At 43.0% G+C, this 144179-nt stretch overlaps 2 protein-coding genes and 1 pseudogene across 3 annotated transcripts; 2 read left to right on the top strand and 1 right to left on the bottom strand.

Annotated features, from left to right (window-relative positions):
* Positions 1-28161: 28161 nt before the first annotated feature.
* On the top strand, positions 28162-58680 carry LOC306793486 (serine/threonine-protein kinase pim-2-like; annotated as a pseudogene). Its single transcript has 4 exons — positions 28162-28348; positions 28773-28953; positions 29066-29190; positions 58630-58680. The product of its transcript is annotated as a serine/threonine-protein kinase pim-2-like (transcript).
* Positions 58681-59278: 598 nt separating this feature from the next.
* Positions 59279-116217, bottom strand: cnih3 (cornichon family AMPA receptor auxiliary protein 3; the record flags this gene model as incomplete). The annotated part of the gene is made up of 6 exons (XM_079290419.1): positions 59279-59306; positions 59947-60090; positions 64811-64923; positions 90501-90548; positions 102585-102653; positions 116140-116217. 6 exons carry the CDS (start codon positions 116215-116217, stop codon positions 59279-59281), a joined length of 480 nt encoding a protein of 159 aa, XP_079146545.1.
* A 10922-nt stretch (positions 116218-127139) lies between these two features.
* Positions 127140-128454, top strand: LOC306793485 (ciliary microtubule associated protein 1B-like; the record flags this gene model as incomplete). The annotated part of the gene is made up of 6 exons (XM_079291131.1): positions 127140-127251; positions 127345-127548; positions 127730-127831; positions 127929-128050; positions 128142-128282; positions 128362-128454. The coding sequence occupies 6 exons, from the start codon at positions 127140-127142 to the stop codon at positions 128452-128454; spliced, it is 774 nt and encodes a 257-aa protein (XP_079147257.1).
* Between the last annotated feature and the right edge of the window lie 15725 nt (positions 128455-144179).

Raw genomic sequence — 144179 nt, 5'->3', positions numbered from 1 at the left:
AGCTGAGGTGCGGGTTGGCAGCACTGCTCTGCAGTTTGTACAACATCCATCTCTTTGGTATAGACTGAGTAGACCTGTAGGTTTTGAGCATTATAGAGTATGGGGGAACATGTAGGTCCTGAAGCTAAACTCACAAAACACAGAAACCTGCACGTATCGTGAGCTCTCGCAAAACTGCCGCAGGGAACACAGCTTAAAGTAGAAAAGTGCACTGAGTAGAGTGCAGATCTACGTGTCATGGGCTTTGCCTTTTGAATGTAAGAGGTTTTTTTATTTTCCAAAAGAATTACCATGATTTTGTAAAACCACATAACCCTTTAAGAAATGAGCAGTATGACCACAAAAAATGTGAGGCTGATGGGTAGTAGCGCGAGATTAGCTGTGGACGAACGGAGGGACTATTGCACACAAGACCGAGCACATACTCTCCTCCCTGGGACGCGCCTGGTGGAGATAACACAATGTTTTGTTGTAAATTCAGACAACTGCTCATCATTTTATTTTTGCATGGTATTGACACACTCCCTTACACTTCTATGTGAAATGTTCAGTGTGTGTAGGTGTATCAGAGGGAGAATCAAGAGAGGCAACGTCCCCCCCTTTCATTACAAATACACAGGAATGACTCTAAAAATAGATAAAATCAATTACCATTCTTCTGATGGATGGAGATAATGTTCCACTCCGTAGGTCACCTGAGAAGAAGTTATTAGCAATTATCACACATCCAATACATCAATGCCAGCCTTATGTTAACCTTTTGATAACATTTTCACAACAGTTGAACATCAAAACTAGGCACCGAAACATTTCTTTCAATGTATTTTCTACATCTCTGAGCATTACTCTCTGGGGGAAAAACAATGTTTTTCATGCTTCTTCAAAGAATAAAAGTGCACTACCCAGTCACATGCATTGCATGCAGTTGCCACTGATACAGTACTTAGTAGTAACATGCATTTAGCAGTCACAGAGCAACATTATGATTATGAGAGCAGTGAGAGTGAAGAGTGTGGGTGCGATCAAGCAGAAGACACAGCTGATTTAAGGAACAGTGTGTTTTTTTGGGGGAGTTTTTGCTGTTCCGATGTGAGGGTTCCAGGACAAGAGGATGTCAAATGTGTACATATCGTAAAGCCCTCTGAGGCAAATTTGTAATTTTGGGCTCCACAAAAATAAATTTAATTGATTTGAAATTACCACAAGGAGCTACTTTTATCATTAGGTCACTACATAAAGTCATAAGCAACGTGATAATAAATTACACCAAAACAATTTAAAAGTATTAATAAAAAACACCAGTAACGTCGGGGCTTTTCAATACTCCGGTCTTTAATGATTTAGCTCTGAGGCGTTTATAACATTTGCCTTGGAACGTGACATTTACATTGGTGTGACAGAGTTGCTGCAGGTTACATCACTTCCCCGTTTACATACCAGTGGAGCGATGCTGGTCCTGCAGGATGGGGGCTGAACATGGCTGGAGAACGATATGGGATTTTCAGTCAGATACTGATGTTAATAACTGGCTGAGGAAAAAGAATGAACCTCAGTAGAGCTCATTGTGTACTCTCGAGGTGTAAAGGGCAACGCTGCAGACTGCTTAGCACTGCAATTGAGTGTTTGTCACCACTCAAAAGTGTAAAAAGACTACATGACAGGGTGGTGCTGGGTCTGTAAATCCTATATATATATATGTATGTATGTGTGTGTGTGTGTGTGTGTGTGTGTGTGTGTGTGTGTGTGTGTGTGTGTGTGTGTGTGTGTATGTATGTATGTATGTATGTATATTTCTTCTTCTTTTCATTAAATGATGCCTCCCTGCACAAGACTTAAAATTACAAACTTGACCTCTTCTGTTCCAATTAATCCCATCTGGACAGGCCTTTTATGTAACCCTTGGTATTTTACAGAGTCTGTCTTTGCTTGGGGGGGGGGGGGGGGGGTGTAGCGTAAATGTCAAACTAACCATAAAGCGAAGCGGGTTCGGTGCACATTCCGCCCGGGACATGAAATGAAAGCCGTGAAATAGAGTGCGATCGCTGATACTGATGTTTCTGGGAGAGGGCTGTGTTGGCTGACAGTATGGCACGCTACAACTTCTTAGGTGTTGGAGTATTTCTTATTACGGGATGATGTTTCTGTTGTGTAATATTTGTTGCTGCTGTTTTTTAATCAAAGGCCACATGGAGGACTTTGCTCTTGTAACACACAAGGAGCACTTACTCAACATGACTCTCTTCCATTGTCAATGTAAATAAAAAGGAATAAAAACTCCATCATCAATAAATGATCATTAAAATTCAAACAAATATTCGTTAAGTGACCGTGAACAAAACTGCCAACCTGAGAGAAATCACTTACTTACACAAAAACATATTCTGCATTTAGAATTTGTCAAATCAAATAACCCGCACAAAAACATGCTGGCATATATACTTTGAAGACGTAATCAAAAAATGTAATATTCGACAATGTAACGATCTGACTGTTTGTAATCTGGGCTGATTATAGTTTCTTGTATTTTGTAATCTGATTACGCACACCCCACGGATAGAGTATTCATGAATGGCATCGGGTGGGTGTCTGGGATCAAATGAGACAAAGACAAAGACTAGACTTTGTAAAATGTGATGAATGTGCACTGTCATCCCTGGATAAACAGATAACACACCAACAAATCTGATGCACCTTTTCATTTTTTAAAATTCCACCCGGCATCCTCGCCCGTTCACTTCCTCACACTCGACGCTCGTCCTCTCCAGGACCTCAGACGGGCGTCCGCTGTCATAAATCAGCAAGACGAAGGACATGAATATATAGAGATACCTCGACTGGCTTGCAATTATCGTGCAGTGCACAAGTCTGTCCGTTGTCCACACAGTGACAAGCTTGAGATATAAGGTTTGTTATTAAATGTGCTGTAACTAAAACTAATATGACAGTTCTACAGGCACACACACACACACACACACACACACACACACACACACACACACACACACACACACACACACGTATAGACATAAGTCGATTTCCTCACTGGCAGGTTTATATTACAGTAGACAGAATATAAAAGCGGACAGGAATCCTTCCACAAACCAAAGAGGACAGCTGGGCCCCAGTGGGACGTTGTGCTAACTTATCACTGCTGTCACTGGGTCCAGACAGCTGCCAAATGCTGCTGTGGCTCCAACAGCCTGAAAAGCACATGGCGAAAAACATGAGGGAGAGAATGAGAGCGGGGCTGTGAGCTGTAGTGACAAGCAAGAATATATGAAAATATATACAACGTGCATCTGCAAAGAAATATTGTGAGTGTGAATGAAAAGAGTAGATACACACACACACACACACACACACACACACACACACACACACACACACACATGCGCACACACACACTAATACTTACCGTACATTGCAAACCGGTGCAGTCGTGGAACAGCTGCATGATTTCAAGTGTGGGGTGAGTTTCGTCAAAAATACTTACAATCATCATTATCCCAGCCCTCTTGCAGCTAGCAGACTCAACTTCTGGGAACAACACTTTTGTAAACCGGAAAACTTTCAACTTGTATGACTTGCTGAAGCTTCGAAATGAACCGCTTGTAATTTGCTTCCAACATGGGGAACCAAAACGTTTTGAACACGGCGTCTTTGATTGCTACTCCTACCTTTTCAGTCATATACCTCCTTGTTCAGTTCAATTAATAATCACGCTCATGATTAGAATGTAGATCAGCTTACTATTGTTGTGTCATGAGTAAAAGTATGCTAATTTCTTTAAATTGCTAGTTTGTAATTCGTAAAGTGGGATTGCAAAAATTTCAAAGGCATTTCTTTGGACCGCAGTTCGCTCCACATCCACGTTCCTCCCGCTGTGCTAAACCCCCTGTGGTGTCAGGATTTTCCACTGGTGTATAAAATGTCCAGCTGGGTGAAAATATTCCGCCAGGATATTCAGCTCAATGACACTTTGAACCCCAGTCGCCCTCTCTTCCCCCGGCGTGTGCCTCCGCCTCTGTGCCGTAACATCACCCTGTCAGACAAACACATAAAAGCACTCAAAGGGTGCTCCATGTAAAGCCGTGTACAGTTGGGCCGGCTGATTCTGTTCGGACTGTTCTGAGATTGCATTACCCCGGTAGCCCCCACCCAGTTGGATAGCTCCTTCCCTGTCTCTCGCCTCCTTGCATCAGCTTGCAGTGGTTGAGTTGACACTGAAGAACATGAATAACTTTAATTGAATTAGTTTAAGTTGAAGGTGTTGCCACTGGTAACAACAATATGATAGCAACGGCTGCCAAATTCGTATTACCTATCTTTTTGTTTCATAACTCAATTGAGAAATCAAATCCTGATATTACAGGCGACAGACATCGCAGCTTTAACGTCATACAAACATACGGCAAATCGGGCGGAACGCACTCTCCCAAAGGCCAAGTGAGGGCCGTGGCCGTGTGGGTGGACGGTGGTCGCTGTGTTGATATTGAATATCTGATGTTTGAAAAACTTCACTTACAGATTCGCCTCGAGACCTATGGCGATTGATTTTGCTCGTGGCAAAACACGAAGATAATAATTCTGAAGGCAAGACACTGACAATGAATTTCCCCCCCCCCCCACCCAAAAAAAAAAGGTTCACCAAAAAAACCAAGACGCACAACAATAACTGTAGTGACTACAGGCTTTTTTTGTACTGGGAATAGTATAAAGGTTAATATGACACTTGATAGGCACTTCTAAGCAGGCGAGGGAGGGATATATATATTAATAGATATATCATTATCATCTAAAAAAGGGTATTATAGTTGCTCCACATCATGGTACTTGAAAGAGGAAGTGATCTTTCAACAGTGGTGCAAACTGCTGGCCCAAGAGAGCCGAGTTCTGTCTGTTCCCGAACTCACAAAGAACCCCGTATTTGATCCTACTTTCATCTCGGTACAGGTTCATTTTGATTCTCTGCATGACCAGCTTGGATATATATATATATACGTATGTATAGATATGTATGTATATATATCTCCTCTAATGCGTTCCATACAGGTCATCCTGTGCTATTCTATCTGACGAAAGAAGCACACAAGGTGTGACAGTAACACATCTTGTCGGAGGAGGACGTCCCAAAGTTACGGACCAGCTCATGGATCTAAAACGTGAGCATGGAGCGATGGTGGTGGTGAGGGGTGCAGACAGATGGACAAATATACATGTAAATATAAAAGATGAGCGATATTAGCATTTGATTCATGAGCTGGAGGACGCTCCCTTCCTCTGCCTGCATCCATCATTCAACTCATCAGTCAGTGTGAAAAATACTACGTGAGGTGAAATGCTTCAGTGACTCATGAATGTTGCATGTCTGAAGGACGATGCTCGGTGAAGCTGGATTGTGCCGAAAGCCGGGCGCAGACTTTTGGAGTTTTCACAGGTGTTTTTCTCTCTAATCGCAAACATGGTCCTCTTTTAACCCTCCGTGGACTGAGGATGTGCTACTTCAGGAGTAAAGCTTTTCAATGTGATAAAAAAAAAGCTGAGGGTTAAACCAGCCTGGATGATGAATGGGTGGGTCAACAAGAGGTATCTATTCTTCAGTAAGAATGAATTAAAGATTTCATGTCGGTCAACAGTAGTAGGCTATACGAGCTCATCCCCGAGGCGTTATGACTGGACCACACAGGCTGCATGCATACAGTTGGCGTGTACCAGTCGGCAACCTTCGTTTCTGCCGAGAGATGCCAAAGTCTCTAAAAACTTGCAGTCTCTATACTAGCCAGCATGGGGCGAGTCCGATTGTATGAAGTCCATGAGAAAATGACTCTACTTCTCTCTTGATTTATTCCCTCAGTAAACATTGTAAACATGAGTTTATGGTCTCAATCTCTAGTTTCAAGTCTTCTTCAACACAGCATGATGTTCATTTAGTAAATGATGCTCCATTTAGAGTCAAATAGAATGTCACCGTGGGGCAAAGAGGCAATGGGATGGACCGAAATGCAGATGGACACGGGAAGCATAAGGATGATAAAAAGTGATTTTATTCAAGAAATGTCCAAAATAAAACTTACTTAGCAGGTGAGTCCAAAAAATTAGCAACTGAAAATCCAACAGGCAAAACAACAGGAAACAGGACCAAGTTAACGGACATGTGCACAAGAGAGATTAATAGGAACATAGCAGACGAACCAACACAGAGACAGGGGAACACAGGGTTTAAACACTGGGGAGGTGTAGGTGATTGGACACAGGAGGATTCAATCAGGGGCGGGGCAGACAATTACAAAGGCGAGAAAACATACAAAGGCAGGAAGTGAAGTGAACACAGGACAGAACAGGAAACAAACTTAACTAAAATGGAGTATGCTTTAGAGCGGCTTACTGTGATTGACAGGTGGGCGACGCTACCAGAGGCGTCTCACTTCTCCGCATTCCAAATATGGTAACTTCCGTTCATTGGTTGCGGACAAAAACAACATGGCGATGGCCGCAATCCAAGATGGCGAAGCCGGAATGGCCAAACTCAAGGCTTCATAACGGCAGTCGCCAAACCAATGGGTGACGTCACAATGACTACGTCCACTTCTATGGCGTGTACGTTGCTGTACAAGACCTCCCACAATAAACAACAGCATAAGTGAGTTCAGCAAAGAAATGATGACTTGATGGGAGAAAAAGGAGCACATGGGGGATGTTGGTAAGTCCTCAGAAGGAGGAGGGACCAACATTAAAATGTTGTCGCTGGAGGGTTTGTTTGCTCTCTGCACTCTCCAACAGCATTAAATCTAGCCAACGTCGCACATAATAAATCGCATAACTCGTTAAACAGCATTGTTATAGTTGGTGGTACGGCTTTAAAAAGTCTTGTTGAAAGTTCTAAAGACACGATCGATCTACTGTGTGTGTGATGTGTTTTCATGCTGACAGCGGGCCCCTGTGAATCACGAAGGTCCTCGGTGCTAATAAAGATTATGGTGGAGACTCAAGCTTTTTTTTCACTGAACGTGGGCAGCCCTGCATCCTCCGACCAGATGGAAAGATCTGACTCAGGGACACAGTCACGAACCGAGCAGCGCACACAGTTCTTTTATGTTAACTGTGAAGAAGGCCACAGCTTTTAATTCCAACAGTGAGCTAGAAACTGTGTTCACATACATAACTGACCTCATATAATTGACTATTTTTAGGACTATGATCCCTTTAATGTCTTATGATTCCCAAGGCTCTTGCCTCAGGGGTTCTCCCTTTAAAAAAACAGCACTGACTCACTCGCAAAAACAAAACGCTGTGACTCATGCTTGGTTGTTATTCTCACTTCACAATCATGTCTTTGTGCACCTAACTGAAGATCATTTTCTTTGACTGAAGTACAAACAGACACGTGAACAATAAGCATATTTTAATGCCTGTACATGTGCTCCACACAGTTCCCCTTCACTTTACATGGGCCCGTTGCTCCAGTGCACGAGTGCGGAAGTTCAGCACCAAGCGGCAACCTCCGGTGTTGAGAAATTAAAGCCGTCGAAAAACTGCAGGTCCTCAAATGGCCACTCGAGTCAATCTCCATAGACCTTCACAATATACTGTGAAAATCCTGTGTTTGTTGGACCTAGCAATCAGTGGACATGTTTTCAATGTTTAATACCTCACCTCGATTGCTCCTATTTGACTCTCCTTTGATACTGATTTCGTCCTGAGCGCCACGAGAAAAAAAGAAAAGAAACTGAAATGTTGGCCCATGTAGACACAAAACCAATAAATTGCATTTTGTGACTATTTCACAACCTACCATGATACTAGGCTGGTATACAAGCAGGGTCAGGACTTAATAAAACACTCCAAATAGATTGGTTGAAGAGGGATATGACAGGTCAACAGCCTGGCAGCTTCAGCTGGCACGCCACATCGCTTCATGTGAAAATTGAGCAATCTATTGTCATCGTTCAAAATCAATCACCTCCTCTTCTCCTTCTTCAACTCTTGTCTCATTGGTAAGATGACTTTCATTGTATTTCAATGGTTGACGGACTCATTTGTGTGGCGGTTAGTCACATGTCACAGGCAGCTGGCCGTGCAGATGAAATTGTACCTTCGTCCAACTCAGTCGATTTGGAAACCGTTTCTCTCTTCGAAGAAAGTGGTCGATACGTATTAGGAAATAGAGGCAGAGTGAAACCGATAGAGTGAGAGTGAGACTCTTTTTCTTCTTTCTCTCTCTTCCTCTCTCTTTTGCACCAATCAATAGCTTCATACGACAAGGGCTCACATAACTATGTGAAATGTGAAAGGGCTCTCTCGTAGCGACAACCCAGAAGAGAATTTGCACCCAAACTCAACAGTTCAGCTCAGCTTTAAACATTCTCTATATTCGGAGCATCAATATAGCAGCAAACAACCAATTGCTATGCTGTGGTGTAACGATATAGTGGAGTAATGTCTACTTGAGCAGAGAATGGGAAGTGGACCAGCCAAGGACCACATACACCTGCGTGCATGCTTTCACATCGTGCATGAGCAGCTCCGTTTAATCAGGAGAAAAACTGCTCGCTTTTCCAATTTGCCAAATCCGCCACTCAAACAGCAATACGTCCTAAAAGCACTTGCATCATCTGCCATGAATGGTTTAAAATGAGGCCCAACGTGTACCAAATCTCAGAGTGAGGGTGTTTGTAAGTGAGGGGATGGTTTAAGGCAGGGGTCTCAAACTCCCGGCCCGCTACGTCATTTTATGTGGCCCGCGAATCCGCCAGCATTCTTCTTTTTTTTTAAAGTTAGACTTGATAATAAAAATATCCCGATAGTCGAAATTATGAGATAGAAAGTCATAATTCTAGATAGAAAGTCAAAATGATGAGATAGAAAGTCATAATGATGAGATACTTAAACAGTCATAGAAGCAGCTCTTTGGCTGGTTACTGTACATTTAACATGGAAATGTATTGTGAGCACATTGAAGACTACTTTAAACTGTGAATGCAGAGAGTTATTTAACAATATGTTACGAGTAGTTACATTTACAACCGGCCCTTTGTGGGCGACCATGATGCTGATGTGGCCCGGAGTGAAAATGAGTTTGAGACCCCTGGTTTAAGGGAAGGGTTGTGCATTATAATCATGTTTCATTCCATCACTTTACAGGTGCTGAGGAGCATCCAACAATGGCAGTTTACTAAACCCAACCAAGGCAATTCAAAACATTGCATAATGCGTATTTTCATCAGAACATCCTAAATATCTAAAGGAAAGTAAATGAGTCAGGTTACTGTTTCTGTCTACCCCCCCCCCCACCCACTCTCTCCCCCCACCTCCGCCTGTGTCTCTCCTCCTCAATCTCTCCATGCCAAAAACTGTGATTGCTCACGCACGTTTTTCATGGTGAGATGTCAAATGGATGTCACGCTTGATGAAAATAATTTGCACTCAGTTTCCTGTCCCTCTCTGTTCCTGTTATCAGCTGTGTGTGCGTGTGTGTGTGTGTGTGTGTGTGTGTGTGTGTTTACTTGAGCTACCAAGCCATCTGCATCAGTGTTTATGCATTGAAGCAAAAATATTCTCATATATTCATTCACATCTGGGCATGTGTGTTTGTGTGTGGATATGGCTATGTGTCTGTAAATGCACATGTATGTAAGTTTGTGTGTGTGTGTGTGTGTGTGTGTTTGATTCAGCATCACTTTCATGGTTGAAATGTCTGAACCAATTTTTCAGAACCCATTTCCAAATCTGCAGAGGACAACATTCTTCACAACAACTCTACTTCTCTCTTTTGACCAGTTCTCAACGAAACATTTGTGATCTCTAACACAGAGACACACAAACATAGGCAATCAGAGATGAAAACAGCTGTGTGACGTAAAAAAACAACAACAAGAGGGTAAGAAGAGAGGCAAATCAGTGCAGTGCAGCCAGTCAATGAGTTACATGAACTCTCATTAGCTCCTGCAGAAGCAGACTTAATCACTGTGGAAAGGATCCTGCAGCCACTCTGCTGCGGCTGCCACCAGCTAAGCTTGTCTGCATTAACATGGGAGAGTGGCATTACTTTGGATTGCCTCTTATATTTTAGGTTTTTAAGAAAATTGTTTACATTAAAGCTAGGGTTGGTAATCCTGAAAAAAACAAGCAATAGTACGCTGGATCAAAAAACAATAAAAATGATCCAACTGAAAACCCAACCCAGTGTTTCAAACTCTTATCCAATGAAAGTAGCGAGCAGCACGAGCTCCAGATGTCGCTCAATCTAGCGAGAAGAAGTTGACAACACTGATAGCCCGTCCCTTCAGCCCGCCTTCCAAAGTCCCTCCCCAAAATAATCTTAATGAACGTAGACAAAGTCCATACCCGCCCCATTAGGAGACTAGTGGCAGGTCCATCAACTCCGATGGAAGAAGTGAATGTAAAGACAAGACACTTAACATTGGCGAATGCCCGAGCAAACTCATTTTCGTAATGCTACATATGGCTGTTAGCTGTGTGCTATTTCAAACCATCGCTAGTGCTTGTAATGCGTCATTTGTTATAGAGTATATCAATTAGTGCACAGGCTGGTAGGCACCCTTTCTCTTAATGTATCTGAACATTTGATTAGTTGGATGCTGTCGTGATGTTTTTAAAGAAGGTAACCAACCCAAACTGGAATGTGTACTTTGCAGAGTGTCTTTGGGTTTTTACCTCCACTGCATTACTTTCCTGTTTGATCAAACCATCCATACACCTTTGTGAACACCTCAACCTTGTAGATGTCACTCGTTTGATTCGACGGGAGTCCTGCCCCCAATTGCTGCCACAGTGATGTTGCAGTGTGTCGGTATCAGACGCAGAGGGGCTTGGACGAAGCGTTGTATTTGAGTAGTAGGGAGTGAGAACGAGTTGTATTTGTCACAAACATGTTGTATTGGATTGCATGGGACCGTAAATGGTGTCTAATTTGTGTTGTCCTCAAGTAACTGGTCATTGTATTTACTTCACTATCTTGAATGTTACACTCGATGATAAATGATCAGTATGATCATTTCTTTATTTCTACAAAAACCCAAAACAGTCTGCTTCAAATGCAATAAAATAAACTTAAGCACTACTCTAATAGTTAAAAAAACAACCCTCTAGGTCCCTGTGTCCCCAGGACAGATGGGATATAATCCCTCTATCGTTTTGTGGGTCTGCCTTCAGGTTTCCTCCGAGTTAAGTAACTCCACAGGGATATATCCGGGAGTGTACTATGTCTGAACTACCTCAACTGGCTCTTTTCGATGTACAGGATCCGGTTGGGAAGCCAATACTCAGTTAGCTTGAATTCTGAGTTCTTTGGATTCGACATTTGAAGAAGAAACACTGTGGTCAGAGAAAAGGAATGCGTGTTGTATTTTTGCTTAATCATATGAAAAAGGCTTCAAATCAGTAACAATTGTTCCAGACAGCTCAGCCCAGTACAAATATATGAACGGTGTATGTGTTATTTGGTACCAGAATAGGCTTCTTCACAGTGAGCTGGAGCAGCTGCAGTCTGTAAGAAGCTGTTTTTGTGATGCACGATTTTGGTCACAATGGTCCTGATGAACCACTCCCCAGTTTGTGTCAAGGTTGGTCAGAGTTGTCCACAATCTGTCCTGCCTGCCTTAGTTTCCTGGCAGTGTGCAGGGCCTGGTGGGACAGCAAATTGAAGCCAAACTCTCTCTCAGCGGAGCGAATGATACGCTTCAGTCTGCTCTTGTCCTTGACAGTGGCAGCAGCGTACCATATGATGATGGAGCAGGTGAGGATGGACATGATGCTGTTGGTGTAAAAGTGCACCATCATTGACTTTGCCATGTACATCCTTTGCCGTGCTTTCTTGGTCAGGGAGCTCATGTTCAGTTCTTCAATTTCACCACTTGAGGTCCTGGGTGGTGATTGTACTTATGAAGTGGAAAGATACCAAAGAGTCGACTGGGGAATCACACAGGGTGATGATCACAGCTCGGTTCAGAGACTGCAACAAAACAGGGAGACAAACGAGCTGGCTGCTAAGAAGAAGCTATTTTTTTTGTATTGAAAAGTATCGAAATCAAGTTGTTTTGACCAAACCAGGTCACCAGATAGTCAACCTGTAGGCAGATTCATCCCCACCAGAGAGTCCAATGAGGGCGGTGTCCTCTGCAAACTTGACTGACAGATGACTGGATGTGTGGCTTTTGGTAAATAGGGAGAAGAGTAGAGTGGAAATGACGCTTAACTGCGAACCAGTTTATCTTAGTTCTTCTTAGTTCATACTAGTGTTGTTCATTTGATCTCATATAGCTGAAAGATGGCAGATGTCTATCTCGACTTTTGAATTGGAAAAAAAATAGAAGTGGAATGGAAATAAGTACACGTTGATGGATATCCTTTTTGTGAATGTGGCTCTGTATTTCTGCTGCTTCACTGCCTCAGCAGTCAACTATTAGAGCAATGAGTCATCGGCTGAAGACAGAGGGACACATGCACACACACACTACAATCACTTTTTTGTAAGAATATGCGAAAATAGCATCTTTCGTCTTCCTGTTTTTGGTGTGCCACTTTATGCTTTCTTTGACAGATGACAGTGCAGAGAAGCATAAGCAATGGGGGAAAGACTGATAACATGTGATGGGGATCCTGGACAGATGGCAGGATGGCATCTTAAATAACGTCCAAGTTCCCCATTGCGATGACCATGTATCCCTGTATGGATGAATGAATGAGTTTTTGTGTCTGTTTATGGCAGCTGCAATAATTGTAGTGTCTCAAACGCTCACCACTTCAGCACTGAGATCCCTTTGTGGATACATTGTATTCTATAAAATGCTGACGTTTTCGGTTACGGCTTCCCTTTACCCGTTACTGAATGGGATATACCTGACAAACATCTTTAACATTTATGTATTTTACATGTTTGTGACTTGATTTGCCCTCAATGACTTCTTACTTGCCCTGTCCCCAAGGACTTGTTGCTTGACCTGAGCTCAAGGACTTCTGATTGAACTTGTACTCAAGGAAAGGTGATGAGACTTTACTTGATCTCACTGACTTGTATTCAAAAACGAAGTAAAGAGTATTAATTCTTGTTACAACACATTAGTGTCTCAATAGTTTCCTGTCCTGTAATGCCTTCTAGTTTCAACATTTGATTGACAGCTATTTTAGGACATCACACTAATCTATTGTGGTTTCAGTTTTTATGTTTTGAAAATGACGGCCTTCTGGTTATTATTTTACCGAACCCATTTTACCAACATTTTTGCCAAAGTAGATCTAAATGTCAGATTAGAGTTCCTACTGGTTCAGGAGGAACTTCCTGCTGATCCTAAAAGCAGCTCCTGCTATTAACAGCGAGATCATTAAATCAGTGTACGATATAATCAAACCTCCATTAATCTCTGTCTTCGGAGAGGCTGCGGAGGATATAGAGATGAAATGACTGCCTAAGATGGAGAATACAGAGTGGGCTCCGAAGTAAGGCGCCAAATCCTTGAACAGAAGAAGACATTCATGAGAGAAGAGGAGGAAAAAATGCCTTTGATGTGCGGTAAATGCATTAACGTTCTCCCATTTCTACCAGGAGGTAATTGGAGTGTTGGTTTGCTGAGGTTTAACTTTCAGCTGAGGGTTTTATGGTAATTGATTTTCTTTTTTTTATTATAATAAAATGGGTTAGTGCCTCCCACTGATAAAAAGGCTTAATCCTTAATCCAAATGTAAACAAAACACATTTATCTTCAAAATGTGCGTAAACAGAGGAGGGACGTGTATTTTAAGATACGATGGTTTGAAAAAGACGATGAGATATTTCAGTGTCTGAAGAGATAAGATGGGAGGGGATGCTGTCAAAAAGAAGTTTAATTACATTATTGTGGGATTGACTAATCTTCCATCCATATTTCTCTCTCTCTCAAGCAGCAGCACATCCTCATACATGCAATGATTGTTGCTCCTACTTTACTGCTACTCGTCTTTTACTGTTCCTCAGATTTCAAAACTTTCCAAAGGTCAAGGGAATACTTTGATAAATTGTGCTATAAACCATTAACCACCAGTTTATTCAACACAGGTTTTGCACAGCTGCCCTGAATCTTAATTCGGTTCATATTGACCTCATATGACATATAAATCCATATCAGCACCCTGTTTATCTGTATAAACTATACATCCAGAACTCACAGAACTGCTCGTCTGCTCTCCCACTCCTGCACCAGAGATCACATCCTGAGCATGCACATTCTCTTGATTCACATTCACCGAGCAGCTGTGATTAGTGTCTGCAGCGGCCATCGCTCTGCCGTGTTCTTAGAACACTGCACAGATACTCACGGGCGTCTCTCTGCTTTGGCCTTATCTTATTTAGCTCGAGGCCGTGTGACACACACGCACAGACTACAAACAAGAACACAGCCGACACAAGAAGCCTTGAGAGCATCGTTTGAAATGCAGCAGATGGTGCATAGCGATGCTACAGCAGCTGAGCTGAAAGTGTAAGACGGTTCAGCGCAGAGTGGATGTTACATCCTCGCTGCCCGAAGAGGGTAAAAAAAGATGTTTACCCCTTTACACTGCTCCGTTTACTTAACTAATTAGAACTCTCTCTCTCTCTCATATTCACCTGCAACTTCTACTCATCTCTTTATTTTCGGTGCAAAATAATTAAATATTAAAAATGTAAAAAAAATACAGAACTGGGGGAGGGGGACAAAGTCTCTTCAAAGTCCAGATACTTATGATAACATTTTAATTCCCTGCTTTTTCTTGTTAATTTCTTGTGAATTTAACATTTTTAATCTCTGAATATTGCCCTCCTCCACCTATTTATTTATTGCAAAAGTCCTCTCTTTCCTCCTCCGACCATTTGACTTCGATTGGACGTCAAGATGCACGCAAATATCACATTTATGTGACATAAAAGAGAGAAAAGCCTTCTTCCACAGGTAGGGTGCAGCACCAAAAGAATCCAAATCCAGGCACAATTGTCACGGGAGTTCACAGATAGGACCCAAAAGCAAGACCACAGGAGACAGAAGTGAATGTTCAACAGGTTTTATTTATAGACAGGTGGGTGCAGGTGTGGAGCCCGTGGTCCGACACCCGAGTGGCAGATCGACGGTGTGAGTCCCGTGGCTCGACACTGGAGGGCTGGTGAGTTGACGGCGTGAAGTCCCGTGGCTCGATAGAGGAGTCGACAGAGTGTAATCCGTAGACCACAAGGAGAGCAGAGCGGCGGAGCGCAATCCACAGACACAAGGAGGGCAGAGCGGTGGAGTGTAATCCACAGACACAAGGAGGGCAGAGCGGTGGAGTGTAATCCACAGACACAAGGAGGGCAGAGCGCCACGGGGTTTCAGTGGGTTGAAGACGGTACGACCTGACACTCCCAGACTGCAGGACCAGAGTTTATATAGTGGCAGGCTACTCATTAAGGGGCCCTGAGTCTGGTGTGTCAGGCTGCAGGAGGTGATCAGCTTGAGTGTCCTCAGCCGTGCACGATTAAGGGTGCGGCCCTGGGAGGTGTCTGAAGGCAGAGGACAAACAGAGCACATGGCACACCACAACAGACAGGGGAATCCTGGATCCTGACAGTACCCCCCCCTTAAGGCACGGATTCCAGACGTAACACAAGACCCAACACAGGGCGGGTGGAGGGGGTCCGGAGGAGGGATGACCCCACAGCTATAAGGCCGACTAGGGTGGGCGGCGGGGGTCCGGAGGAGGGGTGACAGGATCTGACCCGCCACGGGGCCGCCGAAGAGCGTCGGCCCCCGGTGCTCCGGCGGCCGGCCGGGAGGGCAGAAGGGCTCCGGACACGGGTGCTCCGGCGGACGGCCGGGAGGGCAGAAGGGCTCCGGCCACGGGTGCTCCGGCGGACGGCCGGGCGGGCGGAAGGGCTCCGGCCCCGGGTGCTCCGGCGGGCGGCCGGGCGGGCGGAAGGGCTCTGGAGAATAGGATGCTGGTGCCGTAGTGGCAGGTACTGGAGGTCTCTGCTGCTCCGCGACGGCAGCGGGCACTGGAGGCCGCTGCTGCTCAGAGACGGCAGCGGGCACTGGAGGTCGCTGCTGCTCAGAGACGGCAGCGGGCACTGGAGGTCGCTGCCGCTCAGAGACGGCAACTGGAGGTCGTTGCGCCTCTGGGACGGCGGCCGTGTGTGGGAGAGGCTGCGGCACGGAGGCGGCGACAGGAACTGGAGCGGACTGCGGCGCAGAGGCGGCAGGAACTGGAGCGGGCTGCGGCGCTGAGGCGGCAGGAACTGAAGCGGGCTGCGGCGTAGAGGTGGCAGCGGCAGGAACTAGAGCTGGCGCTGCGGCGGCAGGAACTGGCGTAGAGGCGGCCGCGGCAGGAACTGGAGCTGGCGCTGCGGCGGCAGGAACTGGAGCTGGCGCTGCGGCGGCAGGAACTGGAGCTGCGGCGGCAGGACCTGGAGCTGCGGCGGCAGGACCCGGAGCTGCGGCGGCAGGAACTGGAGCTGCGGCGGCAGGAACTGGAGCTGCGGCGGCAGGAACTGGGAGCGGCTCTGGCTCCGCGACCGCGAGGTCCGGGGAGAGCTGCGGCTCCGAGACGACAGCCGAAACTGGAGGTCGCTGCTGCTCTGGGATGACAGCGGCGGGAACTGGAGGTCGCTGCTGCTCCGGGACGGCAGCGGCGGGAACCGGAGGTCGCTGCTCTGGGATGGCAGCGGCGGGAGCTGGAGGTCGCTGCTGATCTGGGACGGCAGCGGCGGGAACTGGAGGTCGCTGCTGCACCGAGACGGCAGCGGCGGGAACTGGAGCTGGCGCTGCGGCGGCAGGAACTGGAGCTAGCTGCGGCGCCGAGACGACAGCCGGAACTGGAGGTCGCTGCTGCTCTGGGATGACAGCGGCGGGAACTGGAGGTTGCTGCTGCTCCGGGATGACAGCGGCGGGAACTGGAGGTCGCTGCGGCTCCGGGACGGCAGCGGCGGGAACTGGCGGTCGCTGCTCTGGGACGGCAGCGGCGGGAGCTGGAGGTCGCTGCTGATCTGGGACGGCAGCGGCGGGAACTGGACGTCGCTGCTGCACTACGACGGCAGCGGCGGGACCTGGAGGTTGCTGCTGCTCCGGGACGGCAGCGGCGGGAACTGGAGGTCGCTGCTGCACTGCGACTGCGGCGGCCGGGACTGGAGGTCGCCACGGTATGGAGACAGCGGCAGACGGGACTGGAGGTCGCCGCGGTACGGAGACGGCGGCGGCCTGGACTGGCGAAAGCTGTGCCGCAGAGGCGGTAGGAACCGGAGCTAGCTGCGGCGAAGAGGTGACAGGAACAGGAGCCGGCTGCAATGCAGTCTGACTACGGGGAGCCGGAGTCGACCGGGCCACTGAGTGTTCCGCTACCCTTGCATGGCTCAGTCTCCGGCTGAGAAGGCGCTTGACCATATACTCAGAGTTCCCCAGAGGGTCAAAAACTCTCATCAGAGCAGTCACAAAGTCCACATACCCCACAGTTTTAGGCTGGTCGCTGCTCACTGTGTACATGGCCCAGTCCAAAGCCCTTCCCCGCAGTAAGCAGACCACGTAAGACACCTTGGACCTGTCTGAGGCGAAAGTCAGGGGCTGTCGGTCAAACACCCGTTGGCATAGCAACAGGAAGCCTTGACACTTCCCCAGTGTTCCATCATAGGGACTCGGAGCCGGCACGGGGGATTCCCAGACCGGCGGAGCGAGGACAGGCGGGAATAGTGCGGGTGCTGGAACTGGTGGAGACTTGACTGTCCGGGCTAGTTCCTGCCCGCACCAGCCAACCCGAGAAACCTCCGCAGCGAAACGTCTCATCTTCGCCAGGGAACGTCTCGTCTCCTCCAGCAGCCTGGTAGTGCTGTACAGCGCAGCTGCTCCTGTGGTTGCTGGGTCCCCCTCAGAAACCTCAGCTTCCATGGATTGCAGGGCTTGACGCATCTCCATGAGCCTCTCCTGGTGTGCCTCCAGCTGCGTGCTATATCCGGCCAGCGTAGCTGCTCCTGTGGTTGCTGGGTCCATTATGGTCAGGTCGTTCTGTCACGGGAGTTCACAGATAGGACCCAAAAGCAAGACCACAGGAGACAGAAGTGAATGTTCAACAGGTTTTATTTATAGACAGGTGGGTGCAGGTGTGGAGCCCGTGGTCCGACACCCGAGTGGCAGATCGACGGTGTGAGTCCCGTGGCTCGACACTGGAGGGCTGGTGAGTTGACGGCGTGAAGTCCCGTGGCTCGATAGAGGAGTCGACAGAGTGTAATCCGTAGACCACAAGGAGAGCAGAGCGGCGGAGCGCAATCCACAGACACAAGGAGGGCAGAGCGGTGGAGTGTAATCCACAGACACAAGGAGGGCAGAGCGGTGGAGTGTAATCCACAGACACAAGGAGGGCAGAGCGCCACGGGGTTTCAGTGGGTTGAAGACGGTACGACCTGACACTCCCAGACTGCAGGACCAGAGTTTATATAGTGGCAGGCTACTCATTAAGGGGCCCTGAGTCTGGTGTGTCAGGCTGCAGGAGGTGATCAGCTTGAGTGTCCTCAGCCGTGCACGATTAAGGGTGCGGCCCTGGGAGGTGTCTGAAGGCAGAGGACAAACAGAGCACATGGCACACCACAACAGACAGGGGAATCCTGGATCCTGACAACAATAGTGACAGGCTTGATCGTTTTATTATTATCATTATTATGGAAAATTACTTTTAAATTTAAATTGAACCCCGTGGATGAAGGAAAATGTTTTCCTTTTGTTGTTGCTGGTTACACCGATAACCCTGGTTGTTAGCTCTTAAGTTAACTTTTGTCGTGTTTGACTACAGTTTGTTTCTGACACATTGACTCAGAAGGGCAAACGAAAAACCTGTAACATAGGCCTCCTAAATATATCAACATTTTATCAATTAAAAAGCAATCATGTTACCTTCTTCAATCTGTTGTTTGTAATGATGATTTGATCCAATACCATGTCAACTGTGATGAAAAACATGGTGTGTGTGTGTGTGTGTGTGTGTGTGAGTGTGAGTGTGAGTGTGAGAGAGAGAGAGAGAGAGAGAGAGAGAGAGAGAGAGAGAGAGGATGTTAATATTTACTCGCTGGAACCATGCGGAGCGGGTTTAAAGCAAATCTAAAAGGTCTTTCTCCAACACCGGAAATACGCACTGGGAGCCAAATGGAGATCCTGCTGAGACATATCCAGCACACACTCACAGCACAAATACACACACGTACACACACATGCGTGCACACACACACATCCTAATCCCGTTGGAAGTGAGGTGAGAGCAGTTAAATGGGTGTCATGTGGAGTTGTTGGAACGGTAACCTTTCCTTCAGCTCAGCACCCCTTTAGCCAGTATTTGTTTTAAAACATGGTGTGTATTCCTTCCATTGTGTGAAGCAGACGGGTCTTTAATACGATTCTTTTATTCCTGCCGTCTGCTTTTTGTTGATTTCTTCCCTCAATGATTTTGTTCCCCCAACTCTTTTGGCACAGTTCCAGGTCTAGAACTTCTTTGCAAAACTAGCTAGTTGAAAGAATTTATACTTTGCCATTTTTGTAACATTTTTTGCATCGTATCTTTACGCAGAATGTTCACGTGTGGTTATGCATGTTACAGCCACGTTACAGCGGCCCCCCATGTGGTTCCGGAATAAAGCGAGGGTCCAAGACTACATAGTCGCCTCTCCGGAGCGAATGTGGCGATGTAGCTAGTGTCATATAAACATGCTGAAGCCACATCTGGATAGAGGATCTGACCCGCTCGGGAAGCCATTTTGCCGCTGTCCGGTGCTGAACTCCATTGATAAGGCTCTTGCAGCTGTGGCGCTGTCCAGTGCTGATCCCACTGAGACACAAGGCTGCTTCAGCGCTGTCACTGATGTAGAGCTGCTTTGAGGATGACGTTGGTCCGTCCAGCGACGTTGTCCAAGGGCGATTTAAAAAATGTTTTCACTTGATGAGAATGTGGTCAGCTCAATTGAATCCCACGTGTCTCTTTTCTCAGATGTGCAACACGACATCGATGTCGGGTATTGTCCACCAATCAAACAACATGCGTACTGAGTGAACCTCCGTTTGGCAGGTTCACAGGTGAACTACATGCTGGAGAATGACGTTGCAGAGCCTTGCTCTAGTTTATGGAGATCACCGTGCATTTTAACAGGTTCTGAAAAAATGTGTTTTCACTGGTCCCATGAGTCGCCGGAGCGCGTTTGAGTGTGTAAAAGCTTTCAGGTTTAAAGCTTCAGTACTCGTTCAACCGCCTGTTCAAACTGCCTGATGATGCGAGTGATGCGGTAGCGCTCGCGGTAGCGCTCGCTGTTCTCCTTCGAGGAGGACGTGATTGTGTGGAGCAGCGGGGGGTTGGGCAGCCTTAGAACGGTCAAGGTTCAATTGAGTTTAAGGGTTATACGTTTAAGGGTTATATTCTGATACTCTAATTTGCTGGTGGCCTTTAGATGTAAGCATAGCATACACTGTAATGGCTAGTCAATTGTTTGATTCCATTTTTTGCATGTCATACCTGCTCTTTATGTCTCAACGTGTCGTGTCTGTATTCTGTGACCAAGGAATACATGGAAAATATCGGTAAAAAGTCATAAACATAAATAAACATGATTTCAGTAAACTTGACATTCACATATTTTGTCAACGATTTCAATTTTTCACAACTTTCTTGTGCCACCCTGTGCGTCTGATTCTACATGGGGCCCCGACCCCAAGGTCAGGAAGGTATGTCTGAACCGCCAAATTAGTACTCATGGTTGGGTCGCCTGCACCAATGTTTAATTCACGTGACGGTCAAAAGCAAAAAGGCAAACAGGCTGTGTAATGTTGCTGTTTGGGTCCTATGGGTGCATTCAGTCCTTTTGGCTTACATCTTCTGTTGTCTCCGATTACTTGCCTTCCGGATGAAATGGCATGAACTTTGAATATATAATCAGATATTAGGTGAGTGGATACAAACAGACAGAGTCACAGATCCCAGAGGGAAGGTCGAGAATATAACAGAGAACCCAGGGGGGCCTGAAACCACAACAAAGACTCAGGAAACAAGATGTGGTATTTTAATCTCTCTCTATTCTGTGTTGTGGCAGAACTGATTCCCCAGATTTTTAGCTGATTGGGTAGAAGCCTGTGTCCTAGTTCCCAAATAATACAAAAATATTTACATCGAGAAACAAATCTCACAAGTGCCCTCACAATGCCTCTTCAATTATGATAGAATGCATCTTCAATAATAGACAAACGCCTCTTCCATATATAGGTCATGTGTATAAAAGGGGTCTTCAATGGAAATAAACCAACTAAATAAGGTTAGGTTATCTTTAGACAAGCACCAACTCTTGCATGGATAGCACTAAGGTCTGCCATGATGCAGGTGACCTAGTGGAAAGGGGTTCTTTAACATCAACTCCAGCTAGGTTTAAGAATGCTCACAATTACCCTCAATCAGAAAAGTTAAGACCTAAAACCAGTTTCTGGATAAAATGTGGACTGAATTAAGTCAAGGAAGGAACAGAATGGTCTGGGTGTGTAATCCTCCACCAGACTGTCATCAAACCCTGCCACACATTTTTATTTATTGAACTATGTACAAGCTAGTTAAAAAAAGTTGTCCATCTGTCCTGCATTCTCTCTACTGGCCATCAGGGGGCGACTCCTCTGGTTGCAAAAATAAGTCTGGTTGTATAGAAGTATATGAGAAAATGACTTTACTTCTCACTTTGATTTATTATCTCAGTAAACATTGTAAACCTGAGTTTATGGTCTCAATCGCTGGTTTCATAGTAAAGTTTTGGTCACCTAAAAAGATAGTGATTCAGCGTTCAGGTGCTCATTAAAACGGCAGTCCACAAACCAATGGGTGACTTCAACTACAGTCTATAAGTACAGAGCAAACGCTACAAGGAGTTTTGGTTTGGTTCACATAAATATATATTCATACATTAATTGCCTCATTTAAAAAAAAGACACAACACATACATAAGCAGCGTTGGACCTCTTTTGACAGGTGTGTTTTTTCACTTTAAAGGAGCTCATTTAGCAGTCTCTGTTGTACGCCAGGCTTCTGTATTCTCTGTACTGGAGGAACAGACGTGACATTGTTGCAGATCTTTTCACCTGACTAAGACAATACAAACAGTACGAATACTTCCCCACATGTCAGCCTGGTCCTTGAACAGCAATAACTTTTATTACTGTCATTTATCAAAGACAGCTTCACCGCTGCTCCATAACGCTGTTATACATTTTATGCACAACAGGGAGCTGACATTGCCAACCTCAGTCTCACACTATCGGCTCCCTTGCAGCTCGGCTGTAGGTTGAGAGTCTCTGCTGCTGTTGAGGAAGGGCCCGAGCATTACTCATTCCCGCTGGCCGCCCAGATTATCGATAGGGCTCTCGAGACATCTTCCCTCTTTAGAGCTCGGGAAACTATCTCATCATTAAAGAGTAATTCCTCCAAAGCAACAATGCCTTGTTTAATTGAACGTGTCGGAGGATGCAGGAGGAAGTGAAAGACAGGGGAGAGAGCGCCGGGCAACGTGATAGCCTCCAGCAAAGCGCCGGGTCAGACAGCAGAGAGGTCGCTGACTGCGATGCAATTCCCCAACACAAAGGACACCGTTCAATACCAAGGAGCTGGGGAAATTGATCGGCAGCGCTCTCCGAGGAGCCATTGTTATTCGCTTCCTGGTATTAAATGAGAATATGAGAATAGAAAATAAGAGGAGATGAGATGGGGATGGGAGAGGAGGGGGGCTGGGTAAGATGGCGGGGGAGGAGAGGCAGAGGAGAGAATAAATGAGAGGGAGAGACATCTTTGAGGATAGACGGATGTCAAGACACTGAGAAGTGAGGACGAAAAACGTATATAAGAACATCACCCACACCTTTGAAATCAGATTTCAATTAGAATGTATTCTTTGAGACTATTATGGGACTAGGATTAGCTTCCAAACCTAAGATGTGCACTCCCAAATGTTGAATGTTATGAAGAGACAGACGAGTTGAAAAACGGGATTGTTCTGGTCCATAGAGAAACCAAGTGGTGACGTCAAGCCCCGGTAAGCCTCTGTTCCTCTAGCTTTTGCTACACATTGCAAACTCTCATTCAGCCATGTCTTTCTCATCTGCCGGAAGCACATTTTCTTTCCACATTCTAAGAGAACTTGCCATCCTCATCCACCTCGTCCTCCTCTTTACAACTCGTCACCTGACTTCCACCTTTACTCCCACCATAAACCTTTTTTAACCATCTGCCGTGTTTGACAACTTGAGAGTGAGAGCAGGCTTGTTAATATGGACTCCTACACCATATTTTCTACACTGGTTAGTACATTTGAGAAATCTAAAAAGGGCTTTGATGCAATAGTTTCTTTTTTGAGCCCTGTCTGTAGCATCATGTCTGTTCTACTTCACCCAGGATGCCACACACCACTATCATGAAGTAAGCTGAGGTAGAGAACAGGAGGTCATCTCATGTGTCAGCTGAGCTTGCACACTGCCATCACCATTTGGGTGGCTCATTTGAATCTGTCAAACTCATTTTGCTGGCGTTCTGCGCTGCTGGTGTTCATGCGTCTCTCGGCGCATCGCCGCCGCTCCGGCATCCACCTGTTACCCGTGGCAGAGACGATTGATTGTCAGCTTGAAATGATGGTGGCAGGGATACAAAGGCTAGATGTGAGAAAACAAAATGGATCCTTAACAGTACTTGTCTGAGATGGTAATGTGTCACTAAGGGTACCATTCTTGATTAAAGTTGCTGTCTTGATGTCACCGGTAAAGGTGGTGCAACGGTGCTGTACTGTAATTGTCATTATTCATAAAAATAAATAAATGGCGAGCTCAACATTTCAAGAGCCAAAGCTGCTGTCTTCAAATTGCCCGTTTTGGATAAGATCCCTTGTGTGTTGACTTGTCCCTTACTTTTGCTGAGGCCAAGGTTGCTTGTGTCATCTACATATTTAATTATGCTATTGTGGACACACAGTCATATGTGTACAGGGCGTATGGAGTTTGGGGCTCAGGCAGTAGCCCCCTGCTGGTTTCCTGTGTGCCGATTTTGAGCTCAGCAGACACCTTGTTTCCCATTCTCAGTCGCTTTAAAAGTAAATATATTGTTGGCAGGTACAGTGCGTGTGTGTTAGTGCGCACATTCACAGCTGCTAAAGTGAGGTAAACACAATTTTTATACTGACACACTTCTCATTCTCGCCCCTCTCTATCTGTAACACACACATTGGGGGAATGGCACTATGTGGTGTAAGCAGTTACTTCTCTAAGAGTGGTCCAGGCTTTGATGTCACACAGCTATTATTGTATGTGTGTGTGTGTGTGTGTTCAGACAGTGCAAGTCTGAATACTCTTGTTATTTTGGTCTTCCCAAAGGCGGTACTTCACTTCACACTGACACTGCAGCATGTACACCAGTGCGCCTGGTGGCGCACTGGTTGTCCTGTACACATGAGTCCCGAGATGCACGCGCACCTGCTCAGTGAACATCGAGTGTCCTTGCCTTTGTCGAAACCGAAGCCAAACAGTAGCTCAATAAACTCACCGTGTGGATGATAGACGAAGTAATATTGCTACGAGGTTCTGCTCACAGTCGCGAGTGCAGAAAATGACTAGCCAACAAATCAACAGCAACACACAACAACAAACCTCAAAGCAGAATGTAGCTGGAGAAGCCCTGGCACACACACAGACAAACGCACTTCTAATAATAAATCCACTCATGGTAATTCATAATGGCATCCAGTGTGTGTGTGTGTGTGTGTGTGTGTGTGTGTAGGAGGGTGAATGTGTGTATATGTGTCTTTCAGAATGTGTAATTCATTAAACTATTCCAGTTGACAACTTTGATTTAAATAATGGGAAAAGCAATATTTTTAGATGAAATGGAATTAGTATCAACCCTCTATTGAAAGATTTATTAATTATGTCATTTTTGCACGGTTACAATATATGCTCCCCCGTAACGATATGATGCAGTAGGTACCGGTTAGTCAAACTGTATAAACGTAGCGCACGTTCACCAACCTTATTTAGTCTGGTTGAACTGAACCCTTGAGCTTCTCCCCCCTTGATGCAGTTTGTTTGTGTTGGTGTGAAGGAAGAACTCTGGTGCTGACCAAACAACGGCTCTCTGGTCCGCATCTGGTCTCGGTTCATTTGTGGTGTGAACACCATTTGAAACCAATCACAGGAAGCAAAACCATTTCGTTGGTCAAAAACAGTAGCAGCCTATTTGCTACCCCTAAATTTGATGAATTTAGCTGTTTATTAGGCCACCAATGTGACAATCATTAGCTTGCTAGCACACCCCGCCATCCCTCCGCCTCCAGGAGACAGGTTCGGCATAAGGAGAGTGATGGACGGACGGTTTAGACCCGGTGCTGCAGTCCTGTCTATTGGCTCATTTTCTGTAACCAGTCTCGCTAACCAGCCAGTTAATGAGTCAAATTTAACAACTTAATGCTTCATCAACAAGCTCTTGTGACAGCGCAGGAAAGCACATTTCTGTCGCCAGACAATTTTTCAGCTCATTTTCTGAATGTTAACCAATGTAGCGTGAACGCATGGTGGAATATGAAAGCTAGCTAGCTGACTAGCCATCCGCTAAATGAGAATAGAATAACAACTTTGCTTGATCTACACACTCTTGTCACGGCTTCGTAAAGCAGATTTGTATCGCCAGATGATTGACAAACTCTTTTCCGCTCACGTACTGCACGTTAACCAGTGTAGCATGAACACATGGTGGAATTAGCAAGCTAGCTAACTAGCCAGCTTCTCCTTCTATTCATTAAATCCCTGCAGCCATCTGAAGGCAACAGGAATTTGCGGTGTCAGAGCGCAGTGCCATAACGCAGAGCCTTTCACTGTGTTTGCGTCACTTAATCATGTGCAACTGACACAAGGACGGCAATTATAAAAAGGCACACATTGAGACAAATTGGTGATATTGGGTTGTATAATTAAGATGTGAATTGACCATATATGTCAGGGGTATTCAACTAAAATTCCAAAAGGTCCAGATTGAGAAAATCTCCTCAGGCAAAGGTCCGAAACATTGCAATAATATACTATTGATAAAAGCGGCAAATGTAGCGCACTACGAGGCAAAGCACAACTCTTTTGAACAAACGTACCCACTCACATCTAAATGAAGACAGAAAATAAACCTAAGAGCCCAATATGATCAGAATCTAACACGTTAATTCACTGTCGAATGACGTTACAGAGAGGATAGAGCTGAAACAAGTGTTAATAACCACACATGAAGTCCATGCTCACTGATTTCTCTTCTTAGAAGATGACAAAAATATAATATTGTTGCTTTTTTATTGACATCACTTCACACCTGAATGAAGTGAATTTAAAGCTGCAGGACAACTCGGTGAAATGAATGTTTCTAAAAGAATTACTTTATTTTAAGATGCACATTTTTAAAAAGCTTTCTGTTATGTCAGTTATTCTTTAATCCAGCCATTATTTTACTTGAAACGAGAAGAACATTTATTTATGTATTATTTATAATCCATCCAGTTGAGACTATTATGGGACTAGGATTAGCAAGGACAAGAAGGGAGGACTTGACCTCAACCTGTTTGGCAAGGAGTCGGCATCCTCAGAGGACTCTGGGATAGGTAAGCTGATCATGTGGATCTGCTGTTGGGAGTGTATCCAATCATCAGTTTACTAAACACGGGGTTCAGACAGTGGTGGAAGATGTACTCAGATCTCTTACATAAATGTACATCAACTGGGGTGTTGGTATATTGATCTAAATAGACTTCAGTTCACCTAAATTACAAAGAAAACAAATTTTCCCTTCCCTCTAATGGTATCTATTGATGCAGATAGTTTGGATAATTTCTCCCAGGTTTCCTCAGGTTTTGAAAGATCTGTAATGACTTGTATTTTATTTGTGGGAATCTGTGTCTGAGATTTTTGATCTCACCCAGGTGTTAAAGACGAATTTCATTTTTGGTGCTCACAGCATCAACAATTTACATTTTAAAATTCAAAGCAACATCTCTTTCCAAAAACGTGCCCTGGATGGATGATCTATCAAACACACTATAGTTTCTTTTGGACTATTTCTTTGGTAGAAGGTTGATTACAGTGATGCTTGTAGATTATCCAGAGTAAGAATGAGCCTGTTTTTGGAAATAGATGTTGCTGTTAAATGTTTCAATGCTGCGAGCACCACAAACTAAATTGCTTTCACCTTAATTGTATTGGGCTGGAGACAGATATGTCAAGAACTGGACAAATAAAACGTCCTGCTTGGATAGATTCCACGAGAGGACAGTGAGAAATGTTATTTTTATTGAGGTTTTGGCAGGCAAACTATTTTTGAATCTGCCCATTTTGTCATTTAGTATGGAGGATGTCTATTTTCCACGTTAGTCCCTATGATGGTCAAGCTGATGTTCCTCTGGTTTTGTTTCTCCTCTGTAGAAAGCTGCAATACATCTGTGGAGGATGAGAGAGTCTGTAAGAGGAAGGCCGCCGACGATGATGAAGGACCACAGAGAAAAAAGAAAAGGAGGCCAGACCCGGAGGAGACCAGACAGTCTGTATATGCCTTAAGAGGTCAGTATAGTGTTGTTACCATTGCCTTGCTTTTGCTGCTTTGTCTGTGAAAGCACTTTGTAAACTCTGTTTTTAAAGGTGCTATATAAATAACATTATTATTATTATTAAATGTAAGGTTTGACCTCATCTTAGTGTAAAATTAGGATTTATATTAAGTGTAACATAGGAGGGATTCATATTAGAGCTTAGGTAGCATATGTTGGTGTTACTCTGTATTAAAACATAATGTGTGTTTTTCTGTTCAGCTGAATTTGAGGCCAAATACACACAGCAGTATAAGCTTGGTGAAGGAGGATATGGAACTGTCTTTGGTGGCTATCACAAAGCAGATAATCTACCTGTAAGTGTTACACACACACACGATATGGTGGGAGTGCTAACACAAGTCTTGTTTGTATCTCGTAGGTTGCCATCAAACACATTCCCAAGGAGAACATTGGCCGCGAACACGTGAGTGAGCAACGCCTGCTGCTGTTAAAATCTTCTGTATTCAACGCTGCACTCTGTTTCTGAATGTATTGTGGATGAATCATGGTTCTCTCTCATCCTCCACTCTGTTGTGATGTTTCAGGATGAAACTGGGAAGCAGCTGTCCATGGAGGTTGCCATCATGTTGAAACTGGCGGACAAAACAAGTCGATCAGTGGGGACGTCAGCGCCCGTGTCTCTATTGGACTGGTACGATCTGGACCAGGAGCTGATCCTGCTGCTGGAGAGACGATCCCTGCCGAGGAGCTATTACACTACATCAACGGGGCTCCTTAGAAGAGCAGGAGGCCAAGGTAAGCTGCTGGAGGATCCTTGTGTGTCTTTAACTTTTTACAGGAACTTGGAGACTACCTAAAGGATTTTTTCTGCAATTTAAGGTTTATTTTCTTAGTTTTTACGTCATTGTTTCTGTTGATCATGGTAAGATTGTATTCACCAAAGTGATTGTTCTGATGGATCAAGAAACAGTAGTGGAGGCAGTCAAACAGTTGGTAGACAAAGCTCCAGGTCAACTCAACTTCTTTAGAGGAGAAAAACAAACAGATGTGGTTTTTACCCAATCTACTGAAAATCTCTTGTGCATTGCAGTTTGGATGGCTTAAAGATGGTTTTAGAAACGTTGTGTTCTGTAGTTGTAGTCAGCGCAGAGTCACAGCCATGAAAACATGTCAAACCATCCTCTGTGATCCCTCATCTCTCTCTCTCTTTGTCTGTCAGATCATACTGAAACAGCTGGTAGATGCAGCAATTGACCTTGAGAAGAAAAACATTTTCCACCGGGACATTAAGAGTGAAAACATCTTGATTGAGACCGGCTCAGACATCCCGCGGGTTCGCATCATTGACTTTGGGCTGAACTGCTTTGTCAAGAGAGGAGCCACTTATCTCACATTCTACGGTAAGATGTCTGGCTTTACTCCTGCTCTTAGGAGTAAACTTACCCATCCGTGACTTTTACATTTAGACACAGCTCCTCATCCTCACTGCCTTATTATGTCTGTATATTCCAGGTACCCATCTTTTCATCCCCCCAGAGCTTAGTCTTGGTAGGTACAGAGCTGGACCCACCACAGTGTGGCAGATCGGAGTGGTCCTGTTCGAGACACTCCACAGGGATGCATTTTTTGAGACCACGGTTTTCCAAGAACTCCGTGGTCTCAAAAAATGCATCTTTTGCTTGGAAAACCGTGTGAGAATCAGCGAGACGCTGTCCAAAAGTAAGAAAAACATACTCACGAACATATCAGCAGAAACATATCTGTTGATTTCAGTTGACATTCTGATGGATCACTGTAGCCGTCACCCTCACCTTTCTTCTCCTTCTTTCTCTCCAGATTGCAGGGATTTCTTGCGAAGATGTTTGATCACAGACCCCAAACAGCGTCCTACCCTGGAGCAGCTCAGAACTCACCCATGGCTCAATAATACTGACACACACGCACCCCAACACAAACTAGAAAATGAGTTGGAATGCTGAAAGCTTTAACAGGATTTAAAGACTATTCAGTGTATAATGTGTTATTTAACACTGACCAATGAAAATAAACTTGAGTTTTAAATTAACTTTCAAGCTCTTTCCTCCATTATAGTCAAAGACACATGGTATACGAATAAATAATATTGACAGCGATGATCTTGAAAAAATTAATTATAAGTGAATCAGGATTTGTAGATAAAGGACACAGTGTTTTTTACTTTTCATCGAACATTTTAGGCCTGATGAAAAGTGTTTCATCTGTACGGTCAAATAAAGGCAAAAAAAGCCCCAAAACAAATCATTCAAAGCAAAGGTTATGAGGAGCTTTACATAATAATCATGATTAAAACATAATTATATATGTTAAAAAGTTCAGGAAATTAAAAGTACTACAAAAAAACTACTCAAAAATAGAGTGAAATCAACAAACAAAATGGATAAGACACTACAGAGCAGGAAACCAATAAAACATGTAGTTAATGTAAATAAAAGGTGTATTTGAGAGGTTTTGAGGAATGATTTAAAATACTCAGCAAACCTCAGATCTCCAAGCAGGGAGATCCAGAGCTGAGAGGCCCTGACAGCTTAGACCCTGGTCGACTGTGGTCTCGATCCAGGATTCAGGAGCAGCCAGAGAGTCCTGCCTCTGAGGCAACAGTGTGTTAGTATGTAGAGGAGCAGCAATTCTCATTCGATGTTCAGAAAAATATAAAAATCAATCAACCCTAAAACTGACAATCAACAAAGGCAAGATATGAGTAATGTGATCTTGTCTCTTTGAATTTGTAAAAAAGGACTTCTCTATTTATTTATGTTGTCAGTTAGAAACTTCATTTAAACCTTACAATGCCTCCACATCTTTCCTGAGTCATTGGTATTTTTCAACATGTAAAGCCAGCAGAGGACTGTAGGTTGTTAATAGCAGTTGTGCTTAGTTTGCTGGCTCAACTCTTGTCTTTGTAGCTGTACTTTCAATTGGTGCTGAATGTGTTTCAACTCTGAAAGATGTGAAGAGACTCATTTTCAAAGCCATGGGTTTCATTGTTTGATGACGTCGGACAAAAAGAAGGCGTGTCCACGTTCAGTTGTACATGAAGTTGCTGGTGTACCTCCGTTCTTATTATGCAAAGCTGAGTCATTCAAATGTAAATCTGCAGGGCACTGTTATTTTGCCTTAAATTACAGGGGACAGGTTTTCCCAGCAAAGGTCAGAAACATTGCAATAATATCTAACTGACATAACAGAAAGCGGTTTAAAAATGTGCATCTTAAAATAAAGTAATTCATTTCAGAAACATTAATTTCACTGAATTGTCCTGCAGCTTTAAATTCACTTCATTCAGGTGTGAAGTGATGTCAATAAAAAAGCAACAATATTATATTTTTCTCATCTTCTAACAAGATAAATCAGTGAGCATGGACTTCATGTGTGGTTATTAACACTTGTTTCAGCTCTATTCTCTCTGGTAACATCATTGTTGGGCAGTGAATTCATGTGTTAGGATTCTGATCATTTTGGGCTCTTAGGTTTATTTTCTGTCTTCATTTCAGATGTGAGGATACGTTTGTTCAAAGGAGTTGTGCTTTGCCTCGTCATTTGCCGCTTTTATCAATAATTACGGTTTCTGACCATATGACACTGGTTTTAAACTGTCCGTGGTAAAAATGAACATGTACGATTCTGTTCATTCTTGCTTATAAATTCTATTCTCTCTGAACACGTTTCTCTTTTTGGAGAACGTCATGTGAGATAACTTCTTCGATTAGCGCAATATTCCTATTCTATTTCCTCGTCTCAGCCCCGTGTGTCACGGTGTGTGTAAACCTCGTTCGAGTCAGGAAACTTGTCAGAATACCCATATTTGATTGGCTGAGATGCATCACCTGATGTGATATACAAAGCATTGGTCGGTGTGTTTCCTGCACCGCTGAACAAGTGCCGTAACGGCTGAATAAATTGCGCTTCAAGTACGAAGTCATTGCTTAATATGTTTAATTCCGAATTGTCTTTCGGTTTTAGTTCCTGGGTCCAGATCCGGCCCGTGGTCCGTCAATTGAGAACCCCTGATATATGTCATGCCTAGCTAAGACATTTGGTATTGTGGGGTGTAATGATCATTGCTCGGAGGTCAAGCTGGCCTTTCTTTTTTTGTCGTGCTGTGATCAGATTACTGTAATCCCTCATCACACTACATCTAGATGCACACACATCCAGAATCCCCATCAAAAATAGGTTAGCTAAGAACAGATTCAAAGCTCACAGGAAATAACATTCTGCCACTGAAGCTTTCCTACAGAGACTGTGTTTGAATGTGACTCTGTGTGTATCATGTGCTTTTTTACGATACATGTATGCATGCAGACATCTGTGTGTGTATGTGTGTGTGTGTGTGTGCGAGTGTGTTTCACCAATTTCAATTATTAGTTATGGTGTACTTATCCTGCATAAACAGATGAAAGGTTGGCATGCTAGACATAAAGCCAGTGGGGGATGAGGATGGCATGTGTTTGGGTGTATTTAAAAGAGAGAGAGAGAGAGAGAGGAACATAAACTGTGAAAGAAGGCGAGAGTGAGTAGTAGTAGAAATAGACAAAGACAAAAATAGATATGGATAATGGTAAAAAAAGAATTGTGCCGCGAGCTAATTTCATTGGAAAAGAGTTGCCAACACTGGGCGAGATCATTTTTTTTAATCTATTGTACTCTTGCTAGTTTCTCAGACTTACCAACCCTAGCGTTACAACTGCTTCCTGTTTGTTTGTTAGATGTCCTTTATTGTAGAGGACTTCTGATAAACCTGTGTACTGGAGTGTAATGAACCTAATCCCTCTGTAAGCTTTAGACCAACCAGCTCAAACACAAACCAACAATGTTTAAAACAAATTTGGGACCCCTTCTTAAATCAAGTAGGAAGTTTGGGGACAAACTTCGCACAGTTGTCTCTGTAGATGTTTATGTTTTCATGCCCTGCTGCAAAAATAATTTCCTCTTGCGGGACAATAAAGATCTGGATTGGATTGCAGCAGATAGTCATACACTCTTAACTAAGTTTGTGTGTTCAGTCCCTCCTCAGTTCTTAGTAACCTAAAGCTAATTTAGTTTCAAACTAGTGATCTATACTGCGTCAGGTTGCAGCATTTATAATGCTATGTTATGACTATAACTATGGATCTATTTCAAGTCTCATTTAGACCGTCACCATGATCTTCACCTTAAATGATGCCATCCCTCTACCTATGCTTGAGACCTATACAGCAACAAAGTTTAAACTTTGTTGCAGGGATTTGAAAAGCTTCAGGAACTGCCCTCTGAACTGAACTACTTCTAATACTTCATTTCCTTGGTGTCTGATGATTCTCAATTTTTTTATTTGTCTTGTTTTAACCTCTGTTACAGTATCCATTTATCGCTTTGTTATTTTTAATCTTCTTATAAAAACGGGCTCTCGCTATATGATAAACTTAGCTCTTATTTTATATATTTCTTTTTAGTTAAAACCAATACAAATTTACAAAAGATTATTCAGCTGGTTCTTTCAGTTAATTGCGGGTGGCATAACGCTGACACATCTTGTAATTTTAAGACATTGTGAAATGGAAACATTTAAATGTAAACAAGACACTGCGTCTTACAATACATCTCACAATTTCGTCTGGGGGGGGGGGGGGGTTTGGCACCGGAAAGCTGTGAAAACGGATGTTGAAGAACCTCGTCGGAAAGCAAGAGTACAGTGCCCCAAAAAAAGTGTAATTTATTTAAAATGGTTTCGGGCAAAAATGAAAGCAGGGAAGTAGGGAACATTAGACTGAAATGAATAATAAGCAGACACAATAAAACCCTTTCACTTTTATGAAATGGGGCCTGGTGAAATGAGAGAACCTTTTCTCCATAGAAATAGACATTTCCATTGAAATCGAGGTAGCAGGATGGTCAGAGTGGCGGCCATTTTTATTTGCACCATTGCCAATTCTGCCGTTGTAGGAGCCAAATTTCTGTAAAAACTAAATTGACTTTGGCAAGTCTCTTACAAATAAATAAATTGAACAAAATAATGCTTCATCCAGACACTCTTGTCACAGCGTAGGAAAGCACATTGATATCAGCAGATGAGTGACTACCTTTTAATGGCTCATTTTCTGTAACCTGTGTAGCATGACAACATGATTGAATTAAAAAGCTAACTAGTTCACTAACAGCCAGCTAGCTAGCTAGCTAATTCTGCCATGCTTTCATGCTACACTGGTTGCAGAAAGCTAGCCAAATAGCAGGCTGGTGGCTAGCAGGCCGGTCCCTCCGCCTCACTCCCCCACCGCTCCGGACAAGCTACCTAGCCAAGAAGCAAGCCATCCGTCTCCAGATCTGTGTCCGCTGTCTTCCTCAGTGAGCTACGACAACACTTTACCACCCCGCTGACGTGTTTGTCACTATAGCAACGAACAACCATAGCCATTTTCTTTTGTACTCGATAAATGACCACGGAAAACAATTCAATGCCTGTTGTACTCCTATCCTATTTCTATGCTTTTCAAACTCATGATTATGTTTGTAAATTCAATTATGATTCTATCACTAAAAGACAGTAAATACTTAAATGCCGAGTATTAGTTGGCAGATTTAATGTTTTCTGTCTATGAGTAAAACATATATTTAAAGAAAATGCATACTGTAATTCACACATTTTTTAAAATATAAAAAAATGTATTAATTGATTATGGATATGGTACACTCAGGACTCCATAACGCTGAAGCTGTTAACCATTGGTGGAAGCACACGGCAGCAACACGGAAGGAACTGGAGGGTTACATTTATCTTGCGAAGTTGATAAAGAACTGAGTGATTGTCCATCACTTCACCCCGATTTTGTTTGCTGATCCAAGGCTCCAAACTTGTTACCATGTTAACTACAGATGTCCACCTCTCCAGCGTCCTCACTGGCTCTGCGGGAAGATTGAAACACACAGTAGTCGATGGGTAGTTGTGGGAGTACAAATAAAAACAATTTTCATGACAATCCTTTGAGGAAATCTGGAGGTTCAGAGTTGGTTCTTTTGGATTTCCCCTTTTCCCCAACATGAAAGCAACGTGGTATGCACAAACGACATGCTCCCAAACACTGTGAGGTCTCAGTGCTTTGTAAAATATATGCATTGTCTCTTTGTCTCCTATTTTAATAAGGGATCAACTAGAAGGAATATCCTGGAATATGTATTTGTTTAATTTTATTGACGCAAACAAACTCATACAGGTTTGCAGCTAAGTGCAATTTGCTCTTCTTGTGTCTGATTGAAATGATCCATTAGGCCAAGTATCAAGCAATTGAGGTAAATGCGTCAGTTGTGGTGGGTGAGAGTCATACGGAGCCAGGAGCCTGCTGAGTCAATCCTGGCCATTCAGACCGGGCTTGGGTTGGATTTGGGACTTTATAAACTCAGAGAATATTTTGAATCTTGAAAATTCAAGGTTTTTTCCTTAGAATATCACCCCCCCCCCCCCCCCCCCCCCCCTAAAACCCTGGCCCTTATACGCCATCTTAGACCGGTCTAATGTTCAGTCTGTCATGTAGTTTACACTTGAAAATATGCAATTACAGACGGTAACCTTGATGCTGCCTTTCTGTTTTTAACCATCATTACTGGCTGTTTTCCTGTTTCAGATGAATAAACTGTGAGTACCCAAATTGGATTTTCAAATTGAAGCCAGCCTCTCAGAGATTAATGACTTCATGAACAGCCCTTCCATTATGATTCATATTATGTTGAACAACCTATTTCAGTATACTATGTCAAGTTTAGCTCCCATCTATCTGAGGATGAAGTGTTTTATGAACTAAAGTGGATAATGGAGTAATCGGGTTCCAACCCCTCAGCTGTAACTCTATTTATCCCACCTGTGGAATGCTTGCCGTAATGAAAGTTAATGCTGGGTAAAACATGAAACACGTTGGTTTCGTAATGGTAGTAAATGATCAGCTGAACATGGGCTGACACATTTTGAAGAAGAAGACGAAGCTATGTGTTTGTTTGTTCCAGTGTCTGTTAATCTCAAGTAAAGAGCCAATGGAAACTTCTCCCCACTGCCTGCTTTAGTGCCCAATTTGCTGTTTGTCCATTATTCCTAATCCCCAACAGTCAAAAAAAGAAATTGGACAGAAAGCACATTTGTCCAACACCCTGTTATCCAAAAAACAAACCAAAAATACGTAGTCTTCATGCACCAAACAGAAGCGCATGGCTAATTATTGGGCAAAATGACATCATCAGACCTACCATTCGCATTATTTTTGGCAAAAATATGACCTGCCCTACTCTGCCTCTGGTTGGTTTGCCCTGATATTCTTACTCAAAACCTAACTAATCTCACTCCTCATGCCTAAACCTCACCAACCCAACCATGAATTACATAATAATCAGCTATGTGCTTCTGTTTGTTGCAGGGTGTGCTCACCCAGCAACAAACAATGAGCAATGGGTGTTTGTTTTCAGGATAATCTGCTTCTGGAACAAACAGGCTATAGATCCAATGTTACATTTTTACTAATGGTCCATCAGCACAATGTGCAGTCCTCCCTTGAAAGCAGGTGAATAAGCCGAGAAGCATTGTATGGAAAAGAATAACTTTCTGTTTTTGTTTGCACACCTAGTACTTCTCATTAAGCGATTCTTATTCTACAGTTTACGTTAGAGCAGGGATTCCCAAAGTGTGGTGCGCGCACGAGCTGCCTCTAGGGGGTGCGCGAGAGGAAAAATGTAATGGTGGTCTAATGGTGAAATAATTAATATTAAATATAATTTTCACAAAATAAATGTTTGTCGTTCTGGTGTTGACGATGATATGTCTCTTGAGGGTTGCCGTAGAAAAGGCGCAACTCCCGCCTCTGGCCAAAGGAGAAAACAATAATAAAGAGAGTAGCCGTGGGCTGATACAAGATGTCTAATCTCCCGACTCCAGTTATTACTGTATGATAAGTGCCCTTATACACGAACCCAAGACGCTCGGTTACATGAATTATAAAAATTACCCTTGTAAGATTTCAATTGAATATTAAAAACGTACAATTTAATAAATAAATGCACTTCTGCTCCTGCCGCCAGACTGTCTTTTACGTAGCTAGCCTAGCTTGTGCAGCTAACCTCAGCTAACAGCTAACTTCATTCATTCAGCAACATTCATGCAAATATGCTAAACTGGCTGAAATCGGGGAAACTGTCAGGTGGGACATCTGAAGCTATCAGTCATAAAAGAGGAGAGGGACAGAGAGAGAGAGAGAGGAATCGGAGGCGAGAGGAACGGAGAGGTGCGTTGGGGAGAGACCGGGAGAAGAAATCGAACGGGAGTCAGAGGAAGATGAGATGGAGGAAGGAGGAAGGGATTGCACAGACAAATCGGGAGCACATAGGCCCATCACGGAGTCAAGGTAAAAAAAGAGGAAATGAGAGTGAGCATCAGACTGGGAAAAAAAGAGGAAATATGATGAAAATGATCTGTGTCTGGGCTTCACTTGGATTGCCAATGCAGATTGCCCAAAGCCACAGTGCGTGGTGTGCAGCGAGGTTCTGGCTAACAGCTGTCTGAAGCACTCTTATTTACGTCGCCACCTGAACACCAAGCATGCCAAATTGAATGTGATAATCTGCCTCTGAGCCTGTGCGTGTGTCCTCGCCATCCTGATTGCTCTTTAAAAGTGACGCCTTGTGTAACTGAAAGTTATTGAAACTTTGTTGCAGTGTTTCAGGGCGTTTTCACACCTTCAGTTTGTTTGCTTTGTTCTGATTCAGAGATTAATATGATACAATGTTGCAGTTGCCCCTTTGTTCGGTTTGTGTTCACACTGCAACATTCAACAGCGGACTAAATATTGTAAACAAACGCCACGCGCGAGCAAACTGTTCTCTCATTGGTCCGATTTCTATGCGGCTATAATTAGGCTCTGTTGCTTCTTTTTTTTAAGGTGTGGGGGATTGGGGGTGCGTGAACCCGTTCGGGATGTAGAAGGGGGTGCGCGGCCTAAAAAGTTTGGGAACCGCTGCGTTGCCCCCACCAGTCCAATCTCATGATCCAATTTTTTCCTTAGACAGCTCACAAAGTCCAGAGGTAGAGCAACATAGCAAGCAGTCAAATGACTTGAAGGCACGGGGCAGGATCGATAGGCTGCTTGTATTGTCGAGTTATAATGTTATAATGGCCCAGACATACCAAACTAAAACAAAGACCTAGCATTGCATGAGGCTGCACACCACGTCCTAAAAGTTGCACTTGAACACATCGCAAATACTACAGTCAACGGCACAACTAGCATGGACTTTCTGTGCCTTTTGCAACCATAAGTAGAAGATGCAAAAGTGAATACTCAATAAGACTTTTTTTGGTGGCCAAAATGTTACAAATAAACTTTTAATGAAGTGAAAACACGCTGTGACAGGGTTAAAGTTCTAAGACGTTGCGCTAGCAACCTTTCAGTCACGAGGTAGCGACTCCCTAAAGCATACCCTGCTTTATGGTCTATTTAACTCTAAATGGAGCATCATTTACGAAATGAACATCATGCTGTATTGAAGAAGACTTGAAACTAGAGATTGAGACCATAAACTCATGTTGAGGTAATAAATCAAGAGAGTAATTTTCTCATAGACTTCCATACAATCCGACTTCTTTTTGCAACCAGAAGTCAGCCTCTGGTTGCCATTAGAAATAATGCAAGTTTATTAAGGAACTTCCGCATTGGCTTCACTTTTCAGACTCTGAAGTTGCCGCCTGCTGGATGTAAACATAAGGTTGATGAAAGTACAGCGACAGCACAATTGCAGTCAAAACAATGACCTCATTGAGGCTACAAAAACCTCCACAGAACCAAAGGAAACAGCAGGTTTTCATTCTTTTTGGGTTTCTCACTACTAGTTAATCACACAACTAAACCTTTTTACATCACACATAGTCATGTGATCCAATTTTGATGTAAAAATATTGAATAGTGCAGCTGTAAAGAAACATTTGAGCACAGTTATTGCTATTCCGAGTTTAGCATTCACCCATTTTCTTCTCTTGAGTGCACCTTTAGTGCTCGGCCTTGATGAGAGGGCAGATGGAGAGGAATGACTTCTTCTCAATAAATGTTTCTGCATTTCAGGCCATGGTCAAACAGCTCCTCCAACATGATAGCAAAGTAATATGTCTCAGCAGTATGTGTGTGTCAGAGGGTGTGTGGGAACTTGTGTGAGCTCCTCCAGCCTTGTGGTTAATGCAACAGTGTTGAAGGTCAGCTCAGCGTAGAGGAGAGGAACCTAACTTTAGTAATTAGCACTCCCACAGAGAGCCCTCCATCTGTGTCTCACCACGCTACACGCAGCAGCATAGCGCATACGCTTGTAATACTGTACTTGTGAGGTCCTTCACTGACTAAACTTTAAATCAAACTTTGACACCAATGTCAGTTTTTAAACAAGATAAAAGCGTTAAATGATCTCAATATGGGTTTTCTTTATTTACACACACAGTACAAGCTATTCGAAAGAAAATACGTTATGTACTTTAGTTTCGATTTAAATATTCTAACTTTTCAGGAAGACATCACCTCAGGCAGGCAGTCTAGCTAACGGGAGTTTGCTTATTTGTTACTTGTTTGATAGAGCTGTTCATGATAGTCCACACATGTACTCGGGACAGAGAAATATTATCAAGATACTTTTGACTTGCAGACATGTGGGGAACTTGTTTGCTGCCTTAACAGGAGTCGATTAGATTCCTGCACATTCATGGAGGGATTGGTTCTAGGACTTGTATTGCTAGCTCATGGGCATGAATAACACATTACTTGTGTTAGTTTGTGGATATTTGATGAAACACAAGAACATGCATCAAGTGAGCACTATATCAACTCCACAAATAAGCCAATAATGCAGGACTCACCTAAATTGGTATTGTTCTTTGGTGGACATCCTAAATTTGCCATTCATTTATTTCCAAAACCACATGACATACAGTGAAACCTTGTGCTGTTGGGGCAGTTATACCAGCTTTGCCTGGCTGGTATAAACCAGTTTTGGACTAGTCTAGCTCAAAGTGACAAAAATGGGGATGGGAGGGGTGGAAACATTCCATAAGGCTGCATGGCTAGTTATTAATAAATCCAATATGATTATTGGATTTATTATTGGATTTCTGTTATATGAGATTGTACAATGCACGCAACCTAGCAGTGAGGACAAGTTCCTAAGCTAGCTTGTAGAACCACCATGTCTCATTTTCACAGTAAAAAGGCTTCTTTTTTGGTAAAAAGAAAGACAGAACAAACATCCAAGAGGTGGCTTTCTTTCTCAATTTTTGACAAATCATGCTCTGGATGAAACGTTTTTCTTTGTGTTTTGATTACAGTTGACTTAGTTATGTTGTAGCGTAAGTAGTATATCTTCTTTTAATCAGTACAAAAAGGGAGGGTATGACTAATTCTTGGCTGGGCACAGTAACTTCTTTCCTGGCTGCATAATTTATTCATAATTACCATATGCATGAGAGTGGTATTGATCTTCCTATCAAACTCTTTGCATAGCATTGCAATATAAAGAAAAATGTAGTGCGATCAACCCTTGCACCTTGTAGAAGTATTCATTCACAGTAAACTCTTTGCCATGCAACAGAAGCAGAAGGGCGTTCTTGGCACCTTACCCGAGCACTAAACACCAACTTCCACAAAGAAAGAGCTCATGTTGGTGTTTGGAAAACATGGGAACCAAGGAAATATACTTTTATCAGATGACACACTCCTCACTCCTCTCTGGGTTTATCGGATCGCTCACCAGTGGCTCTAATGAAACAATTCAGCCAATGGTCCATCCCGGATCGACATACACTTTAACACCTGTGCTGTAAAACAGAGCCCACATCATTTAGTACCCAGAAACTCCTCAGAGACACTCTCAAACACTCTCCTCCCTGCTGCATGACATAGAGAGAAAGAACTGGTACAAATGGCAGTAAAGGCTGATTCTTCTGTTTCACTGGAGTCATTGCCAGAGGCTGTGAAGGTACAAGTGCTCTTTGGAGATGGGTTCATTTGCAGTCTTTTCGAACATAACAATGGAAGACGCTATAAACCTCTCCTTTTGAGGCCCATATTATAGTGCATTAAGTTGTGTGTTACTCTCTGGAAAGGTTCAGTAAGCGTATAACAGTAACCTGGTTTGGTGTAACAAAGAACATCAAAGGAAATGGGAATTATTTGATTCAACAGTACAGAAATATTCAATTGAACATTAGAGGAACTTTCATTTTGCGTTCATTTTATATATTTGTTTACTGTGTGCTGCAGTGAGAACAAAGTTGCAGGTCGGCGTTTTTCGGCTGTCATCTTGGCTTTTTTGACACCAATGAACAGAGGTGACGCTATTTGGACTGCGGAGGAGTAACGCAGAAAAGTGGTATACGGCTCTGGTAGCTATACCTGTCAATCACAAGGTAGCCCTGCCCTAAAGCATGCCAGGGTTTATAATCTATTTGATTCTAAATGGAGCACAATCTACTAAATGAACATCATGCTGTATTGAAGAAGACTTGAAACTAGAGATTGAGACCATAAACTCATGTTTACAATGTTTACTGAGGGAATAATTCAAGAGAGAAGAAGAGACATTTTCTCATAGACTTCTATACAACCAGAGGAGTCGCCCCCTGCTGGCCATTAGAGAGAATGCAGGTTTAAGGACACTTCTGCATTGGCTTCACTTTTCAGAACCGGAACTTGCCGCCTGGTTTGTGACTATGAGCGACACTTATTAAACATGGTCCTTTGACTCGTTAATATGAAAATATATTCATTGGGGTAGCTTTAACTCAGCCTCCATACTCCTCTTCACGGACTCCGCTGTTGCATCGCACTGGATCCCCCTCTGCTCACTCTCCCCTTTCCAAGACGGCGGTAGCGCGAGCAGGCAAGTGCATAACCGTGGTAACGCCGTTCTCCTCGCTCAGAGGCCATACTTAACACAATACTACTTTAGGAGCTACGTAAGTCAGGCGGTGGTTGGAGGTACTACGGTTTTAATCTCTCTGACTCGCTTTACAACAGTTTCACAAGCATGGCGGCGAACCACGGTCAGCTTCAGGTCGCGCTAAAATGCAAAAGTCTCTCGCTAGAGCCAGTGTTCGGTTCGGTTTGTCCGTTCTGGTCTCTACATCACTCCTCCGCCGTCCAGATATGGTCACAAAAAAACCAAGATAGAGACTGCCAAACTCCAAGATGGCGATGGGCAAACTGCCAAACTGGAGGCTTCAAAACGTGTGACGTCACGACGACTACGTCCACGTCTGCAAGTTTATTAGCAGCGTTTGTGTTGGAATGGAAACCTGCAAAATCTCAGGCCTCGGTGTCACATGGTAGAAAACCTCTGACCTGGAATACGTACAGCCCTCCTGTGTTCCACGTCAGTCCTGTCCAACAGAAAGTAGACTCGCCGCCCCTACATTCACAGTTTTGAAAAACTATTTGAACTCTCCACGAGCCTCAGTCACTAGTTGTGCTCGGCCAGTTCGCATAGAGGAAGTAACCAATATGCATTGGTGAGGTTCGGTGCCACGCAGAGCGGGATTATGATGGGCTCCCTCGCTGTGAAAAGTGTGAAGACAAACAGACAAACCTCGGGTTCCAGGCCGCTGAGCGCAGCGTGCCAGAGCCGCAAGACAAGAGCTCAATGTCATCCCACAGCTGTAAGAGGAGAGCTAGATGCTGGTGGGATTTCGGGGGAAGAGAAAATAGAAATAGAGGGAAGTGAAAAGGTTGACGTACGGTAAGGAGGGAGGTCGGGGGGGGGGGGCGGGCTAATCCAAATACATCACTACCAGTCTGCACACACACGTACACACACATTAAGAGGGGCCAAAAGGTTAGCAGTGTGTGCCCGGTTTAATTATGATGAAATACATGGCAGTGATGTGGACAGCACCCAGGTGCATGCTGGGAAGACAAGCTATCACCAATCTGTCAGCGGCTGTCTGCCTCGGCTCGGACGGACACACACTCGCTCACCTGCACACACTGGCCGATGTGGACCAAAAGGTAACGGCAATGCACGATGCACATCTCGGAAGATGTTCAGTTACAAGTCAAAGCCACACGTGAGATGTTCCATTTGTATTAAAACAGATATCATATCATACGACATGGTTAAGTCACGATCGAGAGAAATAAACGACAACTGCTTTAATTTCAATAAGTTCAACAATATAACCGTGCTATTTTCTATTATTTGTTGTTCTCATTGTCACTGTCAGGCCACTGTCTTATTGGTGGTTTTGTGGGTTGTACAATTCTCAACCAATGAAAAGTATTAAAAAAAGAGCTCGTGACTACTTCTGATCGCTCCATCTGATTCTCAATGTGTCGGTGAACCCTCATAGTGATCCTCGGGGCGACTGTGACTCAGAGCAGGGTCGTCCTTCAATCAGAGGATCGGCGGTCCAATCCCCGGCTCCGCTTATCTGTGTCGATGTGTCCTTGGGCAAGACTCTTAACCCCAAATTGCTCCTGTAGGCTGTGCCTGCGGTGTGTGAATGGATATGAATGGTTAGTTAGAGTCCTGAATATCAGTGTATGAATGGGGCTGAATGGGTGAATGATGACATGTAGTGTTAAAGCACTTGGGTTTGAAACCTACACAAGTACTGGTCCATTTACCGTCGCTCCACCCCGCCTCCTCCTTGAATGAGGTGCAGCACACAGCAGTGATGAGGCCATTTCATCTGACTTCTCCTGAGGCGGTCTTCCCCGCAGTTTCATAATGAACAAAAATATATATTTTTGGCACTTCTTCAACAGCAGTCTGCATGAAAGATTCAACTCTGCAGGTCGGGGATGGCCGCTAGGTGTGGGAGGATCCCATCGTGGGACTCCTCCCATGCGCATTTCCTCGATGAGCCGCTGTGAGCGCCAGAGTTAGGTCAACTTTCTCAAACTTTCCAGTTTGGGGGTTCGTCTCACCACTATCATCAACATCATTTTAGGTTATTGTTTTCAGTGAATGGATTCACTGCACGCTTTCTGTCCAGCACCAACAAATAGAGAGACAAAGTAAGTGATCAGCTGGTCAAATAAAGAGAGAGTGAATACTGGACTTAGATTTGCCAAATCCCCACACTCCAAATGAATGATAATGTCGCATTGTGTTTGTTCGATACATATTTGCTAGGTGAATGGGCAACTCTTTGCTAACAACTTGGTTATGGTTCATTAGCGTTGTATTTGCAGCTTTTAGGGTTGCCCCCATGTCGCTAAATAATTCATTAATGCAGGTTTAAGCCAAAAGAAACCTGGATATCCAAGCCACCATTGTGTCCAGCTAAAAGCTGTGCGCTACTTTGATTTGTGTTCTGTCAAGTGTGTTCTAAAGCCAAACGGCTTCTGTTTTGCCTCATTTAATGTGCTTAAATGTTTACAGATGGTTAATACTTTTTATGACGCCCAATGTCCATCATGCATTCTACACATATGTATAATGTTGACAGCACTGTATATCTATTGTCATAAGCACTCATGAATAATGCATTGTAACAATAACAAAGCACATTACGAAGCATTTTATTATGACTTACATGGTCGAGTATCAGAATGCTTCATCATTTTATTATGCATAATGCATTACAAACACTGTTACAATGCATTATAATGTGATTGTATGTAATGAAGTAAGTGGGCATTGAGTGCTTTAAAACAGCGGTCCTCAACCTTTTTTGCGCCACGGACCGGTTTCATGTAAGACAATATCTTCACAGGCCGGCCTTCAAGGTGCGGTGGATAAACACGACAAAATAAAATGATACGACCGGCATAAAAACAAATGCATAAAAAATACAACTCACCATAACGCTGAATCAGTGGGAGCCCTGAGCTTGTCTCTCTGCCACGTTTCTCTGCAAAGACATTTGTTTTTTACTCATTTTCGCTTGACTTTGGGATTCATTTTCGAGGTAACGTATCACGTGACCGCGACAAGCATCTGGACATGTGTCAAGAGGCACAGACGGATGTAATTGGGGGAGAATCCGGTCATTTTTCAAAATAAAACATCTTTCAGACTCTGATAATCAATAAAATAGAAATAATATTATTTACTTATTCTTTCTGTGCGTATCACAGACCAAATGACCCACGGCCCGGTACCGGTCCGCGGCCCGGTGGTTGGGGATCGCTGATTTAAAAGACAAGGGCTGATATACATTAGCAGTCAAATACACCCCCACCTTCTTCTTCCCATGTTCCCCTTCTAGTTAATATGCAGCTCCCAGACAAGGAGCATGTTAGAACACAATGAAAAAGCATGATGACTGGAAGCAAATCTTTGATTTTAAAATACTTTATTTCATAAACAATATGTGAATTCAACTCCGTCGGGCACATATACAGTAAGGATAGAAAATGAATTAGAATAAGAGAAAACAACGATAACTGGGCATTCCTATCTGCTATCCTTCGAGTGGCAGCTTACAAAGTGAGCTCCCTGTGTGAAGACGATGGTGAAGATCTAAAGAGTGGCCTGGTGGTTAGAAAACTGTGCTACACATGGAAGATGCAGGTTTCAAGCTCCTGTCCTGCTGAAGTGTCTCAGAGCAAGACACTGAGTTCGTTCCAGCTGCAGGGACGATGGATGACCTGCTCGCAGGTTGCGAAAAACTAATCTCCAGGTTCACTGTGACATCTATAAAGAGAGACTTCGCAATTATAATTTGGAACTTAGAAATGCAAGGCAGTCATTCTTCTCTGACATCATAACCAAAAACAAGAACAATACACGCGCCTTATTTGCTACCGTCGACAGGCTAACAAACCCTCGAGTGTCGGTAGCTGCTGAGCTCCAATCCACCTGGGCATGCAATCAATTTGCCTCCTTTTTTACTGACAAAATTCAGGAAATTAGACAAGCAGTCAGTGCCTCCACATCAACCACAGGATATGTGTTGTCCCGATCTCTGAATAACATCCATTCAAATATCATGACAAATATCATTCAATTGACCGTAGAAGCCTAGAAGACATTATACAACATCTGAAGTCATCCTCCTGCTGCTTGGATATTCTACCAACACACTTTTTCAAAAATATTTCAAACTGCATGACCACTGATCTTTTACAAATTGTAAACACATCCCTTCTCTCAGGTGTCTTCCCACAAGCCCTAAAAACTGCAGTCATTAAACCACTCCTAAAGAAGGCTAGTTTAGACTCCGCAACAATGAAAAATTATAGGCCAATATCAAACCTCCCATTTTTAAGTAAAATAATTGAAAAAGCGGTTTTCCAACAGCTGACCAACTTCTTGGCCGTAAATAACTGCTTTGATGTTTTCCAGTCAGGCTTTCGACAGCACCACAGTACTGAAACTGCTCTTGTTAAGGTTTTCAACGACATCCACTTAAACATAGACAATGGCAGAAGTTCAGTTTTAGTGTTACTAGATCTCAGTGCTGCATTCGACACGGTCGACCATGCCATACTCCTAGAAAGACTCAAAATCTGGGTGGGACTCTCTGGCACAGCACTTAACTGGTTTGAATCCTACTTGAAGGGCCGAGAATACTTTGTGTCTGTAGCTGATTACACATCAGAGCTGACTAAAATGACATGTGGTGTTCCCCAAGGTTCAATACTGGGGCCTCCTCTGTTCAACATCTACATGCTTCCACTAGCTCAGATTATGGAAAACAACAAAGTGTGTTATCATAATTATGCAGACGACACACAAATCTACATAACTATGTCACCAGGGGACTATGATCCCATACAAGGGCTGGGTAACTGCATTGAATAAATCAACAACTGGATGTGCCAGAATTTTCTTCAATTAAACAAAGATAAAACAGAAGTAATTGTTTTTGGTACCAAGGACGAACAATTGAAAATCACCGCTCAGCTTCAGTCACTGATGTTAAAACCCACAAACCAAGCCAGAAATCTAGGTGTAGTTATGGATTCAGACCTCAACCTGAACAGCCATATCAAGACAATTACAAAATCAGCCTACTATCACCTGAAGAACATATCAAGGATTAGAGGATTTATGTCTCAACAGGATTTGGAAAAACTTGTCCACGCATTTATCTTCAGCAGACTGGACTACTGTAACGGTGTGTTTACAGGTCTCTGTAAAAAATCCGTCAGAAAGCTGCAGCTGATTCAGAACGCTGCAGCTCGAGTCCTCACTAAGACCAGGAGGGTGGATCACATCACTCCAGTTCTGAGGTCTTTGCACTGGCTTCCTGTCCAACAAAGAATTGACTTTAAAATCCTGCTGTTGGTTTACAAAGCACTGAATGGTTTGGGACCAAAATACATCTCTGATCTGCTACTACCTTATGAACCATCCCGACCCCTCAGGTCGTCTGGGACCGGTATAATTTCTGTTCCTTGAGTCAGAACTAAACATGGAGAAGCAGCGTTCAGTTTTTCTGCTCCACATATCTGGAACAAAGTCCCAGAAAGCTGCAGGTCTGCTGAGACCCTCAGCTCCTTTAAATCAAGATTGAAGACCTTTCTGTTTGCTGCTGCCTTTAATTGAACCACGTTCTATTAATATATTAATCAATTTCCTGCATTTCTGCATTTTACTACTGCATTTTATTTCTTACACTGTTTTTTAATTGTTTTTAAATCTCCTTTTCTTTTGCCTTGTGTTTTGATGCTTTTAGTGGTTTTATGTGAAGCACTTTGAATTACCTTGTTGTTGAAATGTGCTATACAAATAAACTTGCCTTGCCTTGCCTATACTGACCGGAGGAACTTTCTTTCTGGGAACCATTAAACAGTAGTACCTCAATGTTCTCAGACAGATGTCATATATATGCAAATCATTCTTTTTTTCTGAGGTCGTCAAATACGGCTGCTTGGTCAATGGCTGCACTTCCAAACTTTGACCGTTGTCACCGTCGTTATGGTGGAGGAAGGAGCAAGTCAGGTGAAGTGGTACAAAGAGTGATGAAGTCTGCATAGGGAGGGAGGCTGTGGCGTATGGCAGGGTCAAAAAACACCAAATGTTGACTTGTTTAAAGAAACGTACTTATGTTAAGTCACGTAACGTTACATAAGTTAAAATATGTGACATTACGTTAATTGTGTTTTGTAACATAACGTCGGAGTTGATGGCAGAGTCAAAAAACACCAAAAGTCAACATTGACTCGTTTAAAGTTACCTGTGTAAGTTATTAAGTTATGTAACATTACGTAAGTTAAGTTACTTTATGACCATAGTTATGTTACATAACATGACATAACATCGGGGTTAATGGCAGGGTCAGAAAGCACCAAAAGTAAACATTGACTTGTAAGTTACGTCCACAGTATACTTATATGTTGCATACGCAATGTAGCCTACTCAGCTATGCAACAACGCTACTTCTTTTGACCCAGACCACGACCTTTTCCTATACCTAACCATGTAGTGTTGTTGCCTAAACCCCAATGTTGCTTCAAGTGAACGTGGAAGTTCATTTCGAAAAGACGCAAAACTGACACCAGAGGGGCACGTAGCGCGTCGTAGTTTGAAGCGTAGGGCAACTGACCAAGCTGCCATGTTTAGTGAGTGAGAAAGTGTTGCATATGTGTCGGCCATCATCTGCCACAGTTGCTTTTATTCAAATTACAGAGAAAAACTGATCCACGCTTCTCATCTTCTGCTTTCTTTACTACTTGTGCTGTCTCATCATGGTGTGGTTACATTTAGAAAAAAATATTTTGTTTAGGGTAGAGCATGGAGGCAAGCCATTGGAATCTCACAAATAGACGTAAAATCAATTTCAATACCGTAAAGACAACATTTTGGTCCAAGGTGTAAATCGAGCTAGAAAAGATCCACATTGTCTCCCCGTCCTCGAACGGGGCTGTATAGTTCTTTACATGTTGGAAGACCTTCCCCTGTGTGGCTAGACCGTCATAAATTACCTCTAATATATAGTCAAATATTGCGAATACTGTGCGAGATCAAATACACATATTTGTGCAAAGAATGTGTGTTCCTGCTACTATGAAAGCTTGGACAGGTGTCAGTTTGGAGTTTTTAGAAAACTTTCCCACAGTAGAACGACACCAAGGACATTAAGAAGGCATTTGCTGTATAGAATACCTTTTTTTGCTCCAGATCATAATTCAATTGGAAATGCCTTTTGTTAGAGAATACACCAAAATGCACACGTCACAAAAGCCATAATGTTAGATTAGAAAGACGAATCCACAGGCCATGGACTGTGTGTGCTGTCCCGGGGGGGGATTATTGAGAACTGGCTGCTCTGGTGTGTCCCCCCCACCCCTACCCAGAGCGTTCTCCTTTCTGTACAGTGTTATCCGTCCATCCACGTGTTCCCATCTGTCCCTCGTTTCGAGGCTCACCGCTGAAGCTACGAGTTGGTGAGGCGTCGAGGGGGGGGGGGGGGGGGGGGTTGTGTGTGACTGAGAGTCGGTGAGCTGTGCCGTGCTGGACACAGTGCTCCACCATGCTGTGCCTGAGACAAACTGTGCAAACGCTACCGTGCTCTTCTGTCCTCCGGGGCTACCGGCGCTGCTACCGTGCAGTAAGTATACGGTACCACTCCGGAGGAGGCTGTGGATGTGTGTTCACGTGTGCGTGCGTGCGTGTGTGTGTGTGTGTGGTACAAACGTTGGCCAGGCAGTGATTAACTTGTGTCTTCGCTACGACCAGTCAAACTGTAAACAGGACTTTTAGTCTTCAGTTTTTATATACAGACGAAGCAAAAAAAAAGCTTCGACCCCCCCGCCCCATCAAGTTCATTGTTTGGCTTCACAGCAAAAATAAAAATAAAAAAAAAAGTTAATCTTCTTTACTTTCTAATAACCGGTCTCTCAGTTCTAGACCCGAGACAGTGGCAGTCTGTGTATCCCGGAGGCTTCTTTCTCTCTCTCCAGTTGCTGAAAAATCAGTTGCTATGAGGTAACCAAGGAGTAGATCATACTGGAACACAAGAAGAAGAAACAGGAAACAGTCAGCGAGTCAACACTGGCAGGCGGGATGTGACAAAGTGAGAACGAACAACAATCTGATGGCCTGCTCGGAGCATTCGGCGTGTTTGTGCGTGTGTCAAACATCTCATTGATCCACAGTTAGTATTTCTGCTGATTCATGTCCATGCTGCCGTCTCATCTGCTCGCAGATTTAATGGCAAGTCTGTTTGTGTCCTTGGAAGTGAGAGGCTCAGAAGTGGACTTATTTATCTTAGTTGTTGACGGCAAACTTTCATGTGCGATGTCCCTTTGAAGCTTTTTCTGTCGTGATCTGCAGAATTCGGAGTGACGCTGCTTCACGGTCAAGATCGGGCCTGCATTGAAACAACACAAGGGGCTGCTGCGTTGGTGGGGGGGGTGCAAAATGCTGTTCAATGATCTATTATACTTGAACACAGGATTTCTTAACTCTTGGAAGCTTTCACAGCGGCAACAATTTGATCTTATCAAGGGGAAACAGCATGCATGCCTTGTTCCCGTAATCTACCAGCTATATGCACCCACGTTTTCTTTGTATATTCGATTTACCAATGCAACATCGTGCTGGATGGAGTTGCATTGTGCATCCCGGCTACGCCGATATACTGGCTTCATCCAAACGAATCAGCGGGCTGCGTTTCAAACGGACCTCAAGGCGGTCTGGACGCAGCTTTTTGAATGTGTGCAGGCCGACATGAGCTCGGCATGAAAAATGTCAGCTCCGTCATTTATTCATTTATTTTTCATTATTTTTGACCAATTTTATATTCATTTCAATTTGCACAAGGTCTGCAGGTGTACATTAAGAAATAACTTCTGTCATTTTGAAATGACATACAGCCGTAGCATTATGACTAAGACAGTAAAGGATACAGAAAAGCTCCTGGTACTTTGATCACTGTTTAACTCGGACCGATACCCCCTTCCCCATTTATCTGGATTCCATTGCGGAACGCCGCAGACGCCAAGCACGAAACAGGCTTCAATGTAGTCAGGCAACTCTTCACCATCAATGTACGTTCACTAAAGTGTCTGACAACATTATGGAAAAGTAGGGCATCGAAAGTGCGAGTTAGAGAGAGAGGGTGCTGTCAGAGTTTGTTACTTTGGATGACAGAAAGCGTAGCTTTGTGTTGTTATGCAAGAGATTTTCGTTGTCATGGCATTTAGCTAATTTCGACAATCTGGACAGGACGCGAGATTTCAGAACGAGACTTCTCCTTGAGCAAGGTTAGACACAATACTAAATGTATTTCTCAGTCGGGTCCTTTCCATAATGTTGTCGTACACAATCTGAGCCTATCAGAGGCAAAAACAGGCACTTTCAGTGGATGTATTTTGACAGTGAGGAGTTGCCCCGAGTGATTACATTGCAGCCCGTTCAGCAGCTGCCATCTGCAGGGTTCTCCCTCAGTGCTGGACACATTTTCAAAAGTTGTTCCTGATTGTGTAGAAGTCTATGAGAAAATGACTACATCTAAATATGAGTTTATGGTCTCAATAGCTTCAAGTCATCTTAAATAAAGCATGGTTTCGTAAATTATGGTCTTTTACACCAACCAATCAAAAAAGGAGGCTATGTGTTTCACAACACAGAATCTAAAGTGAACAACTCTGCATTCAGCTTCATGGATGTTTTACTGCACAGCATGCTCCAAAATGAAAATCGAATGAACTCTGAATATACCTGAACAGACTTTACCATGGAAATAATTAATTATTAGTCACTGAATGATATATAATGAGTAAAAGCAATAGCTCTAACTTCCTTTTTTGGGGGTTTTATGAATGAAGCAAACGCGAGGTGCCAAAAACTGCAGTTCCTTGAACGGCCACTTGAGGCCGGCTCCAAAACGGAGTCAAATCCCAATAAACCGCCATGTTAAAATGCTGAAATAAACATGTTTACTGAAAAACAGTAATGGTCTCTAGAACTCATATCCCCGTTCATGACAACTGCATGGAGGGGGAATTTGTAAATGACTCACCCGCTTAAATTATATGAAGGGTTAAGGTTGTGCATAATTACGGGTGTCGTCTCCTCTGCGGCGTCACCCTTTTAATGAGATATCATACAAATTGAGGATACCCTTTCTTTTGGTCGAAACATAACCAGGTCATTTTTTTTAACTTCACAACGTTACTACATATAAAGTGACGCCAAAGGGTCCCGACCAAGCGTCGGGAATGAGATCGGGTCGAATTGTTACAATAATGGATTTTCCCTATTTCAAATATTACTGTGGGTCTACATCTTATCTTTTTGTATTTTTAGGTTTACACCATGACATGAAAAATGTAGAAACAACAATCCTTCCTTCCATGATTGTACTGTTGTTTTTTTTCATTTGTGGGAAAGTTGCTGCTGAATGAAAAAAGGAAAAGCAAAAGCTGATAGCATCATGTAATGCAATGAGCATGGACAAAAACAAGCTGTAAAGCACACATCGCTGCAGCGATTTCACCATTTTTTTTGTTCTAAAAGTAAACCATTGAACATGAGATGAGCCTCTGCTGGACATACTACAATTGTTTTTGATGAGAAACACAGCGATCTGTGATGTTCACCTGAAGAAAAAAAAAGGATTGGAAAAGATTGCATGAAACAACAACCAAACAGCCAAAACTCATTGAACAGATTCAACACTTGTTTTACTGAGCTGTGACTTGACAAGAACAGATCAGTGCCTCGCTGACAGTAACTGACGATTCCAAATGCTTGTGTTCATCCCCGAGGCCTTTCCGAGCTCCTAACACCTCCGTTAATCTCTGCTGAGAAGACTGCAAATCACAAGTATCCATGGCCAGAGAGAGAGAGAGAGAGAGAGAGAGAGACAGGAGAGGATACATGTGAAGGGAGAGACAGACAGATCAAGAGTGAACCGGCTTCTTCATCAATAGATGGACTTGTAGCTCTTTAAATTACAGCTCCTTCGCTTACGCAGCCTAATTAGACATTAACTAAACAATGTATGCTCAAATATGACTTGTTATGCGAGAGGCTGCAGCAAAAAGGAATACTGACACTTTGGGAAGAAATATAATGTAATGTTCAGTTGGGTTGAATGTTGTTCTCGTTAACCCACTCTTAGCCAACTCATCACATACTGAATGGTGGTCAGTTCTTCTCGATGCAACTTCAACTAACTCCAATGTAAACCCGTCCGCGTTGTTATTAGACGGTCAGAGCCACTGACAGATGATGAAGAGTGAGAAAGTCTACTCAGGGGGAAGGTCGGGGTGGACGGACTTTGACCTAGGAGACCGCTGTTCGTGTCCTGTGTGAAACCAAGTCAACGTTGTCTTATTTTACCTTAGTTTGTTTGTGTATGCTAAGTTGCGTAACAAGCATACTTATTTTACGTAACAGACAAACTTATCTTTACCCAAACCACAATCGTTTTCTAAGACTCAAGTAAACCAAAAAAAAATGAACTTACGTTGGAAGTTTATATTGAAACAAAGCATATAATGAGCGGAAAGTGTATGTTTCCTGTGAACATGGAAGTCTCTTCTGAAATACACTATGAATGTAATGAACAGAAACAGACAGTCTGTTCGTCAAAGAAACGATGCTCGAGGGGAACCCGGAGCATCATAGTTTGAAAAGTAGGGCTACTGACCAAGCGTCGGTATTTGGAGTGTTGGAAGTGAGAAATTATTGATTCATGCATTCAAGTGTGGTTATGATTGTCTTTTCAATAGAACTTTTAACATCCGATCAGCATGTGGCCACAATCTAGACAATTTATCAAACATAGGTCTCCATCACCTTCCCCCCACACGGGAGGTCCTCTCCGGAGAAAACCCAGCGTTCCCTGATTTTGCTGCTTCAAATGAAAAGCTTCAAAATAACAAAATAGCCAGGGACTTATTGTGAATAATGTATAGGAAGTGAAATGTGTTCATCACAGAATTATCAGAGCTTTGTTAGTGGCTATTCTTTAATAACACATCACTAATACTGCAGGGAGGAAGTGTGAGGAGGAAAAAACGACGTGGGACTTTTATTGTGAAGAATTTATCGGAAATGAAATGTGATTATCCACTGTTTTCTCAGCGGCTTCTTACACCTAATCAATATCCGAACAGGAAGGTCACATTGAATAGTCAAGTGTGGACACATATGTGGTCACAGCTGAGTTCCGAACCAGCGGCCATGATCACAAAAGATTCACATTGAAAAGACGAGTGTAACCACGGCGAGAGATGAATCATTTCTGGTTGTTTTTCCACAGAAGACTTTGCCACTCTATTGATCATGATTGAATTACAAATACAAACAACCCACTACCAATCGTACAGTGCTGCTGGACAGCTACTTTTTGCAAGTTTATTGCTTCAGTCATGTTTATTATATGTTATAATCTGCTGCTGGAGCTGCTCATCTGTTTTTAGTCAGCCAATGCAAGGGACTAAAAACAGCAAAGTGTGCAGAGTTATCGTGTTTCTGCAATAAAATAGTTTTTGTTTGTTTGCCGAAACCAAAAGTGTCTTCCCCGACCAAGCTGGTAATGCCAACGGCGGCGTACATTTCAAATCCAATCTGGTCCATTGGCAAACACTCACACGTCATTGAACATTGTGATACAAGCGAAAACAATGCATGAACGCATTTGATTCTGCTTCACTGAAAAAAATGCATTGTGTTTCCATGACCACATACACACAATATCATTGACAGAGTTTCTGACTTTTAATGATGAATAATAATAATGTTAGAAATACACTCTTCTTCATGATTCTTTTTTTAATCTTAATATTGTAAATTAAAGATTTATGTCATAATTCCCTCCGTGTACAAAAAAACCCCATTTCATATCAAACTCTTTCCTTCTAGTGGCAGAAGTCACTTTTTCCATGTTCCATTCAATTTCAACATCTGTCCAGTTAATGAGCCGAGGTTAACCTTGTGTGTCTACATGTACGAGCAAATAGAAAGGCCAAATTTTTAATGCCCGGGGAGACGGTAAGAACGACAAGTACGATAAAAAAGGTTCGACCTGAAAACGTACAATGGGATAGCACGCAAGTAGGTAGCACACAACATGCTAAGGACCATTCTTTTAAAACCACTGGGGTTGGACAGGATACCTGTACGGATCTTGCAGGGGGAAAAATACTCGTCACTGGAGTGCATTACATTTGACACGGCATCCTCGTGACAAAAAATGACGAGTTCAGGAGTAGAGAAAGGTAAGAGGTTGGATGGCAGAGGTTGGATGGCAGAGGTCAGGCGAGCTTCATTATCACCCAATATCAGTGGAGCAACAGCTGGGTGAGGGTGAGAGGGCACAGAGCTCACCTGGGGCCACGGTAGAATAGAAACTGTGCAGACATGGGCAAACTAGCAGGGAGGTTCCCTTCTTGTGCTTATTAAAAGAAAATGTGTGAACTGGTCTTTTATTCTCAATTGATTTGGGATTATTTATTGAGGAATTTAATTTGTTCATCTCAGTACACAAAATGTGTCGAATGGGTGAAATCATAGACGATGTATAAAGATGGATGTTATGCAGGGGCGTAAATATAGACAGTGCAGGCAGTGTACCAGTGTCGGGGGGGGGGGGCTTGTCAGTAAAAGTAACTAATTTGACTGTAAAAATCCAATTGTTGGTCAAATACATATATGGCCTTCATAAACTACCTTACACGGCACAAGACGTGCCACAGCTCCTCAGAAGTGTAGTCAAAACATCTCCATCGCCCCCTGGTGGCTGGCTACAGTATAGGTGATAAACCCCACCAGCAGAAGTGGACGTGAGGAGATGTAACTTTATCTTTCCATAACTGTGATTGTCTGTTTCAACCACAGATGCTATATGAATATCTTAATACAGTCTATTGCTCATTCAGTCACTGACTTTGTTGCTGGCTAGCTTAGCAACATTTCCACTGACTTAGCAAGGTTAGCCACTGAGTAAGTGGACATGTTGGACCATTGTGTGTGTGTGTTCATATCCTAGAAAGAACATATGTGTAAATTTGATCATGAATTAATTCATAGAGATATTATAATTAGTTGTGTCTTTCTAGCGACCAGCTACGATGGCTACATGGCGGCTAGGTGGCGGGTGTATGGGCAGCACCTTTATACCGTGGACCCACCCCTCTATCACTACTGCGTAGATTCTGACTCCAAATTACATTACCAGCGCAAGCTGGCAGCACCCGTATCCGGAATATTTTGGCTTGATTTTTGTCCAGTGGGCGGAAGTGGAGAGGCATCGTCCATCTTTACATACAGTCTATGGGTGAGGGTAGGAATACATAGATTTAACCCAGGTCTGCTGGACGCCCTTTGAGCCTGTGCTTCTGTCCTCCTGCCGTGCCCAGATTGACACAATCAACAGTGATAGAGTAATTCCAGATAAGCTCCACTGAGCCAAACCAAAAAGGGGGTTTTAAAATCACCCATCACCCAGGTGTGGACTCAGGTGGAGCTGTGTGTTCCTCGTCTGTGAGGGCATGCTCTATTTCATTATGTGCATGCATGGGGGTTTGGCGCCTGTGTGTGTGTTGGTGCGTGCAGTAGGATTCATAGTGAAGGTGTGAAGGGTCTTAAGGTCAGAGATGGGGAGAGGACTGTGTTTGGTCTTGGGGAGCCGTGAAGAAGGGTCAGTGTGACAAAGGCAAGGAAACATAAAGCAGGTTTCAGCTCACTTCACTTCCAGTTCAGTTGAGTTCTTTACATACACCTACTGTATATATATATATATATGTATATGTATATATCCACCATTTAATATGGGCTCACTGTTTATACTGACTGTCAACATCTATAAAATAAATGAATTGTTGCTTTTCAGCCAATGCATGACACTAGAATGGCCCAGTCAAGACGGATTATAAAAACCTATTTCAGCAAACAACTAAAAATGTGTCACTGCTTATTGTTATTGTTTCAAGATTTTCTACAACCTGATATTTGATTTCCAAGTTTTCTTTTAGTTATGATCATTTAAATTGCCAATGTAAATGCTGAAATCTAGTTATGAGGCAACATCTCTAGAAGCCCCCCTATAGGAGAAGAATAGAAGATATATAAACTAAAACAATACTCGAATAGTTAATGCTTTATTGTAAAAGGCATCAGTTATTTGACTTGACGCTGTTCACCAGCTGATGGCCAGGGAGCCTTTGTTTAAACAAAACAACCCAACATCATCATGCAACGTAAACATCACACCATGGTTAATATCTTGAAAGTGTTTTAACATTTAAATAAGAATTTCAAGAAAAACGCCCCGTTGAGCTTGATGGAATTGAAAGTGAATGGACCATCGCCCGGCTTGTAAAGAACCTCACTGCTGCTGCTGCCAGCGGTCTCTAACGCAGCATGAGCAGAGCAGGACGGGATGGAGAAGCAATGGTATAAGATGAATCATGGTTTACCTCATACCACGTTCTCGCTTTGTTCAAGGCCCTACATGGAGTGTTTAAGGGGAGACACTACCGGTCAATAGGATACAAAAAATAACTAATAGATATCATCATGAAACAACTATAAAATATACATTTCTCCATGTTTTTAGTCGTAAAATGTTGTATAAATCAGGCTCGGGTATCAGAGTCTGAGAGAAAACTTATTTGGAGAAAACGGCCTTTCAAGATATGTTTTGTAAAATTACAAACATCTTGAAGACACTACAGCTGAATCGGGTAAAACAAAGTAATTAATAGATTCCCCAGTTGATTACTTAAATTAATATATTTTTTTGTGTTGCAAGTTTTTTAAATGTTATGTTTAAATATTCAAATTAAATATTATCGAATACAACATTTTGTCGGAAATCTAAAGAAAAAAGACAAAGTAAGTAAAACAAACACCTAAATGTTTTCTTTCCACTATTATGAAAGAGGACGTGTTAAGGAAGCAAGTGCATGAAAACTACATGGTGTCTGTCTCCCCTTCACAACACATCTGAAATGTAAAAATAAAGTTATGTAAAGGGACCATATTTAGCAGCTGCATGTTTCAGTTAATTAACTAAAAATACGCAAAAACACATTAAATTCACCTCAAAGGTTTCCTTTACGTTGAACTTACAATACAGGTGACTTGACTTCACCTACTGATTGACATAGGTACTGGTATGACGATGGATGAGATGAGCATAAAACATAAGTTGTTTTTTTTCCCCACTCCACCATGCCAGGGGGAGCATACTTTAACCTCCTTGTCTACACTGTTAGTCTTTGTAATACTGCTGTCAGTGGGAATCAAACATACAATTGACTGGATGTCTGTGTGAAGGGGCCATGTGTTGAAATGGAAAGACATTTCACGATAATATCCGTATCATAATAGCTGTAAGGACAATGATCTTTTACAAAAGGAAAGAAGTCAGGTATATTGGATTTTTTTTTTAAACTAGTATTTTCTTTCAACAATTCAACTTTCAAGTATTTAAAAAAGAAAACATCACCCTATCTCAATATGTTAATTTTAAGATGTAATGCCAATGCTACTTTTATCAACATCAAAGAAATACACCCAAAAATTGTCTCTTGTGTTATTTAATAAGTATATTTTGCTTTTCTACTTGTGTGACATTGCTGTGATAAACATATTAACATCACTCTGCCTACTGCCTTTGGCATTGCATCACCACATTGTTGTCAAATGTTTACTCGTAGCATTATCACACATGTACAAGAACAACTCAATGTTAAAGTTGCAATCCTTTTTGGGTAACATACTAATGTGTCAGCAAAAACCCTCTTGTGTGCTAATGCTGCCATGTCTGGCCACTAATAGCTACAATTGGGAACCCACATTAGCTCCACAGAAATGTCAAGATCAGTTTGAAGCTAAACAGTCCTTCAAGACACATTCAGAGCAAACTTGGCCTTTAACAGATCGAGATCAATTGTGGTGGCCCTATGGAAGACCATTAGGGTCAAATTTTCTTAAAGGTACGACAAGGAACATTTTGTGTTGAATATGGCGCCCCCTGTGGACACAAGCGGTCGTGTTTCCATGACCGCAAGCGCCCCTTGTCATAAATATCAGCAGCTGCCAGACCCCCTTTAGAAAACTTCCTCTCATTTTACTGCAGTACAAGCTGACAGTCAGCCCAGCTTTGTGCTTGTTCTGGTACTACCGTGCTTCCCTTCCCTCAGGCCCAGCAGTACCGCCTGGGCCTCCAGCAGGGTGGTGTCGGCTCTCATTGAGACGGGCGGTGAGCTCAAGGTTCTGCAGCCGCTGACTGACTTCGCTGTAGCTTCTCTCCATACTACGGGAATCACAGGTCGTCCTGGATCAAGGGAAATATTCCATGAACACCGCTTTGTCTTTGGCTGGTCCCATCTGGATCATCCGGGGGCCGGTTGAGCAGCAAGGTTGAAGCTCTTCTCCTGGACAGAGGAGGAGCTGCTGCCGCCGGGCAAAGGAGTCGGGTCGAAGGAGGCAGCGAAGCCGGATCTGTTCGTGGTGAGCTGGTCGCTGCTGGAGGCCCCGCTTGAGTGTGAGCAGGAGTTTAAATCGTTTAAATCGTAAATCTTTTCACCTGATATCGCGGGGAATCAGACCAGATGACAGGCATTAACAATAACTATATAGAAATAGTCAATCATCTTGCTGATGCTCTTGTTTACTTATGGAGATGATAGAGAGGCATCAGTATTAATTTAGATTGTTTCATAACCAGTTAAATGTCCCTTGTAGTAACTTTAAGAATAACGCTATTCTGTCTTCATTTACTACCATAGAATAAAAGGTGTAAAAAAAAAAAAAGATTGTACCTTTAAGTGTTTCCATTGATACGACCTATTAGAGGGATATATCCAGGTTCCACACACTGCAGCACACACATGGAACAAGAATCCGGAGTGATTAATAACAGCATTATTAGAGAAGGACAGGAACATTGTGTGCATTATTATCATGTAACAAGCAGAACATTTTAGCAAAAACATTTGATAAAAAGTTGCACAGGCAAATAACTATGTGCTGTTTATAAAAAAAACACCATCATTTACGGAATTGCATTCTTCTGTAAAAAATACACCGAATAATGAACATGTATCAATGTGTAGCGGTTTTATCCCTCTGATATCCACCTAAGCATTCTGGTAGTGCTTGTCAATGAAGTAAAGAATCAAATTCTCTCAACATCACATGCATTAGTGGGCCTAACAGTAAACCTAGGCAACCTCACAGATCAGTATGTGTGAGAACTTGCATGTGATTGCCAGAGAAATGGTTACTTTATTCACTAATTTGCACTCACACTGTTTCATGGGAGCTGAGAAATCAAACCTAGTGAAATAACCATGTGATGGACATAGGGTCGGGCAACAAACATGTGATGTGAGTGGTCATTTTTCAAAATGTCAGAGTTTTACATTTTCACCATTTCCCTTCAAATACTGGTCTAATATCGTAATGTCTTCACATGTATTCCAATTATCGTCCCACCACTCCTGCCACATGCTCACCAGTAGAGATAGTAGAAGAAGGAGAGGACGAAGAAGGACAGCTTGCACCAGGCCTCCTTCAGGCAGAACTTGAGCGTGTCGCCGTTCATCACCGATGCCGGGTCGTAGAGGAGCTCCTTCGTGTCCGTTGGGGAATGGAAGTACCTACCACAGAGAGCAAAGACCACATCGCGGGTAGTTGACCCGTTCCAGACCCCGGGAGGGGGGGGGGGGTGAGGGGCGGAGGTAGGCGGGGGGAGATGATGGGAGGAAATGTGGAAGAAGATAGTATGGAAAAAGATGGCATGATGAGTTACGGGGGACACCATCATGCAGCAGACGTGGGTGAAATTGTTGAATATGTTTGTGGGAATTGACCGTTTGCTAAACTCCTTTCCTGACCAGTTGTTCAATTGTTTGCTTCGTAAAAGTGTAAGGAATGGATTAAATATTGTCTATATTTGCCCTAACGTTGGCTGCAAATGTTTGCAGACCACCTTCTTTACATGTTGCCTGACACCAACATGGGACTTTCACCCAGGAGACCGGTGCTGGTGTCCCGAATGAACCCAAAAGTCAAAGTTGAGTTATATTAAATGATGTATAGGCCATACAGGAAGCTACTTGCTTTTCTTTCCCAAACCTAATTCGTTTTGTTGCCTAAAACTTTTTTTGTTTTGTTTCCATGGTGGCATGTCATTTTACACTTTATGTGTTTGTAGGCCGTGGTTATTTCACGTGTTTCTGTGAGATCACATGGACCTAACCTGTGCATTGCTTGTCCAAGAATGTTTTTGTCAAGTTAGCATCCAAAAACTGATACACTAAAACAAAATACCAATCCAACCTCACGATATATTCTCAACATACTGTAGACTTCAAGCTAAACAGCTACTGCTACTCTTTATTTCCAAGCCCCATTCGAGAAACCAGCAATCTTCCAGGAGTACTGTGATTCGGTCAGACAGCGTACACAAACCTCAGAAGTCAAGGCAGTAGTTTTACCTTTTATCCAGCAGCAGTTAAAATGTATTTTTTTTCATATTTCACTGGCTGCGTGGAACGTTAACAATGTTTTGTCTGTGCAGAGAACAAAGTTGAATACAATATTTCCACAGCTTGCTCAGGTGCCGAGGCTGTGGAAATGTGGAATTGAATCTTTGGTATTTGAATCATTATGGGTAAACTGTAGACATCTGTGGCATTATGGAAGTGGAAAACAGAGGAAAAGTAAAGGTAAAATTTCCCCTTAAAGTTTGTGTAGGAAAAACTGACTGAATCACAAAATAACGCAAGGAGTGCTGAGGTCACAGATGGGGCTAATTATTTACATGCCTTCATGGATCATCAACCAGTGAGGATGCTGAGTTCTTAGTAGAGACATGTTGCTTCGGCCTCAATTTTTACAGCGTAATACTGTAAGCCTATTCTGATGGTTTGACTTATCTTGTGTCTGATTAAGTGTCTGAATGCATATTCAAATATATTTTCACTCAGGTCACGTATGTGGTTCTGATGGTATGAGGGCTGGGGTTTATTCACCTAAATCCAGTCAGCTCAGTAAAGTGAATCACACCTCCAACTGCTGTGCATAAGTCAAACTATGACTTTCAATAACTCTTTATGATGAATTTCCAATGAAATGTTTTCTCCCGTTTCCAATTACAACCATTTATCATCCGCTGACTGATTTTAAAACGCGTAGAGAAAATCCACCCTATAATGGAATCAGCATTTGTTATTGCTATGCTCTTAGCATAATACATATTTGTAAACACAAAAAGCTCTCTCTTAAAGCTGTGTAAAATGAAGCTGTGCACCGTCACCGGGAGAGAAGAGGCTGGCGGTGATTAACAACAGAGTGGGTTTGGGGAATTGTAGGATGTTTCCTGGACCTTTTACATCCCAGTGAGACTTCTCTCTGTGGGGCTGTTAGAATTCCGAAACGGAAAGTATAAACGTACAGAAAATGATTACTTGAGGAAAGTCATCGTGAGAAACGGGAAGAGGGAATTGCTACTGCTGCCTGTGGCTTCGAGAGAGAGCTGTTTTGTAATGACACACGAACGCCTCATTACTTTTTATAGGGGGAATGGTCTTTTATGGACCCCAGAGCTGAGCATGAACACGATGCTGTATTAATGGATAATTGTATATCAATGTAACAGACCAGTTGCATTGAGATAGTGGAAGCCTTTAGTCCACATAGGCCCATCACAGAGCATTTCACTCATTTAAACATTCAACTGATGTTTCACAGGGTATGATGGGTAATGCAGTTCAACAAGGAAGCTGCCACCATTATGCATGTGGTCTGTACGGTCATACAACTTTGTTTATCTTTATTTAAGGTGGTTTATGCATGTTCATACAATGACGTTGGTTTTTCCACAAGTGTGAAATGATCATACATTTGGTTGTCATAAATGAAGTGCAATGTACATTTACTAAGTCAGTTGGTCAATTAGATGACTCATGCATGTTATGAAATCTTCAACAATGCACTTGAAAATGAATATCGATGTACTGAATGTGACAGAAGGGCTTTGTTGAATATAATTCCCATGTATTTCTACAGTAGATACATGCACATGTGACTGATGATGAGGGAAACAAAGTTAGCTAATAGTTAACAAACAGCGATACAATTAACTAAAAATATGTCATTAACAATAACAAAGCATTATTGACACCATTTGTCTCACAATTACCCTGAGCAAAGCCAACAGAGAAGAAGAAATGTTTTTGTTTTACCGGACCAATTGTCTCCATTAGTCAGTTGGACACAAAAACATGCGTAAATAGGGTCCAGGATGAAAAATGCTGAAGTTACGCTCTAATTTCCTCCATGAGCTGTGCGTCACATGCAGCCACTGCTGTTGCTCCTACTACTGACCGTGTTGGTGAGCAATCAGAGCTCCACACTACAATAACTAACTTCCTGTTGTTTCTAGAACAGCGACATGCACTTTCACCTTTACTCCCCCTTCATCACTCCCGGCACTTCGTATTTTGGAAACCTCTGTTCTGGACCTCACTGTGAACATGTTCACATTTTGTGAAAATACTTTATGATGAACAAATAGTTGCTTTGAAAACTATGACGTTAGTAACCAGGACATTCTTTCTGGAAAGACACATTTTTAATGTCATTTTTCAATTGTTGAAGGACCACAAAGTAACTATCAAAGAGATTGAATATCTTGGGCACTAAATACCAGAAATGTCTGCATGGTTTCATAACTGCATAGCACCAGAGTGAAGTGAGGAAGCCTTAGGGCATCACACATAACTCCAAAAGCCGTCATGGCCCTATATCCTTTCTAGAGAGTCATCGAAGTCGTGGTCTTCCACCTAACAAGACATCCTTCATCACAAGTTCATAACGCACATTTCTCACCATTGTAAATCTGGCCTCATAAAAGCAGCAACATCCAGAACCCTGCAGAGCATCACATGGACGTGTGGACTTACACGTGAGTGGTCGTGCACATACACACACACACCCATACATCTCTCACTCTCCTCTGAATCACCTTGTCAATATTAGATTTCTCTCCTATCACTCACTCCAGACTTACCGTCTTGCCTCCCGCCATTTCCTCCTTCACTTTCCACCTCTCTCTCTCTCTCTCTCAGCAACATCTGTAGCCCGCTGGGCAACTGGCACAGTCTCCAATTAATGAGACAGCGAGATACTTTTTTTACGGTTTTTTTGCGCTCTCCTCTCAGCCTGTAACTTCAACCAATCAGGCTGGCATCAGTCTACGTCTGACCTCAAACTGGCGGAAAGAACAGCAACAAAGAGGAGAAGAGACGAAGAAGGAGCAGCAAAGGAAATCTGGAGATCACTGACTGGTGACTCGTTTTTTAGACATTGCCTTGAGATGTGTTAGAACACTGATATACTGGCTTTTAACCATGCATTTTCTTCAGAACATTGGTTGTGCACGTCCTCAGGAACTAACGCAAAACACCTGCAAGGTTCAATTAAACCTGTGCATGGCATACATCCCAATCCTGATACATCTCCTTCCCCCGTGCCATAGAGCTCCTTGGTTGACCAAAAGACATCAATGCTGTTGCACTGGGTCACAAACTAATTTCTCCTGTCTAAGTAATGTTTGCTCAAAACTAAAGTGCCCAGTTGTTTCGAAAATGATTTGTGACATGTCAAAACAAAAGTAATCTGGGGGGAAAAAAAGTTTCCATCCAAACATAGGATGGTCATTTTTTAAGAGACCAGGCTGTCTAGTAATGATTCTGCCTTTCTTTTCAACATATTGGATATCTTTTTTGATGTGAACAATGCTGCTTCCTACCCTGTCTGTTGCTGTCTGACCCAAGCCCATTCATTCCAACTGGAGGCAAAATTCTTGAAAAAAGTGCCATGGATATAAAGCTTCATTTAAAAAAAAGGCTACGCAATTTTACAGCTGGGCACTGTACATCTTGAGCAACTTCATCTCAAAATGGGACTATTTTTGCATGTGGATTAATACACATTTGTTGCACCAGAGATTATTTAAAGCAGCTGAAGGCTGCATGGGAAACCGTCTTGGAAAACCTGTGTATGGGACTACACACACACACACACACGCAGAAACCCTGCACTTTTATCTTTTGGAGGACCCTCTTTGACCTAACGCATTCCCTAGACCTTTACCCTAACCTTAACTATCCCAACTAAATGCCTAACCCTAACCTGAACTTAATTCTAACTTGAACATTAAAACCAAATCTCAACCCTCAAACAGGGCTTTGAGGAAGCTGCGACTGACCAAAAAGTCCTCACTCTGCTGGTCAAAAACGTGTGGTCCTCACTATGTAGTAAGTACAAGAACACATACGCATGCACAAACATTACAATGGATTGCATAGTCACCTCCATGTGTTGTAGAAGAGCAGGGGGATGTTGAGGCCCACCGTCAGCCACTGCTGGGCACACAGGAACATGATGCAGAAGAGTCCATGGATGGAGTACTCTGGTAGCACCAACTACAAAGAGATGCAGAGGAGCAAGAGACAGAGGAGGAATGGGGACGAGTCAGAGGGAAGAAAGTGGAGCAAAGAGCAACAGCTTATTCAGACTTAAATCACTGATGGAGCAAAATAATTAAAAAAATTTGTGAGCAGATTGAGGCACCAACACTTCTTCTTCTGCTCCATTATTGCATATGTGGTGAATAGTGTTACTAAATGCTGATACTGCTTGAATGGCATTTGCACTAATAAAACAAACTGCATGAATGAACCAACGCTAAATTAAACTTAACTAAAGGGCGTGTTGGTTAGCAGATGCCACATTGCCATTTTGAATGCCCACAGGTGTAAGAAAACTCCTCAAGTACCATCATTAGCATTCAAATCCTTAGCCTAGCCTATATTTAGCGACTGCAAATCTGTCTATCTGCAAGCATTCCAAATGGCTAAATGCCCCCCCATCTACATTATGGAGAGCTTAGCTTCACAATGGACTGCACACACCGATGGCAGGGCTCCATCGTTATCATAATAACTGTAGGGCTCGGCCCTCAGAATGCAGGAAGAAAGACTACCTCCTGGCAAACCGCAAGGGTGAGGATATGTGCGAGACCAGTGATGCCTTTTGTTCTCCAAAATGAAAAGTTGAAGTTAAAAGAAGCTTATATTTGTGCTGTTTCTTAACGATCCACAACAAGTTGGAACTTCATACACTTGCAGCCAGTTCGGCGATTACAAAGCTAGATTTACAGCCAACTGAAATGTACTTCCACTTCTGGGTTTATCCGGGACACGGACACAGAAGAGCTTCATCAGACGCTAAAGGTTGCCTTGTACGTCAGTATCAAGATGCCAAGGGCTTCTGACCAAGCGTTGGTATTTGGTGTCCTTGGAATGAGACCAGGCTGGCTCATGCACCCCCTCCCCCTTTTGTTGCTTTAATTCCCTTTCTTGAGCATTGTTGAGAAATCCATGCAAAAGAAGCATTTAAATTCCTTATCACTATGAAAGTAGACTTTTGAAGAAAAGCACGCATTACAGTGAAAAGACAAAGCTTTTGAACTGCTGAGAGCGAGAAGATAGGAAGATGCAAGAAATGTAGATAAAAGGTTTCCTGACGCACAATAAAAGACAAAAACAGTGAGGAAGCACACTTCATCACTGGAGAGGTCTGCTGCTTATCATCATGCAAATTTAACTTATCACATTTACCTCTATATGAGTTAGTTACTATTCCAGACTGTTCACAAAACCTGTTGGTAGCTCTACCTACGAGAATTAATGCACTACAATTTCTACCCAGGTAGTTGGATATGTCTTGTTGCGGTTGTAGGAAAATGCACACAGTCTTTTTCTTACGGATCTACTATGTTATATAAAGGGATATATCATGAAAAACTCACTTTTTCACTGCTTGTGCACATATATTTGGGGTATCTGGAGTGTGTCCAACCCACAAACTGTGAAATTAGACGACCCAGTCAGTTTGTTTGTGGGCTGCTTCGATTCCAATGAGCGAATCAGATGTGTGGCTCCCCTTCCTATGTCAAATCAGGGCTCAGTTTAAAAAACAAACGCTCACGGCTGGAGAATTACCTTTGCAAAGGTGCACCGTATTATTCTTGCAAGCCAACCAGAGCAGACTGGGCTTTTTCAGGAATGGGCTCTTAAACAGACAGCCATTAAAACGGAGCGTTTCAGACGGATGGTGAATGCAGGTATATTCAGACAGACGGTATGAAAGATGTTTTTTGAACATTAAATCATGTAAACATGTTCCTGTAGAAACCCCCAGAATACCAAATATGAACCTGAATACGAGCATAAAATGTAACCTTTAAAGCTGCGCAAATCAACGTTTCATATAAATAAGGAATCAAATGATCATGTGTAGTATGAACAGGATCAATCTTAGTGACAACCCAATAGAGAATTGTTTCCCGACTCTGCACTTCCTTTCAACTCGTTGTTCCCGGTTTTACAGCCCGCAGCTCTCATCAAACTAATTTCCAGCAGCAGCAGGCAGCTGTTTTCAGAGAAAGAGCTCTGACAAACCCACTGTGCACTACCTCCTGCCCAGCAGCAAACAGCAGACAGACACAGTGTGAGACTTGCTGGTAGCGGACTTTAAATCGGCAGGTAGAAAGATACACGATTCCAAATGAATGCTTCCTCCGCTTCTGCTGGATGTGTGAAAAGGCAACTATTTGCTGCATGATAAGGTGAAAATTTGTCAATTTTGTCAAGAAGTCAAATGAATGAAAATGCAAAAATAAACAGAATTGTTTACAGTTCACACCATATATGAATATGGATTAAGTGGTACGCACACTACAAATAGCCACAGCCGTGTAAAATGACAGCTGTGAAGTTGCACTTCTTCTTTGCTGTATTGACAGGCCTAATGTGTGGTGGAGCCGGTACAAGTATCGATATGCAAACAGACTTTCAATGGTGTTTCTGCATCTTCATCCAGGCATGCCCGTGGGAGTGGAAACGAGGCATGTGCGCCTATAGTTCCACATTGATTGAGATTCATAAACACAATCAGCCGTACGGGAACGCGTCTGCACATATATGTCTTTGTGCACACGCACAGCTTGAGAGAGTTTTATTCATCTAACCCCAGATGGGGCTCCTTAAATGACTGGCTGCACCCTGCCTGGCTCTTTGGCCAATCGGACGTCGCAGTCAAAACTGCTTGTCGTGCAAATCCCTGTGACACCAGCGCTCTCCGCTGAAATCCCCCAGTAGTTTCTCACCGCTGTAGTTGATGTCATTCACGAAGAAAGCCACTTCACTACTCATGTATATTTCACGGCGTGCGGGGCGACGCATTACGGTGGCCTTCTGGACCGCCTGGCCTTGGAACATTACTGCAAACGCTGCCAAAGACGGCCACATGCCTCCTAATAACAGAAACACACATTTTCACCGAATAGCTCTTCAGCAGCGGGAGACGAGGAAACTGCTGCCAAGACGAAACCTAAATATATCCATTTGCTTTCACGCAGGGAAGCTGCGCACACACACAAACATACAAACACTCGCTAATGCAGCATGCATGCAGTTCATGGACGTGGCGGACTACCCTCCCCACATGGACAAAAAGCTCATTAAAAAACAAATAGCCACACTGAGCTTTACATTCTCCGTCTTCTTGTTCAAATCCTTAATGCATGTTGGTCGCCAGCACTCAGAGGAAGGTACAAGCATGATGCGTCACTCCAGCAGCCAAGCAACACCAACAAGTAGACATACGACTTTACTGACAACAGCAGGACAAAAACATGAAAACGGCCTCGTGTCCCCAAGCGGCCTTGTTTATTAAGAATGTAAAATAACTGCAACAATGTTACAGACGTTTAACAAGGAAGCATGTACAATATGAATGTCAGTCTTCTGTAATGTGCATTTCATGTCTTGAACAATTATCCATTCATAGTTGACGCAAGCAAATTAAACCAACAGAACTTTTAAAATTCGTATATAATTTTGGGAAATTTCCCACTACAATATTTTTGCTCTGTTTATAAGGGATGCACCGACCTGATTTCAGTATCAATACCGTTACCTGGGCTTTACAGAGTACCGATCTGATACCCATACAGTTGTCATTTCTTTTTACAATTCTCACCTGAAATGATGAAGGCACTTGCAAACAATAACAAGATAGTATAAAATGTAAACTATACTTTTGTGTTTCATTTTTACCTCTTTTCTGAAAATGTCATTGAACACAGACAAAGAGGAAGATTTTTGGGAGATAAGAATGATAATAAATATGAAGCACAATCAAAATCATACCATCTAAACCACATGTCAAACTGAAGGCCCGCGGGCCGAATCCGGCTCGCCACATCTTTTTATGTGGCCCGCAAAGGCATATTTACACCAGCAAAAAAAAAAAAAGAATTACAATTTTTTTTTCCACATGAAAGTCTTAAAATTAAACTCTATGCTGCTTTACAGAGTACACTACAGTGACCATAAACTACATCTCCCACGATGCATGTCAGCTAACTACCGATGGCGCGCCTGCAATGAAAACAGTGCACTTCATTTGGACGCGTGGCCTGAATCACCGCCAGCTCCAGCTGTTTTTGAAGGAGTTGGGCTCGGAGCATGGAGATGTGCCGTACCATATGTGTGACATAACGGAGCATCTTGCCCAACTGAATCAGAGGCTGCAGGGATGCAAACAAGTCATCACAAAGATGTCCGACATGATCACAGCTTTCCAGCGTAAATGCCACAGCTCCGACTTCAAGCTGCCCGTGTTCTGTCCATGTTTGGGAGCACCCATCTGTGCCAACAGATGTTTTCAATAACGAATCTAAACAAGGCAAAGCACAGATCACGCATCACCGCCGACAACCTCCACGCTGTTTTATGGATTTCTACAGCACAAGACCTAAAGCCAGACATTGACGGACTGTAATTGTGAACTGAGACATGTTATTGTTATTTTGAGTTCATTAAATATACTACTTTGTATGTATAGCAACGTATTCAGTGTGTTAATCAGAACCATCTCTCATCAGTTGGTTGTATGCCCTCTACAAGCCTGTCTGTCTGAGTTAGATGCCACATCTGTCACACACAGTTATGTCCCTCTCAACTGTGACAAATATGCTTTGAACAGAGTTAATGTAATAACTAACTTGTGATTGATGATATTTGTTTGTTTTATCTAATTTAAAGGTTTGATCTTTGATTCATGTTATAACAGAGAAATGTTCTTACATATATTTGTACATTTATATAAATGCATGTACAATATGTTTACACTTGAATAAACAATAATCAAATGCAGAGAGAGTGCTTTAACAAGATGTTAGGGAGCAGTTACATTTATACAGTCTTACAGCTACAACCGGCCCTTTGAGGGCAACCATGACACGATAGACAGCCCTGATCTACACTAAAGAATAAATCCGGTTTGAATTCAAATATAACATTTCAAACACTTATTATGCTCGTTTACAAGATTTAGTCAATGCTAATCTATGTAAGAAATACATAAATAGATGGGCCCTGACAAGCTGTCATTTCCGCCATTACTATTATGGGTAACTATTGAGCATCTGGTAGGCGCGGCGTAGACTTGTGACCAAGGACTTGTGACTTGACTTGGACTCTATAGCTTAAAGACTTGAGACTTGACTTGTGACCAAAGACTTGAGTTGGACTTGTTAACCAACAACCTGTGACTTGGATGCGTGACCAAAGACTTAAGACTTGAATTAAACTTGCAAAAAAGGACTTGTGAGCGTCTCTGGCTACAGCAAGTGGACATTGGAGGTAAAGCAATGACAAGATTGTGTCTCTTGAAAATACAATATTGTCCTGTGTAACCAGCAGCTGATCAAATATGCTGGTCACACAGACCAGAGGACAGTCTTCAACAACCAATTGTCGACTGCAATAATTATAAAAAATGTAAAGGCATGTGCTGGGTCCATTGAAGTTCCGAAGGTACAAAAGCCATGAAGAGGACTTCACGGGAAGGCTGTCCACACCCTTCAAGGGCCGCTGTAGAGTCTGCTATATACACGGCAGGAAGTGCTATTTGCACTGAGTGTGGCTGTGTTTGTTTACTGTCACCAACAACCTGTGTATTTTTCAGTCCACCATTTTAAAAACTCTGCCACGTCCAAACCGAACCCTGCAATCCTCCGGAGCATTCTGTTTTTAAAATGTATTTCATGGCTCAGTTAGTGTGGCATAGTTGTAGCTGGGACAGAATGCAAGCACACACATGCATAATGCAAATTACATACATCGTGCACTGCTGGCGATCCTGCTGACTACAGTCAATGTGTGTGTATCGGAGCATATGTATTCATGCTAATGGGAAACAAACTATTTTCTTCTTTCAATCACAGACTGTGTATGTTGTGTGTGTGTGTGTGTGTGTGTGTGTGTGTGTGTGTGTGTGTGTGTTGACAGAGGGACCCATCTAGGAATGTGCCCGGCTGGGAATGGAGGTCTGTTTCTCTGGGTGCGTTGCCCGGGGGCGGCACCTTCGCCCATCTGATCCGGCCCAGTGGCAACACTGGCGAGGATGCATTCACGTGGGGGGGTGGGATCTCTATTTTCACCACTGCGAGTATACCACGATACGCAGCATCCGTATACTTTGGACAAGTTTGAACAGCTGCAACCACGCTGTCTGGCAACACTGACAGAAGTCACAGCACTGCGCGAATGGATGTTGGAATGCTGAACATGTACATTGATGAATACATAAATGTGTGCGACACGTTCATTTGTATGTGAAACTATGACACAACACCACAAACTAGAGCCTCTGAGATTACTGTAAAAATGAGTCCCAACAAAAATAAATGACATTTAAAGCGTCACAAACATCTTTACAAGGCCAGATCGCTTAAATCAACACCTAGTTTTCCAACACGTTCGTCACCAACACTTGGTAAGTGGCCTCTTGGCGTCTGATACAAAGGCACCCTTCAGCATCCGTATGACCTCTGTTTTATCTATATTTAAGAATACAAATTTCATAACAATGTGCATATTATCTTAACCAAACTATTATTTTAAAAAGGGAACCAAAATCAGTCAAAGGACAAAAGTTTAAATTATCGCCACTTTCATATGAACATGTGTAATCTAAACTAATACGACAGGGGTGGAAGTGTCAGACACAGTCCTCCTGCTGGAGGGAGCATTTAGCCCACTGGCAACTTTGGTCAACTATTCTCATTATCAAAATAAGGAACATTTCAAAACACTTATGTATTACACTGTATGAACAATTTCCCACAAGGCAGTGAGTCACAACAGGCTATACAACTAAAAAAGCATCGCTCATGCTCTGAAAATGAATATACCAAAATGGAACATAATAGACGTGTGCAAGAGTTTCAATTAGTTCCACCTTTGCTAAATGCCAATGTGACGGACAATTACTTCTGGGCGACGCCATCAAAGGTGCGCTGTGCATGTTGGATGTGTATTCCACCGTACAACGATGGAGCAATGCCTATAACACACGGCCCTTTTCTGATACGCGACACACTCTCCCTCCATTGCGCTCACCGCATCTCCAACGCCGATCCGCTTGATATGCCAACCTCAGCACGTGCTGCTTGCGGCGTACGGGTGAATGTTTCCCAGCAGAAGGCGTGCTAGTGAATTTTGGTTCCAGATTTCATGTATCTTTTTTTTTTTTCAACGTTAGCGGTAAAAAAGAAACAAACAATGACATGAATAATTTACTTTTGACAGCGATCCGTCCGTAGACGGAGATTCTGATAGATGGTATGCAGCATTGCGTGACAGGAGCAATTACGGCGGAGGGTAGAGGTGACATCTGCGAAGCAGATCCAAATCCACAAAAATGAGAATTTAAATTTGGCTTCTTAGTTTGCTGAGCCACCAGTGCTCCCTGCGCGATCCAATATTTCTGCAGGAATTATGTATGAATTGCATATGACCTACACTGTGAGAAAGGAGTTAGAAAAGAAAGGAGGGGATGAATGTGGAAATGAGGGAAACGGAGATAATAACTTCCAGCATTTATAGTAGTTTTATTTGGGACTTCAGGTAGTCGCTGTTGATTCATGGCTGGAAGGTATCCATAATTGTTTCCCACCCTTGGACACCACCGTCTCAAACGTATTGTTTTCTTAATGAGTCGGCAGAAATTGAGCCTTCCACTCCGGACACATACAAGCAACAGCATGCCCAGAGCTTAACGATGTTTTGTCGTTTGAAAATGAAGTCATAGTAGAGGTGGAGAGAAGCAGAGCAACAATACATGATTATCTAGTTTTTACAAACAATGTTGTGGAATGAACTAATTGGCTTTCACCAAGAGTTGGATGACGTGATTGATAAGCACTGCCATGTCTGTACGTTAAGTACGACGCTAAAGTCAGCAGTTGATCAGCTTAGTTTAAAGACGCAGAACTGGATGTGGATTCGGCGAGCTGCATGCAGTTTGTTTACGTGTCTTTTCTTGGTGATAAACAATTCATGAACATAATTGTTTCAGCACTAAAACACCAGAGTCATTTGTTACCATTAGGGCACACAGATATCCCAGGCGTGCATTTAGCTCAGCCCAAACCAGGAGTCCTCCAAATGAATGGATCAATAAACCGATCCATTACGAACAGCTCATGACGGCGTGCTGCTGCTCCTGTTTCAGCTCTGCAAATTGCAGCACTACAGTTTCAAATGAAAAGCACATTTAGACCTGCCGTTGACGATGTAACATCCCCATCATCTCTCTAACCCCAACCGGTGCTTCCTCTGAAGTCCTCTTGAGTCCTCTGCATGCGGATGACATTGCATCATGTTTCCATCGACTGGCAAAATGTAGAAAAACTTGTTTGTGGTCTACTTAAGTTGCGTACCTAACATAGCCTTGTTAACTTACGCAATTTGGCATACTTAACTACATTACAAAAGTACTTATTTTAACCCAAACCAATCCTAAATCTAACCTAAAAACTAGAATAAAATTCCTCAAATTTTACTGAAACTAATATGCACTTTTGAAAAAAATATTTTTTTTATCAGCTTGCAACATTTTCTAAGCAGAACCACCATGGAAATCTAGCATTTTTATGATTCCAACATGTCAAACTGTAAAGACGTACTGTTTCATTGTTTATTACCAATGAAAGCAATTTTAAGCAAGAATTTTATCGATACATTTCTTTGTGAAATTGTCTTTTTTTCCCCTCCATTCACCGTCACTCTCTCCAGAAGAAGTGTCTCTGCTTATCCACTTTCATTTGCACTTCTTTCCTCCATTACGCCCACACCGAGGCTCCCAGACCTCTTGCAGCAAACTACCATCCAACACGGTAAAGGAGAAACTCCTGCCCGCGATCCAGGTTGAGCCTGACAGGTCCGCCTCAACCTCTCCAGGCCCAATTAGCGAGGCCACCCGCCACGGAGCGCGCTCACTCACAGCTGCAACGAGGCTGGAGAGCTTCTCAAAATGTGACTCCAATGCGGGCCCCGCTCTAAAGGGACGCAGGGTACGAACCCCCAATCACAGAGCAAATCTCGCAACTAATGAGGGAAATAAGGAAATGAAGAATATAAGAGACGGGAATGGGACAGAGAAAAGATGGACAAGCACAACGCATACCCAGTGTAGCTTGTAGAGCAGCAGCAGGTATAAAAGCCCAGACTCAGTGCAGGCTGGCTTCATGAGACATAGATTTACACCCTCACTGAGCTCTTTGATTTGCCTATCGGACACCTTTAGAAATCCCGGTTGAAACCTCTCGGATGGGTGAGTAGAAAAGAGATACAGCCTCTGATATTGCTGTCCGAAGCCAACTTTAATTCATCACATTCACACGCTGAAAGTCAATGTGTTCTGGTTTCTTGAAACATACAGGATTTGCATGTGAAAGCCCACCAGATAGAAACCTAGATCCTTAACCACCCCAATTACCACCAAAAGTGGTATCTCATTCAATGGGAGTTGTAACAGCGACAGGCCTACTCAGAGGATCGACATGATGTCCCACAGCAACTATGGCGTCCATGGTCAACACGTCAGTGGCCCTACGCTTCAAACTATGATGCTTTTGGAACCCCTCTAGCGTCAGTTAACTTTACGCTTGTCACAGGCGTAGTCTCTTTTCAAAATAAACTTCCAACAAAGGTTTACTTAGTTTCAGGGTTACTCACGCGACAAAACAACTTGTCAAAGACCAACGTTTGGTGAGTGGCCCTAAGCTTCAACTATGTTGCTCTAGGTTTCACCACTAGTGTCACGTTTGAACATTTCAGGGACGATGTGTCAGTTTCCTCTCAATAAATGCGTAGTGTCTTTTCAAAATAAGGAAAGTTTCCGTTGACTTAGTTTTTAGATTTACTTACCCAACAAAAGGAACCAAAGAATAACAAAAGATTAAGGTTTGGGTAAAACAAATGTTACGAAAAATAGCTATGCCAGTCACATGACTGGCATTAGTAAAGTACAGAATTTACAGAACAAAACTAAGGCGAAAATCTGTCAATATTGACTTGGTTTCACACGGGACATGAATAGTGGTCTCCTGGGTGAATGTCCTGTATTTGTTTGACCCAATACAACCTTGACTTCCACCCAAACCACATGGGTCTTAGTACTATGCCGGTTACTCCTAACGTCTAATAATGACTCAGATGTGTTTACATTGGAGTTATTTGAAAGACCGGTGGGTCATTGAACCACATGATTATCTAATGGACAAAATGAAACTCGGGGACCCCTAAGGGGATCCATCAATTACAGGCATTCTACAGAGTAGTTTAAAACCCCTGAAAATCTTGTTTTTGCTGACCGCCACTGGTTTTATTTGTCACATTTTTGCAGTGATGTACATGTCGACTGCAGGACTCTTTAAAAAAAATCAAATTCAGTCAAAGTGGTGCCACGTCTACGACATACATGATACACAACCTCTATGCAATCGAGTGGGTCTTAAAAGGGCTTTCAAACAGCATTCAGTACATCACCATGCAAATGAATTATCATAGATCTGCAGTGGTACAAACCTGAACACAACATACAGCATGTAGAGCTAACCGCCTAAAACTCTGGCAAACATGCAAATATATTTCAATCTGGAAAGGCAACAAGCGGACCGCAGATGAAAGGGCAGATATACATGAGCTACCTTGCCAACCAAGAAACATATGGTCCTCCTCTCCTTCATCTCCCACATTCAACCTCATCAGGTACACCACACTTTTCTCCACCAAAATCATTTGGGTCCACTCCTTCACCCTGGGTGCAGCTTCGCAGTTCCTTTTAGTTGCAGCCGCTTTTCCTCCCGTTTAAGATTTTCTTTAAAAGACCCAGTCGCCAATTACCATCTCAAATCCCTTCAGAACAGGCAACCGTAATTAAGCTTGGCAAAAAGTAATTGTAAATATTTTATGAGCTTTTAATGATTCATGTTCCTCTGATATGCCATGCAGCAGGGGCCCACATGGTTCATTTAGTTGTTCAAACACAATTCAGATGAAACAAGGGCATAATAAGAGGGCGTCTGTTCGGTGGGTAACATTATACCGTACGTCTCGGACTATAAGCCGCTACTTTTTACCCCACACTTTGAGGCGTCGTCTTATAGTCCGGTGTGATTTATATACAGATTTTTCTGTAGCTTTCCTCCGCCACAACAACCGCAACCTCCGGTTCCGGTCGAACACAACATTTACAGCTCCCGACACAGAACAGTTGCTACCAGCAACCCCTCTGCTACCAGCTGTTACTGACAGGGTCGCTACAATATGGATGAAGTACCTTTGACCTACCTCTCACTGGGACTGTTAACAAAAAAGGTTGAACGGCAAGATGCTTTTAACAGTACATGTCCGACTCGCTAGCTTCTAAGCTAATTTTAACATTACGGCCAATGGGGAAATGCTAACCGCGATTTTTTTTTACATCGGCTGGCGCGGCCTATATACCGGTGCGCTCTATAGTCCGAACCGTTCGGCATTCATTACCTTGACAGAACTGAAACTGAAATTGGTCGGCCACAAACACCAACTTCTCAAATTTAGAGCCCCAATGCGTATGATCTGTAATTTCTTACTTTAGCAACTCGTAGTGGTAGTATAGAATTTGTGCACGCAGACCAACGATCTGGCCCGGGTACACCGGGAAGAATGGCCTGAGAGCATCAGACACACTGTACTAATTTTCGGAAAACATTTTTTTTCTTTTTGTACAACCCAAAAGTCATGACATCAGAGCCATTTGAAAAATCCAATAAACACATAACCATTATACAAATCAACGCTTTAGAGAGGCCCGATGTCATTTGAACAGCTGAACAGTATGCCACATGGAGGAAGATGGGATCATGCTAAATGCTAAAACATAGCGCAAGTAGCTTCTCATTGGCTACTGACCGACTGAACAATGAAAATAAAACCAGAGTGCAAACAAACCTATAATTATGCTTTCATTTAAAAGCTATGTTTTCCGTTCGAATATCAACCGAGCTGCGAAATTACTAAAATATTGATATTTCAAGATATAAGGATCTGACACAACGACAGTGACATATCGCATACTCCAGTACTGCTTTCATTGATTGCCAAGCTGCTGAAAGACCACTTTCCCGTGAGCTGAAACATCAAAGGCTGCTCTTATTCGTCTCAGTCTTCAGTAGCGCTCGCTGCTGATGCCCTTTCGCCCTCAGGGCAGGAATGATAAGCATGAAATTGGAAATTTTTGCAATTTAGTTGATGAAATTCTCTTTCCACATGAGTTGGTGAGGACAGCTGCCCCAGGCCACTGCATATTCCAAAAGCCCTGATGCATTACAGTTTTGAGGACTGGCGACGTGTGCAGTTTTTGCCTTCAGCGGGGATAAAATGATGGTAACCGGGACACACTGCATATGGAGAAATAAATTCAGAGATTTATTCAAATCATTAAAGATCATTTTGAGATTTCACCTGGAAAACTAAATGGGCTTATGAATGCTAATTCAAATAATTTCCAGTCAGTTTTATAATGTAGTGGTCAGCAGTCATTCTGTGAGAGTAGATTTCAATTAAATCAAATGTGGGATGTCTGGTTTGGAAATGAAAGGCTGTCAAAGTGCTTGAATATCTTTCTGACTTTAACACATATAAGCTACACAGACATACAGTATCATGTATTGTTGAAAGCATGTGACAGGGTCAAGGATAGGACTCCAACCTATCAGGGTACATGGACAAGATGAGCTTGAATTATCGCCTCACAGCTGTATGCCTCAGCCAACCAGCTCAATTTCCGTCCAAAATGTCTTCAGTTCATCATTTTTTCATGTTAGACATTTGTGCAAAGTTGTGGCGAAACACTGGCGAGGCGACATTCATATTTGTATCAACTGCATCGTATGTATGCAACTGTGACTAAACTATGACATGACAAACTACAGCTTCCGAGATTATCGTGAAGATTGATCAACACCTCTCTGACAGAGTCCCAAGAACAAAAATAAAATGGAAGCTTCACATCTTTGCAACTCCCAACTCGTTAAATACCAATGCTTGGTTAGAAGGCCTACCCTGAGCCTTCCACTCAGCACTTATTGTGTTCGTATTTTTAAATGAACATAAAAAGGCTTAGCTGTATCAAATTTTGGTCACAAATGTGCTAATCTTAATATTCTTGAAAGCGCAATACATGGGGATGGTAAGTAAATGTTAAAGGGACGTGCCGCCATCACGTAAACTGTTTGTACTACATCACGAGCTCTGAGCGTTTCATATTCACATGGATGCGTGCAATTTGTGTATCCACCACCACAAAGGATCCTGATTGACTTTCCATTGGCTTTTGTTCGTGGTGCCGACACGTAATGTGTGTGCACAGAAAAAGTCTTAGATCTTTTATTTCAACCCGTAAAAAATGGGAGCAAAAACAAAAGTTGTGTTTTTATTCACCGTACACTGAATAGAAGAATAAAATGACTTGCATCCACCTTTCGCAAAAAAAGAAGAAAAAAACGTATCCAGCAACACAGGCGCTTCTCGTGTCTGTCCGTCACGCACCCTCACTCAGGGCTACACTCCCACAAACAGGGCCGGTGCAGCTAGCTTCCCTTTGCGTCCTGTGTCTTGGCAAACTTCACAGAGTTTCATCAAAGTATGCAGGACAGGCCCTCATTGGCCCCACATCAGACAATACACTTCACACAGACTACATCACCTGCCTGCATGCCCAGCTGCTGGCTTCTATGCATTGTGTATATAAAAAGCATGTGTGTGCGTGCTTGTGTGTGTCCGCGTACAAGAGGGAAGATAAAAGACAAAGAGCAGGGAGAGGTGGATGTGACCCACGTGACGGACATGGCAACAAGTGGGAGAGTGAAGGGGGTGGGGGGGAGGGAGGCGAATACAACCTTTTGTACTGAAACTTCAAAAGCTACATGGGAGCCACAGGGGAACCCACCATCGTCTCCCATCTCTCCTCACATCTGATTGGCAGTGACTGGAATATAGAGCAAGCTTCACCTTGACATCAGCAACGTGTAGGAGGGAAGCAACCAGGAGCCTGAGGCTGAGCCAAATTCATTTCAAAATGCGGAGAAGCTATGCCAAACAAGTCAGCTTGATTGAAAATAACCTGAAATCGCATCAATTATCAGTCTCCAAGGTGTGGGGGGGAAAGTTCCTTATAGCAACTTCACTGACAGGGACTTTTTAGACAAGCTAAAGTTACTACAATGACAGCAGCAGAGACAACGATGAGTGGGAAAGAGACGGGAGCTGAGTCTGAGAAGCAGGTCAGAGTGAGTGTCCAACGGAACTCCTCAAATATATTTCAGGTTCACAGTTCCCTGGCCATATTTTAACGGGTTGGAAATATTTGAATTGTGTTTAATATATCGGTATTAAGGCTCGGTGATAACAGTGTTTTAAAAACTGATATTTTTGCATCAAAAGATCTGATTCGCTCCTGGGGTAAGTATATACCCCAAAGAATTCTGTGTAATGTTCAACTCCAATGAGCTTTGAACTTCGTTCAGATAGTCGCTGCATCACCCGACAGCCTGGTCCCCTAAGAATGACCTTCCCAAACAACAAAAGTGCATTGCCGATTATGTTTCGAGGGGAACATATTTCCTCCCAGAATATATTTGCTTGTTCACAAAAACCTTTCTAATCATAGTCCGCCGAAGTCCTCATAGGGGTGATGTTGGCCAAGGATGGATGGCTGAAGCAGACACAGGACTTTAACTTGGTGGACATTTATTCATCACGTTCTTACACTATACTTCGTTAAAGATTAGAGTGGCGGGATTATATATTCATATAATTGAACGTTTGTTACGTTCAAGCTCTTGCCAAAAGAGTTCACACAATGCCGAATAAGGTATAGCCCTCTGTTTTCCTCAGTATACTAGAGTTGTAATGTCAGATGTCTATGGCAAACATTCCACGCTAAGAACACCAGAAACAGGCTGGTTGTTTTCAGAACGAGTAGTTAATAACTCCACAACATCATTCCATGAGTAATACACAAAGTGCCGTCAACCGACTTTGCTCACAGCTCTACACAGCATAGCTGCTAATTCTAGCTCTAACTTGTTACATCATGTGTCAGTCCACCTGTGTTACCCAACACCTGTACTGCAGGAAGGGGGGCAGAGACAACAGCTAGGAGAATGGCAGAAGCTATAGCGTCCAAGAAAAGGGTCTGGAGTGAATCCTCTGGATAAAAAAGGAACTCGGCGTTCGGAGGAAGGATTAAAGTCGAAAAAGAAAGCGATCAACAGTGAAAGAGCGCTCAGAGTGGGGGCGGGGTGAATGCGACAAATTGACTTGCAGACATATGTCATAAGCACGCCAACAGTGTTTGTGTCATTTGAATTCAGATTCAAACAATCCTATTTCTAATTACTCCAAACTTAGTTCCAAAACCATGATGTTTTACTGAACCAACCAAGTAGTTTTGTTGCATTTTGGTTTTGTTTCAAATCCCAACGTTGTATGGGAACATCGTTTTCAGCACAATGGGTTGTCTATAACCACCAGCGTTGGCTACTTAGCGACTTCGTCACGTTTCTCTTAAGATTCTGGCCACTTATATGACCCCTACTGCTACTTTTTTGCAATAAAAAGCCTAACGACTATTTGGACAGACCGTAACTTCTCTCCCTTGAAGAGAGTCGCCAATGAAATTCGTTAACTTTACCATCTTAGCTTTATTTATTCTCAAAAGACACAATTTACGAGCCTTTTACAAGAGCGAGTATATTTAAGGGTCTGGATTTAGATGCATGCAAAACAATGATTTTACAGCTGTGCGTTGTCTAGCAACATATTAACTCTTTTCAAGCAGGCTTCAGCCACCTGCCATTGCGAATCGATGGCAACACTGAGAACCACACGTTTCTGTGAAATGGCAGAAATGATAACATGTATAAAGATGGCCTGTTGACCCAGTTACGATCAGATCCATCCTCATTTCTGACATTCAAGTTCCTGAGGTAACTTTTCATGACATGTGGTGGATGAGAACTCTCAAAGTTGTCCCACCGCACGTCAACCAAGCGGTTAACCGAGCAAACCTCGTTATTATTTATGAAGCGTTCACAATGCCTCAGGTGCTGTTTTGCCCCTGGGCTTGAATCTACAGTGAGTTAACTTCCAGCAGACAGGCTGACCGGCTGATTCTGTATTCAGAGTTGACACCATCATACTGCAGTGCTCCAGGTCGGAAATACTGTATTCTGTACCACTAGTGGGAATCTAGTTTTCTGAAAGGTTGTATGGTAAGAGAAATGCCCCTATAATTTTAATATATAGAGATGGATATTAAAATGCTAAAAGCGGCATTTGGATGAACAGATGGTTGGATGGAGGTAGCACATTACGCAGTGTTTGTACAGCTTTTTGCTACGTGCCATATTTCAATGCAAACTGCTGTTAAAACCAACGGCAAACCACTGCTGTGCATATATTAGTATTTGGTTTTTTATCCCTCTTGTGTTACTGAACACATGCTCTTATAAAATCAGTGAGGCGTCGGCAGATTGAGCGTATGCTGTGTGCTACCTTTTCTGTTATGTGTGAGAGCTACAAAATATGAATTTCTTTTTAAACATTTTATGTTTTCCTTAAAAAAATGATTTATGGGGTTTTTAGTCTCTGAAAATGAAGTTTGAGGCAAATGACAATGAGAGATGAATTCAAAGAAGAATTTGAGCCAAAGACAGTGACTGTGATTTGTCATTGTTGAGTCACTTAGCAGCAGACTATGCTTGACCATTGCAGGATTTTTGAAGATTTTTAAGGGCGATATGTTTTTTTTGAGAGTCAACTAATTTTTTATCTTTTAACAACATAAGACAAACAGTTTGCCGTCTGGTGGACAGACTCTGAAATGGAGATTGTGTTTCTAAATCACGTCCAGATACGTCCACAATTGTATCGCCTGGTTGATTAATCGGTTCAAATTGGGCAATGTTGAAAAATAAATCCTCAAAAAAAAGTTTGAAGGCATGTTTGTTTTGCAATTAATTAATAGCATATTCTGAGAACATTACAACCGTTAATATCTTACTTTGTAGCTCACTTTGTTAGGTACACCTGTACAGGCTGTTGTAATTGAATACAAAAGCCCTACCATATCTGCCTTTTCAAAGTTTGTGATTTTAGTGACATTATCTGAAATGTGTTAATTCATTTAAATGTTTGCTTTTGAGGTCATAGTATAAGGTGGTGTTGCACTGGACTACGCTCTGTTATATTTATTTCCTTATGAACATAAACAAGGGGGTGGAATATTTGAAACACTTCTGAATGTGCAACACCATCACTAACTATGACCGTGTTAAAAAAAGGGGTTCCTAGAGCAGATAAATCTTTGTTAAGTTTGGGTTTAGTTTGATATAGTTTTCACCAAAACAAGTCCCTTTAACCTATTGAACAATTCCCCGTGCGGAATGGAACAAAATCTCAGAGACAGAACAGTCTGTACTCGATGACTACAACCATGGAAATCTAGGTTGTTCCCAGTGTAAGTCATGCAGCACTATTAATATTCATTTCCTGCTGAGCCTAACAGCAGTTGTTATTTTCTTGTCAAAGAGGAGTTCCCCCCCCTCTCGCTCTCTTCTTCCTCTCCCGATTCTCCCTCTTAATTTCTCTCTCCTTCACCCCCACCCTTCTCTCTCTCCCTGTTATCTCTCTCAAGTCCTCCCCATCCCCCCTTCTCTCTCTCCCTGTTATCTCTCTCACGTCCTCCCCATCCCTGTCTCCACCTCTCGGGTCTTCTCTCTCCTGGTAACAGCGTGTGGGATCAAGGAAGCGCCGCGGTTTTGCATATAAGCTCATTTTTCTGACTGACAGAGAATTTACACTGTTCCTGCGTGAGGGATGGCAGAGAAGTAATCGCATACATGCAGTCTTTTCTTTCGTTTCTTTGCAGCAGGGAGGGTGGCATTGTTGTTATTTTGTTTCGCTCACTGTCTGGCAGTTGCATCATTTTCCTTTTATAATCTGATGCACTTGGACACATATTTCTCTGTGTTTTGTATGCTGTATGTGTTTGTGCAGTTAGTCCATTTAATGCTACGTTTCACTAGCTATGTAATATTGTAACATACAAATTTCCCCCTGGGGATAAATAAAGTACATATCTATCTATCTATTGCTATGTGTGTAAATCATTTTGTGTGATATCTACGAATTAAAGCACATTCTTTTTCATAGTTTTTGCCGACTAATGCTGGACGAGACCAGCCTGTCGTTGTGGCTTGATACAAACGTGCGGTGTCATTTCAAACCAGATCATCTGCATATCAATTCAATATGTTTTGATTGTTTGAAAGTTGGGCACAGTACGAGATGAATGCTCATTTACTTAGCGATAATTGAATTTGTGTAAGAGAACCTGACATTTTGACTTATGAAGATGAGTTGCATTCATTTGTCCTCAACAATACGCTTCAGCCACTGAAAGCTGATTATATATTGGCTCTGAACATCCTTAAATATCACGGACTAAACTTCCTTACTTCTAACCTTGATTAAGAGGTGTCAGTGACACAAATCAGTGTCAGTGACACAAATCATTAAAATATTTATTCTCGTATATTGTGGCATTCATCAACTGCCGTAAAAAGGGTTCTTATTTGCCCCTCCCGTCTTTTCATCCTTTCCCGAACTGGGAATACTGGCATTGGCAGTGGTAGAGGATGCACTCAAAACTATTAACACCGCACAGTAAAAGTCCTGCATTTAAATGTTTACTTCAACTGGAGAGCGAAAGAGAGGCTTTGTCAAGTGACTTAATTGTTAAATGTGGAGCTTTTTAATTCTAATATGATGCTGGATAGTTTAATGACTATTAATGCATTATATTTTAATTGTTGTATTTTGGGAGTCAAATCTGAATCTGGGATGTAGCAGGTAAATGCAGTAAGACTTTATATAAGAAGTGGACGTAGTCATCGTGACGTCACCCATTGTGCACTGCCGTTTTGAAGCCTCGGGTTCGTTGCATTCCCTGTCGCCATGTTGTTTTTTTCACAACTAGTGAACGGAAGTTACCGTATTTGGAATGACGTAGAGGCTGTTATCATGCTGTATTGACACTAGAGACCATAAACTCATGTTTACTGAGGTAATAAATCAAGAGAGAAGTAGAGTCATTTTCTCATAGACTTCTATACAACCAGACTTCTTTTTGCAACCAGTCGCCCCCCGGAGGTTGCCGCCTGGTTCACACTAAGAAGTGGCCTATACAGCTGACTTGCACATTTTGAAGTGCTTTGGGGGCCTCTTGTTAGTTATTTTGTGGGTACAACAAGTAAGAATTGTAAAATAATTCAATACTTTTCATAGCTAAACATAATATATCTACAGCTGTTTTGGGGACCTTTTAGTTGGTGGCCTACCTTGCCAGTAAAGTCTACTTGTGGTGTTTTTTGCCTATGAACCTGCCTACTTCCCTGGTGTTTCAGACCGGGAGTGTAATGCAATTATGTCATTGGAGGTATATTGCTGAGGACCCAAGAAAGCACAGCGTTGCGTGTAAAGCAGCAACAATGTTCTGAACAGGCATGTTTTCAAAGGGGACAGCACTAGTGAGTCCTAAGACCAAGAGATCATCTGTTTGCACCTCCAGTTCCCTTGTCTCGAAGTCGACGGGATTTGGGAACAGGTTTTTGGTTCGATGCCTCAAATAAGGTCTCTGGTTAACACAAGATTAAGAGATTTTAACTTTTTGTTCTACGATATAAATATCCCACTCGTGATGTTGAAGCTTTAACGTGTCTTAAAAAAAGGTGGTTGCTAAAAATGAGACTAGTAAACGTCATCCCACCTTTAGCTTAGTTGTGGTGACGTGAAGTCCAAGGGGTAGTTTGTTTGTAGCGTAACATTCGGCTTTTACTTCTGTCGATTACTTTCACGCTTCAAAATAAAAAAGTGGCGTTCATTTGTGAAGATTACCTTGCGTGTAATTACCATAAACGTTTGTTTGCCACGGAGCTTATTTTCTGCAATAATCGAGAAAAAATATCCCCTTGGCTTTATGGGTTGGCATACAAAAAGAAAACATCTTCCGTGCAGCACTCTTTTACAGAAGAAGTCAGTCAAATGAGACAGGGCAGGACTGTTAAAAATGTGAGATGATGTGAGATGGTTTTGTTGGTTGTACATAGTTACAAAGACTTAGTACAGTTCTCTGGGACGTTCAAACCCACATTTTTTTTAAATCTTCGAATCACAAAAAATCCCGGCAGTGCCTCTGAGTGATTAAAAAGGAGTCTGAGTCAAACGGGCATTATGAATGTTTATCAAATAAAACCCACTTTCATCACACTGCGCTTCTGCTTTAATCAAATCAAGCGCTTTTTAATCAAAGCATTTCTGTCGTTCGTCAAAACGAGGTCGCATTTGAGTGCAGCCAATTTCAATCATACTTTCTTCAGCAGTTTTCTTAATTAGTTTACTTAATGAGTTCAGTCCCTTCTGTGTGCAGCCGCCTGAGGAGTTGTGCTCTGACGGACAGAGTCCCACAGGGTTTAACTTGAGCCTTTCCGGCACACTTCTGTGAAAAGCGCACAGACTTGACGCTTAATGTGTCCTGGCGTGATCGGATGACAAAGTCGTATTGATAAAGGCAGGTGTAACCATGGCCTGTGAGATAAACCGGGCTTTCAACTTACTAAGTAAACGCATTCACGTCCTTCGGTGGTCACAGCAACTGATGTAGAATTAAGAGCGAGAAAAGCTGGGCAGGAGAGGAGTACAGATGGTTCAAACAAACACAGGACTTACACCAAGGAGACCGCTGTTCATGTCCTGTGTAAAACCAAGTTAATGTTGCTTTATTTAACCATACTTTTGTTGAGTAACTTACATACGTAACACCTAACCAAGTACTTTTGTTGCATGAGTAAACCTAGATTGGACATTTTGAAAAGACACTAAACGTGTAACAAAGCAGAAACTGACACTCTGTCCCTGCCACGTCCAAAATGAAGGGGTACTTAGAGCTCTGTGGTTTGGAAGATAGGACCACTGACCAAACATCAAAATTTGCAAAATCTCCAACAAAAAAATGAAAGTTCTCTTTGTTGTTTACACACTTGGACACACTCACCAGTGTGTATACACACACACACACACACACACGACACAAACAACTCAATTGCGATGCGAAAACTGCGCCACAACAATGGGCACAAACACGTGCACTTCCACCAACACACTGTGCCGAACAGACGCAGAGATCACAGCTCGACACAGCACCACTTAATTTCTGACTGCTCTCTCATCTCTTTCCAATGCGAGGAGGCACACACACAAAGCTGGGGGGTGGCAGAGAGAGAGAGAGAGAGAGAGCAGGGAAAATACAAAGCTCAGTGAGAGTAATGAGGGCGCAAGAGGGGTGGGCAGTCAGAAGAGTCTCAGAAGTGGAGAGAGCAGGGTGCAAAGAGGGGAGGTGGGAGGGAGACCAATTTGACAGGAGGTCTTACTCACGAGGGACGGAAGCAGTTCTATCTTCTCTCCTCCATGTCATATTTTTTAAGAACTATTAACACAACAACCACAAAAATCGTATACCATCGGATACATCAGACAGATACTTTCAAATTTTCAAAGTGAATGGAACATTATGTGACATCTATGATGCATGTCATGAAATGATTAGTTCTTCTCGTCTATGATGAATTCCACCCTAGTACGCACTCACTTTATTTTTTACTGTTGTATTGGATTGCATTGGAGAGTCAGCGTTGACTTATTTGAACTTACTTATGTTACGTAAATTACACACTCAACTGACATGACAAGACTACTTATTTAAACTCAAACTACAATCTTTTCCTGAACCAAAACAAGTAATTTTACTGTATGCATATAACAAGCAGAAACTGTTAGTTTCCTGTGAATACGGACGTTTATTTAAAAAGACGCTACGCATGCAACGAGCGTCACGTCGTCGCCTACACGTCCAAAATGGATGCTAGCAACATAGTTGGACGTGCCGGGCGACTGATCAAGTGTCGGTATTTGACGATATTGGGAGTAAAAATGAGTTGTCAAGCAGAAAACCATCTTAAGCTGAACGTTTTTATTCTCACTGCTTTGGTGGCCGCGAACTTCCTTCTCTCTGTGATGAGAACTCGTGATTGTTTGTTGTTGAAAATCACTGATCTACCGATGAATTAGCCCCTCGTGGTTTTTTGCCTCTACTAAACAGTCAAGTTGCAGTTTACATCCACGTCCGTCCAAAATGTCATCACGTCAACATTTATCCGTTTGGACATTTGTGTGTGGACATCAATTCTCAAATTATTGGATGAGGTCACAGTGACTTTGGACCACCAAAATATAATCAGTTCATCCTTGTGCCAGATCTAATACAATGTCCTCAAGGCATTTCTGAAACATCACTTTAACGAGAATGGGACCGACAGGAGATCACAGTCACCTTTAACCACCAAACTCTAGTCGGTTCATCCTTGAGTCCAAGTGGACGTGTGTGCCAAATGTGAAGAAATTCCCTCCTGGTGTTCCTGAGATATCGCGTTCACGAAAATTGTACGGATGTACGTACTTATCGATGGACAACCCAACAACATAATGTTGCCGGCCATCAAGGCATAAAAATACCTCAAGAATTACACTAAGGAAGGTGTATAGGGTGGATGGAGAGAAAGAGAGGGAGGGAGGGAGGGAGATGCTGAAATTGAGGAGGAGAGGGAGGAAAAGGGGCAAGACAGGTCCAAAAATAAAGGCAGGAAGAGCGCTAATGAGTACACTCAGATTTGCTTAGTTGCTGTGACAACGCGCCGCCTCATTGCTTCAAGCCGACTGCATATCTAATGAATAACACTCTCTCTCACAAACACACACACACACACACACACAGTTGAGAGTAAAGAAGACAGTATTTCCCCTCAAGCTATTTTTATCTGCATGGGTTTTTCAGGCGTCAAAAATGCAGAACGCAGTTGAGAACAAAAAAATGGCTCATGTCCAGACGCCTGAATGTGTGTCTGCGGTGAAAACTATGACGTAGGTGTGCCAACGTGAAGAAAGAAAGCTTTTAACCACATCAATCAGGACCACCGTGTGGTGACTGTGCCAGTTGGATTGGGCTGAATAGTTTTAGCAGAGGGAAGAATAGCTCTGGAGAAAACCTTCACAATTCAGCAGATCCTCTCGCATCGGGACCTCGAGCATTTACACGGACAGGCACAGTGTGCAACAGAGTCGGAATATTGCCCGTGAATTGTGTTTGTGCAGTTCGTAAACTGCGAGGGGATGTATGAATTTGACTGGATGTATGGAAAAGGGGAATTGTCACTCGAGGCGCTTGGCGGGGATGTCTTCCACTTCTCTCTGCTTTCGTTAAGTCACGAGATAAAGCTGGTCGTCAATCACCTCACACATTATATATATCTATATATACTTTTTTTTTTAGCCCGTTTAGCAGTGCTGAAAATCAATCAGCAGGGTTTAGAAGATTGTTTGCATCAATTTGATGAAGTGCCTTGATCTCTCAGTTATTTAATCTACTGGATTAGCCCAAAAAAACACCACATCTGGTTATTTATTCTCAGCTGAGTTCTTGCCTTGCAATAAAAATGTGCTGAATATTTTCAATATGTTTGTGTCGACCAATGTCCAGTACTAGGAATGCAGCAGTTATGTTTTATAGCCAACCAAAACGACAGTTTTAGGGTGCTTACACACCTGTAGTTGGGTTCATTTGGTTCGCATCAGGAAGAAAACTACATTGTTGCATTTTAGTTCTGGTTCCTGTTCACACTGACTTCTTACAAATGAGCCAGCGGGACAGAACATGAAGTTAAACAATACATAATCTAATAACAAATAAATGTTGTTTTTGCTTCAGGTAAAATAAGGGCCGGATTAAAGAATACATTACTTAACAGAAAGCTTTTTGAAAAATGTGCATCTTAAAATAAAGTATTTAATAAATAATAATAAAAAAATCACTGATTTGTCCTGCAGCTTTAAATTCAATTCATTCAGGGTGAAGTGAACTAACGTGTCAGGATTCTGATCTTAGATTGTTTATGAACTGTGACCCCTGGCCTGATATACAGATGGATGAATGCCTTCCTGAATAGATTTCACAATCAGCAGATGGATTCATTCGTAGTTTAGCTTTTCAAATCCTGCTAAAGTCACATATCTTCTATCAGAAAATCCTACGGTATGTTCGTTTGATTTCACACCACAAACAAACCGCACCAGAATGAGCTTCGAAGCGGACAGAGGCCCACCTTTACAAGAGTTCCCCATTTGGTTGTTAAGTCCAAACTGGGGGATTCCATTTGACGGCTTTCACACCAGCCCAAAGAAACAGAACTAACCGGGCAAATGGAGCTGAGTTTGTTCTTAACCGAACCAAAAGGGTTCGGCTGTGAAAGAACTGTATGCTACCAACCGGTAAAATACGACTGAACTATTAGAAGTTCCCTAGAGGATTCATTGACAGCAACCACGAGCGTGGAACTGCTAAAACCGCAAAACCCAAACTTTATGACCTGCCAGAAATCCATTTGATTGTCCAAGAGCAAGATCATTGATCACTCAGGCAATTAACCCGCCGTTGTGACCCCCCCCCCAAACTGAACATCAAAATTGTAACTGATCCGGCTCTAAAATGAGTCAGTCCGATGAATGATTGAAATCACAGGTTTTCATTAAACACTTATTGATTGGAACATATACCAAACATAAACTGGGTGGTATTCTGCTTTGTCGCACATCTGCAGCTAGCCCCCCAGGGATCAGTGCACATGTAGGTCACGGCAAGGACAGTGCATCTGGATGTGTGCATGTAAGTTTATGTCTCAATGCATGTGTGTATTTGTTTTCCTCAAGCACTGCGGGGAGAACATCCTCCCCCCCCGGGGGGCCAAGTGTAGGGCCAGAGGGCTTGAGTCGAAAACACTGATAACCAAGATCAGCTGTTCAACCGATGACCCTCCAGCAGGAAACAGACTCAAACACACGCTCGCACACGCATGAGGCACAGCGCGAGTTTCCGAGAGGTGGAGGGAGAAGCAGATGTCACACTGAAGCCGGGAGGAGGCCTCTTCCAATCCCCGTACTGACTCCTCGAGGCAAACTGTCTGCGCGCACACACAGAGAAGCAGACAGCACGGCTCTGCAGAGCACAGCGCAGAACCTCTCAATCTCTGTCTCCCCTTTGATGTCAGTGCAACACGAGGCAAGAAGACGAAGGAGGCATCGCTGCGCAAATCAAAAATGCATTAAAACAACACTAACCAGACCTGTGGAATACTGATAAGCAGCTCGCAATACTTACATAACTCAAAAATCAAATACTAAATTGTCACGCAGAGGCCTTGCATTTCTAAAAAAGTGACAAGGAATTTGTGTAATGCTGCATTTAGAAGTATATCAGGTGAAAGCACGGTGTCATCTGTGAATTGATTGTTTTTTTTTCCACTTAACTTTGTTAACTTTCTCATTGGAGCACACATTCTTGAAGCGTTGATAATGATAAGCCAGTTACCCATCATATTCAGCATCTGAACGCCACTAACGAGATGGGACTTGTTCCCTTCTCTGCTCACCTTCCTCAGCAAGTTGCAGATCCTCTCGATGTTCCGCAGCCTCTCCCTCTGTGAGGAGACAAACAGGGAAAAGGTGAGTTTATAGCTTGCAAGGAAGGATTCATGACTCAGTCCAATAGAGTGTGCCGACATCTGGTGAAAGATGAAGCAGAATAGAAACAGAACAAGTGTGGAAATGCATTTACAGTAAAGCTGTTCCAAATATGTATTCTAGAAGAAACAGCAAACATTACATTAATACATCTTGGAACTCATTTCAATGATATGTCAGAGGTTTGGAGTCCAAGTCGTGACTCAAGTCAGACAAAGAGGTCCAGGCAATTTTCACGAAGTTAGCGTGGACGGGTGAGCAACGGTATTGCCAGTTGGATTAATGGCGGCATTCATAGTGCTAAAAAGGTTGTTGATGTGAAATCGGAGAGGCATTCCACCCTTGCTCCTTTATCTACGTCCTGGTAATGAATCAGAAGCTTGTAAATGGTCTCTATAGCGCCTTTCTAGTCTTCCGACCACTCAAATCGCTTTAACGCTACATGTCATCATGCACACCCATTCATACAGTACACAGATGACAGGGGGTACCATGCACGATGCCACCTTTCCTTTAGGACTCTAACGAACATTCACACACTGCAGGCACATCTATGGGAGCAATTTAACGGTTAATTGTCTTTTTAAACGCCTTTCTACATTTGACATTGTTCGGCCATCATGCATCACTGTCTAAAAAGGCGAGTAGTGTCATTAAGCCAACGGCTGAGATTTACATTCAACTCCTCTGGTCTTAAGAGTATATTAGTGCAGGTGGAATTACACAATGAGAGTGAATGATGGATCATCGTATGATGGTGCGGGGGTTGTTAGGACCTGGGACACATCTGTTAACAGGTAGACAGGGGAACAGGGCGGTGGTCAGCTGACATTCAGGCCCAGAGTAAAAACTAAGTTTCCATGTTTATGAGTTTGCCCAGACACATGCTGAGCAACTTAGAAATAATCTGTATCGTTTAAAAGCTCAATGGCAAGTCTGTTTCAATGATAACCAAAGATGGGGGACAAGTTCAGGTGGGAATTCAGCGTTTGAGTAAAGGGGTTGGTCGACATTTGTGTACTTAATTTTGAACATAAGGGTCTGAGATGAAAATAGATTTGGAGAAGTCCTCTCGAGACCACTTTAAGACATCAGTCTGTTGGATAGCCTCCACATCAGTGCTGTAGTTTGTCAGCAAGAAATTCACTCCTAGAATTTTGGGGGAGAGATTAAGGGAGCTTTCTCCTCGAGCAGTCACAGTTGTTATCATTGTGTTTATATTAGTGACCATATTTCAATATTTGAGTGTTCTCAGCTTGGGTAATACACTGTGAAATGCTTCAATCAGCAGTCGCCACAATGCTGACTCTAACAGCCACCATCTCACCAGAGCTTTTAACACCATCATCAAATATTAACTGATTCCCATAGAGACGCATTCCGGACAACTCTGGCTGCTTATGAATCATATATTGATCTGAGCGTCACGCTGTTGGCGCTTGTGGACAGCCACTTTGACTTCATCTCTTGCTCCTCATGAGCTCGTTGCAAACGTCAACAGCGAAGGCTCCATGGGAACTATGAAGTCAATAAAAAGTTGTTGCACTCATACAGAACATCAAAGCCCGCCAGTCTTGAGCTCAACAGATCTTTAGTCACCACATGAGGAAAAACAGGATTCAAATGGAGGAAAGTGTGCTGAAATAATTGGGATTCAAAACACTATGAACACTTCGTGTATGAGTGTTTAGTCTGCTAATGGCAATTTACATTTGCATACACTGAAAACCACAGGCATTATCTGCATCTACATACTAATTATAACTTGCCTGTGCATATTTTTTATGTCACATGTATAACGCTGAGCGCTGTGTGAGAAAGAATCACAGACAGAAGCAGACACTCGCGTCTGCCCATCCATATATTTCCAAAGAAATATGATTTTTATTTACCAAAGGGCTGGCTTAACTTTGACTCGTAAATTCACTGCAATTTGTTTGAAGTACTTTTCCTTTCAGGCGTGGTTCCAGAGCTACTTATCAATGTAGATTGTTTTGATGCAAGATGCCTAGTTTTGGAGATATCGGCCGTATAGATGCCTTCCCTCCATTATAATGGAACTAGATGGCACTAGACTTGTGGTATCAAAGTGCAAAAAATATAAAAGAATACATTTGAAAAAAACCCAACTGCTATGTTTCGTTCCAGAAATCCTGACCTGGTTATTCAAGATAATCCGCATATCTTGTTGTGAACAGTTTCGTGTTGTTTCTTTTTTGGAACTTTGCCATCTAGTTCCATTACATTGAAGAGAATTCAGATGCCGGCAATTGCTCTAAATACAAAAAAAAAAAAAAACATTACATGTTAGTCAGTGTACTTATAAGCTGCACATGCTTTGCATTCTCACTGAAAGGATCTCTGAAGTTCTTTCCACAAGACTTTGAGACGCTGCCATAGAAGTAAGAAGTGGACGTAGTCGTCGTGGCTTCACCCACTGGTTTGTGGACCGCTGTTTTGTAGCCTCGAGTTCATCGATTTCGTCCTCGCCACCTTGGATTATGACCGTCGCCATGTTGTTTTTTTTCGCAACTGATGAACGGAAGGGACTATATTTGGAATGCGGAAGAGTGACGGAAAGACGGATATACGGCTCTTGTAGCGGCAGCAACCTGTCAATCACAGTAAGCCCCGCCCTAAAGCATCCCCTGCTTTATGGTCTATTTGACTCTAAATGGACCATAATGTACTAAATGAACATCATGCTGTATTGAAGAAGACTTGGAACTAGAGATTGAGACCATAAACTCATGTTTACATGTTTACTGAGGTAATAAATCAAGAGAGAAGTAGAGTCATTTTCTCATAGACTTCTATACAATCGGATTCCTTTTGGCAGCCAGAGGAGTCGCCCCCTGCTGGTCAGTAGAGAGAATGCAAGTTTTAAGACACTTCTGCATTGCCTTCACTCGGCAGAACCGGAGGTTGCCGCCTGGTCTCCCTGCTAGTCTTCATAAAGGACCTCCGTATCACTCCTGACCCTGATTGCGTTGCCTAAGCGGAGCTTGATGGGGAGGGAAAGAGACCCGACTGTTCCTTTCCTATGCTCCTCTTTAATTATGGCCTAATCTAACATACGAACTATGGCTAGCTTCTACATGAAGCTGCTCACAAGAAGGTCTGTGGATTATTTGGAGTAACCGGGTAATCATTTCTCAAAAGAAACATTGCTATTCAGTTTTTCAAATTCATTTTGAGTGCGATCTGATTCTATTACATTCGTGACAAGGTCGACATCTCTACCCTGCTTTTTTTGGGCACGATGCAGACTTCTGTGTGATATGTCAGAAACAAACACAATCAAAGACGGTTTCCCGTAACCGTATTGACAATGCAGTTTTGTTGCATGGGGACCTAATTCTTTAGGAGACCAGGCTGGGAATTTCTTAGTTCACTCAGAAAATAGAAAGCAAATGAGGGTCAAAGATGTTGAACTCTTCCTTTCAGGCAACAGTATTGGTTGCATTCTAAAATGATCCGTGTGATGTATTCAAAGGTTGGATGCCAATACGTTCTCCGTGTGTGCTTTCCTAAAATAATATGCATTGATGAGGATTCAATTCAATTTATTTTTGTATAGCCCAAAATCACAAATTAAAAATTTGCCTCAGAGGGCTTTACAATATGTACACATTTGACATCAGAACAGGAAAAACTCCCCAAAAAACCCCTTTAACGGGGAGGAAAGAGGAAGAAACCTGTGGGAGAGCAATAGAGGAGGGATCCCTCTCCCAGGATGGACAGAAGTGCAATGATGTCATGTGTAGAACAGGATAGTGAATTACAACACATTCAATGTAATTACAGCACATTCAATGTATGACACAGCCATGACAGGAGGCAACACCTGGTCCAGGTAAACCCGGATACACAGGAACCTGTGAGGCGAGAAAGCACAGAGACTCTGGTGAAGAAGCAGGTCAATAATGTGCATTAATGGTATCGGTAGTATGAAATAGTAATGTGAGTAATAATAAAAGTGATATTAGCAGTTGGAGTCAGCAGGGCCATGGTAGGAGGAAGGACCAGGGTCCAGATGAAACCATGCTCCATGGAAACCTGTGAGGAGAGGAAGCACAAGGACTCCGGGGAAGAGACAAAATCAGTACTGTGCATTAATGGTATCGGTAATCGGATTAATAATGTTAATAATTAAGATCGTAGTAGGTGTCAGCAGGGCCATGGCTGGTTGAAGAACCAGTGTCCAGATAAAACTGCGGCCATCCTGTGAGGCGAGAAAGCACAAATACTCCGGGGAAGAAGTAAAGTTAGTAATGAGCATTAATGGGACATCAATGCATACAGACGGCAGTGAAGAAGAGGAGGATGTAAACATGCATATTTGATTGCTATTTTTAAGAAGTGCAAGTTGCGACAGAGGTTTCTCCTAGAAATTTATGCCTGTGCTCTAAATAATGAAACCAGAGGTTCCAGAGTAGCAGGCTGAGGGAACACCATGGCAACAATGGAGAGAGACGGAGAAAGGAAGCGAAAGGTAATAAAATATGAGGGTGACCACTGTATCCTTTTGTAGCATTAACTCATTCCTTATGTATGTAGTGTGTGTGTGTGTGTGTATGTGTGTGTGTGTGTGTTTAGACTTGCAGACTACAGTATAACAACTTACACTCTCATCTCCCCAAAACGCCTCATGGGATTTAACCTCATTTCACAAGAAACAGCTGAGGGAAGCGTGGGAAAAACAAATGCGAGAAATATATTGCTCTGCCTTTTAACTTTTCATTATTTCAAAGCACAAAGAGAAGCCGTTTCAGCTGAAAAAGACTTTGAAGTGCAATGTACGGGCAGCAGCATGATGGGCAAAAAAGGGAATCCGTGATCGGGAGGAGGAAAACATTTCTATTCATAGTGGTGGATTACAGATTGCTCCAGCCTGTACAGGGAGTCTCGCAAATACATTCCACTCAAACAGCATTGTGTGTGTTTGTCAGTGTACGTGTGCACACACATGCCCGCAACTGCCTGCTCATTAGCAAGTAATTAGGCTGATGTCTCTTTGAAATGTTACTCAGCGAGAATTAGCTTGACAAGCAAGAGCGGCGCGGAAGTATAAACAAGTGTCGTGGGGGAAAGGGAGGGTTGGAAAGTGGAGGGTGGAAGGTGGCGGCCTTTGAATTGACCTTTGTTTATTGAAGCCGGCAGACCCAATTCAGAGCAAATTCTCATTCACGGGAGGTGCGTCGTCAGACAATTAACCCCCGAAGATGAAGTGGTGGAGGCTTGTTCACGCCACTAATGTCCCTCTAGTGCAAAGTGTGTGTAAACGCTGTGAAATGAATTTCCCCCCCTTGACTCAAGTAAGACTTGAACTTAAGCGGGTGAGACAGGCGTGGAGCGGCAAGGGAGATGGAGTGATACGGTGTGAAGGGGCTACAGAAGCTGTCGTCGCTTGTGTCCTCGGTGGGATGAACATCAATCAGTTGCGCTAATGAAACCTACAATTCATATTCATAAAACGTTCCCATGGGAAAAAAACACCAGATCTTCTTTTTTTCTTTTTACTGTTTTTCCTTCATCTCTGTCCTCACTCTGATTTCAGACTCAGATAGTGTTATCATTGCTACCGGCTACAGCTTTATCCTTTCATAACAAAGCAAGCATGTGAATGTGTCCCTGCAGAGTGCGTGTGTGCAACAGTGACACAGGCAGCAGACGCCACGAGCACTGTGGGAAACGAGGACATGCAAACTGGAATCGCAGCACATCTGTGTTTGTGTGTCTGCATGTGAGGGAGTGGTACGTGTGAAATCATCACAGCGTAAGTGTGTTTTCTTTATTTACGGATACGCCTGTTTGCATCTTGTTACACCAGAAAATGGCATGCCGAAGTTAATTCACGCATACTCATGAAACAGGTTGTGCAAACAGCTTGGTGGTGTAGTGACTGCTAGCAGGACTACTGTAGCTGGCCAGCTAATGGATAACCTGTGAGTATGCCAGGAACATGCTAGTGCTGGTTAGGCACAGTGACACTCCTTGCTTTCTTTGTACCGGACTGTTTACTCCTCCTTTGTATTTTTGTCCTCGGGATTGGACATAATATTATTAATTATAGAGATATTGAAGGAGGGAAATCAGCAAGTTCTGTACGCTTGATCAAGCTAGATAAAAAGGGGAAAACAATTAATTGAGTTCACCAGGCTGTATCCAAGATTTTTAAGTTAAAGGTGCAATCTGTGAGATCTGGCCAGAATTTTTGTTTAAAACATTTAAAAAATGACATTGACATAACGTCAACACTCTCACCTCTCTTTACAATGGGTTGACAAAGACGTCTAAGTATTGTGCTGCAGAGAAATGTACTGAAATGAGCATGCTAACCAGCTAGCCCTGTCCTGTCTTGTTATACCACTCGCCCCCCGAGAGTGGTGCTAGTAGTATTACACTAGCACCACTCTGCCCATTCTGTCCCGAGTCCAACATGAGAGGACGAAGACGTAGAGCTGACCCGAGGCCTTGTCAATTACGTTTGCGTTTTGATAGTTTGTCCCTTGAAATTAAATCCAGAGTGGCATAAACGAGAGCGCGACAATTATTTGAATTCCCTTGTTGCCACCGCCGAGGGGAGGGCGAAGCGGTGGCTCCGGGTGACAGACCTCATGGTTAGAGAGTCGGCTGCTCTAGCGGGATCGGAGCCCGGGCGCAGAGATCCAGGGGGAGTTGCTCCAGCTAAATGAAGGTCTGTTCCCTGGAGCCGCCGCCCGCCCTCTTCCCCGCAAATTAGACTTCTGGTGGCGTGAAGGAAGAAATGAAGGTACAAGTTTTCCATATTGTTGCTCTGATGTTAGTAGTTTGTTATATTTTTCTATAACTGATGTCTTTGAATTTAGATTTGGACTCAGTAGTAGAGGTGAAACGCTGCCCCCTATTTGTCTGGAGCACGTTACCAGATATAATGTTTCAACTGGTAATTCCATGTTAGGAAATGATCCCCCAACAATCTGGCAGGGATTGCAGTGCAGGCAATCACACACACAAGGATGCAATATATGCATACAGTACATCCTGAAATACATGCCAAAAAATGAATGAGCACGCAAACTATCAAAGAGCTTTGGAAAACATCAACAACCAGATCCTCCTCCAGCAACAGCGGCCCTCCTTCTCTTGGAATCGACTACGTTTTTGAAGGCAAAAACATCTCCTCTCCAGTGACAGTATTCACTATAATGTATTATTTCCTCGATGCTGTCTGACATAGAATGGAACATGAATGTGTATGTGTTTGTATTCTTGTACTTGCTACATAGTGAGGACCAAAACAAAAGTAAGGACGTCCTTGGAAAGTGAGGACATTTTGGCCAGTCTTCACTTCTTGAAAGGCCTGTTTGAGGGTTAAGACTTTGTTTTGATTCAGTTTGGAATTCAGTCTAAGACTTGGGGGTTAGGCATTTAGCTGTGATGGTTTATGGTAGGGTAATTGGCTCAGGAATAAATTAAGTCAATGATGGAAGTACAGGCCTGTGTGTGATTGTGTGTGTGTGTGTGTGTGTGTGTGTGTGTGAAGGGTCCGCACAATGCGAGGTTCCTCCCCGAGGGGGCACACTGACACAAACTGCTAATTAAACTGCCTGGTTTCAAGAAAGAGAGACAGCAACAGAGAGAGACCAAGGAGGGAAGGCTGGGTGGGAGACATTATGCAGGAGTAAATGAGAGACGGATCATATGGATCATTTCTGTAAGTGTGTGAGAGAGGAAAGGAGAATCATGGCTGGTCACTGTATTTTAGGACGAAGCCATCAACTTGCTGGATTAAAGGGAGGACATGGAAAATGGAAGATAAAGTTGGGATTATTTCAAAACCAAACTTCAATGAATGGTAACCGCTGATAAAACTAATGTAAATGTCAAATGTAACAAAGGCCCAAGTTACAAATTGGTTCCTTATGTTGTACAATCAACTACACCAGGGATTCCCAAAGTGGGGTGCGCGCACCCCTGGGGGTGCACGAGCTGCCTCTAGGGGGTGCGCGAGAGGAAAAGTGTAATGGCGGTCTGATGGTGTAATAATATTAAATATTTTAAAAAAATGTAATTTTAATTTAAAAACTGTCAGGTGGGACATCTGAAGCTATCAGTCGTAAAAGAGGAGAGGGACAGAGAGAGAGAGAGGAATCGGAGGCGAGGGGAACGGAGAGGTGCAGCACAGACAAATGGGGAGCACATCGGCCCATCGCGGAGTCAAGGTGAAAAAGAGGAAACGAGAGTGAGCATCAGACTGGGGAAAAAAAAGAGGAAATATGATGAAAAGTATCTGTGTCTGGGCTTCACTTGGATTGCCAACGCAGATTCCCCAAAGCCACAGTGCGTGGTGTGCAGTGAGGTTCTGGCTAACAGTCTGAAGCTCTTATTTACGTCGCCACCTGAACACCAAGCATGCCAGTGCAAGTCAAAAGCCCCTTACATTGTTTATATCGAAATTGGAGGAGTTACAAAACAGCCAAAAACAACTGGAGTCTCATTCATGTGTTGGTCTATAAATGACGCACTACGGGCTTCATATCTGGTTACAGAATAGCGAGAAAGGAGCTACCGCACACAATCGCCGAAGACGTGAGCTTGCCAGCTGCCAGAGAGATGGTGGAATGTATGATTGGGGAGAAAGAAGCAAACAAGTTGGACATGATCCCGGTGTCCAACAACACTGTGTCGCTGCATCGATGCTTTGTCCGAAGACATCCTGGCTACATTAGTCGCTCATTAATTGTAAATGAAATGTGATAATCTGCCTCTGAGCCTGTGCGTGTGTGCTCGCATCCGTATTGCTCTTTAAAAGTGACGCCTTGTGTCACTGAAAGTTATTGAAACTTTGTTGCAGTGTTTCAGGGCGTTTTCACACCTTCAGTTCGTTTGCTTTGTTGCAGTTGCTCCTTTGTTCGGTTTGTGTTCACACTGCAACATTTAACAGCGGACTAAATCTTGTAAACAAATGCCACGCGCAAGCAAACTGTTCTCTCATTGGTCCGATTCTTATGCGGCTATGAAGGCTTAAAAGGCTCTGTTGCTTCTTTTTTTTAATTTTTATTAAGGGGGGGGGGGGGGGGGTGCGCGAACCCAGTCGGGATGTAGAAGGGGGTGCGCGGCCTAAAAAGTTTGGGAACCGCTGAACTACACAAAGAGAGACCTAACTTTGCCTCCTGAATAACTGGATGTTCCATTAGATATCGTTTTACACTTGTGTAACTACTTAACTGAAACTTTATCAGAAATGTCAGCAGTGGTTTAGTTATATTTCCTTACACTTGCAGTGAGGAGACGTTCTGTTCCACTTTGACCTCCAACTCCAATATCAGAAATTCAATGGATAAAAGTTATTATAAAGTAGGCTTCATGCAGGTATATGAGAGGTATATATTGAGTTTTCTATTTTATTACCCCAACCTATTGTAGCTTATTTTGCCTTTAGGTCAACCAGAACATTCACAAGATGTATAAAGTGGGAGATATTTTCTGTTACACCACAGCAATGAGCCCTTGAAAGACTGAATAAATGTGCATTTTCTTTCTGTTACTTCAAATTGTTTTGTGAAATGCAAGCAGTGAAAGAATTGTTCAACATTTTGGAAAAAACGCATATTTTCTGTTTACTGTTTTTAGAGAGAGTGAGATGATTACAGATGCCATGACGTGGTTGAGTCATGACGTGGTTAGCCTGGCTTAGCTAGCTGGCCTTGCTTTACACTCAAAGGTAAGACAACAACAACAAAACAACACCTTAATGCCTCTAAAGCTATTGACGCATATCTTATTATTTAGTCGACACACAAACAGCTTAAAAATGAGAACTTGTGGGTTTAGAGGAAGTCAAGTGCTACTCATCTTTGTGCTAAGCTAGGCTAACTGCATTGACATTAGCGATTTTTTTCATATCAATGTGTGACTCAAGTAACTTTAATATATCAAAGTACATTTTCATCAATGGCCATCAAAATAATTCTATCCATCAATTTTCATGAATCCACACACTTGCGGGAGCCCAGCCAAAAACTTTACCCGTCATCAAAACTTTAAGAGCAACAACAGCTTTGAGAATGTATTTAACTAATGTCTTTGAAAGATAAATCATGCATTTTGGGTCCACGTTTTCATCTGGAATCGGGCAGCAGTGAGAAACAGGAGTCAAAAGGGGAAAGAATGGGTTAAGGAAAGAGAAGAAAGAAAAATAAAGAGAAAATTAGATGGAACCTTTTGTACCCATTCCCCCGCTGGATTCCTTGATACGTTCTGAATTCCATAATGATATGCCAATATGACAAAAATATGAAAGATGTACTGAGTGGGGAAATCTGGTCCAATGTACTGTTTTCATTGTCTTGAAAAAGTCTTTCAAGCTGAAGAATTATTTTCATTTGCCTCTCAAGAAATCCTCATTCAACCGTCTGTCCGTGTCCATCTCTCCTCTTTCTCCCACTTTGCAATGTCCACCCCCCACCCCTGCTCATGTGAGGAAGTCAATACCCCAGAGAAGCCATACAGTCCAGAGCTCTTAAGTCAAAGTCACCTCCAAACTAAATGCTCGTGCTGTGCCGTACCGCCATGCATTATTAAGAGCCAACTGCGGTAGTAAAAGCCCAAAAGACTCGAGGGAAAGGGATTTAGAGGGCTGGAGCAAATCCTAAAACAACTTCACCGGGGGCGTCTTCCCCGTGCTGGGCAACGCCCTGAGTACTTTTTTTTTCTCCACAACTTCTCCTGATTGCTGCCGTGGCAATTTTGAGAAGTGATGAAGCAGAACATATTTGCCTGTTTCTTCACTGTGAGAATTTTTGAGAGGGACAAAGTAGTGAAAGGAAATGGGGGGGGAGGAAAACAAGCTGGCCAAGGCTAAAAGACACTCACAGTTTGTCAACGTACCGCTCACATTGGACTGGCATATATCATATATTGATGTTTATATATTAACATGTATAAATCCATTAATGCCGATCATCACAGTTTAAAGCACAGCATTCATTTCGCTATTCATCGTTAATATTCAGTGCACATCCAATTTGTTTAGCAGACAGCCTAGCAGAGTAGAGGGTGTATGTATAATCCAGTGTATTAACCTGTGAATTGACTATTGTTAAGAATTGGTATTCAGTAAGCCGAAATAAATAAATGTTCCCCATTTAAATAGCACCCTGGACACACAGAACCACCAACAGCCTAAATCCCTGCATTAACCTGAAAAAGCCTTTAAATAGGGATAAACTGAAGTGAACACTATGAGCTGTTGGCAGCCTGGTCTCCTCATGATAACGTTGCAATCCAACGAAACTGTATGACGCTTGGTGGGAAACGTATTTACTCCCACATGACGTTTGTTTTTCACATAGCACTAATACGTTTCTTTCGTGTTAAACTCAGTCAATGTATTTCAAACTTAAATAACGTAACAAACTTTTTTTCAGTCAAGCCATGATGTCTTTACTCAACATAACCAAGTAGTTTTGTTCGTTAATGTTGTGAATTGAAACATTACAAAACAAAAATGCATGTGTTTAAAACTGCGAAGAACCTATTTTTTTAAGAGACGAGCTTTAAGAATATATTTTTCTGGAACTGATTCTAGGAGTAAAGTTATGATGGTTGAGGTGGTTTGGTTTCAGGAGAACGTTAGAAATGGAATCTACAAATGGTTACCGGTCCCAAAGCCATCCATGTTTATCTTCGGATGTGGCTTGTAACTTTTATTTTATTCATATTTGGATTCAGAAATTTGTTCGTTAAACAGATGATCATTCGTACTTGATGGTTTGGCCCCAAGTCCAACGATAAGAGTCTGGTGTTGAGCCAGGAAGTGAGGAGAGGAGGGCGAACGGAACTGATATGTTGCCAACTGCTTGATTGAAAGTTAATGGAGAAAGAGAGGAGAGGAAAGTACAGGGAACAGAGCCAGGGAAAAGACAGAGTGAGAGATCATAAACGACGATGATGATGATGATAAAATAATATAAAGAAAATGTTTAGAGAAGGGAGAGAAAACCTACCGCATGGAGTGGATTGCCCTGATCGATCGGCACCTTGAAGTCAGTCTGGAGCTCATCGAAAGCCGTTATCTGAGAGGGAGAGAGGGAGAGAGGGAAAGACGTGAGCACTGTGTAATCAGTGATATATAGGCACAGCACAGAATGACATGTCTCACTCTCAAAGCACATCATCATCATCACCATCACCAGCCTCCTGTGTGTGTGTGTGTGTGTAATCCGGGAGAAGATCTGTTTCTCTCGAAACTTTTTCTCATATGTTTTCTTGTATGAGAACATATTTCTTTGGAGACCAGGCCGTTTTACCTGTATGTTGAATTTCACTGTACATTTTCTACCTTGATACATAACACGTGCGCCGTCCTGCTGCCGCTAATACTCAAGCCCCACAAAATATACAAGAGCCCTCAGCCAATGCCTCACTTACGCCGCCTTAGTAATGTTTGCGAAAAAATACAGTGCCCAACCGTTTTTGGTAACTTACTTTTTGTAAGTGTAATGAAATAGTTAAGGAGTCAACAGACATGCTAGCAGCTCTGTGAAGCTGCACTCCTCATGTTAACCATCTTGGTTTACCATGTTTACCATGAACCCATTTGATAGTTCACAGTAATTAACAGATGACTGTACAGTGACAAACCGATCAACCATGATATGATTATGATGTTTTAAATAATACTATATATTTGTGAACCATCACTGAATCTTTGGAACCAATGTGTTTTGGTTGGAGTAGAGAAGTCAGGACACACAGAGAGAGCGCTCACACAGGTTCTGGTCTTTTTGGGGGATTTGTTGACAATGCATGATCTATGATCCATGTTCCATGCGTGCATGTGGATTGTGGCGCTGGCACGTGTTTTGTGATCAGTAGATCTTATTTGTTGGCTGCAAAGCTAAAGTCTTTCTAGCAGCGGCTTGGAGCCCAAGACAAATCTCCCTGCAGGACGATAAAGTATAACTTAACTTATCTTAAGATGGCAGCCGTTTCCTTCAATGTTGTACAGACTGATCGATAGAGCATTCCAGTTCTTGTTATTTAACTGTAACAAGCTGTTGCCCTGTGCCTTCAGGTTCAACATATCTCAATTTGACTGCAGTGTTATAACCCCGTTAAAATGTTATAAAGGCCAAAAGTCAACATTTGTTGGCGTTTAGTCTTTCAAACAAGTTCGGTCTTTGTCAACAGTTTTCCGAAAGGAATGCACATAATATAGAATATTTGGAGAAATGTTGGAGCACTGCGGAACGTACAGCTCTGTGAGCGAGGGGCGTAAGGTCTAGCCGCACCACTCCGCTCACTTGCCCCGGTAACAGTATACCAGCAACGTCTGCTGAATAAACCAATCCACATGCTGCACTGTCAGGCAAAAAAACAGCCCATGACGTGGACATACGTAGCTGGAGATTTCTCTAAGTTGCTCTGTACCCACACCCTCCATTTCAGAATCAGCTCCTCACCCTCGTCATCATTAACATGATCCGCTCCAATTAAAATGTTGGTCGAAATCTGCCCAGAGGCACAACATTTCATGCAAGAGACTTCGAAATCACAAACTCTTGAATTGGCTGCCATTTGATCCTGCCGCCCACCCACTGCTGCATTGTGGGACAGCTCTAAGCAACAACAACGCCGAAGTAATGATACACAGTGGATAGAATACGCAACAGTTCCCTTGGTGTTGTAATGGAGGCAATTGCACTACAAAGACAGCTGTCATTGCTTGACTAGTTCGGCCTCAAGAGGGAAATGTTGTGCGTGTGTGTGTGAGACTGCACGAAGAGATACAAGTGTGTCAGTCAGTGCAGCCGCATATGAGCTACGCTGTGTGTCTCTAGTGTGTGTGCGCACCATGGAGGAACTGTACGATGTGAGAGCAGCATGAGTGTATCACTGTTATCCATGCATTGTGTGCTATGTGAGGAGGCAGTGATATGTGCGTTAGTACATGTGAATGTGTGCGTTAGCCCCAGTGTGGGGAATTAACATCAGAGAGACGGCAGAGGTTTGCACCAATCCCGGGTTATTTCCCTGGGCTCGCCCCCACACTGACAGGCAGCTCTTTACATGTTATTTCCCAATGGATCGTAACAGTGATCCTGGCTCATTGCCTCGCTCTGTTACAGTATGTTAGCCTCCCTCGGGCTGCTCCTCATGGGCGGCGGGAGTACGTACTCATGCACAGGAACACACTCCACAGAGACACACGCACATAGACGTGCAGTAGATATACTCCACCTATACATCCTTATGTGCACCCCATGAGAACAACATTATAGACTGGATGTCAAGGCTTAAAGGATCATTCAAATGAGTACGACTGCTGCTTTAGTCTTTTGTCTTGTTCAGTTCCCTCACTTACAGTATGACAGCGCTCAAAAGTAACCGTGTCTTCTCTGTATCGTAATTGCTGAGTAGGCATGGGACAAAAATATCATGTCACCATTATCCTGGTCCAAAAAAATGCAATTCCCATTTATCATCAAATAGGACACACCTTTTTAATGAAAAACTGAAATCAATCAATCTTGAATAAGGTAATTACAAATCACATGGTCCCTGTCTAAAGAAAGAATATAAAAAATAGCCATATTACATGGGTCTGTTCTTTCTTACATGATAATTATTGTTTTGTTTTCTCTATTTTTCACCCGTCTATTCACTCGTGACAATATTCACAATTACCCATGAAGTCACCACGACCAACCTATTGTGCATGCTATGAACGCTATTCGTGGTGATATCCTATATTGTCTTATCCCTACTGCTGAGCTGTGAAAACATGACAAAATTACAAAAATAAAGTTTGATGGTGCAATAAACAATGAGTGTTAAGACGATATGATAGGTTGTAACAGTTTATCCAGATAACATAAACTACCTCGTTCATTCATCAGCCCATCCCTTTTCCATCTCTTTTCCGGGACTCAATCGAACAGGCAGCAGATTAAGCGTGTTAGACCGAACATCCTTGGCCCTAGCCACATCCTCTAGCTCTTCCTGGGCCATCCTGGCATCCGTTTCTGGGCCAGAAGTGATACTTTACACCTCCACCCTTTTTCTGGGTCTACCCTGGGTTCTTGTCCCAGTTGTGCTCGTATTCAGAGTACCTCCAGGAGGTAACATAATCAGATGTCTGAACCGCCTCAACTGGTGAACTTGAGGAAGAAGAAACAGTGGTTGTACCCCTTGATCCTTCTGGATGTCTGAGGGGGAGCCCAGCCACCCCGCCAAGGAAACTCATTTCAGCCCCTTTTTATCTGTGATCTCATTCTTTCATTCCCAACCCAAAGCCACTGGCCATAGATAAGCGTTAGGATGTTCATTGACTTGTTCATTTGGAACTTCACCTGTAGGCCCTACTTCGAAGATTCACAACCCTATCAGAGGGGAGGGCTCAGAGCAACAGTAATCAAGGAACCTGTGAGGAGTGGAAACTACAGAATGAAACCAGCTTGCTTTCATTAAGTGGGCGCAAACATAATGTTGGTAATAATCTCTCATTGCACAGGAAAACAACAGTAAGTTCAATCACCAACATTTGGTTAAAAGTTTAACCAGGAAGTCGGTACCTTTTGTTTTAGCAATGAGACCCTGTTCCCAAATATCAGCAACCAGTTCAATGTTTTTATTACCAACTGATGGCTAAAATGACGAAAATAAAATCTTTCCTAAAACAGAATTCCATCCTGTTTATATTTGGCAGTTAAGTCAGTCATGATCAGAAGCAATATTTTGCTGACCAGGAGCCCAAAACTCAAATCTGTGACATGCTCAGAGGGTGATTCCTGCTGCAGATCTGCTGGCAATGACCCATGGGTTCTGTTTTTGCAAATCCAGTTCTATTTTGATGTGGCAGTTCCTTTTAACAGACTGCTTCAAAATCAAGGTTGGCTGGAAGCAACAGCAAACCAACTGGCACCCTTTGCACCTCGCTTGGAATGCCAAATTCAGCATAAACTGTGTGTTTTAATGCAGACTGTGGCTGCTGGAGGACTGACACCTTGCTGTGTGTGTGTGTGTGTCTGTCTGTAAGGCAAAGAGAGGTGGATGTAGCATAATGAGTTGGGTTTCAGTGTGTTGATGTGAATATGCGCTCTTTGTCACCGTCTTTTAGTCAGTTGAAGCTATGACCAACCAAAAACATGCTTTTCCCTCCATGCAGCCTTCAAGACATTCATATGGAAAATAACCAGATTAAAAACAACAGCAGCAATCAGAGGAACCTACACTCTAATGTGAAAGACTACAAGGTCCACTTCAATTATTTAAAATCTTGTTTCAATTATTCATTGCTATTCTGAACCCACTCACCATGGGTTGATTTTCGGAACAACCATTCCTCATCAACCTCTTATACACAATTTAGAACGCGATAAAGCCGGCGCCAAAACACTAAGCCTAATATATACAGGCAGACGAAGGATGTGAACAATGTGTCACAGTTCAGCTCCACACCCTCCTCACTCTTCTTGTCAGTCACTCCCTCCTCATCAGTCTAAACGCCCTTCACCTGTTCACTCACCTGCCTCTGATCAGTAATCAAGCCCCTATATAGACTCCTGCCTCCCAGACACATTTGCCAAATTGTTCTTCGGTTTTCAATGCCAGACTCTCCAGCACGCTCCCACGGATTAATCGCCTGTTACCGGCCCTGCCTGCCCCAGTTCTACCTGCCTTGCCTGACTCCCGGTAAACCCACCAGCCTTCTGATCCTGACTCTGATTAACTCTGCCTGCTGTATCTGGAAGTTTGTAATAAAGCCAAAGATCCCTGGAATCTTGTGTTGCATTTGGCTCCATATACAACCGGTTACACAATGCTGGACTTGATGCAATCTCTCGGTTTCACTGCATTAACCAAACAACAATTAAATAATAAGAATTTTTTATAACCAATATTTAACAGTTTAAAACGAACCGCGGGCGATCGTTGGTTGCATGATCCTGTTTAAATTGATCTGAAATAAAAACCATGGCAGCATTCAGTCATTATTTGCATTGGAAAGCTTGGGCGTCTGTCTTTTGTGTCATCACGTCGTATGCTCGCGATGATACTTACGTTTCTACATTTAAACATCTTTTAGATCAATATGTTTAGTAAAATCTTATTTACAAAAACAATTAAAAAAATGTTTTGATCAATTATGATTCTTGGACTTTCATAACCTTTGAGCTTAGGTTGTAGGCTACAGATTTTAGCGATATGAGGCATTTAAAGAAATGGCATAACATAAGCAAAAATAGAAATGGGGTGAATAATCATATGTTGGGGACACACACAAAATCGGCTATAGTTTGGATACCTTACAGACAAATCCACACGCAAGGATTCCCGCTCAGGTAAGGATTGCCTGCTTCAGATATCGTATTTTAAGAACAGCTCAAGGGAAACCTCAGTTTCTAGGAACAGTTCCATTGTTGCTCACCTTTTTAGTTTTTAAACACTGCGTGTACTAAACTCCTCTGTCGCTGCATTTTATTATCCGTTTCATCCATTGAAGACGTTATGAGAACCAAAATATCTCCTCTACTGCATACTACCCAGAGATCACTGGCTGTCCATGTGCTGAGAATTGGCTTGTTTTAATCGCTAACATGCTCCAGTCAGTGTCGGCCTGTATCTGTGCTGAACACCTTGGCAGGGGGAGACAGTTGGCGAGGGCACTTTCCCTGATGCTAATAAACACTGCTGGCACAGTTAACCCCTTCCTTCACTGTGCCGCGATCAAATGAATCAAATCTCTTCCTCACAGACTATTCTGTTCGCACAATTCCGCTGTCAGGACTTCCTGCGAGGCACCAATGCCAGATGATAAGCACATGTGCTGCCACACTGATGTTAAATATTTGACAGAATATCAACTGAGCATCAAAACACATATATTCCAAAAACATTATGCTGCAGCGACATTACAGCAGGACAGAATTATCCCTCGCAGGAGTGACATTACCATGGAAACATTGATTCCAGCCTCAGAGGCAATGTTGTGACGGTCACCAAAGGCCAGTGTGCAGCATTTCAGGGGATCGATTTGCAGAAATGGAACACAATATTCATAACTATGTTTTCATTGGTGCATAATCTGCTGAAACTAAGAATCGTTGTGTTTTCGTTGGCGTAGAATGGGCCCTTTATACCTACATAGTTCATTTGGAGAGTTCTTGACATGGTGTACAGAGTGATCATTTCAATTCAAAGTGTTTTATGAATGTAATATGTATTGATCCATTAACTCACACTAAACTATTAAACAGACAAACAATGGATACATGAAGTGAATAAATGAGGAAGATGAATTCAGATGACATGACTGTTTGAATCAGTGACTCATATCATTGATTAATGTTAGACAATTAAATTTGTCCGTTGACATTTTTCAATTCAGTTAAGCAGCTGAGAGTTAATCAAGCACCAGGAAAGATTGTGAAAACAATCTAATTTAAGGGAGATTTACTCTCTTAAGACTACTTTCGGGCTAAAGCTTATTGATCTATTTATTAATTTCTGGATTAGTCTGGCATCTAGTATCTGACAATTTATTTAGGTTCAGTAACATCAATGGCCGCAATTTCTCTTCGGGCATCTCGTTGGGTTGACAGCAGTTTATTTGGATTGTACTCTTCCATCTCTCTTCCTCTAAACCAGGGGTCTCAAACTCCCGGCCCGCGACGTCATTGTATGTGGCCGCGAATCCGCCAGCAAAAAAAATATAAATTTTTATTTTTATTTTTTTTATAAAGTTAGACTTGACAATAAAAATATCCCCATAGTCGAAATTATGAGATAGAAAGTCATAACTATGATAGAAAGTCATAACTATGAGATAGAAAGTCAAAATGATGAGATACTTAAACACACGGGCACAGAAGCAGCTCTTTGGCTGGTCACTTGACATGGAAATGTATTGTGAGTATATTGAAGACTACTTTAAACGTTGCTTTAAAAACACATGAAATACTTCATGATTGTGCAAATGCACCCTTGAAAGGATTTTAAGCTTTGAACAAAGTTAATGCAATAACTTGTGTTTGTTTGTCTTTGATATTTTCAATAATAGTTTGCATGTCCATTGCATGTCTATTCATACCTTGGTATCATGACTATGTATGTATGAACATACAAGGTAGTAATGTTTACACGTGTAAATCGAAGAATAAATGCTTTCACAACTTAGATCTATTTATTCCTGTTTATTTACAGCGACCTGCTTATGATCGGTGCTGCTATTCCTTTGGCCCTACTGTCAGTGAGACAGTTATCCACAACCGTATATGAAAAGGAGACTATGGATTCCTCCAGCAGTCTTTACATGGAAGTAACATCAATGCAAATCCAGTTGATTCTAAATCCATGAATCCTCAAAGACTTTACATTGTCAATTGTGATCACTTGGCCCAGAAACCAAACATACCCACAAAGAAAAAGCTGGAATAGTGATTTGTCTGATGTTGCAAGCGATGTGAAGCGCTAGTGAGGTGACAATTGATGTAAGAAGAGGGAAAAGGAGGGATAACGACGATTTATCGCACAATCCTAGTGTGTGCGTCGTGCCGCGGAGAACAACAGAAAACAGTGGAGTCAGAATGATGGATGAGGAGCCAGCAGGGGTTATGAACATGTGGATCGATGCAGAGCCAACCCTGCTATACGCTGAACGCCACCTCTATTACAGCCGCCGGTGCCTGGTGCCAGAAAGCCCTGTTGACTGTTTGCGTCATTGTGATTACGATCGATTTGTATCACCTATGCTTTAAGTTGATATCTTTCACTTTATATTCTCGAGTTTTCTCTTATGCTGACACTGTGCGTTAAGGTACTCAGAATTAAGCTTTTGGGCCTTTATTCAACATCACTACCCCTTTCCCTCATATCGTTCCTGTCCTTTTTAATTTAACATTTAACAGACAATATGGCATTTTCAAAGCCAGAGAGGCAGTTTTTCCAAAGTAATGCCAGATGTAAGAAGTACTCTTTCATTCAATCGGAACGCAAAGCAAACGTTACGCTGGGCCCGACTACACACAAAAGCAATGCAAAGATGTAAAGCATACCCTGCTTTGTGGTCTATCTGACTCTAAATGGACCATCATTTACTAAATGAACATCATGCTGTATTAAAGAATACTTGAAACTAGAGATTGTGACCATAAACTCATGTTTACAATGTTTACTGAGGGAATAAATCAAGAGAGAAGTAGAGTCAATTTCTCATAGACTTTTATACAACCAGAGGAGTCTCTCCCTAATGGCCATTAGAGAGAATACAAGTTTAAGGCACTCCTGCATTGGCTTCACTTTTCAGACCCGGAGGTTGCCGCCTGTCTGACACACTATATAATTATCTCCTTTGAATTCCCTCTTTAGTGTTTAGTAATTATTGAATGAGTGAATTATTTTTGGATACAGCCAGAAACAGTAACAAGAACAAGTGGACAGCTCAAAGTACTTCATCTTTATTTCACTGCTGTTATTAAGACATGAATTATCCAGATGGAGATAGTACAAACTTAGAGTGCCCTCCCCACATGAAAAGCATTACTCGCTGTGACTGAAGTGGTCTGTTCTCCTGTCTCCAGTTCATTATTTCACTCTTGATCCATCTATTTTTGCGTTCGCATCCCATGCTGTCAACCTTATCTCCTAGAAAAGCCTGATCCACCTCAGGTTGTTTCTCTCACCCTAGCAGGAAACTTCAGCCTCTCCACACACAACTTTAATTTTCCTTTTATCAGTCCTGTCGTCCTTTGATCTCGTCTCCATCTCTATTGCTGCCCAGCTCTGCATTTTCCTTCCTTTTCATGTCTAATCATCATTTTGTATTCTAATCCAGCAGTCCAATCTGCCCTGGTCTGAACTCTCAATAAGCAAAATCTGTAGTCTCTCTGGTCCTTCCCCCCTTTTCCTCTCCATCATCCCAAAACTTCTGCTGCAGCAGACACTGCCTCGTCCCCCTTACATCTATTTCCCTGTGACTTTGACTTGGATCAGTCGATCCCCAGCAGACCTCCACAGTAGATGTCTGAGGCGTTGCAGATCCTGAGAACAAGCTGCGGCCTCAGGGCACGCTGAGGAAAGTAGCACAGAGCGTGTTTGGCTCAATACCTCTCTTGGTTTCAATCTTTCTTCCACACTATCACATCTGTGTCTGAAGCCCAATCAACCGTTTGAAATCTGATCCCTCACACTTCATCTCTCTTCTAAATGCATTGCTTCAAGGTCTTTCTCCACTGTCCCACACCCTCCCTCCTGCACACAGCAACCCATGCTCCATCACCGGGACACCATGGCGACAGTAACAGTCGAGGGACAGTGACGGTTGTTGAGCGTGAATGATTAATCGCACGACACCTCTGTTGAACCCGGCAATGCCCTGTACATGTCAAAATCTCAGTCTGATGCAAAGTCGTGCTCGGCGACGGAAGCGACGCTTGCCGAGCCGCTCCCCGAATCCATCCTGAACCGTGAGTGAAACTCTCATGTGGGATGTCGCCTCAGCTCTTGCTTTGTGAGTTCATTCTTTGTGGATAAAGGGAACACAGGTAGAAGGGAGAAGGTGAAGAGAAAAGAGGAATAACAGCATTCCTCCCTCGCTGGGGCCATACTGAGGATTCAATTGGCCTCTGTTGCCTTAAAGTGACAATTGGCAAAGGTGGAGGAAGTATTCAAATCATTTACTCAATGATAGGGTTCTTCATTTTCTTCAATATATTTTTTGTTATATTTGGTAGAATTCTCTTTCCATCGTGACGGCAATCAATGATTCAAATGCTCTGACAAAACAAAGAAACAAATCTGGTACTTCTGGCTGTCGCAGGACTGCAATAAGCCCGTCCAAGTATTAAATTCAGGTCACAGTTCACAATGTATGTTAATTTAAATGGCTTCGTAATCGCTGACGTGATATCTCCCACGGGTGACTGAGTGTGGTCTTGTATTTTATTTGATGAACAGTACAATTCTGCCAATCGCTGCAGCTTGTGTGAAGGGTACCGTCAACCATCATTGTCTTTATCATCAATAATACATGTATTGTTTTGAATGGACATATATGTCTTGCACAGACAGTCACTTAAGGAGTTACGGCCTTAAATATGTCAGATGGATGTAAGGAAAGAAAGAAAGTTAATGCTCACATTTAAATTCATACAATCAGGGGTTTTGCTCTTACAGTCTTACTTGGTCTGGTATGACCATTAGCTCATGTTGGCTAATTTCAGCTAATGTTAGAAAAACGTGACATACCGATGAATAACAGCTGAGCCAAATGAATGTCTAACTGACATTGTGAATAAAAACGCATGGGGAAACGCCTGTTGTGCTGCGTCTGTCTTTTCTTCCCATTATTTGTGCCTGACGTTACAAGGCAACCAAAACCTGCTCGCTGCGATGACATCGATGAAGAAATTGTAGTAATCAGTATGGCGATAGCATAGGATGTCGCGCGCCCGTTGTTGAAAGTTACGTGGTATCGTGTCGGTATTGAAAGGGATCAAACAGAACTTTCATCATGGAGTCGGCTGTTTGTGTCCTGTGTAAAACCAAAGTCAACGTCGACTTGAGGCAAGTAACACATTACTTAAGAGTCTGCTTAGGGCGGTTATTTATTTACGCTAGTTGCGTTCTTACGATATATCTTTGTTACATCGTTGCGTTATGTTGCTGCGTTATATCGTTAAGTTACATTGTTGCGTTACATTGTCATATTATGTTACGTTACTTTGCTACATTGCCTTATTACTTTGTTTTTTTACATCATAGTTTTAACCTCGAACAAGTGGATTGTTGCCTAAACCTAACCAAGCGTTTTACAACCTTAAGGCAAGGCAAGTTTATTTGTATAGCACATTTCAACAAGGCAATTCAAAGTGCTTCACATAAAACCATTAAAAGCATCAAAACATAAGGCAAAAGAAAAGGAGATTTAGAAACAATTAAGAACATTGATTAAAACACTAAAGCAGTGTAAGAAATAAAATACAGTAGTATAGTAAGATGCAGAAATTTAATAATATCCTTGAATCTGGTTCAAGTAAAGGCGGCAACAAACAGAAAAGTCTTGAATCTTGATTTGAAGGAGCTGAGGGTCTCAGCAGACCTGCAGCTTTAACCACGTGGCATTGTGTGTTTCTGCAATCGTGATACAAGACTGCTATGAAACATGTATTTTTGTTTCAGAAACCTTGACTTTTCAACATATCCCGTGTTTTGCAGAAATATACAACAATATAAACATGTTTTACAGTTCATGGGTTGCTCGTCAAATGTGCATGTCGTTCCACCTATTCACCTCAGAGATACATTATATCATCTTAATTTGTGTTTCATCAAAACGGCTGCTCTTGTTCCAAATGTTCTGTACATTCAAAATACAACCCACACATGTGTGTTCTCTGAGACGTCATAATATGATTGTGAAATCTGTAATATTCAGACAATAATGTCACAATATCTGAAGAAAAAGTTCCAGATGTAGCCTCTTCAAGGGCCCGTCAGAATGATCTAACGAATGGCTTCACTCCAAAGATAATGTAAAAGAGTTTGCTCAAATATTAGTAGGCACAACTCTGTCCTCCCAAAATATCCATATGCGAAAACATATGCCCATGGTTCCCTCCTCATTGCCCGACCTGTTCTTACTTCACACCTTAGCCCGCCGTGAGTCCAGGGATGGTCTGACAGAAAAAGGATTCACTATAATAGATATTCCAAAGAAAGCAAACACATCCTCCCCTTTTTATTTATAAGGGTCTTAACTGAATGGCCTCGCAAACAAGTGGAACGGAAGAGGAATCGGTTGTCCTTCAAAACAAGTTGAACAAGAAATGTATCTGCTCCTCAAAATGGGTGGAGAGGTAGATAAGCAGCTAATTAACTTAGCAGTATATGGTTTGATTTATGATGTCCAATTAGTGACAGAAGTCCTTCTGTGTGAAGTCATTTCTCATTCCCTGAGTTGGATGACTCCGGCGCTGGTGGTACCTGCTGACAGGTCTGGTAATATGTTTGAGTCGGAACAGTCCATTACTCTTTTTCTCCCGTTGTCTTTTCTCTGTGGCCTGGCTGTTTCATAGCCTCATTATTTTTATGTTCATTTACACTTAGTCACTTTATTTATAGCTTGATTTTCTTTAGCCTGGGTAGTTTGGCTCAGCACACTTGTTCACCAACCAGCAGCTGGTCAGTGCATTGCAATGTAACCTTTTTGGTCAAGTGGCAGTTCTTTGAAACAAGGAGAGTTCTTGAAATTCAAGAAATTAAAATTTGCGCTTTGTCTGTTGACACATTTTGGACAAAAATAAGGACTTTATGTGCAGACATCGTTACAGCCAGAATGGCCCCGGCATTTGGCAGGTGGCTGGTGTGAACGTGCACCCTCGGCTCCGTTGAACGCTTCCACCTGCTCCACACATTCCCACCTCAGCCGTCTCCGTAACTATGTCTGCTCGGAGCTGCCGGCTTATTGCAGCGCGTCGCCTCGAAACGGGAATCAGCGGAGGAGGCATCTCTGACGTTTCTGCCGTCTTAAGCAGAATGCAAAATGAAGGCTGGTGCGATGGATGTGTGGATTATTGCTGAAGCTACAGAAATAGCGTGTTTCCGTTGTGATCCTTCCAACCGGCGCTGAATACATCACAGACTGAACTGAAGGAGCCGTCATGGTTGCTGTTCCTAGTATCTTTCCATATCAGCTTAGTAGTAGCTAGCATCATAAAGGTACTTCTTTTAGTTTGTTGGCTTTTTTTTTTTGCATGCCCACTACAGTATTAACTGTACTATCATGGGTGTCTGCACTCTCACTGCCCTGGTCTCTTTCTTTCCGCTCTGTGAGCAGGCACATAGGTCCACTCTCTGACGGACGGGCAGACCCGACTGTTGGGCGTAATTGCCGGAGGATCAGTCATCCCAAGTGCATCAGGTCTGCCGCTGTTCCCATGCAAAAAGGCAGATTCGGGACAATAGGCTGGAAGACCTGACCCAAATCTGTCTTTACATAAGGCCCCTTTCTGCATGATGGAGATGTGGCTGAGGGAGCAAATAATTAGATTATTCAAATATAATAAAGCAGTCGGTCACATTGGACGCCGGTGTATATAGCTGAGCAGTGGGTTGATTAAAGGCAAAGGAAGCAGGGCAGGGTGGATGCGAGGAGGCTGGGGGGGGGGGGGGTTCACTATAATATTTTGTGTATAATTGATGTGGAAGGAAGGCCATTTAATTAATCTAGGATGCTGCTCAGGGTTGCACATAGCTGCATATAGTGAATTAGGTCAGCAAAGTATAGCCAAAGATGAGGGAAGTGGTGAAGACATGAAGATACAGGTGCGCACCTGTCGTATCAGTGAGGGAAACGTCTTCCAAATAAATCCTGCCAGTGTTTAACAGCGTGAATTCTCCCCCAACAAATACACACTTGAAGAGGAAAGGGGCTTTTCTGACTCCGTTACGCACAAATGTCACACCTGCGCGTTCAATAAGGAAGCGATGATCGGATCCATTCGCCGGTTATTAAACACATAGAAAAAAGCCATATTATGCTCATTCTGAGGTACTTACGTGCCATATTGCGAAGAAGATCAGGGACACGCAGAGGACCAGAGACAGCATGTAGCAGAAGGCAGCAAAAGTGAACATAATTGAAAGGGGAAACGGCGGATAATTTCCCAAAGAAGCACGATCCCGCTGGCAAACATCTAAAACAACAAAAAGAGAGGAGGAAAAAAAGAGGAGGAAGGGGAGGGAGAGACAGGAAGAAAGTTCTCACGGTGCCATGAGACGCCGATGCGTTGCAGGCACCATGACTTCGTCCCCCTTTTGCAACGTTTGCAATCAATTGTTGCAGGAAAAAAACTCCTCTCCAGACGGATTGTTCCGCGCGTCCAGGCCGCGGCGGCGGCGGCGATGTGACTTCGGGAGTCAGAGCTGGTCTCAAATCAGTGCGTCGGGCACGATCGGCGTCGTAGAGGTGTAATCATAGAAAGAAAAGAAAAAAAGGCTCGCGCTCTTCTCCGAGAAGGAGGTTATGAATGTGAGGTGGCTTGTGCGCAAAGCCGTGCAGGTAATCCATTCAGCAAGCAGCAGCTCTGTGCTCCGTGTCTGTGCTGGGGTGATGGTGTTATGAGGAGAGCTCCCCCCGCCACCTCGTGCCACAAGGCGTAAAAGAAAATCGTGATTTCTCTTCCTGACAAACCTATCAGCAGCAGCGAGCAGGGGGGCGCGCGTGAACAGGTGGATTTAAAAGAGCCGCAAAACCCCGGTGCGCTTGCGTGCGTGTGGTTATAGTCAACTGTGACTCTTTGACCATCATTTCTGAGCGTTTGGACCTGAATTGCGCATGTTTCTGGGTTGAGTGATGGATGCACCCTGTTAGAAAGACAGCCCTCTCTTTATTTGTGACTTTAACCTGATCAATACCACGTGATTTGCAATGTACAAAATGATTAGACTGACCACTTCATGCATTGTAGCCTACTGTACATGCCTCAGAGTGAAAGCAGACAGTCCAGAACTACACACAAAATGATCCACACTCCCAAAAGATAATCAACGTACAGAAAATGATCCCTTGGGGGGGGGGGGGGGTGAATAAAATAAATACAGTTTCCATAATGATTTCAAAGAAACAGAACCCTCTGCTTGGATTGAGGCATGCAGTATGTTTGAACTGTGATGCTGGTGCCACCGCCTGACGCTTTTGTAAATTGCAAGTGCCCTAGAGCAATGGTTTAAATTTCACAGAGGCATAATGCTGCGTCGAGACACTTGGGGAAGGTGTGTGCCTGCTCTGCAAAATCAATAACACCCTCTGAGTTTATCATATCCTTGTGAGCTGCAGCGTATTCAGAACATTACTGTTACAGTGTGTTTTTGTAGAGGGTTGAAAGCAGCTGACTTCAGAAATAAGTGAAGAGATGGACAAGTCACACAGAGAACTCAAATGCATTTCCTGCAGAAAATGCACGTGAATCCTGACAGATGACGTTAATTGCAAGGCGTCGCTGAAAATACTTTAATAAATGAAAGCGCAAAGCATTGCACTGTACTGCTGACAGACGTAATTGTAATACTGCCCAAGGTGAAATGAATGAACGTGTTATCCAGAAAGTTTGGAATAAACCCTCAAAACTATGAGTTGTTTGACAAAAAGCAGGATTTGGCTCAAATAAACCTTTGAAATTACAAGTCGTCAGACAGAAAGTAGTCCTGATTGGACTAAAGAATAAGCTTTGAGGAGATAAATCAGGTAGGAAGGGGGCGTGTCCATTAACGACTTATAGTCTTGTCTGACACACAGACAGGTAGCCAATGAAGGGAAGCTAAAACAGTTGGAAACAGCCCCTTCACAGCAGTTATTCAAACACATGTGGTATTAGGCTAAACACAGGTGTGATTAATGACATTAATTATGGCCCCGTTACATTTAGGCCCTGGTGTTGCGCATGTTGGTTCACTGGAATGACTGTGGGACCATCATTCATTTCATCAATCAATCACGCCTGTGTTTACCCTGCTGGGACATGTCAAAATGTGATGTGATTCTCGCTGCAGTGTTCTGGACCATTTATTTTAGTACACTGTAAGAAAAGTCAGTGAATTTTACGGTGATAAACTGTTAAATCACAACAGTAAGAGACCGTAAATTGTAAATCGGTTATATTCAGTTTATCGGACAGTGAAACACCGTAAATACAAATATCAGCTAAAACAATAATTTGTGCATGTATTTCTTGTATAGAATACATTTTGTCACTGTTAAATGTACTACGCATTGTACTGATAACGGAAATACACCGTAATATGAAAAATAATCCATACCGTATATTTTGCATTCATTTCTTTTAAAACATACATTTGGTTACTGTTAAATGTACGGACCACTGTGCTGCCAATGGAGAAATAACACATTATACATTTAACAGGCAGCCTCGTATGTTTTGCATTTATTATTCGTATAAAATACATTTTGTCACTGTTAAATGTACTAAACATTGTACTGATAACGAAAATGCACCGTAATATGAAAAAAGATCCATACCGTGATTTTTGCATTCATTACTTTTAAGAAATACACTGTGTTGCTGTTAAATGTACGGACCATTGCACTGCCAATGGAGGTAAAACGCATCATACATTCAACAGCCGGCCCCGTATTTTTTGCATTTATTATTCGTAAAATAGTCGGTATCTCACTGTTAAATGTACTAAACATTGTATTGTAACGGAAATACACCGTAATATGAACAAACATCCATACCGTGATTTTTGCATTCATTACTTTTAAATATTACACTGTGTTACTGTTACATGTACGGACCATTGTACTGCCAATGGAGGTAAAACGCATCATACATTCAACAGCCGGCCCCGTATTTTTTGCATTTATTATTCGTAAAATAGTCTGTATCTCACTGTTAAATGTACTAAACATTGTATTGTAACGGAAATACACCGTAATATGAACAAAAATCCATACCGTGATTTTTGCATTCATTACTTTTAAATATTACACTGTGTTACTGTTACATGTACGGACCATTGTACTGCCAATGGAGGTAAAACGCATCATACATTCAACAGCCGGCCCCGTATTGTTTTCATAAATTTTTTGTAAAATATTCAGTTTGTCACTGTTAAATGTACTAAACATTGTACTGATAACGAAAATGCACCGTAATATGAAAAAAATCCATACCGTGATTTTTGTATTTATTACTTTTGAAAGCTACATTTGGTTACTGTTAAATATATGGACCATTGCACTGCAAATGGCGGTAAAACACATCATATATTCAACTGCCAGCCCCGTAGTTTTTGCATCTATGATTCGTAATATATGCAGTTTGTCACAGTTAAATGTACTAAACATTGTTCTGGTAACAGAAATACACCGTAATATGAACAAAAATCCATACCGTGATTTTTGCACTTATTACTTTTAAAAGATACATTTTGTTGCTGTTAAATGTACGGACCATTGCCCTGCTAATGGAGGTAAAATGCATCATACATTCAACTGCCAGCCCCGTAGTTTTTGCATCTATTATTCGTAGAATATGCAGTTTGTCATTGTTAAATGTACTAAACATTGTACTGGTAACGGAAATACACCGTAATATGAACAAAAATCCTGACCGTGATTTTTGCATTCATTACTTTTAAAGAATACATTGTGTTACTGTTAAATGTACGGACCATTGCCCTGCCAATGGAGGTAAAATTCACAATACATTCAACTGCCAGCCCCGTAGTTTTTCCATCTATCATTCGTAAAATATGCAGTTTGTCACAGTTAAATGTACTAAACATTGTACTTGTAACGGAATTACACTGTAATATGAACACAAATCCATATCGTGATTTTTGCATTCATTACTTTTAAGAAATACAGCCAGCCCCATATTTTTTTCATTTATTGTTCGTAAAATATTCAGTTTGTTAAATGTACTAAACATTGTACTGGTAACAGAAATACACCGTAATATGAACAAAAATCCATACCGTGATTCTTGCATTTGAATGGGAAATTCCAAACACTTTTCCCATAGTGAACTATGGATTTTTTACCTAATTCAGCCTAAATACCCATAGAAAACAATGGGCTAGGACCCTGGCATTTTTACAGTCAATCGACCTTTGGCCAAAGATCAAGTGGTATGAAAATCAATGGGCAATTCCAAACACTTTTCCCATAGTGAACTAAGGATATTTGACCCAATTCAGCCTAAATACCCATAGAAAACAATGGCTAGGACCCTGACATTTTCACAGTCATTCCACCTTTGCCCACAGATTAAATGATGCGAATATCAGTTGGAAATTGATTGTTTATTTCACCTAACATCAAGGATTCTAACCCAATGGTACTTATGATCCGAAATGGCCTTTTCTCTCAATTTTTACACTTTAAATCAAAGTAGAGATTTGAATCCTTTTCCTCCTTAAAGAGGGGCTAGTGATTATGAATTCCCCCAAATTTTGCGGCCGTAGATGCAAGCTAAGGTCCCCAAACACAGCCCCAAAGGTCAAAATTGAGGCATATTGCCTTATCTTTCGGCCTGTTTTTGGAACGTGAGAAACGGCCCATTAAATCTGAGAGAAAGGTTGAAACTGCCTGAATTTTGCATAAATAATTCCCCTGTGATAACATGATGCAGGATCTAAAGCAAGATCTCTGCAGACCCTTGGGAAAGCTAACTTCTGTTAGCAGCATGCTAATGACTTGAATCCAATTGAGCCTTAAAGAGGGTCCTCTTTTGTCCATCATATGTGAATATTAGGACAACAAGCCATTTCCAAGTTTTTTCAAATGCACCCAACAGAGATGATTCGAACCAGATGGCACTTATTTTCCCAAATGGCCGAAAGCCAGTTTTCACCAGTCTTTTCTCTAACTTTTTATACTTTAAATCAGGGTAGAGATTTGACTCATTTTCTCCTTGGGAAACCCTCATCACCATTACCTACCTATAATCTGGACTTCGTAGCTGCAAGTTAAGGTCCCCAAAAACAGCCCCAAAGGGCTTAATTGATGCCTTATTCCCTTATATGAGTGGATTTTTTGACATATGCAAGAATTGCCATAATCTCTCAAATATGGGTCCCAGAACCCACAGATTAGCGAGCAGCATGTCCAGCGGCGTTGGCAGACCTACAGAGCGGCCCCGTCTGAAGTCACGTTAACCTAATTCATGATATAGATTAGACCGGACCGTGTACGTTTTAGTGATCTGTTTTACCGTTAATTCGGAAAAACCAAAATACGGAAATACCATGGTATTCTGGTTTTTCGTTTCAAACCAAGAACGGGAAACCGGAAATGGGCGGTCGTATTTCCGTTTTTCGTTCTGAATTCAAAAATGGAAAAACCAAGAACCAAAGTCAAATAAGGTCCGTGTACGTTTTAGTCATCTGTTTTACCGTTCAGTCAAAAAATACGGAAATACGGAAATGCCATGGTATTCTCGTTTTTCGTTTTTGCAAATCCCTTTTTTGTTTTTTCATTTAAAACGAGACACAGAGCACAGCAGGTAACCGGGAAAGAAGAATATTTCAAGAACTTTATACATTAATTAATTAATCTGGGCCGATGGGAGTGCGTTAGCATCAGTAGTTGACTATATGCTGTTTAATATTCATTTATCTATGTACACAGCAATAATTAAGTTTTCGATTAATCGGTGCATTTGATGCAATACAGTTCGTGATATAGTTTAATCAAAGTCATTTTCGTGTTCAGAGTTGTAGGCACTGATATTTATTTTTCCACCGTATTTTGCTGTTGATTTAGTGAACGTGAAGTAGATGCAAAGTCAAAGTGTTTACCAGTTTTACCAGTAGATGACAGTATAAGTGTATTTAAACCATAGATTTAGTCATATTTACCGGTGCCTCTAGGTTATTGATACAGATGTATTTAATGCTGATTATTTCATCTGATATTTGATGTTCATGGTTAATTTGCATTAGTTGTATACATCATGTATTTACATGTTATATTTGTGTAATTTAAGAACTCAACATACATGGAAGAGCGAGCTTGTGATCATGAGGCATGGCATACATTGCCAATAATTGTACTATTTGCAAATATATAAAATATATAAAAAAAGAGAGAGAGAGAGAGAGAGAGAGAGGGGGGCGGCAGTGGTCGGAGCACCTGTTGGAGGTTGAACTTTTGAACCCACTTCAGCGCGCTTTCTACGCGCCCTTTCTACGCGCTCAGCTCTGCTCTGCTCTGCTCAGCACCTGCGCTGCTCGTCAGAGAGGCTGCAGTGATCAACCAACACATTAATTTAAAAAAAGCACTGGTCGCAGGTTGAACTTTTGAACCCACGTCCGCGCGCTTTCTACGCGCTCTTTCTACGTGCTCAGCACCTGAGCTGCTCGTCTGCTCTTCTGTGGGGATTATCCTGAACACTATTGAAGAACAACTGCCTGACTCCTAGGAACAAAACACTTCTTCTGGAGGTAAGCATATCTACATAATGCATTACAGTCGGAGAGGAGAGTAACAGCTTTTTTGAACTGACGTTACCGTACGTTTTTAAAATCAGGATAAGGCTCTCTCTACGAGGACAGTTGGAGGGCTGCTCAGAAGATGTGAAGGATATGGTGCACCTTCTTCTCTCCTATTTTGATGAAAAAGAGGAGAACCTCTTCCACTATGTGGCAGAAACATGTCTGGTAAAAGAAGTAGAAGTGGAAAGCTTACCGGTGACACCATGCATCATTGTATGTGGTAAGTTGATATTTATTTTTACTGAAGAAACCGTAACTAATGTAAGGAAATATTGCATGGAATGCACCGTCATGCTATAAAGTGCTAGGTGTGTTTCTTCCCAGTAGTATTTTCTTCTCTATAACGGTGTAATAGATTCATTAAGTTTGACCTATCAGCTTCTTTCCTGAGGCTTCACTGGGACTCTTCTACTCCAAAATGAATGAAATGGACCAGCAAACACCAGCATTTTGAGCTAAAAAAGGTTTTGAAGAATACATATTTGTTGTTCATTCTGTTATTGTTGTTTATTCTTCAAACACCTGTGCCAGCTCAAAATGCTGGTGTTTGCTGGTCCAGATCCACTTCACTTTTTTTTGGATGGTAATGGCTGGTTTGCTGTAATTATTTTCTACGTCTATTTTGTAGGAACCTCCTGCTATGCATCGAGGCAGTTCATGCTAAGTGTCGACGGCAAGGTTGTGAATGACCAAATCCCAAACTTCATTTCTGCCATCTGTTTGATGTTTGGAAGCTATTACTGCCTCAATATCCACTATCCTGTGGTTCTGGGCTCCACACTTGAGTTCCTTCAGAGGTAAAGTAATGTATATATTTTTTTTAATTTAATTTTTTTTTAATTTAATTTTTAATGAGCGGATGGATAAAGGTGGTCCCACTAGGTGAGGGGCTCAGGGCTAAGGCAGGGGGAGGCAGCTGTCCCAGCTCTCTGGTGAGCAACCGTTCATCGATGGAGTGAGACTGAGCCAGAGAGGGGGGGTCAGTGCTGGTGCTAGACGCCCCCTCCATGGTCCCAACAGAAAGGAAGACAGTGGATTTCCTCCGTTCTTCCACCAAAAGGGCATCTCATACACTCAACATCCCCAAATCTAGCATGACAACAAACAATAACTGTGCTAAGAGGTCTAGGTGCCCAGCGAAAAAGGCACTTCCCAAATACAGCTCTAACAGTGAGGTAACTGTGATTCTTAATATCAGAAAATGTAGCAAACAAATAAAGCTTTGATATGAATGCTTTAAAACTGATTGATGTAATATAAAGTTTGGCAGAAATCCACATTATCCTGGCCCAACCTCAGTCGCCCGTGCTGTTGCTAAGGCAATGGCAGACAATGGTCCTCGAGGAGAAACCATCCTGCAAAGATCGGCTCTGCTGCAGGTGAAAAACACTGAGTGTACATCAGAACATGTCACTTTGATTTTGAGCTCTAAAGCCACCGACTTAATACTGTTACTCGCCTTTTAAACAGGAGGAACTGAACAGCAGTGAATGTGGCTGGGCTCTGCTGGTCACCGAATCAGATCCTCAGGTCCTCAGGTGTCTGCTGTGGACCTGGCTGGACAAGTTGAGGGTCAGTGGCAAAAAATACAACTTGAAGTTTTGATTTTTTTTAGTTTTCACTTCCCGTGCTTTCTCTCAGTCCTGTCTGTGTTTCTTCCAACCTCATCCAGGAGCCTGTTCTGAGTGCAGAGGATGTAGGCCGTTTGAGTTGTGGAGCAAACAACAGGACGTCTCTCAGTGTGCTCAAGAAGGTGACGAAGGAATAATCATTTGACTCTTGAGTATTCTTCTTAAGAACTCTTAACCTCTTTGGCGAAGATTTAAAAAGTTATTTTCAATATTACATCATTACAGTCACAAAGACACACCATCTATTGTCTCCTGAGCTGTGTGAGCACAGTGACCAGCTTGTGTCCACACAGAGAGGATGCAGTGCTGCAACGATTGGTGCGAGCACTTACAAGGGTAAGACACATGTGGAATCAAAGTATGTTAACGTGTGTGTGTGTGTGGTTCCATTATAAATCATAATTAGCCTTTTTTTTTATCAACAGCAACCCCTGGAGGAAATGGGAAGCCTTGCAACCTTGATTAAGGTCCTGAAAACGAGTTTGAGAGAAACCTTTCACATCTGCACACACCTCGGGAGGGCCTGCAGCACCAATGCTACACTGTGAAGAGTCTATATCTAATAAACAAAAACGAACAGAGCCGTTTTATTTAAAAAGTTATTTCATCTTCGGCACCTGATTGTGGGCAATTATTTTACATTCATAGTGTTAGGTCCGGGAGTTAAGCCTCGATACAGGACTATAAAATAAACCAGCTCTCCGTTTAAAGGGGCAGGATCACCAAGCCTGTCGGGTTTTTAATCACCTGACGGGATACCCGGTGATCTGTTTAAACTGGTGGTCGAGGGAAGTCGCCTGGCTTACTCACTGCCGTCCCTCCTGACGTCTACCCTGCTTCCTCTGGCAGCTGCACACGGCAGAGAGGCCCTCTTGGCAGAGAGGCCCTCTTGGCCGAATGCAGCTATCAGTCGCGTCAGTTAATGGCAGCTTTTCTCTGATGGATCTCGGCTCTTGGTAAGGTGCCAGAATAGGTTTTGATAGCTATGATTAAGCTATGAGGGTTTGTTATGCGGACTAAGAACTACAATAACCATTCAGAACTCCATCGTTGTTAGGCACACAATAACACTTAAATGCCATGAGTACTCTTTACTACTTTACGAATAAAGTCTCAGGACTACTTGCTTTAAATGCAGTTTAGATATTTATTCTTCAGATTCAGGGTCCTGGTATTGTGCATGCTCACTGTTACATTGTCATGGCTTCCTGGGACACTTGAATATGCCAATAACTGGGCAGAAATATGCCAATAACAACAAAAGGAACATAGGAAGAAGATAGGCTTTTGAGTTTACATCCCTATCCCTTTCCAGCATGCAGTTATGAACAGTTGGTACAAAGTCAGTGGATAAAGAAGATTGCAGAAAAATTCTACTTTCAGTCCGCTGGGTGCACCTAAGAGAGTGAGGGACCCTAATCCTAAATTACTTATGACACCAGTCCTGAATATTTTGCTGGTACTTCAACTAGAAGTAAAGCCCCCCCATTACAATTCAACAGTGACACTGATGCAATGTTTACTGTCGGCTACCTACAGTAGTATGTAAGCTACCGTACCCTGGTACTAGCAGGTCAAATCCAAACAGTATATCCACAGTTTGATTCTTTGGCCTGTTTCAGACTTTCATGCCTCATAAATCATTTACACCATCTGCAGCATGCTGCGTTTTCAATAAGAAACATATTCGGAATTGCTGTTGACACTGTCAGAAAGTTGTCTCCATGGTAAGTTGTCATAGTAAAGTTGACAGCAGTGTTTTGGTTCAATGCTCATGCCAACTTCCAGAGACAGCGAGAGAGAGTGAGGCACTCGCAGCAGGATCAGGATAAAGAAGGTAAAATAATGAATGTATTCATTTAGTAACTGAACTAAATTGAAAGCGTGTCAGTTTGTATGCATTTGGTAGACTTCTTCTGGTTTTGTTATGGAATACTCTGGGTGTTTGATGTGTTCACTGGTTTTGGTGTCGCATTGGCTGATGTTTACCTACAAACGACAAGTGTACAGGCATCTATTCCATCTACTTTGCCTAAAATGTATTTAACTAAGTGACAGTGGACTACTGCAGTCATTTTCACTGCTGTGTAATGTTACTTGTAGTTTCAGAAGCCACTAGTAGAATGATTCATGATTTAACGCGAATTGCATGTGACAAGTATGGGAAATAATCAACCACAGAAACAGAAAGACATTATTGTTACTAACCTGAATATATACCTAAGATGTGCATATGTTTTTCATTAAATGGTTTTGATGATTATTGAATGTTTAAATGTTGCACTTCCATCAGTAACTCCAGGCTTTAACAGCATGCCATCAAAGTCTTTGCCATAATACCCACTCTTTAAGAGCCTGTTGCAAAGAGTCCCAATTATTTGCAGCAAATAATCTAAATAAATATTTACCAAGTTAAGAGTGGACTCTAAAGAACCCCAAGCATCAGACAGACCCTTATTCACCCGCCCGTACTCTCAGGTCAAAGGTGTTAAATGATCTGTCTCTCCCAAGACATACCTGTTTATACTGGCGTTTGGGTAAAATGCATGCTCTGGGCCTGCTTTTAATCTACCGTATGTTATAATTGTGTATTTTCTGTTTATTGTGCCTTCTTAAATACATTTCATGTTTTACAATCTGTCCTTGGAAATGATTGGCCCTTGTATGGTCACATTGTGTTATTTATGTTTGAAATACCGCTCCTGTTAAGCACTTTGTGACTTTAGTCTGTGAAAAGCGCTATATAAATACATCTTACTTACTTACTAATTCTAAAGAGATCTAAAGAGAGCTACACATCCAATTTAAAGACACCCTGAGTAAGGGAAACATTGTTGTTTTTCTTGATAACTTAAAAGCTAATTCATCAACATGCTTTCGGTCACAATCCATCTTTCTCTCAGGATAATGGCAAGCTCTATAAATTGGGTTGGGACCTGGAGGCCCCACAAGCCAAGAGGGCCGATAGCTGCCCTATATGGTAATCCAGGACCCAAGTATGCACTGCCTGGACTCATAGGTATGGCATCAATCACCAGCAAGCCTTTTTCACCACCGACACAATTGTTAATTTTTATAACTGACATTATTTGTCTTTTTTTCCCCCGTAAAGATTTTCCTAACCATGACCCTACTAAACACAAAGCACCAACATTTAGCTTTGGGACACGTCGTGAACGCAGGTATGATTCAGAGAGCCCTGGACCAAAATACCTCATCCCTTCCAACATCACCAGACTGGGCCGAGATGGCACTCCTGCGTTCTCACTCCACAGCCGTCAAAAGGAGCTTCAAAAGTTCCAGGGCCCTGGACCAGGTGAGCAGAGCCCCTTACAATTACACAGATTTGTGAATATGAAAATGGAGTACTGCTGAGCCCAAATCTGAGACTATTCACTGAACGCTGACAATATGCCGCTTTCATTGTGACGCACACTATTATCATTTGAATTTACCTGTAAGCAGTGTTTTCATTTAACTTTCTTTGGTGTTTTCAGGAAGCTACTCCCCAGAGCATTCAGAAAAGTTGCGCTTCCACTCTGCTCCTGCTTATTCTCTGACTGGGAGGAGCAAAGACTTCAGCAAAATCCAAACACCAGGTAAGATGTTGTATTTGGTGTCAGCTGTATTTCAGCTGTGGGTTACAAAGTTCCACGCCGCATACAATATAAACTTAGCTTGTCGCTCGAACTGCAGGTCCAGCCTCCTACTCTCTGCCCCCAGTGCTGGGGCTCAATACTGTGTTGACACCTACAGCTCTCACCTATTCATTCCGTGGCCGCAGCAAAATTGGAACCACATATGAGGACCTGAAGAAGGTATGTGAATGTCAAACGGCCGTTAAAAAAAAAAACCATCTAGAAACCTTGTGATTTACTTGTTCTCAATACATTTTTGTTACCCATCCAGACTCCTGGCCCTGCTGCCTACAAAGATGTTGACCCTCGTATTTGTGGACAAAATACTCCCCGTTTTAGCATGACAGGACGCAACTTCCCACCTGGGGAAAACACAAAGAAACCAGGACCTGGTACATACTATCCTGAGGGGGTAAGAAACATTTATTTGGATCATCAGGCCCCAAATATTTTTGTATTTTGTTCCTTGACTGACATTATTCTCTGCCCAGGTAACCTCCACAAGAGCCAAAGCTCCAAGCTTCTCTTTTGGAATGCGTCACTCGGATTTCATCGTACCCCTAATTGTAGAGGTGCCTGAATAATGTCAAGTATGACATCTTGGAAATTCCCACAGTAAAAAACAAAAAGCACAATAAAGAACAAAAAGCAAACTGTGCAGGTTTAATGAAATCTGATTTTATTGCAATGCCTAAAGGCCATTTTGTATCAGTACTTGTCACTTTTCAGGGTATGAACACAAAGTATTCCTTATTTGAAATTTGACGTATGCAACGTATTTTAGACCATTCTGTTTGACCATGTTTTTTTTCAAGGTATCTATTCCTTGTTGTTTTAGAAAACTGATGATTATTTTTCATTTGATAATTAAAATTTTCAGTAAGTAACTGTTATAAATGACTGCAGTTTCATTTGTCATCGTACAAGGCACCAAAAGCATAACTAGAAGTATAACTAGAAAAAAGTAATATTGAATGTAGCCTGGGCTCCAAGGGATGCAAGAGGCAAGTTTATTCATTACAAAAGTCTTTCTTGTAGCTGCCTTTAAGTTTATTTTTTATTTTTTATTCATTCTGCTGTTTTTTAAATTATTTTTATTGTTATTTATTATTTGTTTTGTTTTGGTGTCTGACGGGCCTAGTTTTTGTATCTGTGTATGGAGTTGGTGTGTTTGGACGAATAAACATTAAAATGACAAAAACAAAAGAAGAAAATACATGCATTTCCTGCAGAAAATGCTGAAAGATGAAAACTGATGAAAAACATTTTATTTGAAATGTATAACTGGCAGAGTTGGAAACTAAACTGCATTATCGAAAGAAGCTAAGAGCTGAATTACAATGCAGGAAAAGCTGAAGCCAAACGATTTTACTGTCAAAGTAATAGCAGTAAAAGTGTTAGTATTAGTAGCAGTAGTAGTAATAGCAGTAGTAGTAATAGCAGTAATAGTGGTCCTAGTAGTAGCAGCAAAAACATTTCTGTTAAAAAAGGTCATAAAAGAAAGAAAAGCGTGCAATTTCCAAACACCTTTGGACTTTATGTGCTTAAATAGGTGAAGAAGGGAGATGTACTCCAATGGTCTCCCTAATGGTAGAAAAGACATGGCATTTTTTGTGTTTCATTCAACAAAAAGAAAACAACTAACCTAAAGTTAACCATATGTGAGAATCGAAGACCATTCTTGACAGGCACATGTAAGGACAGCAAAAACCGTGACGAAGTGGTCCATCAGGCGTCCCCGTTGCATAGAAACGAAAACAGACATAGGCGTCTTGAAACATGCACGCTTTTAATATCTGGCTTGCCTTGATGAGTGCAGTGTATCTACTAGCTAGTGATGGCGAGATGAAGCCTCATGAGGCCTGGCAACACTTCAGCCAATTGGTTCGAGAAAGGGTTCATTACTCGATGCTTCATGTGCACACGATACCACCTACTGGCCAAGTGTATAATCACAGGCAGCTGTATCTGAACCACATAATGTGATGCATTGAATTGTTGTGTCTGTTATGGCTGTTGGGAATGACTGAATTACAAAAATGTATGACCAAATCATTTCTGTACATAAATGATCACATATGTGCATAATAAAATATTTTTATATATTTTTTGAATGTATTCTGTGTGTGAATTTTCCCAAAATGGGAGTATCATATGATATGGCAGGTTGTGTAATGATGTTATTATGTCACTTTAGGAAAATGGCATGGGCTTAAGCAGGCAGAGGACAGTGAAAGTGCTTGTGGAACTAGGAAGAGGGGACTGAATATGTTTGTGGAACTTGGACAGTGATGTACAGGACACGGGACATTTTATTCATTTTTATTCAGAAATAACAGTTTCTCAACAGTGTTTGGTTTTAAACGATTCCTTTTTTTTTGACACGACCTCTCCGGCCTTTGAAAACACCCTTTCACAGGGTACAGAAGATGCTGGCGTGCACAAAAACACAACCTCCACAGTGGCATCTGCTGTTACATTTTGAGTCTTCCGTGCCTCCATGACGCTGGTGTCTAAACGATACACCAAACTAATACTGAAGGGCTGTGTGTCCTTCACTGTCATGGAGACGAGGGCTTCATCCAGCTCTTGTTTTCTGGTGGCTGGTTAAAAGAGAATAAATACAGTGTCTGTTACCTGTCTTTATTTGCACAATAAACAAAAGTGAACAGGGACAAAGTGTGATGGTGCATTTGTAATATTGTAATGACTTACCATGGCTGGCTGAAGCTCCAGTTTCCTCCTTATTCTCATGCAAGGCACGGTAATGCCTTAGCATGGATGAGGTGTTGTTATTGTACCCCAACTCCTTGGAGCACAATAAACACCTCACCTTTGAATAAAATAAGAAACTGTGAAAAATACAGTTCTTGATAAGCAAACCTAATGTGTCTGAAATAGAGTTAGCTTTAGCTTACCTTATTAGGAGTTATCAAATCAAAGTGTTCCCACACAGGGGAAATCCTCCTCTTCCGAGCTGGCTCCATCACCTATCCTTCTCTCCTCACTCTCCTAACTCTCCAAACTATCTCTCTCTAAACTCTCCAAACTATATAAACGCTATCCAAACTATCTCTCTCTCTCTCAACTCTCCAAACTATCCAAACTCTCAACTGACCGCAACTCTCCACCAACAACCCACATTTTGAATGGAGCCTGAGTGGTTTATATTGCTGTCGAACCTCCCGGCAAACTCTGAACCACTTCCCGAAGCAGTCACGTGGTACAGCCGGGCAGCGAGGCTTCGGACGTCATCATTTATGGCCCCTCCCCTAAATGAAGCAAGCCTCGATACGCGCTTCAAGGAAACGCCCCCTCCATTACTCGACACACGCTTCGAAGCGTCGGCACATCTCGTAACATCACTACTACTAGCGAACCTCTCTTTGTGATAGACAAAACATAATGCACACAAGACAGACAGACTGCGGCATCTGGATAAGTACCATTGTTTAACAAAGTCTTATCAACGCGACGTCAGTTTGCGACGTCAGCCGATCGGTAATTAGCAGCCGATGGAGGTGCATTGTGAAGTTAACAGTAGCTAGCTACAGCTATAGCTATATTTTGAACAAACCTCGCAGAGCACGTCCTCAAACCAGTTTCCCGTCTTCACTTTGTAGCTATAACGTCCCGAATGAGTCATGCTGGAAAATAATGCCGACAACTATCCGTATGCTAATAATATAATACGTTAAACTACTTTTGGTGTTTGCCCCAATAGACGTAGAATTTGCATGTGTATGGTGGTTTCTACGCCCTTGCCCTGCACGAGTTCCCTCCTCTGACTACGGACTCCCAGCTTCCTACATCATCCCAGTTTCCCGTCTTCACTTTGTAGCTATAACGTCCCGAATGAGTCATGCTGGAAAATAATGCCGACAACTATCCGTATGCTAATAATATAATACGTTAAACTACTTTTGGTGTTTGCCCCAATAGACGTAGAATTTGCATGTGTATGGTGGTTTCTATGGTAACTGATGACCAGTCATCTTCTGTCAGTACTCGCGAGAGGGCGTGCTAGTCCAGCAACTGATACCAGACGCTGTGCTGCTGTTTTCCCTCCAATTTGCCTGTCACCTGATCCAGCTCACTTGTGCATAGTGTCTGTTTCACCCTCTTTTTTCTAGTTTTAATTGATCTACTAATAGTACGATGTCAGCCAACACGTACTAGAAGTTTTTTAGAACTTTTTTATAACTAGAACTGTTTTTGCATTGATCTGCTATGGCTTCACTCACCCCTCCATCCGACTGTGTCAGCTGCGCCCGCCTGGTGGATAAAATCACAGAGTTGGAGGGAAGAATATCCACGCTCTACAGGATCCAGTATGCCGAGAGCCTCATGGACACCATCATTTTCGGTCCATCACAGACTGACACAGCCAGCGACCGCGTGCATGAGTCCATCGCTTCCAGTCCTGCTGCCGCGGCACCTCCTCCGGTCGCAGCTCCTGAGGCCTCCTGGCTACGGCTCGGAGCTAAGCCCAAAGCCCTGGTCAGCTCTACTCCATCACATCACGAGCCCTGGTCCCTGGTCTGTGCTCGCGGCAGCCGGAGAGGGAGACGCTCATCTCCTACACCCCATGGCTTCGATGTCCAGCTGAAGAATGGATTTGACGCCCTTGCCCTGCACGAGTTCCCTCCTCTGACTACGGACTCCCAGCTTCCTACATCATCCCAGCTGCCCGTCTTCACTTTGTAGCTATAACGTCCCGAATGAGTCATGCTGGAAAATAATGCCGACAACTATCCGTATGCTAATAATATAATACGTTAAACTACTTTTGGTGTTTGCCCCAATAGACGTAGAATTTGCATGTGTATGGTGGTTTCTACGCCCTTGCCCTGCACGAGTTCCCTCCTCTGACTACGGACTCCCAGCTTCCTACATCATCCCAGCTGCCCGTCTTCACTTTGTAGCTATAACGTCCCGAATGAGTCATGCTGGAAAATAATGCCGACAACTATCCGTATGCTAATAATATAATACGTTAAACTACTTTTGGTGTTTGCCCCAATAGACGTAGAATTTGCATGTGTATGGTGGTTTCTATGGTAACTGATGACCAGTCATCTTCTGTCAGTACTCGCGAGAGGGCGTGCTAGTCCAGCAACTGATACCAGACGCTGTGCTGCTGTTTTCCCTCCAATTTGCCTGTCACCTGATCCAGCTCACTTGTGCATAGTGTCTGTTTCACCCTCTTTTTTCTAGTTTTAATTGATCTACTAATAGTACGATGTCAGCCAACACGTACTAGAAGTTTTTTAGAACTTTTTTATAACTAGAACTGTTTTTGCATTGATCTGCTATGGCTTCACTCACCCCTCCATCCGACTGTGTCAGCTGCGCCCGCCTGGTGGATAAAATCACAGAGTTGGAGGGAAGAATATCCACGCTCTACAGGATCCAGTATGCCGAGAGCCTCATGGACACCATCATTTTCGGTCCATCACAGACTGACACAGCCAGCGACCGCGTGCATGAGTCCATCGCTTCCAGTCCTGCTGCCGCGGCACCTCCTCCGGTCGCAGCTCCTGAGGCCTCCTGGCTACGGCTCGGAGCTAAGCCCAAAGCCCTGGTCAGCTCTACTCCATCACATCACGAGCCCTGGTCCCTGGTCTGTGCTCGCGGCAGCCGGAGAGGGAGACGCTCATCTCCTACACCCCATGGCTTCGATGTCCAGCTGAAGAATGGATTTGACGCCCTTGCCCTGCACGAGTTCCCTCCTCTGACTACGGACTCCCAGCTTCCTACATCATCCCAGCTGCCCGTCTTCACTTTGTAGCTATAACGTCCCGAATGAGTCATGCTGGAAAATAATGCCGACAACTATCCGTATGCTAATAATATAATACGTTAAACTACTTTTGGTGTTTGCCCCAATAGACGTAGAATTTGCATGTGTATGGTGGTTTCTACGCCCTTGCCCTGCACGAGTTCCCTCCTCTGACTACGGACTCCCAGCTTCCTACATCATCCCAGTTTCCCGTCTTCACTTTGTAGCTATAACGTCCCGAATGAGTCATGCTGGAAAATAATGCCGACAACTATCCGTATGCTAATAATATAATACGTTAAACTACTTTTGGTGTTTGCCCCAATAGACGTAGAATTTGCATGTGTATGGTGGTTTCTATGGTAACTGATGACCAGTCATCTTCTGTCAGTACTCGCGAGATGGCGTGCTAGTCCAGCAACTGATACCAGACGCTGTGCTGCTGTTTTCCCTCCAATTTGCCTGTCACCTGATCCAGCTCACTTGTGCATAGTGTCTGTTTCACCCTCTTTTTTCTAGTTTTAATTGATCTACTAATAGTACGATGTCAGCCAACACGTACTAGAAGTTTTTTAGAACTTTTTTATAACTAGAACTGTTTTTGCATTGATCTGCTATGGCTTCACTCACCCCTCCATCCGACTGTGTCAGCTGCGCCCGCCTGGTGGATAAAATCACAGAGTTGGAGGGAAGAATATCCACGCTCTACAGGATCCAGTATGCCGAGAGCCTCATGGACACCATCATTTTCGGTCCATCACAGACTGACACAGCCAGCGACCGCGTGCATGAGTCCATCGCTTCCAGTCCTGCTGCCGCGGCACCTCCTCCGGTCGCAGCTCCTGAGGCCTCCTGGCTACGGCTCGGAGCTAAGCCCAAAGCCCTGGTCAGCTCTACTCCATCACATCACGAGCCCTGGTCCCTGGTCTGTGCTCGCGGCAGCCGGAGAGGGAGACGCTCATCTCCTACACCCCATGGCTTCGATGTCCAGCTGAAGAATGGATTTGACGCCCTTGCCCTGCACGAGTTCCCTCCTCTGACTACGGACTCCCAGCTTCCTACATCATCCCAGCTGCCCGTCTTCACTTTGTAGCTATAACGTCCCGAATGAGTCATGCTGGAAAATAATGCCGACAACTATCCGTATGCTAATAATATAATACGTTAAACTACTTTTGGTGTTTGCCCCAATAGACGTAGAATTTGCATGTGTATGGTGGTTTCTACGCCCTTGCCCTGCACGAGTTCCCTCCTCTGACTACGGACTCCCAGCTTCCTACATCATCCCAGCTGCCCGTCTTCACTTTGTAGCTATAACGTCCCGAATGAGTCATGCTGGAAAATAATGCCGACAACTATCCGTATGCTAATAATATAATACGTTAAACTACTTTTGGTGTTTGCCCCAATAGACGTAGAATTTGCATGTGTATGGTGGTTTCTATGGTAACTGATGACCAGTCATCTTCTGTCAGTACTCGCGAGAGGGCGTGCTAGTCCAGCAACTGATACCAGACGCTGTGCTGCTGTTTTCCCTCCAATTTGCCTGTCACCTGATCCAGCTCACTTGTGCATAGTGTCTGTTTCACCCTCTTTTTTCTAGTTTTAATTGATCTACTAATAGTACGATGTCAGCCAACACGTACTAGAAGTTTTTTAGAACTTTTTTATAACTAGAACTGTTTTTGCATTGATCTGCTATGGCTTCACTCACCCCTCCATCCGACTGTGTCAGCTGCGCCCGCCTGGTGGATAAAATCACAGAGTTGGAGGGAAGAATATCCACGCTCTACAGGATCCAGTATGCCGAGAGCCTCATGGACACCATCATTTTCGGTCCATCACAGACTGACACAGCCAGCGACCGCGTGCATGAGTCCATCGCTTCCAGTCCTGCTGCCGCGGCACCTCCTCCGGTCGCAGCTCCTGAGGCCTCCTGGCTACGGCTCGGAGCTAAGCCCAAAGCCCTGGTCAGCTCTACTCCATCACATCACGAGCCCTGGTCCCTGGTCTGTGCTCGCGGCAGCCGGAGAGGGAGACGCTCATCTCCTACACCCCATGGCTTCGATGTCCAGCTCAAGAATGGATTTGACGCCCTTGCCCTGCACGAGTTCCCTCCTCTGACTACGGACTCCCAGCTTCCTACATCATCCCAGCTGCCCGTCTTCACTTTGTAGCTATAACGTCCCGAATGAGTCATGCTGGAAAATAATGCCGACAACTATCCGTATGCTAATAATATAATACGTTAAACTACTTTTGGTGTTTGCCCCAATAGACGTAGAATTTGCATGTGTATGGTGGTTTCTACGCCCTTGCCCTGCACGAGTTCCCTCCTCTGACTACGGACTCCCAGCTTCCTACATCATCCCAGTTTCCCGTCTTCACTTTGTAGCTATAACGTCCCGAATGAGTCATGCTGGAAAATAATGCCGACAACTATCCGTATGCTAATAATATAATACATTAAACTACTTTTGGTGTTTGCCCCAATAGACGTAGAATTTGCATGTGTATGGTGGTTTCTATGGTAACTGATGACCAGTCATCTTCTGTCAGTACTCGCGAGAGGGCGCGCTAGTCCAGCAACTGATACCAGACGCTGTGCTGCTGTTTTCCCTCCAATTTGCCTGTCACCTGATCCAGCTCACTTGTGCATAGTGTCTGTTTCACCCTCTTTTTTCTAGTTTTAATTGATCTACTAATAGTACGATGTCAGCCAACACGTACTAGAAGTTTTTTTGAACTTTTTTATAACTAGAACTGTTTTTGCATTGATCTGCTATGGCTTCACTCACCCCTCCATCCGACTGTGTCAGCTGCGCCCGCCTGGTGGATAAAATCACAGAGTTGGAGGGAAGAATATCCACGCTCTACAGGATCCAGTATGCCGAGAGCCTCATGGACACCATCATTTTCGGTCCATCACAGACTGACACAGCCAGCGACCGCGTGCATGAGTCCATCGCTTCCAGTCCTGCTGCCGCGGCACCTCCTCCGGTCGCAGCTCCTGAGGCCTCCTGGCTACGGCTTGGAGCTAAGCCCAAAGCCCTGGTCAGCTCTACTCCATCACATCACGAGCCCTGGTCCCTGGTCTGTGCTCGCGGCAGCCGGAGAGGGAGACGCTCATCTCCTACACCCCATGGCTTCGATGTCCAGCTGAAGAATGGATTTGACGCCCTTGCCCTGCACGAGTTCCCTCCTCTGACTACGGACTCCCAGCTTCCTACATCATCCCAGCTGCCCGTCTTCACTTTGTAGCTATAACGTCCCGAATGAGTCATGCTGGAAAATAATGCCGACAACTATCCGTATGCTAATAATATAATACGTTAAACTACTTTTGGTGTTTGCCCCAATAGACGTAGAATTTGCATGTGTATGGTGGTTTCTATGGTAACTGATGACCAGTCATCTTCTGTCAGTACTCGCGAGAGGGCGTGCTAGTCCAGCAACTGATACCAGACGCTGTGCTGCTGTTTTCCCTCCAATTTGCCTGTCACCTGATCCAGCTCACTTGTGCATAGTGTCTGTTTCACCCTCTTTTTTCTAGTTTTAATTGATCTACTAATAGTACGATGTCAGCCAACACGTACTAGAAGTTTTTTAGAACTTTTTTATAACTAGAACTGTTTTTGCATTGATCTGCTATGGCTTCACTCACCCCTCCATCCGACTGTGTCAGCTGCGCCCGCCTGGTGGATAAAATCACAGAGTTGGAGGGAAGAATATCCACGCTCTACAGGATCCAGTATGCCGAGAGCCTCATGGACACCATCATTTTCGGTCCATCACAGACTGACACAGCCAGCGACCGCGTGCATGAGTCCATCGCTTCCAGTCCTGCTGCCGCGGCACCTCCTCCGGTCGCAGCTCCTGAGGCCTCCTGGCTACGGCTCGGAGCTAAGCCCAAAGCCCTGGTCAGCTCTACTCCATCACATCACGAGCCCTGGTCCCTGGTCTGTGCTCGCGGCAGCCGGAGAGGGAGACGCTCATCTCCTACACCCCATGGCTTCGATGTCCAGCTCAAGAATGGATTTGACGCCCTTGCCCTGCACGAGTTCCCTCCTCTGACTACGGACTCCCAGCTTCCTACATCATCCCAGCTGCCCGTCTTCACTTTGTAGCTATAACGTCCCGAATGAGTCATGCTGGAAAATAATGCCGACAACTATCCGTATGCTAATAATATAATACGTTAAACTACTTTTGGTGTTTGCCCCAATAGACGTAGAATTTGCATGTGTATGGTGGTTTCTACGCCCTTGCCCTGCACGAGTTCCCTCCTCTGACTACGGACTCCCAGCTTCCTACATCATCCCAGTTTCCCGTCTTCACTTTGTAGCTATAACGTCCCGAATGAGTCATGCTGGAAAATAATGCCGACAACTATCCGTATGCTAATAATATAATACATTAAACTACTTTTGGTGTTTGCCCCAATAGACGTAGAATTTGCATGTGTATGGTGGTTTCTATGGTAACTGATGACCAGTCATCTTCTGTCAGTACTCGCGAGAGGGCGCGCTAGTCCAGCAACTGATACCAGACGCTGTGCTGCTGTTTTCCCTCCAATTTGCCTGTCACCTGATCCAGCTCACTTGTGCATAGTGTCTGTTTCACCCTCTTTTTTCTAGTTTTAATTGATCTACTAATAGTACGATGTCAGCCAACACGTACTAGAAGTTTTTTAGAACTTTTTTATAACTAGAACTGTTTTTGCATTGATCTGCTATGGCTTCACTCACCCCTCCATCCGACTGTGTCAGCTGCGCCCGCCTGGTGGATAAAATCACAGAGTTGGAGGGAAGAATATCCACGCTCTACAGGATCCAGTATGCCGAGAGCCTCATGGACACCATCATTTTCGGTCCATCACAGACTGACACAGCCAGCGACCGCGTGCATGAGTCCATCGCTTCCAGTCCTGCTGCCGCGGCACCTCCTCCGGTCGCAGCTCCTGAGGCCTCCTGGCTACGGCTTGGAGCTAAGCCCAAAGCCCTGGTCAGCTCTACTCCATCACATCACGAGCCCTGGTCCCTGGTCTGTGCTCGCGGCAGCCGGAGAGGGAGACGCTCATCTCCTACACCCCATGGCTTCGATGTCCAGCTGAAGAATGGATTTGACGCCCTTGCCCTGCACGAGTTCCCTCCTCTGACTACGGACTCCCAGCTTCCTACATCATCCCAGCTGCCGCCTCGGGGGACCCACAGCGCCGGGTCCACCGACATCCCTACGCCAGTCATTCCTGAGCCCTCCTCTCGCCCCAGGACACGCCGCTCCATACCGTGCTTTACACCAGCACCGCGGCGAGCTTCGGTCGCCCGTTCTCTCAGTCCTTGCTTGTCTGCTCCGCCACCACTGGTTGAATCCTCGCCTCCATCCACGCGTATTACACGCGCAGTGTTGCCGCCTCGTCCCCTCTTCGCCCCGACGACGCTGATAGTCGGGGACTCAATCATCAGGAACACCCGTTTCTTCAACGCGGAGACACACTGCTTCCCCGGAGCAACGGCTCCAGACATCCTGCTGACACTGCCTGGCCTGATGCGCGCCCTCCCGTCTTCCATTCGGCGAATTATCGTTCATGTGGGAATCAACGATACAGCCCTCCACCAGTCCGAGTTGACCAAGATGGATTTTACAAATCTTTTAAACTTTTTAAACAGCTGTGGACTGTCTGTTTTTATCAGTGGTCCAAGTCCAACAGTCGGCCGTGGATCACAGCGGTTCAGCAGAGTCCTCAGCCTCCACACCTGGCTCCAGGCCGCCTGCAGGACCAACAACGTGAGCTTCATTGACAATTTTAATCTGTTTTGGGGCCGCTCTTCCGCTTTTAAGAAGGATGGTATTCATTTTAACAAGCTGGGTAGCCGCCTGCTAGCGGCTAATTTACAGTATGCTGTTCACTCCCATTCACATGATTGACTGTTTACACCTGGATCCCCTGTCCGCTGTCACTCTTCCCCTACGATAATTCATCAGCCGCATTCATCCCCTACAAGCAACACCAGCTCCCCCTGGCGGCATGGAGGATCTCCAGCCTCTAACGTAACTTCCACTCCACGACCCATGAGCATTCCCGTGAGAATCACAGACTCGCGCTCACGCCCTAGTTATGGTCGGTTTCGAGGTGCTGCACGAGTGATCCGTCATGTTGCACATACCCCCAAAGCTTCCTGTGCTGATGACGACACAGTGTCTTCCCCCATCAAAATGTGTCTGATTAATGCACGCTCTATAACAAACAAGGCTCACATTTTAAATGACTTGTTCACAAGTCAGAATTTGGCTTTTTTATTTCTGACCGAGACCTGGCAACAGAATATGGAATGCATCCATTTCAATGAACTCTGCCCTGTGGACTGTTCTTATGTTGGGACACCGCGTCTGACAGGCCGCGGTGGAGGCCTCGCCATGGTCTGGAAGAATCAGTTTTCCTGCCACTTGGGGAGCACAGAATCTTATGCTACTTTTGAACTACAGCTGACTAAAGTGGGCCGGCAAAAGCCGTTTTACTGTTTTTTAATTTACCGACCTCCAGGTCCTGCAGGTCAGTTTTTATCAGAATTCACAGACTTTCTAACCTCTATTATCAAGCTAGACAAAGTGCTTCTGGTTGGTGATTTTAATCTGCATGTCAATGATACCACAGACTGTATAGCTACTGAGTTTCTCAATATTACTGAATCTTTTAATTTCACGCAACATGTTTCTGGCGCCACTCACAGGGGTGGTCACACCTTGGACCTTGTGTTTTCTCTGGGTCTTGATATTGATAATACCCGTTGTGAGGACCTATTGATCAGTGACCATAAATGTATTTTCTTTGATCTTTCTGTCAATGCTGACCCCTTGTGTCTGAAACAAACATTCCACTCACGCATTATTACTCAGAGTACAGCTGATCAGTTCTCGATGCACTTCTGCTGTGACTTTTACACAAATCTCAATGATGTTGAACACTTGATACAGTCATTTAATGAACATTGCACCACTTTGCTGGATAAAGTGGCACCTCTTAAGGAAAGGACCAGGGCTGCCTATAACACTACTCCGTGGATGACAGAAGCTGTGTGCAGCGTGAGACAGAAGTGTCGCAGGGCAGAGCGACTCTGGAAAGCTACTGGGCTAGAAGTGCATCGTTTATATCTCAAAGACCTAAGAGTTTCTTTTAATACCACAGTAAAGGAAGCTAGAACTGCTTATTTTGCCAACCTAATCTCTTCTTCAAAGAAAAATCCCAAGATTCAGTTTGACACAATTAGAGGAATTGTTTCACCACCTGTCTCCACTGTACCATGCTATTCTGTTGACGATTGCAACAAATTCCTGATCTATTTTAATGATAAGGTAACAGGTATTAGGTCTGGCATTCGGCCTGGGATCTGTTCGGCTACTTGTAGCTCCTCGCAATCTCCTGCTGTTATGGGCTCTTTCCAGCCTATCAACCTTCAAGACCTGATGGACTTAATTAACAAAACAAAGCCATCATCTTGCCCTCTGGATATAATTCCATCCTCTCTATTTAAGAACGTTCTGTTAACTATTGGCCCTGCAGTAACATCTATTGTCAATTCCTCATTGTCTACAGGAATTGTCCCTTCCTATTTCAAACATGCCCACTGTAAGAAAAGTCAGTGAATTTTACGGTGATAAACTGTTAAATCACAACAGTAAGAGACCGTAAATTGTAAATCGGTTATATTCAGTTTATCGGACAGTGAAACACCGTAAATACAAATATCAGCTAAAACAATAATTTGTGCATGTATTTCTTGTATAGAATACATTTTGTCACTGTTAAATGTACTACGCATTGTACTGATAACGGAAATACACCGTAATATGAAAAATAATCCATACCGTATATTTTGCATTCATTTCTTTTAAAACATACATTTGGTTACTGTTAAATGTACGGACCACTGTGCTGCCAATGGAGAAATAACACATTATACATTTAACAGGCAGCCTCGTATGTTTTGCATTTATTATTCATATAAAATACATTTTGTCACTGTTAAATGTACTAAACATTGTACTGATAACGAAAATGCACCGTAATATGAAAAAAGATCCATACCGTGATTTTTGCATTCATTACTTTTAAGAAATACACTGTGTTGCTGTTAAATGTACGGACCATTGCACTGCCAATGGAGGTAAAACGCATCATACATTCAACAGCCGGCCCCGTATTTTTTGCATTTATTATTCGTAAAATAGTCGGTATCTCACTGTTAAATGTACTAAACATTGTATTGTAACGGAAATACACCGTAATATGAACAAACATCCATACCGTGATTTTTGCATTCATTACTTTTAAATATTACACTGTGTTACTGTTACATGTACGGACCATTGTACTGCCAATGGAGGTAAAACGCATCATACATTTGTTGTGAAAAATATTATAGCTGTCTTTCACACTTAGAGCAGGTTTAAGAATGAAACAGAAAGCTCTCAGAGGCGTATAGATATATCAAAGCAATAGATTTATTTATCAACAGAGCTATTCAGCCCAGCCATCAAACAAGCTTGGGTGCTAATGGTTGAACTTCGCAGAGATTCACCATCAGAACACGCTTGAACACATCAGCATGAACCTTAATATAGGGGGTCCACCCCTTGATACACATTGGTCAAAGTCAAAGATGCAGGCGTGGCACGTTTTTACGTTATGGCACCTGGATGGGGGCCGTGAATGTCCATCCACCTTGGCCCCTCCCAGTAGGCGTTGGTTTCCATCAGTGTGAGTGAGATGATGCATGCGAGAGGACCTAAGAAAGAGTGTGTGAAGAAGCCGGGCTCAGCTGGGGCGTTGTCCCTCGCTTGAATCTGACTGTCTTATCTATCTAAAGATGGCTGCCTGTTCCTTGTGACGCAGTTAACCTCAGTAACCTTCCTCCTGCTTCTCTCTGGCCCTGTGTATGCTGTGAGCACTGTATAAGTGGTTAATAGAGCTGCATAAGCTAATGGTTATTAAAACTACAAATATGCTAGCTGTTAATTAAACTGTATATAAGCTAGTTGCTACTTAAAGCTGCATATAAACTAGCTGCTGATTAAAGCTGTATATAAGCTAATTTTATCAACAAATCCCTCTCTTGACGTCTGAAGGACGTCACTTTCTTTGCCTTTCTGCCCTGTTCACACGCTGGTGTCTTCCTCTGCCTCTCCTGACCCTACCAAGCTGTTCTGCTCTTCCCATACTGGGTAAGCTCCATAAGGAGGGGGTGGTAATGGTTCCTTGGAGAGGGCAGTGGTGATAAGACGGCCAACCAAAGAACGAATACAGGGTATTATACAACATCCACATGAGACCAGTATTGCAATGAACACACCCACTGACACTGCTATTGACAAGATCAGGTGCTTCCATTTTCCAAACATGTTTTCCATCCAATCTCCAAATGGATTGTTCACACCTGATGCTTCCTGCATTTCGTTTGACAGTGCCCTCAGACTATTCAGTGCTTTTGTGACTGAACCGTCCGGCGCAGTGTTGTTGGGGATGATAGTGCAACACAGGTCTCCAAACATTGAGCAAACACCTCCTTTTTCAGCAAGCAACATGTCCAAAGCCATTCTGTTTTGTACAGTAATCAAAGAAGTTGGGGCCAGCTGCTCAGCCAGACCCTCTATTGCATCCCTAGTATGATTAGCCAAACGAAGAACATTGTAATGCACATAATTGATACGATCAACATTTTTATTCACAGTTATCCATGGAATAATGCTTGCGACACTCTCAAAACCTGCTGCAATTTGGTCTACCAATTTGTATTCATTAGGCACTCCTCTGGGCACTCCGATAGCATCTATGTAGGTTGGACCTCTGTCCAGGCTGAACTCAGTTCCAGCTGCTCTTTTAGCTAAGATATGTCTGCGTCTGCGTTGGGTCAGGTTTTGTACTTTAAATATGGATGCCAGAGTCGTGCAATTTGGTGGAGTAGCCATTTTAGTCATATTTGTCATGCACGCGTATCCTGTTGGGTCAGATTCAGGATATAGTGGTGCTGGTTCGGTGAACCTAGCTGGTCTAGCTGCAGCACAAGCTACACAGCCACCCATTTTGTTTTTTATAGCATTATCAACAATCCAATTTAACCAAACATTGTCGTTTCCATGTCCTGTAGCTAATTGGATCACCTGTTGGTGGTTGCTGAAAAGTCAAATTACAAATTACAAAACAAATTATGCATTTTGCGTCAGATTACCTCGGACCTCTGCTAGAGGTCTGGACGGCTCAGGTGCTGGGGCACAGTGTGACAGGTGGTGCCAAGGTGCTCCTGCTTTACCTATGACTTGGATCGAGTGTGAAGTAACCTCCTTCACTTCGTACGGCCCTGTCCACCTGGGGTCAGTCCACTTTCTCTTATGAACTTTGACCCTGACCCAGTCACCCTCTCGGATGAGATTTTTTACCTTTTCCTGGTCAGCTGCACTGGTTCGCTGGACCTGTTTGGAGAGAGCCTCCGTGAGAATGATTAATGCAGTCACATATGCCTTCATTTCAAC

This window comes from Melanostigma gelatinosum, assembly GCF_949748355.1.
Source record: "Melanostigma gelatinosum genome assembly, chromosome: 19".
In the NCBI taxonomy this organism is placed as follows: Eukaryota; Metazoa; Chordata; class Actinopteri; order Perciformes; family Zoarcidae; genus Melanostigma; species Melanostigma gelatinosum.
Note: the sequence above shows the minus strand (reverse complement) of the source record. Positions and strands in the feature narration are given on the sequence as shown.